Source organism: Rana temporaria, chromosome 10 (genome assembly GCF_905171775.1).
Source record: "Rana temporaria chromosome 10, aRanTem1.1, whole genome shotgun sequence".
Taxonomy (NCBI): Eukaryota; Metazoa; Chordata; class Amphibia; order Anura; family Ranidae; genus Rana; species Rana temporaria.
In genome coordinates, this window is record NC_053498.1 from 121299416 (window position 1) to 121443594 (window position 144179).

Genomic DNA, 144179 nt, shown 5'->3' on the forward strand with positions numbered 1-144179 from the left:
GAGTAAAATAAGCAAAAACACGACTTAGAACTTGGTGGCAAAACCCTTGTTGGCAATCACAGAGGTCAGACGTTTCTTGTAGTGACCACCAGATTTGCACACATCTCAGGAGGGATTTTGTCCCACTCCTGGGACACATTCACTTTTTTTTCAGCTGCTGCCCATTTGGAAAGGTTCAAGGACTTTTATCAAAGTCAAAACAGTGCTTTTTTTGGTTCAATAGACTTCAATGGTGAAGTTACAGAAAAGCATGTAGTGTTTTTTTTTTGCTGCAAATTGCGTTTTAAAATTTGCCAAACAAAACTGGGCAAAAAAAAAAAAAAAAAAAAAAAAAAGTGCAAAAAACGCAAATCGCAGCAAAAATCGAGTGTGCAAAAAGCAGTGTAGAAACGGACCAAAAGCAAACTGCATAGGTGTAAACCAAGCCTTACGATGGCCATACATGTATTAATTTTCAGGCAAGAATATTTATACGAAAAATCTTTGTACATTCGCTGAATGAATGTCATTTGACCATTTCACTTGCTTTTAAACATTTTTTCCCCCCCATTTTAAAACAAAGGCAAAACAGTCTTTAAAGGAAAAAAAAGTTTTGCCTAAAATTAATGTCTGCAAGGTAGACAGACAGAATAGTGTAATGATTCTGTTAAAAAACGAGTAAATACCTATTAAATTCCTTCATCTATATCACCTCCGGCATTCTAGTTTCTGTTCTCTCATTCACTTCCTGGTTTGCGGCGCTCGTTCATGTAAGAACTACATTTCCTAGTATGCATTGCGGCACGCCCAGTAATTCACACCTCCTTGAAGTCTCTAACATGTAGAGAGCGTCCTGCCACACAGATGTAGTTCCCAGGAGGGGGTGAGCACGTCACTGAACACCGCAGTAAAGCCTCCCTTCATGGTGGTCAGTAAAATCAGACAGGCAGGAAGTGAACAGAACAGAGAAGAAATAGAGCAACTTCTGAGCAAAAAGGAACAATGAGGAAGTAAAAAAAAGAGGAATGTCTGCAGGTAAAGGATGCTTATTATGAAAACATTTTTTTTCCCCCCCTTTAATTGTGTTTTTCTTTAAATTAAAAATTTGATCTCCGAGTCTGATAATATTTACCAGATTCACCCTCTAATAGTATATACACAGTATATCTCTGTCTGTTATTCTCAGAGTGGATTAGAGATGTTGCTCCCTTACCATATAGTTATTTATATTTACAACTGCAGAGAGCTTTTATACACGGGTCATACTGCAATCATGGAATAAGATTTACCTTGATACCATATTGCTCCTTTAATGGTCATGTTGAGGAGGGGGTGAATCATGGCATTCCACAAGACGGAGTAATTGCATGGGCCGGCAACCATGTCAAAAAATGAAAGACTTTTAGAAACATAAAAGGATGCAGTTAGTGTACAGTATAGAAAAATCATAATACACAATGAGTAAACCTCAGAGCAAATAAAATATTATATGCTATATCTTAATAAATTGTGTATGTAATTATTTGCACACAAGAATGTGAACAAACATGAAAAGGAACCCTGCGCTATGAATTAACTAGAGATAGATAGATAGAGATATATATATTAGTGAAATCTGCTCCCCTCAAAGTATTGAACGGCGTGTGGGGTGTGTATTGGTTGGGGGCGCTAAATCAATAAACTAAATTGCATTCAATCCATTAGGTTGCATAGACAAGTACATTGCTTGATGCTCAGTAAGTAATAGTGATCTTACGTGAACATTACTGTGTTCAAAAATATTTCAAACATATCACACTTGTTCCCGATTTTGTATAATCTGTTTATTCATTCTTTGATGCACTTTGTTTATGGATGAAATATTTTTGAACACTATAATATTCACGCAAGATCATTATTACTTACTGAGCACCAAGCACTTTACTTGTCTATGTATGCAACTTAATGGATTGTATGCAATTTAGTTTATCGATTTAGCACCCCCAACCAATACACATCCCACAAGCATGTGAATAAGGCTGCACACCCTCACTTGAATGTGTATAAAAAATAGTTCGCTCCTGACCTCCTTTGCATGTAACCCTAAGGTCCCAGACAGCCTCACACACCGCATGTCCTTCCCCTGGACATCGCAGAATCTCTTTCATTTTGGCAACCTGGTGGATCCCCTGACCCGTAGACTACGCCCCTTTGCCGAGTTACAGACACAATATGACCTCCCGAGCCGGGAATTCTACGGGTATCTCCAGATACGCCACTATTAACGATAGCACCACTGCATTTTTCTCCTCCGACCCCATTCGAGCGTCTGATCCTGGCGGGCTCGGCCCAAAGGGGAGTGATTTCATGGATATACGCTACACTGAATGCTTGGCCCAAGGAGATAAAGGGCAAACATGCGTACATGATTAAATTGGAAAAGGCTCTTGGCAAGGAGATACCCCTGGAACAATGGCGTGGGATTTGGACGCAGGCAGCGAAAAGCTCGATCCGCACGCTCTATAAAGAAAATGCCTATAAAATCTTGTGCTTCTGGTACATGACTCCGGACGTCCTCCACGCCATCTATCCCTCTTGCCTTGGGGCTAGGGGTACCCTCTGCCACATTTATTGGAGCTGACCGATGATGCTCCCTTTCTGGGACTCAGTCCGGCAATTGCTGGAGCGACTCCTGGACAAACAGATTCCCCTGTCCCCAAAATATTTCACCACTAAAGCTCCCGTCCCCATATAAGAAACTGGCCAGCCACATCCTTACGGCAGCGAGATGTTTATTGGCGTTGCATTGGAAACGCCGCTCTCCCCCTCCCCATGAGGCCCTATACGCCCGGATCAAGGAGGTGGAGACTATGGAGAAAATGACCGCCAGGCTGCGGGACCGGATGGAGGCACATGATGCTGTCTGGGAGCTGTGGCACCATCGGGAAGACCCGCCTTGAGACGGTATGTGGCCCGAAGTGATGACATTCTCTCCTTACTTTGTCCCTCTACTCTTTCCCCCCTCTTTTCTTCTTCCTCTCCTCTTTTTTTTCCCCCTCCATGAATTTGGAGTCTGCTAATGACTCTGATTGACATGATATTCAGCTGTTAGGCTTCTTGATCACTCTAGCCACAACACACAGGCAGTCCTTATAGACAAGGGCAAGTTTGCACCCCGCCACATTGGCGCTATCGAAAAACGATAGACAAGCAGAATACAGTAAGCAAAGGTATTGAGCACTCACACTTTTTATATTACTGTGCCTTCTTCATTTTTTATGTTGCCTTTATCTGCATCTTTCCTTTTTTGGAAGACCGAGTTATGTTTGTACTAACTTTTTGATCAATAAAATTGTTATTGGAAAAAAAAAAAAAAAAATGTAAAGAATTTTTTTTTTAATATATATATATATATATATATATATATATATATATATATATCTCACCAATAGTAAAATAAAAGCCACATAACTGTGAATGTGCTGGTCCCATACAACTTGTAATATACAGTATATAACTCCTAGGCAAGCGCCGCAAAACAAGTACTTCGACTTGCACATTACAATCACAATTATATGGACTTTTACAGTTTACAATTGGTTTATAGTTTTTTCAAAATTATTTGACGATTTCGTTTTATTTTATTATGCAAGGGGAACACAAACGTGAGTTACTAACAAGGTCCGATTCCTTTTCCTTTCTTTCTGCGGCACATCTTCCTACCTAGCACTCCACCCACTGCATATATATATATATATATATATATATATATATATATATATATATATATATATATATTTATATATATATATATAGTCAAGGTTTCATCCAAGCCAAGGAGTCTGACAGGTAGTAATTATGCAACTAAAAAATAGGCCAAGGCTATCCTTAGGGCCCTACAAGCTCCACCCTTTAACATTAAAAAAGTCGTCCTTGATTTTCCGATTTTTTCTTGGCTAAGATAATGTCACCAGTCTGCTGCGGGCAGTCCAGGTAGATGGCGACCATGGATGATGCCATCCTTCCTGCAAGAAAAGGGGGATGAAGGCTTTGTCAGAGGGTATATTGTGATCCATGTGAGGTAATAAATACCTGGGATTATTACACAGAACCACATAAAACCATGTGATGGTAGGTCAAATTTACAGATTGCCCTTCTCAACCTGATGCCACAGAAAAAAAAAAAATCCTGCCTGTACAAATCTGGTTCACAATTCTTAGTGTACCCAGATGTCTGCATTGTAAATCAATTACTCACCTGTATGAATTGTCTGCTGCATTTGAGAGCCCACATTTTTTAAGAGCAGTTTTTGATGACCAAGCCTCAACCGGAGTGCCTCCCCAGGAGGATTCCACCAGTCCTATTGGATACTTCAGCTTGTGTGCCAAATGTCGCCCAAACACCCAGCAAACAGCCGAGAAGTAGGTGAAGTCGCCATGTCCGAGGGTTTCTTTTTTAAGAAAGTAAACAAAACCATTAGCACCAGGATTGTCAAAATTATAGGCAATGTTTAACCGCTTATACTTTTATCATCTGTGTCCCATTGGGGAGAATTCCCTTCACTTCCTGTCCCATAGCCAAACAGGAAGTGAGGGGAAAGCCCTTTAATTTGCAGGGAATTCTTTGGGGACCCAAAGGTCACCAGAACTAGTGTACCCATTGGCAGATTTCCCCCAATATTACTTTTCTGGGGACAACACAACATTTTAGGATTTCCTTTTACTTTGTGATAATGGTAAACAGGATAAATGTGAGAGGGGGTACGCAGCATGGCGATCGGTGGTGCAGTGTGTCGCCCAGACACACTCCCATCTCCGATCACAGTAAAGAGCCAATGACGTGTCCAATTACAGCGTAAATAGGAAGTGTCGGTTATTGGCATTCCTCTACTCATGCTGACAGGGCATGATAACCAGTGCAGCCCCATCAGCAATGCCTGCCAGTGCATCAATGAAGGAGAAAAATGACTTATTTACAAAATTCTGTAACAGAAAAACAAATGTAATAAAAAAAAAAGAATAACGATTTTTTGTTGTTTCAAAATTGGTCTTTAGCAACAAATACAATAATTTTGTTTGGGTACAGCATTGCATGACCGCGCAATTGTGATTCAAAGTGTGACAGGGCTGAAAGCTGAAAATGGGCCTGCGCAGGGAGGGGGTGAAAGTGCCCCGTATTGAAGTGGTTAATAATAAAAAAGGTAAAAAAAATTAGCAAATAATTTTGTTATAATTATATATATATATATATATATATATATATATATATATATATATATATATATATATATATATATATATATACACACACACACACACACACATACACACACACACACACACAGAAAAGGGGTGTAAAAAGAAAACAAAAAAAACACAACAGAGAAATAAAAAAGGAGTTGAAAATGACAAATACCTAAAGCGATTCTAACAGGCAGAAGTGTTTTTTTAATCTTAATGCACCCCTCCACATTGTACAAAGCCTCAAGTTTAGAAACCCCAGTGGAATTTTGCTACACCCAGAAGGTGCCACCTCACTCTTCTCTGCTTGACATGGCCTGTGAGTAGGCTGCACATGGTCCCTAATGGCAGCAACTCTTCGATGCAGAAGGGCAAGTTCAGTTAGTAGCCAGTGAATTGTGGTGCAAAAAGTAAAGACAACACAACATACTAGTACATTTGTGAGGTTATACTTTGCGCAACATGTGCTGAACATAGGGTGCCCAGGCTGGGTCGCTGTCCAAATAAGTTGGGTGCTGGGTAGTGGAGAGGGGCTCAAGCTATGTCCCCCCCAACGATCACAAAAGTGTCAGAAAACAAGAACTGATGGTAAATGATTGCTAACAAACTATTCATCTGCACCAGTGGAGATCCCAGGTGGGGTCTGTTTCTCCAGATCAATAAAGCGCATCAGCACTGAATGTATGGAGTTTCCTCTATTTACTTGTTCCCAGGACTTCTGCACAATGTGCATTGGCATTGTGTAGTCTCAACCAGGTGTGCATGTGACAGGAAAGAGAAAGAGAAAAAGAGACCAAAAATTCAAAAGAAAATAACTAAGAACAGCCATTAAAGATATTGGAAATTCTATCAAAATTTGGCTTTTAGTAAACAAAACAAATACAAAATTTATCTGAAGTTATGAATTATCCGAAATAACGAATGCTGCATCTAAACCATGGGTCTTCAAACTATGGCACTCCAGTTGTTCAGGAACTACAATTCCCATCATGCCTAGTCATGTCTGTGAATGTCAGAGTTTTACAATGCCTCATGGGATGTGTAGTTCTGCAACAGCTGGAGGGCCGTGGTTTGAGGATCCCTGATCTAAACAAATAATATTAATTCTTTAGATATGGCATTCGTTATTATGGATAATTTGTAACTTTGGGTGAATTTGTATTTGTTACGTTTACCAACAACCAAAATTTGAAAGAAAATTACAATACCTATAAATGTTATAGTTAGTAATAGTCAAGTTACTATTAGTTATTTCAGAATTTTGGATTTCCGAATATTTCAAAAAATTCCAATGGTTCCAAATTAAGGAATTTGTCCAAAAATTAATTCGGAACCAAACGAATTGCACATGTCTACACAAGATTTTAATCAAAGTTGCAGAGATTATATATAATAAAAAAAAGAAGAAGGAATACAAGCACATTTATGAAATGAGAAACCTGTGAACCTTACATGAAGTAGCAGTGATTTAGAGCTACTTATCGACAAAAACAAGCTGGTTGATTCTTCCTCATTGACATTACCTCCAGAACAGGAGTAGGTAACATCAATGTTAAATTCATATTGCAATTACAGTGGAACCTTAGATTACGAGCATAATCCGTTCTAGGAGAATGCTTGTAATCCAAAACACTTGCATATCAAAGCGAGTTTCCCCATAGAAGTCAATGGAAACAAAGATAATTTGTTCCGCATCGACTTCTGGTCATATGCAGTATTGCATGCAATAGAGGTGCAGGGGCGCCGGAAACACCCGGAAACGTTCTGATGCAGTCGGAAACTGGAGTATTTCCCAACAGTTCCGAGTGTCACTGGCACCCCCACGCCTCTGGCCAAATGCGGTACTGCACACCGCAGAGGCTTGAATCCTGCTCGTATTGCGAAACGCTCGTTAACCGCAATCTGAGGTTCCACTGTATGTAACTGGACCCATCATATGTGTTATACAAGGAGAGCCTCACCTGCACTTGGAAGTGACCATGGCAGGTCCACCTTGGCAAGATCTTGGAGTTCTACCGTAGACTGTTCTAGGGAAGCTGTGAATAGTCGTATATAAGGGTAATTGGAGGCCATCTTCAGTTCTTCACTGGCATTGAACATCTGTTGGCAAATGACATGTCTTTTTACTTGATACTGTACAAAGGATCCTACAAACTAAGGCCTGGTTCACACTATAAGGCCTCATGCACACCGGACATTATAAACATCAGTAGTGACAGCTGTAGAATGGAATTTTGCAATGTTTAGCTTTTTTTTTTTTAATGCAATGGTTTTAATTAAAGTGGATGTAAACCCCAATTTTTTTTTTTATGTCACAATGTAGAGTATAAGGTTTCCTATAATCTGTGCCCAGTCTTGCCACACAGAGTTAATCCAGCTCTGAGCAATCCTCTTTAATTGTTCAGTGAAAATTAACAGACGTCCAGATACAAACCTGTCTAAATACAAAGTCCATTCCTCTCTCCTTGCTTTGAGTGACAGGTTATTTACATATCTAGCTTGGACATGTTTATCATATGTTATGTTAATCATAATATGAGGTGATCCACAGTATAAAAAGTGAGAAATCCACCCCTCCCCCACATAACACATCCTGGTAATATACAATGAAATAAAAAAAACACACACACACACACACACACACATTTCTAGGGGGGGGGGGTTCCAGCCAAAAAACGCTGACAGCCTATGTGTGCATGGACAAATAGGAGAACATGCTTGGGAGGCAAAACGTGCTGCCGTATGAAAATGCATGGGGCTGGCCTTCATGCATGGCACTGTTACGCATCAAAAAACGCAGTGCATTTGTGGGTGTGGGAACCACAGGGAAATTATGCTTTTGCAATTTCCTCTTCCACTGCATTTTCAAAATGTAATAACTTTTTTCCTGCATGAAATGCAAGCACAGCAGCCCCTTCAAATGAATGTGGCCCACAGACCTGCAATAATGTGAACCAGGCATAAGGGTGGTCATGCACGCTATAAGCTCCTTTAAATTTGCTAAAACAATGTAATAGAACGACAAACCTTAACCTCTTAGCGCCAGCACCTCCCAGCCCTTTAAGATGGTTATGACGTCGGAAGGTGGCTTAAGATCAGGTGACCGCCGTGATTGGCTGTCAAGGCAGTCACGTGTTCCGAAAACTCCTGATCACAGGGAGTTAAGGTGGTAACTGTGCCAGGTGTGGACATGCTCTCGGCACATGCGTATTGGGGGCAATTCACGCAAATATGCGGCCCCTCGGCACCAAGAACCACGGGCCGAGAGGCCACATATTTGCGTACGGTTGGAATCAAGGGGTTAACATTCCAGCTTAGAAGATTGTATAGCGTATGGTGAGCTATAGAAGGGAGGAAGGCAATGACCAATCATTCCCCTGATTGACATACCTGTGATACGGTCATCTCCATATTGCTCTGTCCACTGCACAGCCAGACATCACCGAATAGGATGTCCTTCAGGTAGATGGTGGTTGTGTTGATTGTAAATTGTTGGGCCACCAAGCGGTAGGGGCCTCCATAACCCATGGGGGGCAGCATCAACTTCCACACCCCTTCATCTGGAACAAAGATAGGTGTAGAGAAATATTGTATTACGCAGATTTTCTCTTACATCAGCCTCTTGAGGGGGGAGGGGGCAAGCAGGCAAGTCAGGACACTCTCTACTTTGCAGATAGAGAAAGGAGCTGTGTGTTAGTGGGCGTCCTGACACTCCTGCTCGCCCCCTCAAGAGGCTTTCTCCACACCAGGGAGAAAGCCTTGCATTACTGTGTGTAGTTACAGACAGAAGAACAGGAAGTGAGGATTTCTCAGAAGAAATAAGGACATTTAAAAACAAAATCGAAGGATGAGGTAAGTGAAGGAGGACTGCACTAAGGTAAAGGAAGCTATTTAGGGAATTTTTTTTTTACCTTTACAACCCCTTTAAGGCGGTGCTGGAAAATGGTGGCCACACAAAATATTGACACTTTGGGCCCAAATTGCACATTTCCACTTAGGGGTGTACTCACTTTTGTTGCCAGCGGTTTAGACATTAATGGCTGTGTTGAGTTATTTTGAGGGGGACAGCAAATTTATACTGTTATACAAGCTGTACACTCACTACTTTACATTGTAGCAAAGGGTCATTTCTTCATTGTTGTCACATGAAAAGGTAATAAAATATTTACAAAAATGTGAGGGGTGTACTCACTTATGTGAGATACTATAAAAAATTTTTTTTAAACTTTCTGTAATAAAATTATTGTCTTCATTGGGACCAATGACATGGCTATCCCAGGAGACCACGGACATAGGTCAGGTCATGTCATTCTGTCCTAGGTCAAATATAAGAAAATTCTGTTATAATATTATATAAAGTTTCTAGGGAGGGTAACGTTCTGCTTTAAGCAATTGGTTAAATAAGGAGAGGACCACCTGGGAACAATACACAAAGCTACACAGTTCTGGAACAAGCACTACAGATTCCATTCCACTTACCATTGATGGTCACGGCGGTCTTTGAGATGGTTTCCAATCCAGGTTCCAATCCAGGTTCAAGTGTTACTGCCAAACCGGCACCAGGCTCACCGTACCCCCAGACAACGGCACGTGCCGGCTGCTGCTGCAGAACCATGTGATCTCCATAGTATGAAGAAAATCGAAATGTGCAATCTGGAATATAGAAAAACAGCAAAAGTCTCAAGCAAACTTCCATATCCAGTAGAAATGTGGGGTCAGCCGGCCTGCATGTCATGTGCATCCCCAGGATTCACTAGGTATGCGGTTAGCATCTCACCAATTGATAGCCAATTATTTTTTTTTTTTTAATAGTTCACATTCTGTTTCCACCCACATTAGGATGTTCCCGCTTCTTCTGCTGTAGTGTACATAATATAGGAGGTCTAGCAAGGATGGAGGGAGCCCCTCCCAATAGTGGTAGGAGGTGTGCAGACTCAGAAACGCAATGCAGATGCACTATATTACCAAAAGTATTGGGACGCCTGCCTTTACAAACAAACTTTATTGGCATCCCAGTCTTAGTCTGTAGGGTTCAATACGGAGTTGGCCCACCCTTTGCAGCTATAACAGCTTCAACTCTTCTGGGAAGGCTGTCCACAAAGTTTAGGAGTGTCTATGGGAATGTTTGACCATTCTTCCAGAAGCTCATTCGTGAGGTAAGGCAGTGGCACTGATGTTGGATGAAAACTTGACTGGCCTGCACAGAGTTCTGACCTGAACCCGGTAGAACACCTTTTGGGATGAATTAGAGCGGAAACTGCAAGCCAGATCTTCTCATCCAAATCAGTGCCTGACCTCACAAATGTGCTTCTGGAAGAATGGTCAAACATTGCCATAGACACACTCCTAAACCTTGTGGACAGCCTTCCCAGAAGAGTTGAAGCTGTTATAGCTGCAAAGGATGGGCCAACGCAATATGGAACCCTATGGACTAAGACTGGGATGCCAATAAAGTTTGTGTGTAAAGGCAGGTGTCCCAATACTTTTGGTAATAGTGTATCTGCATTGCGTTTCCGATCCTGCACATCTCCTAGACTAAGGCTTCGTTAAAGTTCATGTGCATGTAAAAGGCAGGTGTCCCAATACTTTTGGTAATATAGTGTATCCCACCAATAGAATCCCCATCTTTGGTCAGGCATCATCCATACTCACTATCCACGATCTGGATGGAGATACCGGATCAGAGTGGCGGCCCCCTCTGGCTCTCACCGCCACTGAGTTTAATAACATAGACTCATGCATTGCACGAATCTATGTTATTATCGCAGCTGCGGCTGTTCTATTCAGATGGTCGGCGCTCATGTCCGGCCATCTGAATAATGGCTGGTTGGCTGTACGGAAGTGCCTATCAGAGCCGGCTCTGATAGGCTTTTCCGAGTACAGCCCTCGGGTCCCGGAAGCTTATACAAGGAATGCACTAGGGATGCGCTCCTTGGATAAGACTGACAGGCGTCTCAGCCAATCAGGTTGGCCGTTCTGGCTACCGGTAACCTGATTGGCTGAGACGCCTGTCAGTCATCGAGGGCGGTAGAAGACATCGAGGGACGTGGATGGCTGACTCCAGTAAAGGTAAGTGCCGGCACGGGGGGGAAGGGGCACTTTACAGGGCACAGCGGCGACATCAATGGGGACAATTAAAGGGCACAGCGGCGACAATTAAAGGGCACAGTGGCTGTGTTTAATGGCATGGCACAGTGGTGACAATTGATGGCACAGTGGCTGCGTTTGATGGCATGGCACAGTGGTGACAATTGATGGCACAGTGGCTGCGTTTGATGGCATGGCACAGTGGTGACAATTAATGGCACAGTGGCTGCGTTTGATGGTCACAGTGAGGCTGCAATTTTTTTTTCCGTTTGCGCCCCCCCAAAAATTGAGCAACAGCCGCCACTGGATGACAATCATGTAAATCCTGGCCATGTTCACAAATGTCTGACACAGACCAGCCCCCAATACAGTCCCTCATCTTGTGGATTGTTACATTGTACAGTCTGATCACTGGGGGAGGAGATTGAGGAAATGCTTCCTCTTGCCTGCAGCAGACCAATGTCATCAACTAACCTGGGCAAGGTCACTGACTGGAGCTCATGCATATCTCTTTAATGATAAAAAAGGTTGATTTTTTTTCTGAAAAATGATACAGTTGCTGTATATTGTGGATAATTGTCACAAATGTATTCAGACAGACTTGTAAAGTCACTTTAGCCATTTTAAATGAAATAGTATTTTAAATGAATTCTGACATGAAGTCACAGCAGAGGACGGCACTCAACTTGCAGTAAGCCAGGGGGGAAGGGTGGGTGAGAACTGCTAACAATACAGGTACAGAGACACAACAGGCTCTACAATCCCGACTAACCAGTTTTTTTTTTTTTTTTTTTTATCTAGTGACATCCGCACAAAGGAAAGCAACATGCAAAAAAAAAAAAAAAGTTTTTTTATTAAAGCTAAATTGAGCAAGCTAAAGGTAGAAGCTGATTGGCTACCATGTACAGCTGCACCAGATTCCGCACTCTCCAGTTTTAGTAAAATCAACCCCACCATGTCCCAACCTGCTGGAAAAACTTGCAGAGTTGCAGATCCCATGTATAAAAGGGAAGGAAGCTTTGACCAGGTTTCCCCCGCTATCACATGATTGAGTCACACAGACGTCTGAGGTTGTCTGATGATCTCCACATTCTAATAGCCATATAAGACCCCTACACATTACAAATCGGCCGTGTGAATTGCTGAACGTTGACTATCCACACTCATTGCAGGCAAGATCATGTGACACCAACCTTCTCTCCACAAGCTTAACCACTTTGTTTTGAGACAGCGCTCGAGTCACACTGCTGCGCTGTGATATGTTGCGAATTTGTTCCTTTTGTCCTGTGGGAGGTGCGAATTTACAGTGATTTTCAGGAGTTGGACAGCTGCAATTGATGTTCTAGCCAATGGAATAATAAAAAAAAAAAGTCTAAGGAGACTGAATTTGCAACACAGCGCTGTAAATTCGCACAAGACACTTTTTATTATCGCATTGCATTCGTAGAGGAATCGCAACACATAGATGTGAACGACCGTCATTGAAAACAATGACTTTTTGGATGACATGCGAATCTAGTTTTTTTTTTTTTTTAAACACATCACATTCGTTATCAACTCGCACAAGTGTAAACGGCGCCGATTGGCTGGAGTCACACCATTGCATGTGCGTTTGGTGTGGACAGCTCTCATTTTCTGCTCTCGAGTTCCTTCAAATTGCCGATTTCTGAAAAGAACAAAGACTCCAGCACAGAAAACTTTCCAGCGTGCTGGATGAAATCCTCAAACTTTTCTTACTCTAGAATGTTCTGTATTGCTGGTTAGCCTAAATAGAAAGGGAAGAGTCCACTTGGATATTTCAATTTAGATCCTTCTATGTGCTAGTCCTACATCTGCCCACCTGAGTTCCTGCACCATCCAATTGTCTCTGTCGTTGAGGCCAGGTTCACACTGGTACGACAGTTGTACCACTTTGGATCCGACTTCCATCCAACTTCAATGAACAGGGATCCGACTTTGATCACCAACACTACCAGGCACGGTGTCTGGCATGAATCTTTAAGGGGGAAATCCATGCCAAATGAAAAAAAAAAAAACACACCTGCAACCTTGCTTGATATAGGGGACCTCAAAAAGAAATGGTCAGAGGCTGCAGGCCGCGCTACAGGGGGATGGTGTGAGAAAAGAAAAAGGGATGGACAGCACGCACAAAAAAAAAAAAGGGGGTTGGGGATTGAGGGAAGGAGTACAATCATGTAAGCAAAACTGAGCTAGAAAGTCTAAAGATTATTTTTCCGCCACTGGCTTTATTGATTAATCATTTGCAATCTTAGAACACTGGCAGTAACTAAATTGCACTACTAACAAAAAGGGTGGCCATATATTATACAACTTTCCTTTAGATTTACCAAAACCATATAATATGAGGTCACACCTAAACACTTAGGCCCCTTTCAGACTGGGGCGGGAGCTGCGGTGGCGGTATAACGCCGCTAAAAATAGTGGCGCTATACCGCCGGAATTGCCGCGGGTATCAGCCGCTAGCGGTGCGGTATTAACCCCCGCTAGCGGCCGATAAAGAGTTAATATCGCCCGCAATGCGCCTCTATAGAGGCGCATTGCGGGCGGTATTGCCGCGGTTCCCATTGTTTTCAATGGGAAGGAGCGGTGAAGGAGCGGTATACATGCCGCTCCTCTCACCGCTCCAAAAATGCTGCTGACAGGAGATTTTTTTGTCTCCCGCCAGCGCATCGCCTCAGTGTGAAAGCCCTCGGGCTTTCACATTGAGTCTGCAGTGCAGGATTTTTTCAGGCGGGATAGCAGCGCTATTTCTAGCGCTTTACCGCCTGAAAAACTCCTCAATGTGAAAGGGGCCTTAGGGCCGGATTCAGAAAGCACTTATGCCGACGTATCTTCTGATACGCCGCGTAAGTGCACTGATGCGCCGTCGTATCTCTGCGCCCGATTCTTGAAATAAGATACGCCTGAATTTTGGCTCCATCCGACCAACGTAAGTCTCCTACGCCGTCGTTTCTTGGGCACATATTTACGCTGGCCGCAAGGGGCGCTTCCATTGATTTACACGTCGAATATGTAAATGAGATACGCCGATTCACAAACGTACTTGCGCCCGTCGCTGTAATCTACGCCGTTTACGTAAGGCGTACGTCCGGCGTAAGGTTATTCCACATAAAGCAGGTGTAAGTCATGTTAGGGTATGGACCAGGGAACAGCCGTCGTTTACGTAAGTCGTACATGAATGGGGCTGGGCGTAGGTTACGTTCACGTCGTAGGCATTGAGCCGTCGTATCTTGGGGAGTATATGCGGCATGATTCTGAGCATGCGCGCGCATGCGCCGTTCCTTCGGCCCTTCATTTACATGGGGTCACGCTTCATTATAATAGATCACGCCCACTACCTTCCTACTTTGAATTACGCCGGCCAATTTACCTTATGCCGGCGCAACGTTGGGGGCGAGTGCTTTGTGCATACTGTTCTTGCCTCACTGATTTACGTTGGCGTAGCGCATATGAGATTCGCTACGCCGGAACAAAGATGCGCCGATCTACGTGAATCTGGCCATTGTACTACATAGTTGAATGCAAATCTAAAAGGAAATTGAAAAAAAAAAAAAATGTATGTGTGGCCAGTGTAACAGTCCTGCAGCACAGAAACCTGCCGAGTTCCTGGTGCCCAACCCTGCAGCCCTTTGACACGTCAGACGAGTACAAAAAGAAAAACGATCTGAACAAAAATTGTTTGTTTTTTTCATAAGATTGTGTCATCGTTTCGGAATTTGCCTGTAAAAAAAAAAAACAAAAAAAAACCCTTTCTTCACCTGCAGAAGCAATACAAATGTATGTTTTTCTTTTTTTTTAACAATGCTAATCCAGGCTTGAAATAACACAGGTTTATTTTTGCACTTCCAGACCCATCTGTCTGGATTCCTTGTGATTACAAGGCTGTAATACACACAATGGGGTAGATTCAGGTAGCTTTGCCCATTTCTTACGGAGGCGCAGCGCACCGTTTTGCCGCTGCGCCTCCGTAAATTTCCTGCGCTACGCTTGATTCACGGAGCAGTAGCAATTGCGTGTGCTCCGGAAAACTGCCCCTGCTAATAGCAGGGGCAGCCTTACGCAAAAACCGATGTACGCAAACGACGTAAACTGCGTACGCAGGGCTCGCGTAGGGTTGTGAATCGGCGTTAGTATGCAATTTGCATACTATACGCTGACCACTAAGGGAACGCCCCCTAGCAGCCATCGTAAGAATGCAGCCTACGATATGACTGGCATAAGAGCCTTATGCTAGTCATATCTTAGGCTGCAGTCGGCGTAACGAGGTTCCTGAACCAGGAGCATTCGAAACGCCGGCGCAAGTAAGCAATTGCGCTGCGTAACTATGGTTACGCAGACGCAATTGCTACCTGAATCTACCCCAATGTTGAATTCTCTTATCCCCTACAATGCTCTAGCTGTAGGAAATGTTTGTTTCCTATAGTAGAAAAAAATCCCACACTATAATAATCAAAATAAGATGACAAAACATTATTTTTGCTTCTAGGTTACACTTTACAGGCTCATTGCATTTTTTTTTTTTTACGAGCGATAACCCTATACAAAAAAATATTTTGTGCTCAACTGTGTGGCCCCATAAAGACATTTAGCCAGATTCAGGTATAGTTACGCCGTCGTATCAGTAGATACGCTGTCGTAACTCTGAATCCGCACCGTCCTACATTTAAGCGTATGCTCAAACTGAGATACGCTTAAATGTTGCTAAGATACGAGCGGCGTAAGTCTTCCTACGCCGTCGTATCTTATCTGCATATTTACGCTGGCCGCTAGGGGCGTATACGCTGATTTACGCCTAGAATATGTAAATCAGCAAGATACGCCTATTCACGAACGTACGCTCGCCCGTCGCAGTAAAGATACACCGTTTACTTAAGGCGTTTTCAGGCGTAAAGATAAACCACCAAAAAGATGGCGCAGCCAATGTTAAGTATGGACGTCGGAACCGCCGTCAAGTTTCACGTTGTTTGCGTAAGTCGATTCAGAATAGGGCTGGGCGTAGGTTATGTTCACGTTGAAAGCATTGACTACTGTATTTAATCGGTGTATACCGTGCACTATTTTGCCCTGAAAATCAGGGCAAAATCGTGGGTGCGTGGTATACGCCGATACCCGCCACGAGTTTGAATACTGCGCCGGCATATACCGAGCGCAGTACACTTGTGTATCTTCGGGCAGTCTCGGCGCCTCTCGCACTGACGTCCTGAGCGTACAGGACGTCAGCGCGAGAGTTGCCGAGCCTGCCCGACGATCCACGAGTGTACTGCGCTCTGTATATGTCGGCGCAGTATTCAAACTCGGCGCGGGAAACTAGCGGGGAGGATGCGAGGACGCCGCAGAAGGACGCCGGACCCGACGAAGAGGACACCCAAAGCCGCAGACGGACGCCGGACCCGACGAGGCCGCCGATGGATGCCGCGCAAGACACCAAAACTGTAAGTACAAAACATCTTTTTTCCACAGGAATTCGGGCAACTTTAGGGGTGCGCGCTATACGTGGGAGCGCGCTATACCCCGATAAATATGGTATTTGCGACGTGATTTGGAGCACGCGCACTGGGATACGACCGCGGACGGCGCACGCGCCGTTCGCTCAAAACGTCATTTACGTGGGGTCATGCTTTATTTACATAAAACACGCCCACCTCTTCACAATTTGAATTAGGCGCGCTTACGCCGGCACATTTACGCTACGCCGCCGTAACTTAGGACGCAAGTGCTTTGTGAATACAGCACTTGCCTCTCTAACTTGCGGCGGCGTAACGCCACTCAGATTCCCCCACTATATAGAAACAGCGTCGGTGCCCTTAGATTTACTAAAACTGGAGCACTTAGAATCTGGTAGAGCTGTGCATGGTAACCAATCGGCTTCTAACTTCAACTTGTTCAATTAAGCTTTGGCAATAAAAACCTGGAAGCCGATTGGTTTCTATGCAGAGCTTCACCAGATTTTACTCGCTCCAGTTTTAGTAAATCTCCCCCCACTGTGCAAATTCTCACCAGCAAGAACCCCTGATTTTCACCTGTAGATCGGATTTACTTTATACTGTGCCATCTTTCTTGTTTTCCTCCTCTGACCATATATAATGGATCTTACAGAAAGAAATACAATGCCTTCATACCCATTGAAATTTTCCACATTTTGTCATGTTACAACCAAAAACATACCGTATTTATTGGGGTATAGCGTGCTCCCGCGTATAGCGCGCACCCCTAAATTTGCCCAGAAATTCCTGTGAAAAAAAGATTTTTGTACTTACAGTTTGGTGTCTTGCACGGCGTCCATCCGCGGCCTTGTCGGGTCCGGCGTCAGTCTGCGGCTTCGGGTGTCCTCTTCGTCGGGTCCGGCGTCCTTCCGGCTCGTTTCCCGCGCCGAGTTTGAATACTGCGCCGGCATATACCGAGCGCAGTACACTCGCGTATAGTCGGCAATGCTCGGCTACTCTCGCGCTGACGTCCTGGACGTACAGGACGTGAGCGCGAGTGTAGCCGAGACTGCCCGACTATACTGCGCTCGGTATATGCCGGCGCAGTATTCAAACTCGGCGCGGGTATCGGCGTATATCGTGCACCCACGATTTTGCCCTGATTTTCAGGGCAAAATCGTGCGCGGTATACGCAGATAAATACGGTAAATGTATTTTATGTGATAGACCAACACAAAGTGGCACATAATTGCGAAGTGGAAGGAAAATGAGAAATGGTTTTAATTTTTTTTTTTTTTTTACAAAGTAAAAGGTGAAAAAGTGTGGTGGGTATTTGTATAGCGCCCCCCTGAATCAATACTTTGTAGAACCCCCTTTCACTGCAATTACAGCTGCAAGTCTTTTTGGGGATGTCTCTACCAGCTTTGCACATCTAGGAGGACATTTTTTGCCCATTCTTCATTGCAAAATATCTCAAGCTCTGTCAGATTGGATGGAGAGCAGCAATTTTCAAGTCTTGCAACAGATTCTCAATTGGATTTAGGTCTGGACTTTTACTGAACCGTTCTAACACATGAATATGCTTTGATCTAAACCATTCCATTGTAGCTCTGGCTGTATGTTTAGGGTCGTTGTCCAGCTGGAAGGTAAACCTCCACACCAGTCTCAGGTCTTTTGCAGATAGATGCCCCAGTTGAAGTCCCTCTAGGACGAAACGCTTAGGGCTTGGTACGCGTACTCCCCATATTGCTTTTATTCTCTTTTATATTATTATTTTGTGATCACTTTTAGGTCAGCATTTTGTCGGTTTTATTACAATCTTTTTGATCTGCAACATCCTGAGCATTGTTTTTCCTTTCTCCTTGCATGACCTGCTGGACAAAGTTTTTAGCTTCACCATCGTCCTCTTGTATCCCTTTATGGGGCATTCCCTTCTACCACGCAACATCGGCTTGAAGTAGTTTTTTTTCTTCCTTCATTTGGGTTCATCCGTTTGATTCACTTCTACTGAGAGGTTCCAGTCCAGGACTATCGGGTTACATCCAGGTCTAACGTGCGGTTCCTATCATCCAGCCTTCGGATAAGTCGAGTTGATCCTCCCTGGGATAGTCCATACTTTCACGATCTGCTGTCGCTGACAGGCAGATCCTCTGGATCCGGTAAGAGTATTTCATCTACTACTTACAGTTAAGCCCTGTTCACGTTGATCGATGTGGCCACATGTTCTTCAGCGTTTTATTCATTGATGGACATTCATTTGCACAATAACTTGTGTCTCCTCATTTCACATATATTTGCATATCATTCATTTGTTTTTCTAGTCACTTCAGGTGACATTGTACGTTTTTTGCGCTACATTTTTTTTTTATCTTTTGCAGATTGTAACAGGTTTTTTGCCAAGATTGTCCTGTATTTGGTTCGATCCATCTTCCTTGTCCCTGTTGAAGAAAAGCATCCCCACAACATGATGCTGCCACCACCATGTTTCACGGTGGGGATAGTGTGTTCAGAGTGATGTGTAGTGTTAGTTTTCCGCCACTGTTAGAACTTTTTGGTCTATTTTGGTCTCATCTGACCAGAGCACCTTCTTCCACATGTTTGCCGTGTACAACACATGGCTTCTCGCAAACGGGACTTTTTATGGCTTCCTTTCAACAATGGGTTTCTTCTTGCCACTCTTCCAGAACAGCTGTAGTTATACTGAGATTAAAGTGGAGTTCCACTTAAAAGTCAGCAGCTATTGGCCACTAATATATGGCCACTTACCTGTCCAGGGCGCCCGCGATGTCGGGACCCAAAGCCAATCTGTCCTTTGGCTCCCGGGTGGTGGCGCAGCCATCTTTGGTAAGGGAATCAGAAAGTGAGGCCTTGCGGTTTCACTTTCCGATTCCCTACTGCGCATTGGCGCGAGTTGTGCTCCGCGATTTCACTGGTCCCTGCTGTCTTCTGGGACCTGTGTGTCTCCCAGAAGACAGCGGAGGGGGAAGGAGGAGGGGCCGGACATGGCATAGATCGCCACGAATACTGCAGCGATCTACGCCCGGAAGTGGTAGCAAATACCTGGATTACACAGGTATCTGCTCCTCCCTGAAAAGGTGCCAAAGCGGTGCTTTTCGGACACTTTTAAATTCCGCTAGCGGCCGAAGAAGGGGTTAAAAGCTCCCGTGTTGTGGTGCTTCCAAAGCACAGCCCGCATTTTTTCTTTCCTTTGCTTTACAATTTTGTGCCACTTTGTGTTGGTCTATCACATAAAATATTTTCATTTTTGGTTTTAACATGACAACATGTGAAACATTTCAAGGGGCATGAATACTTTTTCAAGGTACTGTATCAAATGTGGCACAAATCATTTTCAAAAGGGTTGTAGGGAGCACAAATGAGGAAGAATCAATTTGTAAACGGGCGGTAAGGGATCTCTATCAGTCTCATGTAATGCATCTCTGGCCAGGTCCTGCAGCATTGGCTGCGGTCTCTGGCAGCTTCCTGTAGGATTAAAAATTTAATGAATGATTACATGCAGTGGCGGTTCGTCCATAGAGGGCGCTGGAGCGCCGCCCCCTCTGGCTCTTGCACAGCCACTGAAATACATAGATTCATGCATTGCATGAATCTATGTATTTTCGCCGCTGCCGCCCACTATTCAGATGGCCGGATGGTGAGCGCCGGCCACCTGAATAACGGCAGCTGGTTGGCTGCGTGGAAGTGCCTATCAGAGCCAGCTGTAGTCGGCTTCCGAATGCTTATCTAAGGGACGTACCGGCGGTGCGTTCCTTGGATAAGACTGACAGGCATCTCAGCCAATCAGGTTCACCGGTTCTGATTGGCTGAAGTGTCATCGAGGGACGTGGAAGGAGGATGGCTGACCCCCAGAAAGGTAAGTGCCAGGCGGGGGAGGGGCATTTTACAGGGCACAGCAGCGACAATGGGCACAGTGGCATCAATGGGCACAGTGGCATCAATGGGCACAGTGGCATCAATTAAAGGGCACAGTGGTGACAATCAAAGGGCACAGTGGCGACAATTGGCACAGTGGCGACAATTGATGGGCATAGTGGCTGCGTTTGATGGAATGGCACAGTGGTGACAATTGATGGCACAGTGGCTGTGTTTGATGGCATGGCACAGTGGTGACAGTTGATGGTACAGTGGCTGCGTTTGATGGCATAGCACAGTGGCTGCGTTTGATGGCATTGCACAGTGACTGAATTTGATGGCATGGCACAGTGGTGACAATTGATGGCACAGTGGCTACATTTGATGGGCACAGTGAGGCTGCAATTGTTTTTTTCTTTTCGTTTGCGCCCCCCCCAAAAATTTTGAGCACCAGCCGCCACTGATTATATGCAAACCTTTGTTGCGGTCAGGGGCAACACCCATACCTCCCACATTTTTGAGATGGGAACGAGGGACACTTATTAGCAAAAGTATGTAGGCACACTCCCCCCACTGCTATGCCCGCTTTAAAAGGAGAATTTTACAAAAAGAAGAGGGGAAGGAGGATTAGTTAGACCCCTTTCACACTGGAGGCATTTTTCAGGCGCTTTAAAGAGCCTCAGCTGCAAAAAAACAGTGTGAAAGCCAGAGTGCTTTTACACTGGGGTGCTGCGCTGGCAGGGCATCAAGAAAAGTCCTGCCAGCAGCTTCTTTGCAGTGCTTTAGGAATGGCAAACTCACCACTCCTAAAGCACCCCTGCCCATTGATATCAATGGGCAGCGGCGCTTTTAACCCCTTTTTCAGCCGCTAGCAGGGGTTAAAAGCACCCCATTACCGGCCGAAATGCGATGCAAAAAGGACCGTAAAAATAGTGGCGCTTTACCGCCAATGCCCGGGCGCTTTCAGTGTGAAAGCAGCCTTAAAGCCACAAGTCCCCCCCCCTTCTTTTATTATAAATACTACTATTCCTTTATACTTTTGAAACTTGCACATTTAAAAATTAGATGAAAGGTTTAGTGCTGGGAAACACTTATTATAAGATAAAAGCTGATATAAAATGATATAGATCAGACCAACATGAGGGGGGAGGAGGGACTTTGTTCCAAATCAGGGACAGTCCCTCAAAATCAGGGACAGTTGGGAGCTATGCATGCCGAGACCCGCTATAACAAGTAAGCTGACCACCCCTGTGCTAAGCTATGGGAGGGAACCTAGGCAATGTATACAGAGTGGTAGACTGTTGGTACCTGCACTTGTGACAAACGACAGTCCCAGCAGCAGGAGTGACACCAAAGTCTTCATGTCAGCAGCAGCAATTTTCCGTCACCAGGAAACTTCTTCATACAGCAACCAAGGCAGGAGGGTTCCTTCCACTGCCTACAATGAGATGGGAAAGGGAAGACTCTTCCTATAGAGAAAACAAACAACACTGAGGAGACCCTGCTGAATGTGCATGCTACACCTTTTGCCCTACTCACCCCAGCCACACTTCCTTATTATGGTGTCAGCTGACTTCCCTCCTCCCCATATCAGTATACTCTGTTCAGGGTGGAAACTGTCTATAACCGCCCAGAAGCCTGACTTTAACCCCTTACCAATCTCATCTCTACATGCCGCAGTTGCATGTGATTATAGAGTACATTTATTACACATGCACTCAGGGGGGGGCTCCAGACACCAGGGGTCCCATGCTGGTGACCAAATCCTATGTTGTATGAAAAGCAGATAAAACATAATGATATAGGCTTCCTCAAAAATGAAAACAATTTACAGTCTAATAAGAACAATTAAAAATGTAAATGTATTTGTAGAACTTGGTAAGGAAAGAAGAAGTGGTTGAAGGGGTGGAAGGTTAAACAAGTAGGTTCAGGTGCAAGATTTCAATCCAGAAACACTCTTCCAGCAACACAGCTTTCGTCGCCACTCTACCCAGAGTGGGTATTGCGCACCCGGATAGGTCCCTCTCACCGGCTAGGGTGCCCACATGTCCCGGATTGCCCGCAATTGACATGTCTGTCCTGGGTCCCGGGCACCTTCATTCTGGGACAATACAATATCCCGGAATGAAATAGAGGACACAGCCACCCGCTACTAACTAATAACTACATTTCTGGAACTGGTTGCTAGGGCCAGCGCTGCCTGGCATCTTGCAACCAGTGACAATTTACTCTCAGACAGTGAGACCAGGAGCAAGGCCTGCGCCTAGTGCAGCACTGCTGTCCCCACCCACCTCGGCACCTCCTTCTTCTCCGGCACCCAGCGGCAAGCAGCAGGGGCTGGTGTGATCTTCACTTTCCAGATAGTGACGCCACTCCTCTCCTTTTTTTTTTTTTTTTTTTTAAAGTGTATTTTGTGCGTGTACTCGAGAGAGGAGCCGGACTGCAGGAGTTGGGAGTAGGCAGGCCTCCCCCAGAGGCAATCTGCCACCTTTCTCCATGCCCCGGGTGGCAATGGTGGGTGTGTGAGGGGGTCCTCCCACACAGCCCGCCCTACCTGCTCCGCTTTGAAGCCTAACGGGGCAGAGGGACTCCCTATAAGGGAGTGAGAGGATCTAGCCCGCTCAACCAGCCCCGTTAGTCCTTCGCCTCTCTTTTTAGAGACCGCGTGATCAAAGTGCGTGCATGTTAACCCAATTTCGAGTGCGTGTAAGTGTGGTGGTTTTTGTGGGAGGGGGGTGGGCATACTAAGCGCAGGCTTACCTCGCATAGCACACCCACCGGGAGCCGGGCTGAGACCACCAAACTCAATTAACATGTAGCTGAGACCGGGATCCGAACCCCTAGCTGCAGAGGTGAATGGCTTGTCAGCGCAATGCCAATCGCATTGAGCACCCGCAGCTCCACTCCTCTCCTTCTACGCATGTGGCTCATGCAAATGGAGTGACAGCAGCACTGCATCTGGTGGCAGGCTATGGGTGGCAAGCGGCACTGCATCTGGTGGCAAGTGGCACATTCTGGGCTATGGGTGGCAAGTGGCACATTCACCTGACAAATAACCCGCTGCCAAATTCCCCATCAACCCCTGAGACTACATTTACCCCCACCCCCCCTTATCTTTTTTTGGGGAAGGTTTGAGAGAGGGGGTGTGTCCCTGAATGGCAGTTTGGAAACGCGGTCACCCTATCACCGGCCTAGCAACCAGAGTGGCGCATGGAACAAAGTACAGTCTCTGCCACAGACCTTCCTTTGAGTGGAGACACTTTCGGTCCAGAATCCCCTAGCACAGGATTCAGCACCCGGATCTCTTCAGATTAATTCTTGGAGAATTCAAGTCTGATGGGCGATCACCATCAAGCCTCTCAGTGTATGGTGCATCCTTCTATGAAGTTTCCAGGTCTCTCCTGAGCGACCAGCCTCAAGCTTGGTCCTCTCCAAGATACCGTGTTTGCCCAAATATAAGACCTACCCCGAAAATAAGAGCTAGTGTTATTTTCCAGGAGGACTCCAATATAAGCCCTACCCCGAAAATAAGCCCTAGTTTAAAATGCTTGTAAAATCCTATAATCCACTCTAATACAGTAGTATATAATGTACAATATGTGTGTTTCTGTAATATAATTGCGGGGAAGAGAGCTCCGGTGGGTCACAGGAGCGCAGAACGACGCTATAACGAAGGTATTTGGCACAATTATTTTACAGAAACACACACATTGTAGATTATATAATTTTACAATCATTTTAGCTCAGTTCACACTGGGCATTCCTGACAGGCAGGGAGGGAGAGGTGGAGAGAAGACAGCACATTACATGGTAAGACCTACCCCGAAAATAAGCCCTACTGTGTCTTTTTTGCCAAAATTAATATAATACCCGGGCTTATTTTCAGGGAAACACGGTAGGTCCTTCATCAAGCAGCTTCCTCCCTCCAGCACGGACAGCACAGGATCACCTCGAAACCGTAAACCCAGTCTGCTTACTGGGCCTACTCAACGGATCACAACCCCAGACCAATGTAGTCCCAAAGCCAGGATTGCAAGAGCACACACTCCCAGGCAGGAGGGCCACAAGGTGGTGGGACGACAGACCAAGGATCGACGACCTCGGTTCCGTGGCGTCTCTTCCTTAAGTACCCCTCCCCAGCATGCACAGCGGGACGATCAACCCCCACTGATTGGCTGCCGAGGGGAGACACCCAATATCACCCTGACTTAGCTGCTGCCACCCTTGGCCTGGGGTGGTAACAACACCCCAGACAAACAATGGTGGTCACTCTCAGCACAGCCATGGCTGAAACAAAAGCCAAATTTAGCCCAAATTATATGTGTCTGAGTTAACTAACACTCAGAGTCCCTTTTAAATTTAAAGCAGCGCCAGCTCAACAGGAGCAGGCCGCTACACTTGCATACAGGGATGGATAAGGGGCCCTGGACACAAACCACCGCCATCCATCCATCCCTGTGTGCGTATAAATAATCAGATTTGTGGTAGAGCCGGCCCTCCTATAAGGCTGGATTCACACCTATTGCATTTTTAGTGCTTTTTGCATTTTGCTGATTTGCACTACAGAACGTGTTCCATAGGAAACCATGGTAAATGGACTGTAGTGCAAATCTGCAAAAAGCACTAAAAATGCCATAGGTGTGAATCCAGACTGAGGGGCCCGGGCTAAATCCGGTCAACAGGCGGCCCGGGGCAAGGCACATGACAAGCAGGAGGACCGGTTCTACTGCTCTATCAGCCTAAGGCTTTATGTACAGACAGCCTTCATTGACCACCGGCTGCAAGAAAACACAAAACACAGCTAAATCGCGGATTTGCCACTTTTGCGTTTTCCAGCAGCCATCGGTCAAAACGTTCCTATCCTGAATGCGATTCTTCAGCATTCATGGGAGGGAGGATAAGGAAGGTTAGAGCTCCCTTAACCGCAGCAGCTCCTAAACTCTGGTAAAAGTCTTTGGGCTAGATTCAGCATTGAATTACGCCGGCGTATCTATAGATACGCCGCGTAAATTCAAAGCTGCGCCCGCGTATCTTCTTTCTGTATTCAGAAAGCAAGATACGCCGGAATTAGGCTAAGATCCGACTGGCATAAGTCTCTTACACCGTCGTATCTTAGGGTGCATACTTACGCTGGCCGCTAGGTGGCGCTTCCGTCGTTTTCGGCGTAGAATATGCAAATGACCTAGATACGCCGATTCACAAACGTACGTGCGCCCGGCGGAATTTTTTTACGTCGTTTGCGTAAGGCTTTCCCGGCATAACGTTGCTCCCGCTTCTATGAGGCGCACGCAATGTTAAGTATGGACGTCGTTAAGGTTATTCCAGCGATCTCCCCCATCGATGACAGGGAAAGTGCAGGGGCCCCACATGCACCTGGGGTCCCTGGGCAGTGCCTGACACCCCCGACCCCCGACCCCCCAAGAGAGAAGGAAGGAAAGAGGAATGGAGGGACAGCAGGCCCAGATCCTTCACCATAATAGCAATATGTGTATTCCAGAAAGTTTAACAATCAGCAGATAAAGATACTCCAAACACCTGGTGTTGGCGCTTCAATCATCCCGGCACCATGGTTGTTATGGTGTCAGGATGACTGAAGTGCATTATTTCTATTATTACATTGCAATATAGAATTAAATAGTTCAACTCACCATAATGCAGAATCGGTGGAAGCCCCAAGTGTGTCACTTGCCATGTCGCCTGCCATCAGGTATCCCCACCAGAGTCTCTCCTTACACCAGGCACTCCCAGCAGAGTCTCTACTTATATTAGGTGCCCCAGTAAAGATCTTCCTTACATCAGGTGTCCCCAGCATAGTCCCTCCTTACATCAGGTGCCCCCAGCGGAGTCCCTCCTTACATCAAGTGCCCCCAGCGGAGTCCCACCTTACATCAGGTGCCCCCAGCAGAGTCCCTCCTTACATCAGGTGCCCCCAGCGGAGTCCCTCCTTACATCAGTTGCCCCCAGCGGAGTCCCACCTTACATCAGGTGCCCCCAGCGGAGTCCCACCTTACATCAGGTGCCCCCAGCAGAGTCCCTCCTTACATCAGGTGTCCCCCGGAGAGTCCCTCCTTACATCAGGTGTCCCCAGCAGAGTCCCTCCTTACATCAGGTGTCCCCAGCAGAGTCCCTCCTTACATCAGGTGTCCCCAGCAGAGTCCCTCCTTACATCAGGTGTCCCCAGCAGAGTCCCTCCTTACACCAGGCACTAACAGCAGAGTCCCTCCTTACATCAAGTGTCCCCAGTAGAGTCCCCCCTTACATCAGGTGTCCCCAGCAGAGTCCCCCCTTACATCAGGTGCCCCCAGCAGAGTCCCTCTATACATCAGGCGCCCCAGTAGAGTCCCTCCTTACATCAGGTGTCCCCAGCAGAGTGCCCCCTTACATCAGGTGTCCCCAGCAGAGTCCCCCCTGACATCAGGTGTCCCAAGTAGAGTCCTTCCTTACATCAGGTGCCCCCAGTAAAGTCCCCTCTTACATCACGTGTCCCCAGCAGAGTCCCCCCTTACATCAGGTGCCCCCAGTAGAGTCCCTCCTTACACCAGGTGTCCCCAGTAGAGTCCCTCCATACATCATGGTTCCCCAGCGGATTCCCTCCTTACATCACTGCCTGGGATGTAAAAGTGTGCTAAAAGTTTGTTTGTCCTGAAAAAAATTAGGCCATCTTAATGAAATGCATTGGAATAATTGGGGAATATGGAATGAAGGTGTTTTTAAGCGTGTTGTGGGGTTTAACTGCCTCATTCTGTATGTATGGACTCTGCACAGTACTACTTCTCTTATTCTGTGTGTATGGACTCTGCACAGTATTACTTCTCGTGTCCTGTATGCTGGGTGTAATTCTCAGTATCTGTCCTCATTCTGTATATAAGGACTTCTCTTTCTGTGTTTTCAGGGTGTCATTCTCAGTATTTGTCACATGCACACTGTATTGTATCCCTTCTCATCATCACATGGCATAGAAAACCCAATGAGAACAATGGAATACCTCCAGCGGAGTGGTGAAGGCGGCAAGGTGGGGACTTCTATGTGCTGAGTCCGAGCCCCGCCCCTTTCCCCGGGCAACTCACATGACTCTCCTGGTTGCCATGGAGAGGCAAAGTAACAAGGAAGCAGCACAGGAGTCAGGAGAAGGTTGGAGTTTCATGTGTTATATCCACTATTATAGTTTTATATATTATTAGAATTATACTAGTTTAGATTTGCACCATATAATATTTCATTTTTATATTGTCATGTATTATATCTATAGTATAGTGCCATAGAAATACAATATATATGTTACATCATTATTATATTTTTATATGTGCGGGTTCTTCAAAAAATTTCCACACTTTTTTTTAACTCTATTATATATATAAAAGTGCGGAATCCTTTCGAAAACCAGTGTATGGTATTTCATTATTACATTTCCATATATTGTTATGCTATAGTGCAAAACAACTATATTATTATTATTACTATTATTATTATTATTATTATTAATATATTTTTGTGAATAGTTATATATATTTATATTGTGTGATATTTTATGATTATTTTGTCATCATAATATTATAGTGCTGCTATACAGTTATATTATTGTTATTTGTATTATTATTATTATTATTATTATTATTATTATTATTAATATTATTATTATTTTTAATGCATTTATATATTATTGTTATTTGTATTATTATTATTATTATTATTATTATTTTTAATGCATTTATATATTATTGTTATGACATAGATTTGCACCATAAGATATTGCATCATTATATTGTCATATACTATGTCAATATTACAGTGCTATACAATCTCATTACATGTTAAATTATTAATATTATTATTCTATGCCTATAAATAATTATAGATTTGCAACATGTGATATTTCATTATTAGATTACCATATAGTATATCATATTATGGTATTTACATTATTACACTATTTTAGCTCTATAGAAGTAAAATGTATGTTTTATCATTATTATGTTGCTATAGATTTGAATTATATGTTATATCGCATTGCGCCAGACTAATCATTTCAGCAGCAATCTTATAATATTATATCTAAAATCCTCCCTTTTGTAGACATATAGGGCCAGATCCACATAGAATTGGATAGGCGCAGCGTATCAGAGATACGCTACGCCGCCGTATCTTACCTGGCTTTAAGTCGAATCCAGGAAGATTTCGCGCCGTAAGTTACGGCGGCGTAGTGTATTTCTGGCGGCGGAATTCAAATCGGGGGCGTGATTCATTTAAATGAAGCGCGTCCCCGCGCCGATTGAACTGCGCATGCTCCGTTTCGAAATTTCCCGCCGTGCTTTGCGCGAAATGATGTCGCAACAACGTAATTTTTTTAAGTTAGACGTGAGTTACGTCCATCCCTATTCACGGACGACTTACGCGCAAAAAAAAAAAATTCAAATTTCGACGCGGGAACGACGGCCATACTTTAACATGGCAAGTCTATCTATGCGACGCAAAATAGCAGCTTTAACTATACGCCGGAAAAAGCCGACTAGAGACAACGTAAGAGAATGCGACGGCCGCGCGTACCTTCGTGGATCGACCGAAAAAGCTCATTTGTATACCCGTCGCGGAAAACGACGCAAACTCCACCCAGCGGACGCCGAAGTATTGCATCTACGATCCGAAGGAGTACGAAGCCGTACGCCTGTCGGATCTAACCCAGATGCCGTCGTATCTCGGTTTGAGGATTCAAACTAAAGATACGACGCGGGTAATTTGAAAGTACGCCGGCGTATCAGTAGATACGCCGGCGTACTCGCTATGAGGATCTGGCCCCTAAAAGCCTAGAGACAGCGTTGGTCGGTCCATAAGGGGCGCTGCCCCCTAATCTCCATCCTTTTTGAGGCTCTAACTGGCTTCAAAAAGGTTGGACTTGGGGCGCCGAGGACTGTGCCCAGAGCCCACCCACTTGAGACATTAGCGAATCAATTTTCGCTATTATATTCCGGCTTCTCCTCCCGATCAATCAGGACAGGAAGTGGGTCTTAAAGTGATTGTAAACACAAAAAATGTTTAAAAAAATAAATAAGACAAAGGCATAATGAGCTAGTATGATTAGTATACTAGCTCATTATGAGTTACTTACCTTAGATCGAAGCCCCCGATGCCATCCTCGTCTCCCCCTCCAGCCACAGACATATCTCCCGGAGGTTACTTCCGGGTATCGCCGCTCCGGCGCTGTGATTGGCCGGAGCGGTGATGACGTCACTCCGCGCATGCGGCAAGCTGGCATTATTCATTCAGAAAACCGCCATTCTCAGTGCGCCTGCGCCGTAGACAACGGTGCATTATTTTTGGCAAATATCTCCTAAACCGTGTAGGTTTAGGAGATATTGCAAACACCTACAGGTAAGCCTTAAGTTACAGTAGGCTTACCTGTAGGTGAAAGTTGTAATGGAGGGTTAACTTCCATTTTAAGACCGGATTGGCCGGGGGGAGGAGCCAGGGAAGCCGCCACCTAGATGGGTTGAGTGCAGACCTGGCGGGGGAGGTTTGTTTGTTGACTCGGAGCTGCTACATGAGGCATTCCAAAACTGACAGTTACAAGCATGACTCCCAGAGGCATGATGGGATTGCTAGTTCCGCATTTGCTGGAGGGCCACAGTTGCCCACCCCTGCTCTATAGTATTTCTCTTTACTCCTCCAATAAAAAATTACCGTATTTATCAGGGTATTGCGCGCTCCGGCGTATAGCGCGTACCCCTAAAGTGGACCCGACATTCCTGTAAAAAAAGATTTTAGTACTTACAGTTTTGGTGTCTTGCGCGGCGGCCTCGTCGGGTCCGGCGTCCGTCTGCGGCTTCGGGTGTCCTCTTCGTCGGGTCCGGCGTCCTTCTACAGCGTCCTCCCCACTCGATCCTCGCTTTCCCGCGCCGAGTTTGAATACTGCGCCGGCATATACCGAGCGCAGTACACTCGTGTGTAGTCGGGCAGGCTCAGCTACTCTCGCGCTCACGTCCTGTACGTCCAGGACGTGAGCGCGAGAGGAGTGGACAGTGCAAGTAAATTTCGTTTTTATTATTTAATTTTTTATAAATTTTTACATTCTGTATATATTTTTTATATATTTTTTTTATAATTTTTTTAAATATTTTTTTTATTATTATTATAATGTTTTTAGGAGACCCGCTAGGGGGCTTTGTTGAAATATCAGGGGTCAAAACAGAGGGAATCTTCCCCATATGGGGTGACTAGGGTGTGCCCTGGCTCACCCTGTGCGCACGCCTATGATCACACCACACACTGTACAATATTCAAATGATAATAATCTGACAACGGGCTGGTGTGCTGGTACCTGGGAACTTGTAGTACACATTGTTGTGCCCCTAGAGGGCACTGTGTAACTAGTTTTGGCTCATTGCATGCCACATATAACATGGATATCCGCAGTATAAGATCTCCCGCGTGGCATAGGCCTGGTTTGTACAGTGCCTTGAAAAAGTATTCATACCCCTTGAATTTTTCCACATTTTGTTATGTTACAAATAAAATTGTAAATGTATTTTATTGAGATTTTATGTGATAGACCAACACAAAGTGGCGCATAATTGTAAAAGTGGAAGAAAAATTATAAATGGTTTTCAAAAATTTGTATAAATAAATATCTAAAAAGTGTGGCGTGCGTTTGTATTCAACCCTTCTTAGACCCCTTACACACTGGAGGCGTTTTTCAGGCGCTTTAGCTCTAAAAATAGGCGCCTGTAAAAAGCCTCAGCTGCAATCCCAGTGTGAAAGCCAGAGTGCTGCGCTGGCAGAGCATCAAAAAAAGTCCTGCCAGCAGCTTCTCTGCAGCTCTTCAGGAGCGGTGAATACCCCGCTCCTAAAGTGCCGCTGCCCATTGAAATGGGCATCGCCGCCAGCAAAGTCTAAGTCTTAACCCTTTTTCGGCCGATAGCGGGGGTTAAAAGCGCCCCGCTAGCGGCCGAAAAGCATTGCAAAAACTACGATAAAGCACCGCTAAAAATAGAAGCACTTTACCGCTGACGCCAGAGCCCTCTTTTAGAGGCCAGAGGCTACTCTGAGACCCCTATCTAAAAATCTAGTGGACTCTAGTGGCCGAGGAGGCACAGTGTGCTACAGCACCTGCCCGAGGCCGAGGTATTGCAGAGGAGGTGGGGGGTTGAGGATATGTGCTAGGGGGTGCTTTGTTTTTGGGTTAGAAATGACTTGTGCTATAAGGAGGGGGATTTGAAGTTTAACCCCCAGCACAATTCCTCTCCCCTTCCAAAGCACCCCCTAGCACATATCCTCTAACCCCCCCCAAATCAAAGATCCCATCCCAACTCCATCCGTCCCCCGATCCCATCCCAATTTCATCCATCCCCCCCGCTCCATCCCAGCTCCACCCACCCCCTATCCCATCTCTGCTCCATCTACCCCCCCAACCCATCTCTGCTCCATCCATCCACCCCCCCATCCTAGCTCCATCCATCCCCCGATCCCATCCTGGCTCCATCCACCACCCCCATCCCATCTCCCCGATCCCATCCTGGCTCCATCCATCCCCCGATCCCATCCTGGCTCCATCCACCACCCCCATCCCATCTCCCCGATCCCATCCTGGCCTCATCCACCCCCTGATCCCATCCCAGCTCCAATCACCCCCCCCCCCCCTGATCCCTTCCTAGCTCCATTTTTCCCCCCGATCCCATCCTAGCTCCATCCTACCCCCCGATCCCATCCTTGCTCCATCCACCACACCATCCCAACCCATCTCCATCCATCCCCCGATCATATGCTGGTTCCATCCATCCCCCGATCCCATACCAGCTTCATCCCTACCCCGATCCCATCCATCCCCCCAATCCCATCCCAGCTCCATCCATTCCCCCCAATCCCATCCCAGCTCCATACATGCCCCCCATCTCTGCTCCATCTACCCCCCCATCCCATCTCTGCTCCATCCACCCCCCATGCCACCCCAGCTCCATCCATCCCCCGATCCCATCACAGCTTCATCCACCACCCCCATCCCATGCCGGCTCCATCCATCACCCCATCCCAGCTCCATCCACCCCCCCAATTCCATCCTGGCTCCATCCATCCCCCGATCCCATCCCAACTTCATCCATCCCCCCACTCCATCCATCGCCCCGATCCCATCCCCGCTCCATCAACCCCCCCATCCCATCTCTGCTCCAATCAACACCCCCATCCCACCATCTCTGCTTCATCCACCCCCACATCCCATCCCAGCTTCATCCATCCCCCAATCCCATCACGGCTCCATCCACCACCTCCATCCCATCTCAAACCCCCCCCCCGATACCATCCTGGCTCCATCCATCCCCCCGATCCCATCCTGGCTCCATCCATGATTGGCCAAAGCATGCAGGTCAGGTGTATGCTTTGGCTAATCATCATACAGCAATGCACTGCGGTCTTGCAGTGCATTATGGGGCGCTCAAATTTGCCGCGAATAAAATTCGAATAAAATTCGCTGTTCAGTGAACGGTCGAACACCTGATGTTCTTTTTTGAACTCGAAGCTCATCCCTAATGTTGATGATGGGGCGGAAAGGCAACCTCTAGCAACAGCAGAATGAACTTCAGCTTTGATTAACCGCTGACTGTATACTGTATATTTACAGCCTCCGGCGACCCGCTCCCACTGTGATCGGACACAGCTGAAGCCAATCAGCGGGTCCAGTGGATGCAATTTCTGCCAGGACCCTCCGATCCTTTGGGACACAGGAAGATCGCTGTTCTGTGAGAAGGGAAGGCTGTGATCCTGTGTCCCTACAAAGCAGGAAAACGGATCTCTGCCTTCCCCTAGTAAAATCACCTCCCCCATAGTTAGCAAGCACTCCCAAGGACCAGATTTAACCCTTTGATCGCCCCCAATGTTTAACCTCTTCCCTGCCAGTGTGATAGTGCATATTTTTAGCACTGATCACTGTATTGGTGTCACTGGTCCCCAAAAAGTGTCACTTAGTAAAACAACAAATATATTAAAAACAATCCATAAGGCCCCTTTCAGACTGAGGCAGGAGCTGCGGTGGCGGTATAACGCCGCTAAAAATAGCGGCGCTATACCGCCGGAATTGCCGCGGGTATCAGCCGCTAGCGGTGCGGTATTAACCTCCGCTAGCGGCCGATAAAGAGTTAATATCGCCCGCAATGCGCCTCTATAGAGGCGCATTGCGGGCGGTATTGCCGCGGTTCCCATTGTTTTCAATGGGAAGGAGCGGTGAAGGAGCGGTATACACGCCGCTCCTCTCACCGCTCCAAAGATGCTGCTGACAGGAGATTTTTTTGTCTCCCGCCAGCGCATCGCCTCAGTGTGAAAGCCCTCGGGCTTTCACATTGAGTCTGCAGTGCAGGAGTTTTTCAGGCGGGATAGCAGCGCTATTTTTAGCGCTTTACCGCCTGAAAAACTCCTCAATGTGAAAGGGGCCTAAATCTCTCATATAGTTTGTAGACGCTATAACGTTTGCGCAAAGAAATAAATATACACTTGTTGGGATTTCTTTCACCGAGAACATGTAGCAGAATACATATTGGCCTAAATTTATGAAGAAATTTGATTTTTCCATTTTTTTATTGGATGTGTTTTATAGCAGAAAGTTAAACATAAATATTTTTTTCAATTTTGTTTATAGCGCCACATGGAAACAGTGTCGCACAACTGCGCAATTGTCAGTTAAAGTAACGCGAGGGGGGTAAATCTTCCCGAGGGCAAGTGGTTAAAATCATGGCACCTTGAAGGAATGTAATGTAACATTGTAACAGTAATCTGGATACAGAAAGATATTATTTTATCTAATCAGTGACTGCCATGTGACTATGGCCCCTTTCACACTTGTGCGACATGAAAGTTGTGTGTATTTATGTGTTTTGTTATTTGCAGCAGACATATAAAGTATATCATTGGAGGAGGACTTTTGTGCTGCCCTCGGGAACCAATAGGAATTCAGCTGTCAATTTTTCTTGAGCAGATACCAAATGTGATTTAATCATTCCTTACCGGTAACAGCCGCCCTTTCCTTTACCTTCCTTATAGACAATGGGGTAGATTCAGATAGAGATACGACGGCGTATCTCCTGATACGCCGTCGTATCTCTGAGATCCGACGGTCGGATCTATGCGACTGATTCATAAGAATCAGTTACGCATAGATCTCCCTTAGATCCGACAGGTGTAAGTGACTTACACCGTCGGATCTTAGGCTGCAATCTCCCGCCGGCTGCTAGGTGGCGCTTCCATTTGTATACGCAACGAATATGCAAATGAGGAGATCCGCTGATTCAGAAACGAACGCCCGCCGTTTTTTTTTTACGTCGTTTGCGTTCGGCTTTTTCCGGCGGATAGTTACCCCTGCTATATGCGGCGTATCCTATGTTAAGTATGGCCGACGTTCCCGCGCCAAGTTTTGAATTTTTTACGTTGTTTGCGTAAGTCGGTAGCGAATACGGATGGACGTAATTTATGTTCCCGTCGAAACCAATGACGTCCTAGCGACGTCATTGAAAGCAATGCACGCCGGGAAAATTCGCGGACGGCGCATGCACAGTTAAATCGGCGCGGGGACGCGCCTGATTTAAATACTACACTCCCCCTAGCCGCGGAATTTGAATTCCGCCGGGGGGTTTACGATCCGCCGGCGCAAGTTTCAAGGTAAGTGCTTTGTGAATACTGCACTAGCCTCTCAAATTTCGCCGGCGGATCGTAAATCAGATAGATTACGCGGATCTAAAGATCCGCTAATCTATCTGAATCTAGCCCAGTGCATAGATTATTGGGTGTTTGTTACAATGGACATATTTTGTTTTCTGTATTGCGCCATCATCTTCTGTAGCGCTGTACAATGTAAGTGATGCAAACACAAGGCTGAGCGATGCAGATCAGTCAGGTGAGGAAACATTTCCTGTGACAGCTACATAGAGTTGCATAGCAAAGACATAAACAGCAACATCAACATACAACAGACCTGGCCCATAGCTCCCAACTGTCCCCGATTTCGAGGGACTGTCCCTGATTTGGAACAATGTCCCTCTTTCCCCCTAAATTTGTCCCCCATTTTTGTGATCTACTGTATATAGTTGTTTATAAAATGCGCTTTTTATCTATCAAAAAGTGTTTCCCAGTCCTAAACCTTTCATCCAAATTCTAAATTGCTGCATTTGTAAATTTTAAAAGCCAATATAAAGGAATAGAAGTGGTAAAAAAAGCACTTGTGGATTTAACCACTTCAGCCCCGGAAAAATGTACCCCCTTCCTTACCAGAGCACGTTTTTCGATTCGGCACTGCTCCGCTTTAACAGACAATTGCGCGGTCGTGCGACGTGGCTCCCAAACAAAATTGATGTCCTTTTTTCCCCACAAATAGAGCTTTATTTTGGTGGTATTTGATCACCTCTGCGGTTTTTAGTTTTTGCACTATAAACAAAAATAGAGCGCCAATTTTGAAAAAAAATCTATATTTTTTATTTTTTGCTGTAATTAATATCCCCAAAAAAATCTATAAAAAAAAAACGAATCACAGCACAGTGATTGGACACAAGAGGCGGGATTTTTGATTTCTCCAATCACAAGCCGGGGGCAGGATTGTGCTCATCCAGGCATTCCTGGCCAGGACAAGTTCTGTCAGTGAGTAAAGCATTCCAGGACACTGTATTGTCCTGGAATTAAGTTACCCGGGACAGACCTGCAAAATGCGGGACTGTCCCGGCCAATCCGGCACATGTGATCACCCTAGGCCAGTGATGGCGAACCTTGGCACCCCAGATGTTTTGGAACTACATTTTCCATAATGCTCATGCAATCTGCAGTGTAGTGGAGCATCATGGGAAATGTAGTTCCAAAACATCTGGAGTGTCAAGGTTCGCCGTCACTGCCCTAGGCTATGCAGAGCTCCCTGCTGACTTATTCCATGATCCATGATCTGCCTGCATTGCATAAAGAAGCACAGATACTCGGTGATGACATCACTGTGACTAAAATAAGGTTTGTAATAAAAAGTATGTTGGAGGGGAGAAGGAACCAGGGAAGATATAAGCAGGTTCATTTCCATCTATAATGTACTTTCCATTGTGACGTGTCTCTAAGTAACCTGTTATTATACATCTGCAGGAGCGGAGCGCACTCCACAACACCCGCAACATGGCCATTCCTTTTTCCAACACCAATTATCGCATCCCTCGAGGGTTTGCCACTCTCCTGGAAGGGCTCACCAGAGAGGTCCTAAGGGAGCAGCCGAAGGATATCCCGCTATTTGCTTCCAAATACTTTTCAGACCTTCTGCAGAACAGGGAAGGTGAGAAATGACCTGGGATCACCGTCAGACCTAAATTGGCATTAAAACCACAAATGTAACATAGCAGCTTACCAATCATTAGATGTGATGGCTGCATTAGCTTCCTTTTTTAGGCTCCCCCCCCCCCCCCCCCCCCCCCCCGTTGTCACCTGGTAATCTGGCCAGTAACACACCTCCAATATTACAGTGCTCCCACTCTGGATGAAGGAGCACAGGGAGCACCTTTGGATAGCATCACTCTCGGTCTGGGGGGGGGGGGGGTGCTAGATGTGTTAGCAGATTTAAATGTACTAACAAATTAAAGCCAAACTCCAGCTAATACATTATAAGTAGTTGCAGCGAACAGTTTTTTTTTTTTTACTTTTGGCATAAAGGGTGTACATCAATAATCAACAGCTAATCATTGTAAACACCCCTGTCAGTAGTAAATGGTTTGTCTCAACCCTGTAACTGCTGTATCAGCAGGACAGCTTGTTCTGTTGGAAAAACAACAGACTTGCTGGAAGCAGGGCCATCTTTTCCATTGGGCACGCTGGGCAGTTGCCCGGGGGCCCCGCTTGCCTGGGGGGCCCCACCGGCTGCCCAGCAACCCCAGTAAAAAATTATGGAGAGTGACGGGTTAGAACTGCCCATGCCCAGTTCGCGGAAATCACAGAGAAGATCCGGTCCTCCACGAGTGCAGGGGGTTGCTGATGTAAGGGGGGAGTGAATGCAAAAATGTAAGGGGGCACTGATATAAAGGTTCCCCCTCCTATATTAGTGACCCCCCTTACCTTAGTGTATTTAATCTAAGGAAGGTGGTCTCTGGTCACCAGAGTACCCCCCACATCAGAGTCTGCAGGATTCCCCCTTACAATGCAAGGGGGAACTCAGTCTGCGGACCCTGATGTAAGTGGCAAAGAGAAAGCAGTGGACTCTGATATAAGGTTGTGTCTGGTCACCATAGCCCCCCTCCACATCGGAGTTCCCCCCTTAGATCATGATCTGCAGCGTTCCCCTTTACATAAGAGTTCCCTTTCACTGTAAGGGGGAATCCTGCATACTCTGATGTAAGAGGAAACTCTGTGCTGGCTGGGTTATAGTAACCTGACCTCCATGTCAATGAAGACATTTTTTTTTTTTACTTTTGTTTAACTTAAACACATTTCTAATAGCACTAGCTATATGTTTATAGTTTAAATACTGACATTTGCATTGTTGGGCACTGAAAACTGTAATTTTAGGTACTTTTTTTGCAGTGGCAGTAAAAAATGTGGTTCTGCCAGTAAATTTTATGATTTTTGTCAGTAATTCTCGTGAGTAATTGTGTAGACAGGGCCCCAGTGCACTGTATTGCCCGGGGGCCTATAATGCTCTTAAGATGACACTGGCTGGAAGGATCGGTAGGTGAAAAAAGAAAACCTATTTAAGAAAACAAATGCAGCCATCACATCTAAGAATTGATAAACCCAAAAGCAAGTATACATGTTGCATCTCAATACTGTTTTAACATTGAATAATTCGTTATGGAAGAGAGCCTGTACTCAGACGTTAACATAAAGCCATGCTGAAATTAAAGAGTAACATCAAGGGATGACATACTTTTCCTGGAGAACATGCTGCTTCGGGGGACCCTGCATGTAAAAGAAGATGCTGAGGCCCCTTTCACACGGTCGGACCGTTCAGGCGGATCTGAACGGCCGCTCCATGCATCTCTATGGAGCGTCTGATGTCAGCGGAGACATGTCTGCTGACGTCCGATCCGCTAAAAACTGACGTATGGGGCCACGTCCTCATCCGTCCATGGCAGATCGGATCGGGTGAGATCTGATGAAAACGGACATGCTGGCCGTTTTCATCAGATCCCTCCATAGGAAACAGCGGCGCCCGACAAGCCCCCGCAGCACTGCCGGCTTCCCTCTTCTCCTGCCTGCTGCTTCAGACACACAGGGGGATCTTCAGAATGGAGAGTGGGGGAAGGGGCTGGTAAAAATTACCCCTTCATTTCTGAATTATCACAGTGAGTGATCGGTACTGATTACTCACTGTGTTCATTCATAACTGTATGCTTCAGGTTATGAATGAACAGGAGGCTACAGAAAGGAAAAGTGAGACATTTGGGGTATATTTAGACACCTCATATTTCACCAAGCCCCCCCAAGAAGTAGTGAAAAAAATTAAGCAATATATATATATATATATATATAAAAAAGTACAAATCATTAAAAATGTAATATAAAAATATAAAAAAATAAGGGTAATTCACACCGGTTCTCTGTGTGTATATACATGTGTGTTTTAAGCTTTGGGGTGCACACCCTGTTGTAATAGACTGCACACACCTATGATTCTAGTATTGACTGAAGGGACCCCGGAGCAGCATGTTCTCCAGGAAAGGTAAGTATATATAGCTAGATTCACGTAGGGTTACGCCGGCGTATCAGTAGATATGTCGTCGTAACTCTGAATCTACGCCGTCCTAAATCTAAGCGTATTCTGGAAACCAGATACGCTTAAATTAGGCTAAGATAAGAGCGGCTTAATTCTCCTACGCCGTCGTATCTTAGGGTGCATATTTACGCTGGCCGCTAGGTGGCGCTTCCGTTGAGTTCGGCGTAGAATATGCAAATGACCTAGATACGCCGATTCACGAACGTACGTGCGCCCGTCGCAGTAAAGATACGCCGTTTACGTAAGGCGATTCCCGGTGTAAAGTTAGTCGAACAAATAGCTTTACTAGTTAATGTTAAGTATGGCCGTCGTTCCCGCGTCGAAATTTGAAAAATTTACGTTGTTTGCGTAAGTCGTCCGTGAATGGGGCTGGACGTAATTTACGTTCACGTCGAAACCAATATGTCCTTTGCGGCGTACTTTGGAGCAATGCACACTGGGATATGTACACGAACGGTGCATGCGCCGTTCGTAAAAAACGTCAATCACGTCGGGTCACCAATCATTTACATAAAACACGCCCCCCTCATCCTCATTTGAATTAGGCGCGCTTACGCCGGCCCCATTTACGCTACGCCGCCGTAACTTAGGAGGCAAGTGCTTTGTGAATACAGCACTTGCCTCTCTGACTTAAGGCGGCGTAGCGTAAATACGATACGCTACGCTGCCTCAAAGATGCGCCCATCTACCTGAATCCAGCTAATAGCATCTTCCTATACAATCAGGCTTTACTTTACTATCAAGCCTGCTGTGACAGGGTCACTTTAACGAAATTGTCTGAATTCTTCCCTTTGCAGGGATGGGCTTCGATCCGGCCGAATGGAGTGCGTCTTTGGAGGACAGGTTCTACAATAATCACTCTTTCCAGGTAAGCTGTAAAGTGAAGCTACATTTGCACGAGTGTTTTGCCACTGTGTGTAAGCCATCAGTAAGAATCTACGGAGTCCTGCTGCTGTTTTTGACACCTGCCAGCGGTTAGTTGCGGTCACCGGGCACATTTATTGTCTAAGGCAGTGGTTCTCAACCTTTCTAGTGCCGAACTAGTGCCGAACTACACGTCCCATGAGGCAGTGTAAAACTCTGACATTCACATACATGACTAGGCATGATGGGAATTGTAGTTCCTGAACAACTGGAGGGCCGTAGTTTGAAGTCCCCTGATGTAGAGCAACATTTTTTTTTTTAGATCCTCCTGCCATGTTGAACTTCTAGTGACCAGTATGAGAGAGTGAGAGCGATAACACCAAATGTAACACACCTGCTCCCCATTCACACCTGAGATCTTGTAACACTAATGAGTCACATGACACTGGGGAGGGGAAAATGGCTAATTGGGCCCAATTTAGACATTTTCACTTAGGGGTGTACTCACTTTTGTTGCCAGAGGTTTAGACATTATTGGCTGTGTGTTGAGTTATTTTGAGGGGACAGCAAATTTACACTGTTATACGAGCTGTACACTCACTACTTTACATTGTAGCAAAGTGTCATTTCTTCAGTGTTGTCACATGAAAATATATAATAAAATTAGAGGTGCACCGAAATGGAAATTTCAGAACTGAAACGAAACCGAAATAAAAACAAATGTCAGGCCGAAACCGAATATGACTTTTATTTTTTAAATAATTGTATGTTAAAACATACACTCACTGTGCCCCCAATTGCCGCCTCACTGTGCCCCCAAATGCCGCCTCTTGTTTCTTTTATTCTTTTTTTTTTTATTACTTTATCACTTTTTTTTTGTAGCTTGTCGCTTTACTTTTTTTATTTTTGTATAATTTTCTTATTTTTAATATTATTTTTCTTATTCTTTAATTTTAATTACTTATTTTATTAATTTAATTTAATTATTATTTCTTATTTTACACTTAATTTTATTGCTATCACACAGGAGAAAATAATTCCCTGTGTGATAGCAATTGAAGGTGACAGGTTCTCTTTATTAACCCTGTCACCTCAGGAGTGTATTGGCGTCAGGGACAGTAGCCAAACTAGGGGCGGACAGAATCCCGAAGATATAGCCAGCCGGAGGGAGGTATGTGATGTGGGGGGGGGGGGAACGGATGGCTGCTAGAAAAGAAAGCAACCATTTATCATTTTCCTCCCACTTCACAATTATGTGCCACTTTGTGTTGGTCTATCACATAAAACCCCAATAAAATACATTTCCGTTTTTGGTTGTAACATGGCAAAATGTGGAAAATTTCAAGGGGTATGAATACTTTTTAAGTCACTGAATAGCAAGGGAATTATTCAATATTAGTCAAAGCAATTTGTTTGTATCTACAGGTGTCATTTATCTGCATAGGCAGTTTTTTAGGTAAAGGGCAAACTATGACCATTAGCTCAAGCTTTTTTTTTTTTTTTTTATTAAACTTATCGAACAGTTACCAAGTTTTTAGTATAGTATTGATTTTGCATGTTCTCTCAATTGCTTTGAATTGAAAAGAAAGAAAGTGGACCCTTATTGTTCATGTATTTCCCACTGAGTTCAGAGTAAAACACTGGAAACTAGCAGGAAGAGAAGGGCGACATGCTGATTTTATGAAAAACCCAAAGAAAAGGAATTAAAAAAAGCTGTGTGGGCCAGATTCACAGAAAAAGTACGCCGGAGTATCTGCTGATACTCCGGCGTACTTTCAAATTTGCCGCGTCGTATCTTTATTTGTAATTCACAAACAAAGATACGACGGCTTTTGGCTAAGATCCGACAGGCGTACGGCTTCGTACGCCTTCGGATCTTAGGATGCATACGTCGGCAACCGCTGGGTGGAGTTTGCGTCGTTTTCCAGCGTCGGGTATGCAAATAAGCTGTTTACGGCGATCCACGAAGGTACGCACGTTCGTCGCATCTCTTACGTCGTCGCTAGTCGGTTTTTCCCGTCGCAATCTTAAAGCGGGAGTTCACCCAATTCGTTTTTTTTTTTTCCCCTTAGATTCCTGCTCGTTTTTTCTAGGGGAATCGGCTTTTTGTTTTAAAATATGAGCCGTACTTACCGTTTTCGAGATGCATCTTCTCCGTCGGCTTCCGGGTATGGGTCTTCGGGAGCGGGCGTTCCTTCTTGATTGACAGCCGAGAGGCTTCCGACGGTCGCATCCATCGCGTCACTAGTAGCCGAAAGAAGCCGAACGTCGGTGCGGCTCTATACTGCGCCTGCGCACCGACGTTCGGCTTCTTTCGGAAAATCGTGACGCGATGGATGCGACCGTCGGAAGCCTCTCGGAAGACTGTCAATCAAGAAGTAACGCCCAGTCCCGCAGCCCATACCCGGAAGCGACGGAGAAGATGCATCTCGTAAACGGTAAGTACGGATCATATTTTAAAACAACTAGCCGATTCCCCTAGACAAAACGAGCATCCATCTAAGGGGAAAATGTGTTCTCCATGGGTGAACCTCCGCTTTAAGCCTGCTATTTCATGGCTTAGATTTAGAACAGCCATGTTAAAGTATGGCCGTCGTTCCCGCGTCGAATTTCTATTTTTATTTTTTTTGCATAAGACGTCCGGAAATACGAAAGTACGTTACGCACGTCGCCATTCACAAACACGTCGGGGTGCCGTAATTTCGCGCAAAGCACGTCTGGAAACGGAGCATGCGCAGAACGTTCGGCGCGGGAACGCGCCTAATTTAAATGGTACACGCCCCATTTGAATTAGGCGGGCTTGCGCCGGACGGCTTTACGCTACGCCGCCGCAAGTTTACAGGCGAGTGCTTTGTGAATCAAGCACTTACGCCGAAAACTTGCGGCGGCGTAACGTAAAGGGGATACGTTACGCCGCCGTAATTATTCCTGAATCTGGCCCCAAGTTTTTAGTATAGTATTGATTTTGCATGTTCTCTCAATTGCTTTGAATTGAAAAGAAAGAAAGCGGACCCTTATTGTTCATGTATTTCATACTGAGTTCAGAGTAAAACACTGGAAACTAGCAGGAAGAGAAGGGCGACATGCTGATTTTATGAAAAGTGCAAAGAAAATGCCAAAGGAATTGAAAAAAGGTGTGTGTGTTTGTGTGTGTGTGTGTGTGTGTGTGTGTGTATGTATATGTATGTATGTGTGTATATATGTATGTGTGTGTGTGTATGTATGTGTGTGTATGTATATGTGTGTATGTATGTATGTGTGTATATGTATGTATGTATGTGTGTGTATGTATATGTGTGTATGTATGTATGTATGTGTGTATATGTATGTGTGTGTGTGTATGTATATGTATGTGTGTGTATGTATATGTATGTGTGTGTGTGTATATGTATGTGTGTGTATGTATATGTATATGTATGTGTATGTATATGTATGTATGTGTGTATATGTATGTGTGTGTATGTGTGTATGTATATATATATATATATATACAGTTTGTATAATACTAACTCATAATAAAAGACTTTATACACAATATACAAAAAAAATACGTGGGAAAGTGTCCATCATAGAACATATAATTAAAACGTGTGCATGATAAAAGAGTAAGCTTCAAAAAACATATATTCAGGTCCACTTGTGAGATCTTGAAAATAAGAGAAAATCCATGTGCAAAAGTCCCAAGCCACCTTGAAATCAGGTGTGCCAGCTTCCCTTACCAAATGCCAATGATCTCCAAATTTTAAGAGCTTAACAACGCATTAACCATCCAGGCAAGTGCCACCAAACAAAATACTGTCCAGAGTTTCCGGGGTCCTCCACAGGTTATTCAAAGATCACTCCCATAGGTGTGCGCAGCCTATTGCATTAGAGGTTGGCACCCCAAAGTTCAAACACACATGTGCAGTAGAGCAGTGGATGGTGTTATTAGGGATGAGATTGGTGTCAGTAGTTTTTTTTTTTTATTATTGTATTTTGTTATTCTTTACAAATTTTTTTAAATATTTTTTTCATAAAAAAAATAAAAATATTTTGAACAAAATTATTTTAATTTGTTTTAAAAAAAATATCAAAACATATATATATATTTTTTACAATGTGTTAGGAGCCCCGTTGGTAAGGGGCTACCAAGGGTCATTGGTAAATTAGCAGAGTAAGGGATTGAGGACTGAGGTTTCACAGTCCTTTTTTCTTTAGCCTCAGCTGCCATGTGAGTTAGAGGAGTTGTAAAGGAAATGTCGCTTGTGACATTTCAATAAAGTTCCAACAAACAAAAGAAAACAGTATGATGCGCCGGGATTGGCACTTCAGCACTGTGTCTTCCCAGCACACACTAACAGTTGTGCATTCAGCATGGCTTCTGGTGTGAATCATCCCTTAATCCCGCTATGGCTTCCTCAGCCTTACTATGAGAGTCCCAGACATAAAAGACAACACTGACTACATGCTTGTTATTTTTTTTTGAGTGCTCATGGGGATCAATCTGAATAAAACCTTTGGCTCTATAGAGGTAGAAGGTACGCAGCCAGGAGTTTCCGTCACACTGAATATTACCTACCAACCAAATGTATTTCTTGTTAGTGACAGGTACCCTTTATGATCTAGCCCAGCTAAGTCCCCATTACATTGCAATAAATGTAGTTAAATCATGAAAAATAAAAGGCTTTGTATAGACGAGGGGGTGACTCATCCAGCAAAGAGGAATGGCACTTTGCGTTTCCTGATGGAATGAAAATTTATGAACACATTGAATATTTGTTGTGTTCGGAGCCCAAGCAGAACTCTGACATATGTCAGCTTCCCTCCCACCCTCAATCACAGCGGGGAGACACTTTATATCCAACGCTGCTACTGAAATATGACAAGGAAACCAGGAGAAAGATTTCTCTAAAGACATCACATTTGTTCCAGAAATAATTAGTAACTCTTACTGTGCCGGCCGGGTTTAAGGAGGAAACTTGAGCGGGAACATCTGCTCTTAGTCAACCCGCCAATCTACCTGACTGTATATGAGGCTCAAGTTTTTTCTCGATAAACTGAAAACTTAATTTTAGGTGGCGTGTAAAAGTATCTGAATAAGCCTCATCCAAAACATTATGGCCCAGATTCACAAAGCACTTACGCCGACGTATAACAAGTTACGCCGACGTAAGTGCAAATGTGCGCCGTCGTATCTGTGCGCCAGACCCACGAACAGATATGCGCCTAAAAACAGGCTACACCCTGCCGACGTAACTTGCTTATTCCGGCGTAGGGTGGGCGCACATTTAGGCTGGGTGCATGGTGCCGCTCCCATTGATTAGCCATTCAAACATGCAAATGAGGGAAATACAGCGATTCACGAACCTGCGTGCACCCGACGCAGGCTACGAGAGGTGCGCGTAAGTTGTACGTCCGGCGCAAAGTTATGCCCCATAAAGGAGGTGCAACCCAGCAGCAGACATGCAAAGGTCTGCACCAGGGAACACAAGCCGGCGTATTTTACGTTGGACGTGTGTCTGGCTGGGCGTAGGTTACGTTCACGCCATACACAGTGATCCGGTGTAGTTTAGGCAGTGGGGACTGCACCCCAGAGAGGGTAAACAGAAACGTAACTTTACCACAGATGCCTTCTGTTCACAAATGCTTTAGGGAGATCATCCTGTGATGATTTACCAGCAAAGAACCTGCCGGGTACCAAACCTTATTCCAACTCAATGGAGACTGAAACATTTTTTAGGTGGAGTTCCATTTTTACTGTATATACACTATATTACCAAAAGTTTTGGGACCCTTGCCTTTACACGCACATGAACTTTAATAGCATCCCAGTCTTAGTCAATAGGGTTCAATATTGAGTTGGCCCACCCTTTGCAGCTATAACAGCTTCAGCTCTTCTCGGAAGACTGTCCACAAGGTTTAGCATTGTGTCTATGGGAATGTTTGACCATTCTTCCAGGCCTGTTTTGCAGTCTCTGCTTTAATTCATCCCAAGGGTGTTCTATCGGGTTGAGGTCAGGACAGGGGGTCATATTATGCTGTCTAAATAGAAAAGTTGAGCATTTTGCTGAAATATCTTTTCCAAAAATGCAGAATGGTCTTTTCTGTATTAGGTAGTATAAGGAAGGGTTACAACCTCTTTCAGGTTTTTTTTCACTGTCTGCGTCCCCATTGAGAAGCTCCCTCTTCACTTTCTGTGTGGTCACTAGGACAAGAATTGAGAGAAAATTGTCCCGGTGGAGACATTGCAATAAAAACCTGAACGAGGATCCAACCCTTCCCTGCTCTATCTATAAATTTTTATTTATTTTTTTCCTGAACTTGGGCTTTAATTTTATAAAGGCTAAAGTAACGGTTTCTGTCTTGATTCCAGCATGCAGAAGAGAATATATTCACTCCACGTTCTGAAGGTGTGAGCAGTTTTAGAGAGAGTGCAAAGATAGTGGACATCTCTATGGAATTTCCACAGCCACTAGATATCCCATTGGAGGAGGAACACAAGGCACAGCCTCAAGAGGTCCCATCAGAGGAGGAACACAAGGCACAGCCTCAAGAGGTCCCATCAGAGGAGGAACACAAGGCACAGCCTCAAGAGGTCACATCAGAGGAGGAACACAGAATAGAGCAACAAGATGTCCAATCAGAGGAGGAATCCAAGATGGAGCAACAAGAGGTCCCATCAGAGGAGGACCACAAGATAGAGCAACAAGAGGTCCCATCAGAGGAGGACCACAATATAGAGAAACAAGAGGTCCCATCAGAGGAGGAACACAAGATAGAGCAACACAATATCCCATCAGAAGAGGAACACAAATTTCAGGCTCAAGAGGTACCACCAGAGGAGGAACAGCAAGTTCAGGCACAAGAGGTCCCATCAGAGGAGGAGGAACACAAGATACAACTACAAGATGTCTCTTCATCCACCCAGCGATCTGAGGAAGTTGTATACAAGGTACGTTCACATAAGCTTGGAAAAGGGAGAAAGCTGCTACTGTCGCTGTTTATAATCATGGGTACAGGGCAATAAGGGCATATGTATCAATTGACTGAAAAGCAGTTGGCATTCCAGTTTCTGCATCTGCCATTCAGTATGGATGTTGGCAGGAGGGACGCCTCTTGCACCTTCATTGACACAAAGGAAAAAAAGGAGCAGGGTTTATGAGAAGGTGGTGTTGTAATATTAATATATATGTGTAGGTATTTAAAATATTGTGTTATGTGTATGGCATGGTATATCTGTGTTACATACAGGCATTCAAGATTACACATCAAAAGGGTGTTTGCTGACCAAAAGGGTTAGTGGCCAAACACAGATCAAAGGAACAGCTGAGGACCCTTTGATGTGTTAATCTTATCTAAGACTACCTAGGTGTGTGAGATGGCCTGGTACTTTGTTACATACATAAGGAAGTATTTATTGATGGTAATTAGACTTGGGGAAGTTTTCATTCAGGGAAACAGTTGGTTGACCTGGAAGAACCACTCCCTCCAGTGTGAGACCAGTATTTGAGAAAGTCAAGCTGGCATTAGTCTGGTCTTGTAACTGAGAAACATTATTAGCAGACACAAACAAAACATAACTTACACAATTCCTACTAAATCTTAAAATCTGTGGGTGTATCTGTGTAGGTAGGTTATGTTACCCTGCAGCAGCTGTATGAACACATTTGCAGGTCCTAATTTGACAGGTGTATGAATGTAGGTGTATGGCCCCCGAACACAGTGTGCATTTGCGGCTACTCACCTGCACACCTGTCAAATTAGGACCTGCAGCTTTGTTCATACAGCCCTGCGTCCCCATAGAGCAACAGGCAGCTCCAGACAGTCACAGGTGTCATTGGAGACACTGGAGTCACAGGGCTCATTGGAGACACAGGAGTCACAGGGCTCATTGGAGACACAGGAGTCACAGGGCTCATTGGAGACACAGGAGTCACAGGGGTGATTGGAGACACAGGAGTCACAGGGCTCATTGGAGACACAGGGATCACAGGGCTCATTGGAGACACAGGGGAGATTATAGACACAGGAGTCACAGGGGTCATTGGAGACACATAGGTGATTGGAGACACAGGAGTCACAGGGGTGATTGGAGACACAGGGGTGATTGGAGACACATGAGTCACAGGGGTCATTGTAGACACAGGGGTAATTGGAGACACAGAAGTCACAGGGGTCATTGGAGACACAGGGGTCATTAGAGACACAGGAGTCACAGGGTCATTGGAGACACAGGGGTCGTTGGGGACACAGGAGTCATCTGGATACACAGGGGTCACTGGAGACACAGCAAGGGAGTCAGCAGTGTCACTGGAGAGCACAGGAGTCTCAGGACATTTTTAATGGTGCCATTCACACTGAACATTTACCTGCATTTAGGTGTGTTCACTGCATTTATATGAAATAGAAAGCTGTGCATTAAAGATCCAACTAGAAGAAGTGCTAGTATAAATGAGGTCTAATTATCAAAAAAAGAGGGATATCCAGAGAACCTGTCATTTTGTCCTGAATGGGAAAGTGACAGATTCACTTTAAGTCAACAGTTCAACTTGTATTCAGTAAGAACTTATGGCAGTCAGCGATGTGATATTTGCCCCGGGAGCCTTCCTAATCTCTTAAATTAGCCCCTGGGATCCCACACTGTGGAATTAAGACTTCTTAAACTTCATGCAGCCATGCTTTTCTCCATGGCAAGCCTCTGTGAGTGTGAACTCTCTCACTTATCTTAATGGATTTTCTGAATCTTCTAACCAGTCAGCCTTCTCTAATCTCATTGCAGTTTAATGATAAGTGCTGAACAGCTCACGATAAAATATGTATGATTTCAGCTAAAATAACCGAACGTGATTTCATACGCACAGGTTCTGGATATTACATTTATTTTTTTGACAAGTCTCACTTACATGACCTGTGGCTTTTTGCGTTTTTTTTTTTCTTGGACTAATGTACCCAGCACTCCTCGATAGCTAGATGCTAAAACATTGCTGTTCCATATTTTCATGATTGTGTTCCATATAATGAATCATAAACTCTCTCTGTACTGATTTTCTGTGCCTTTAACAGTAACAGATAATTCCCTGGACAGGTAAGTGTCCATTTATTAAAAGTCAGCAGCTGCACTATTTGTATTTTTTTTTTTTTTTCGTGGGGTCTTCCCTTTAAATGTAGGAAGCAGAGCCTGCATATGTATTGAGCAAATATACATTATTTATATTATTATTATTATTATTATTATTATTACAAGCTATAGAGGGAGACAAAATTCTTCAAACAGTTCTACACTTTCTAATAAAGTGGGCCTTCCATGGCAAAATTAAGATTTGCTTTTTTGTCAGCCCCTGCTCCCCTACACAATGGTAAATAAATACCTGAAATACCTGTGGGCATATATGTGGCAGCCAGGGCCGGATTAAGAGCATCATGGGCCTGGTGCTGAAGATTTTGGAGGGCCGTTTTTTATGGTTAATAAATAAAATGAAATGCAAACATTTTTTATGAAAACAAATTAAGTATTTTAAACGAACCGCCCATTCACATGGTATGCCCAAGAGAACATGTGTTTTATACTTTTTCACATTTTTTTATTTATTTTTTATATCTGTTGCACTTTTTTAATTTTTCTTTTTTTTTTTTAATTTACTTTGTTTTTACAGTTTAACTTTTTATTACGTTTGCTTTTGGGGAGAGGGGGCAATGGATGGAGTCAGTAGGGCAATGGATGGAGTCAGCAGGGCAATGGATGGAGTCAGCAGGGCAATGGATGGAGTCAGCAGGGCAATGGATGGAGTCAGCAGGGCAATGGATGGAGTCAGCAGGGCAATGGATGGAGTCAGTAGGGCAATGGATGGAGTCAGTAGGGCAATGGATGGAGTCAGTAGGGCAATGGATGGAGTCAGTAGGGCAGTGGATGGAGTCAGTAGGGCAATGGATGGAGTCAGTAGGGCAATGGATGGAGTCAGTAGGGCAATGGATGGTGTCAGTAGGGCAATGGATGGAGTCAGTAGGGCAATGGATGGTGTCAGTAGGGCAATGGATGGAGTCAGTAGGGCAATGGATGGAGTCAGTAGGGCAATGGATGGTGTCAGTAGGGCAATGGATGGAGTCAGTAGGGCAATGGATGGAGTCAGTAGGGCAATGGATGGAGTCAGTAGGGCAATGGATGGAGTCAGTAGGGCAATGGATGGAGTCAGTAGGGCAATGGATGGAGTCAGTAGGGCAATGGATGGAGTCAGTAGGGCAATGGATGGAGTCAGTAGGGCAATGGATGGAGTCAGTAGGGCAATGGGTGAGTCAGTAGGGCAATAGATAGTGTCAGTAGGGCAATGGATGGAGTCAGTAGAGGAGTTTTATTCTTTTTACTGTTATTTGTTTACAATTCAAATGTTTTACTTTTTTTCTAAATGTTTTGTTGGGGGGATTTGGCAATGGATGGCATCTGTAGGGCAATGGCAGTGCCACAATGGTCTTTCCGACCCTGCTGGGCCTATATTAAGGTAGGGGCCTGGAGCTGCAGCTCCAATAGTCCCTACATTAGTCTGGCCCTCGTGGCAGCATGGAGGTGCTCCTTATTTTGTGCTACTTTGTATATGCAAACGCCCAGCATTGTAACAGCACCGCCCCCTGACAGCTCCCAGTCACAAAGAAATGATCAGGAGCCAGTAGGATGAGCTCCCACTCACATTATCATTTTGACAGCCAATCACAGTGATCACCTGGTTAGGAAGCCCAGGAAACATCTCTGGCATTAAAATCCTCCTATTGGGCTGGCAGGAGCCCAGTGGGGGTAAAAAGCCATCTATAGACAAACCATCATCAAAATAAATAAATAAATACTTACCTTGGCCCCAGCTTCCCACTCTTCCTGCACTGGGATGGAGTGCATTCTCGCGGGATTTCACAATATCCTCTGCTGTTATACAGCGAGGAGGGGTATTGTCAGAGTGAGTGCCAACTCAAACAATATTTGATTGATAAAACAAATGTAGATTTTGCGGTTACCATGTCAGTATACAGTACATGCCCTGGAAGGTTACTAATGAAGCTGCAAGAACAATTAAAATAATTAGGATGGGTAAATATAGACAATGTCCCTTTCGCTGTGCCCTACTTCGTGTAGAAATAAAATAGATAACAGGATCTGTAAGCCTTTTATGGACTCTTGCTAACAAAAGACTCCACATCATGTACATCAAGCATCAGCCTATAAACCGGTGAAAAGCAAAGTGTCTGTGTTACCCTAGACAACCAATCAGGTGATGGCATACAATTTTTAGTTCTTGTGCAGAAATGACAGATGGAGTCTGATTGAGTGCCATGGGTATCCTATCCTAGGAATGTTACTGAAGCTTCATCAGAGGTTTTGTCTCCACTGACTGCAAAATAGGATAGATTTTACATGCTTTATTTCAACACTGAAATCACCTAGCACAGTGGTTCTCAACCTGGGGGTCGGGACCCCCTTGGGGGTCGAATGACGATTTGCCAGGGGTCACCGAATGCTGGGCTGTTTCTGAAGCCTGCACCGCTCTCCCAGCCTTTTTGCGGCTGCCCAGCAGGGCTGTCCCTGGAGCCTACGGAAGCCTAGCTGGGCTGTTCCTGGAGCCCGTGGCCACCCACTAAGCCTCTTTGCAGCCCCCCATTCAGTTCACGGCATGGGTGGGGGGCAGAGACTAGAGGTCAGCTGACTGGTGAGGAATGTGAAGTGGGAGAGGCTGTAGGAGATCCTGTCTCCTGATTTTGGCATAGGTGTCACTGTTACGGGACACCACAAAGTCAGAGACACAGTGAGTAACACTACCGTGATTAAAGTTGCCATTAAAAGTCCCCACTACAGTTCTCAGATTAGCAGACAACCTTGATCAAGAGCAACTAAGTTGGCTGATCAGAACTCCCCCCAGCACTGCCACTCATCCCAACTCTGTGCCAGCAATGCCACTAATCCCCCCTCCCCCACCAAGGAGTAAAAAAAGGAATACAAATAGAGAATACATGGAAGGGAGAGGAAAAGAGAGGAGGAATAAAGAAAAAGGGGGAGAAAGAATAGGAGATAAGAGACAGTACAAGAAACACCGCTAGAGCGAGGGATGGGGGGAAAAAAACAAGAAATTAGGATAGAGAGATATAAAAGGAAAAGAAAGGGGAACAAAGAGAAAGAGTGGTACATTGTAAAAAATATACCATAAGGGGTTCGAATATTGTATGAGTGGAAGGGACTCAGGGAGCGCTAAATGTCCGTGGGCTGGGGGCGGGCGCAAATTACTTGTCTTGCCTTGGGTGCTGACAACCCAGGCTCCGAAAATTATTTTACTGTTAGGGGTCCCCACAACTTGGGAAATTTTATCAATGGGTCACGGCACTAGAAAGGTTAAGAACCACTGACCTAGCACAACCAAAATTAGCTGATGTGACATAACAGTATACATGGAAGTGCCCAAAAAAGTAAAGTACAGTATTGAAGGATGGCAAAACAGAAAACCTATAACAGTGCTTCCCTTGAGAATGCGCCGAGCGCCTCCAAATGGTTTTGCTGCATTTTCAGGTAAAAGCCCCTAATATAGTGTACATATATATATACAGGCCCGGATTTACTCCCTTTGCTACCCCAAGGCCGGGTCCTTCAATGCCGCCCCTGCAGTACAGGGGGGACATTATCCGCCGGGGGACTTTTTTGTCAGGACACTGAGAAGTGTGGGGGGGGGGGGTGCTGACATTGAGAGGCTGGGGGGCAGGGCTTGCTGAAAATTGCATTGAGAAGCGGGGGGTGTTCACCTCTTCTTCCCTCAGTTTTCTCTCCTCTCATCATCCGTGACATGACAGGGGGGAGCTCCCGAAGTGAAAGTGGTGAAAGTGTCCTCTCCTCTCAGCCACAGTGCCGCCCCTGCACCCACTGCCGCCCCGAGGCCTGGCCTTGTTGGCCTTGTCTGGAATCCGGCCCTGTATATATATAAATTAAGGAATAAAGATTGTTGCGTAGTTTAGCATTTTTAACACCCAGATCATTTTTAACACCCCCTCCCCTGCTCTATATGGGTGGAAAAAAGATAGCAGATGGTGAAAACTGTAGTTGCTGTAATATGGGTTGTCTGTGGGATGAATTCCCCCTATATTTTTTACATTTTTATATATATATATATATATGTATATACTCTATAGAGCACATTACAGAGGGAGAAAATGTGGTCACTGAAACAATCCCTTGCATTGGTGACCAGGGGAGAAGAGCCTCCTTAAGCCTCATACACATGATGAGAAAATCAGATGAAAAACACGTATGATAATCTAAACGTTATTGCACAGCTTTTGGGAGACGATCACGACAATTCATCAGAAATTATCCAAAGGGACAAACACGAACATTTTTCTTGTACGATACTAGATCATATGATTTTCGTGTAAGCAGTACTGTTTTCGTCCAAAAAAAAATCGGAAGAGCAAGTCCACACAGTAATGCAAGGCTTTCTCTCTGGTGTGGAGTGTCGTGCTCGCTCCCTCCCTTGGACTACAGGAGAGTCAGGACACCCACTAACACTCAGCTCATTTCTCTATCTGCAACGTAGAGAGCGTCCTGACTCTCCGGTAGTCCAAGGGAGGGGGCGAGCATGACACTCCACACCAGAGAGAAAGCCTCGCATTACTGTGTAGAGTTCCAGACAGAAAAACAGGAAGTGAGGATTTCTCAGAAGAAATAAGGACATTTAAAAACAAAATGGAAGGATGAGGTAAGTGAAGGAGGACTGCACTAAGGTACAGGAATCTATTTAGAAAAAAAAAATTGTACCTTTATAACCCCTTTAACAGAACTAAAGGGCTGTGGACAGTCAGCCTGGGGAGAAAAGAACTAGAGTATGCCGTCCAGTTCTGGGCACCAGTCCTCAGGAAGTACTGGAAATGGAGGGAGTACAAAGAAGGGCAACAAACCACATAAGGGGTCTGGAGGATATTAGTTATGAGGAAAAGTTGCGAGCACTGAACTTCTTCTCTCTGGAGAAGAGACGCTTGAGAGGGGATATCATTTCGATTTACAAATACCGTACTGGTGACCCCACAATAGGGATAAAACTTGTTTGAGTTTAACAAGACACGTGGCCACTAACTAAAATGAGAAGAAAAGAGGTTTAACCTTAAACTGTGTAGAGGGTTCTTTACTGTAAGAGCGGCAAGGATGTGGAATTTCCTTCCACAGGCGGTGGTCTCAGCAGGGGGGGGCATCAATAGTTTCAAGAAACTATTAAATAATCACCTGAACGACCACAACATACAGGGATTTACAATGTAATACTGCCATACAGGGTGGGCCATTTATATGGACACACCTTAATAAAATGGGAATGGTTGGTGATATTAACTTCCTGTTTGTGGCACATTAGTATATGTGAGGGGGGAAACTTTTCAAGATGGGTGGTGACCAGGGCGGCCATTTTGAATACAACTTTTGTTTTTTCAATAGGAAGAGGGTCATGTGACAAATCAAACTTATTGAGAATTTCACAAGAAAAACAATGGTGCGCTTGGTTTTAACGTAACTTTATTCTTTCATGAGTTATTTACAAGTTTCTGACCACTTATAAATTGTGTTCAATGTGCTCTCCAGTGACATGCGGCGAGTGCTACGCTGTGGGCTCTTGCTGAATGAAAGCTAGGACAGCCACTGATGTTTCTTCATTAGACCCCTTTCACACTGGATACGCCTATAGCGGAGCGTTAAAATCACAGTAAAACACCATTATTTTAAGGCTCCGCTATAGGTGTATCCAGTGTGAAAGGGGTCTAATGAAGAAACATCAGTGGCTGTCCTAGCTTCATTCAGCAAGAGCCCACAGCGTAGCACTCGCATGTCACTGGAGAGCACATTGAACACATTTTATAAGTGGTCAGAAACTTGTAAATAACTCATGAAGGAATAAAGTTACGTTAAAACCAAGCACACCATTGTTTTTCTTGTGAAATTCCCAATAGGTTTGATGTTCACATGACCCTCTTCCTATTGAAAAAACAAAAGTTGGATTCAAAATGGCCAACTTCAAAATGGCCGCCATGGTCACCACCCATCTTGAAAAGTTTCCCCCCTCACATATACTAATGTGCCACAAACAGGAAGTTAATATCACCAACCATTCCCATTTTATTATGGTGTATCCATATAAATGGCCCACCCTGTATAATCACACACATAGGTTGGACTTGATGGAATTTGTTTTTTTTATACCTCGCCTACTATGTAACTATGTAATAGGGAAGGCTCTATCTGACTTACTGCAGCTTCTAATTCACACTGTACAACCTGTACTGAGACAAACATAAGATTTTCTCCTCTACAAGTGTAGAAATGTTCATTCTGTTATGTGATTGCCCATTAGGAGGACGAGGGGCCGGGCCGGGACCAGGCTGCCACTGTGATCCAAGCCGCCATCCGGGGACATCTAGTCAGACAGGAAGTGAAGAAACTCCAAGACGTAGAGACAGGAGACAAGTGAGTGCATTATCCTGACGCGGGAATGACAATCGACTGTGAAGAGCGGAATGAGAACAATCGTTCTGAGATTCTTACTGCCAGCAATGTTCCAATAAACAGCTTTTTTTTTCCCCTCTGGCTTTCCCTTTTCCTGTGTGACAGTAAAGCAATGCAGGCAGTTGTCTGGATGTGTCTCTGGTATGAGTGGAAGAGAAGATGGTGGCTGAGTGGTTAACATTGTCTCCTGGAAGCACTGGGACTCTGGGTTCTGTTGTCTACAGCTACGGGAAGTGTGTATGTATTTCCTTTGTGTGCTCTGATTTCTGCCTACAAACCTAAAACAATCATGCAAAACAACAGGACCATAGTTTAATGAGCAGTCAAATTGACAAAAGCCTGTACAGGACTGAAGCTTTTCCCTCCCTCACGGTAAAGTTCCCTCACTTTTCCCTCATGTTTCCCTCACGTTCCCTCACCTGAGCTGCAGTACCGAGTAACGGCCAGTAGACGGCAAAGATTAAAGCCTGCCCGATCATTATAAAGGCACTAACATTATAGTGGGCCTTCAGTCATTTTTTTCAAATTTCCTTCTATTAAATCTTCTGCCCTTGTTGTTTTAAATTTGGATAGTAAATAGCACAGCTCTCTCTCTCTGAGTCCGAAGAGGGCCAGTGAGCGCTACAGAGCTGGAGGTGTGCCTGTGTGCCTGCCTGTGTGTGTGTGTGTGTGTGTGTGTGTCTGTGTGAATCCAGGAAGTGAACAGGCAACAGCTTCAGCTGCCCACAGTTAAAATGGCTACAGCCAGACTCAGTGGAGGGAGATTTCTGCAGCATATTTGGCAAGTGCAGAATCACAGTATATATAAAATAATATGCAAAGTGGTTGGAGGGAAGCTTCAGAATGACAAAGTTGTTTTTATTACAAATTATTGAGAAGATTGCAGTTCCTATTTAACCTTGTAAAAAAAAATGACCTGTATTATTCCTTCATACCAATACAGACCCTTTTTCCTGGAGGAGCACTTAGAGTGGGGGTCAGCAGCAACCAAACAATTATAATCCACCCATTGATCATGGCCATGCAATAGGTAGATAAAAACCCTGCAATGCCAGTTCCGCTAACATCAAATCAGAGGAACAATAGGCTGGGGGAAGTCCTAGGCTCCCCCTTGGCTCTGGCATGTCATATGTAAAGGGATAACTGGGGGGGGGAGAGACTTCCCTCACTCTGTTAGGTTCCTCTGCATCTGGATCTGGTGGGTGAAGTTTACAAAGGTAGGTGGGGGTGGGGATTGCAAGAGATTTTAGCTTAGGGGTGAGATATTTGTTCTGGAAGAGGGGTCATTTTGCTTGTTGGGGGTAGACGTGTGTTAGTTACTCCTGGCTTCTGCACTGTGTGTTATGTGCCGCTAACCTCTGAACTTTGTGTTACTACTGATCCTTGCACCCTGTGTTACTCACTACTGACCTCTGTTTTACTTACTACTGATCCTTGCACCCTGTGTTACTCACTACTGACCTCTGTTTTACTTACTAATGATCCTTGCACCGTGTGTTACTCACTACTGACCTCTGTTTTACTTACTGCTGATTCTTGCACCTTGTGTTACTTACTACTGACCTCTGTTTTACTTACTGCTGATCCTTGCACCTTGTGTTACTATTGACCCCTGCACTGTGTATTACATACTATTGACCTTTGGATTTTGTGTTACTTACTCCTGACCCCTGAACTATGTGTACTTACTATTGACCCCAGCACTTTACTACTGACATCTTAATTCTGCGTTATTTACTACTGATCACTGAATTACGTGTTACTTAAAGTGGTTGTAAACCCTCTGGCGGAAGTTACACCTACAGGTAAGCCTAGATTAAGGCTTACCTGTAGGTGCTTGCAATATCTCCGAGAATGATATTTTCAATTTCCCAGAGCGACGACTTCAACGGCGCATGCGCCATCTTGAAAGGGCACGCTGTTCCGTTTCAAGCTGGGGTCATGCTGTGAAAAGCGGCTCCCGCGCGCATGCGCGAGAGTGACGTCACGCGACTCCGGCCAGTCAGAGAGCCGGAGTTCGCGGCCCCCGGAAGAAGAGGGGTGAAGATGGGCGCTCGCTGCCAGCATGGAAGACGGTGACATGCAGGTAAGTGTCACATAATGGGCTACTATGCGATGCATACCTTTGCAGGAAAAGATAGAGGAAGTAACACCCATCAGGGTTTACTTCTTCTTTAAAGCGGGGGTTCACCCGTACATAACACTTTTTCCCCCTAGATGGATGCTCGTTTTGTCTAGGGGAATCGGCTAGTTGTTTTAAAATATGAGCATTACTTACCGTTTACGAGATGCATCTTCTCCGCCGCTTCTGGGTATGGGCTGCGGGACTGGGCGTTCCTATTTTGATTGACAGTCTTCCGAGAGGCTTCCGACGGTCGCATCCATCGCGTCACGATTTTCCGAAAGAAGCCGAACGTCGGTGCGCAGGCGCAGTATAGAGCCGCACCGACGTTCGGCTTCTTTCGGCTACTAGTGACACGATGGATGCGACCGTCGGAAGCCTCTCGGAAGACTGTCAATCAAGAAGGAACGCCCGCTCCCGAAGACCCGTTTTCGAGAAGATGCATCTCGAAAACGGGTAAGTACAGCTCATATTTTAAAACAACTAGCCGATTCCCCTAGACAAAACGAGCATCCATCTAAGGGGAAAAGAGAAAAAAAAAAACATCATTGGGTGAACTCCCGCTTTAATACTGTCCTCTAAACTCTGCGTTACTAACTACCGACCCATGAACTCTGTGCAGAGAGTTATCATGCCTGGGCATGTGGCTACCTGACCATCCTCTGTGTGATCTCTGCCATGGTAAGTGGGGTTTGTGATAGCATTTATGGATTCCAGGAAGCAGCAGATGAATTATATGGTGAACAGCCAACTTCAAAAATACTGAATTAAATCTTGTATGATGAAAAGTAAACACTGAACAAAATCAGAGTCTCCCTCCTGATCACAAATGTCTGTGCAATAAAAAAAAATTGTTAACTGGACGATTTCTTGAAGGGGCAGATTGCCTCTTAAAGAAGATATTTTTTAGCCATAGGTGGCATATGATGGACTCTTAGGCCCCGTACACACGACCGAACATGTCTGCTGAAACTGGTCCGCGGACCAGTTTCAGCAGACATGTTCGGTCGTCTGTACAGCCGAGCGGACAGGTTTCCAGCGGACATTTGTCCACCCGACCGTTTTCGAGCGTACAAATGTTTCTTAGCATGCTAAGAAACATGTCCGCTGGAATCCTGTCCGTCGGAAATGTTCGGTCGTCTGTACAGACTTACCGTATATGTCCGAGAGGCCGCCATCCCTCGCATGTGTGGAAGCATTGAACTTCCAGGGCCGCGCACGTCGCCGCGTCATCATCGCGGCGACGGTGCGGCCTTGTCACCGCGTATCGTGTACGCCTGGATTTCTGTATGATGGTGTGTACAGCCATCATACAGAAATCTCCGGGCGGACATGTCCGCTGAAAAAATAGCACCACTATAGTAGTCCCCAGAGGGGGGAGAAGCATAATGGGTTGAAAGTCATATCAGGTCTCTTAACTAGTTTCGCGGGTTCGGCCGCTTCATCAACAGAGCGTCTAAAGTAAAAAATTAGAATGACAAAGGTCAAAACAATAATACATCAACAACAATTGCAAAAGGCAGGTTGGGGAACACAAAGACTCTGCTGCTCACCTAAAAAGTCTCCCTCACCAAGCCAGCGGGGAGGACGGTAACCACCACATAGGGTCCCGAGTGGCAAACAGGGGGTGCGTGTATGGGCGAATGGACCTTCTAGCAGGTATATAGGGTAAGAAGAGTAATTAGTATGATCAGGCCCAGCTTCGGGTAGGGGGGGTTAGGGAGTGAGAGGATTGGTGGGTGCAATACACGGTGTGAACCGGTGATAAAAAAAAAAAAAAAAAGCAACGTTTCAAGGCCACGCAAGACCTCTTCGTCAGGCAAAAGATCAGTTGGTGATAGATCGCGCCTCCGCGGGAAGGTGTTAAACAAAAATCGTTAGTTCTGTTCATGTACGAGAATTTTTTGGGGAGTTTGTCCATTCGGAAATGTTCTTTTGGAAAGTCTGAATTGAATGTCGAAAGTTATGTGCAAACTATACGAAAATCAAACAATCGTGCCTCGTACGGATTTTTTCTTATAGTGTGTACCCCACTTTATATTTCCCCCAATGAGATGCTACTGAAATAAGATCCCATAAATTCAGTATTTAGTATGGTAATTGGCTGTAAAGATTTCCATGTGTGTGATCAGGGGCGAGTGAATCATATATAGCCAGATACTGATACCGAGCTCTCTGTGTTTTATTGTACCGCCAGCAGCGTGTTAGTCACATCATTACATACTATAAAGCACCTTCCTGCTCACTGAGATCACAAGTGTGAATTAGGTCACAATGAAATCGCTGAGCGCGAGCTGCGGAGCCCTGAAGCATCCACCATTGATGTCTGACTTCCCATGGAGTGCTCTGCGCATACAGACCAGGGAAATCCTGCTATGCAAGAATGGAGGGACTGTGAGGACAGGATGAAAATACGATACGCAGGAGAATACAAATCATAGACATGACCTTCAGTCACACGGTTGCACAGGCTCCTCTCCTGGCTGCAGGACATCCAGTAACATTTAGCTATTTTCTCCCCAGCCTGTCTGTCCCTGGCCTGCTCCTTTCATTCATTGGATTTCAAGCCTTTCAATCATGGAAGCTTAGCATCACATGTGGGCAGTGCCTAGGATGGTCTGCATGCAAATACAGCCTGCCTAGGAATACCTGTAGGCAGCTGCAGTCTGCTTTCTCTACAGCAGGCGGCGTTCATACTGCAGCCTCATTGCAGAGGGAGAGGAAGTCAAGAGGAACATGGTGCCTCTACTGTTTGCTGGGTCACTGGAGCAGTTATCTGATTGGATACTGGTGCTCCGTGTTATGCTGGCGGCCATCTTGGGTCAGACAGAGTCTATTTAGGTACCTAGCTGCCGGTCTTGATGCACATTCTGCATGTAGACAGTGTAGGGACAGGTCACCCTTCTGTCAGTGACAGTGCTTAGCAGCAGGAAGAGGTTCCAGATGAGTAGGGAAAGTGTAGGGATACGCCATCTTTCCTGGAAGCCTCCCCGCTTGGGTACAGACTGGCCAGGCTGCTTTCCACCCCTCAAGATAGATGCTGTCGGCACACCTGGGACCTACCGCTCGTATCTTGGCAACAGTGAGGCGTATCTGATTCTATGAATCAGTCGCAAAGATATGACAGCGCACATTCGGACTTACGACGGCGTACGTGGAGATACGCCGTCGTAAGTCCTTTGTGAATCTGGCCCTGAGTGTTTACTGCAACTCCACCACGCTGCACCTCCCCACACACCCACTGCTCCAGATTAATACCCAACCATCAAGGAATTTTGATATTTGTATAACTATTCCCAAGAGCCTGATCTGCCTGCAATATATAGAGGAGCACAGAGACCTAGTGAGGATCAGTATACAGTGGGGAATATAGTCATTTGATCCCCTGCAGATTTTGTAAGTTTTCCCACTTACAAAGAAATGAAGGCTCTATAATTATTATCATAGGTGTATTTTAAATGATAGAGACAAAATATCAACCATAAATCCAGAAAAAACACATTAAACAAATGCTGTAAATGAAAGCAGAGTTCCGCCTAAAAAAATTAAAAGTCAGCAGCTACAAAAAGTGTAGCTGCTGACTTTTAATAATCAGACACTTACCTATGTGGGCGTACGAAGCCCCGCTCCTCCCCCCTCCTCTCCACGGTGCCAGCATCGCTACTGTGGGCGCCCGGCTTTGGCTTCACAGCCGGGCGCGTACTGCGCATGCACAAACTGCACTGCCTGCTGTGATTGGCCGGGTAATCTTCTGGGACCTGTGACATGTCCCAAAATGTTGCAGGGAGGGACAGGGGAGAGGGGAACTTCCCTCCGGGAGGAAGTGAGAGCTGGATGCCTCTTAAAAAAGGGTTTCCGCCCCCCCCCCAAAAAATAACATGTCAAATGTCAGGGGGTCACCGTCACTTAAAGCGGAAGTGAAATTTTTGGGTGGAACGCTTTAAGTTGCAATTCAGTGAGTAAAATAAATATTTGATCCCCAAGCAAAACATGACTTAGTACTTGGTGGAGAAACCCGTGTTGGCAAGCGCAGAGGTCAGACGTTTCTTGTAGTTGGTTTGCACACATCTCAGGAGGAATTTTGGTCCACTCTTCTTTACAGATCTTCTCTAATTTCTTAAGGTTTCTTGGTTGTCTCTTGGCATCTCAAAGTTTCAGCCCCCTCCATAAATTTTCTATAGCCTTAAGGTCTGGAGACTGAATAGGCCACTCCATGACCTTAACGTGCTTCTTCTTGAGCCATTGCCTTGTTGCCTTGGCTGTTTGTTTTGGGTCATTGTCATGCAATGGAAGACCCATCCATGACCCATCTTCAGTGTTCTGGCTGAGGGAAGAAGGTTCTCATCCAAGATTTTACAATATCAGCCAGAACACTAAAGATGGGTCATGGGTGGGTCTTTCAGCATGACAATGACCCAAAACATTCCGCCAAGGCAACAAACTCCCCGGGGATCATAGTAACTAAAAACAGCCTAATAACTTACCAGACTGTACCAATTTCACCCAGAAGGAGCAAACTAAGTTGATTAGCAACATCTACATTCTATGCTGGAGAATACCATTGTGTACCAAGGGGAGAGCTATGCTAGGAACAACCACCATGGTTGGATCATACCACTTTTTGTGTGTGTGTGTGTGGGGGGGGATGTGTGAATAAGCTTCCCTGTCATTATGTTGTCTGACAGACTGTATTATTGTCATCTAAACATGTCTTACCAGACTGTACTGGGGAGATCTACTCTCTGTCTCCCCAGTCATTATGTTGCCTAGCAACAGCCCAAATAGTGTACGAGACCGTGCCATTGTTTTCAGAAATGAGGGGGGGAGTGTTATTAGAAAAAAAACAGACATTTTCTTTTGTAACAATACTTTGTGCTCAGCAACATGGTGCCTAGAGAACGAGAGGTTGAAGGAGAGAGCAATGGAGGGGGTGAAAGATGGAGCAATGGAGGGGGTGAAGGATGGAGGAGGGGTGAAGGAGGGAGCAAGGGTAGGGGTGAAGGAGTGATGAAGGGGGTAAAAGATGGAGCAATGGAGGGGGTGAAAGATGGAAGGGATGGAGAGATGGATAGAGAAATAATGAAAGAGGGTGAAGGTGGGACCTTCGGAGGGGGCAAAGGAGAGAGCAGTGGAGGGGGTGAAGGAGGTAGTAATTGAGGGGGTGAAGAAGGGAGTAATAGAGGGAATGAGGGAGGAAGCGATGGAGGTGGTGAAAGAGGGAGCAATGGAGGAAATGAAGACGGTAGTAATGGAAGTGGGGGGTTAGGTAGGTGAAGGGGGTGAAAGATGGAGCAATTGAGGGGGTGAAAGATGGAGGAGGGGTGAAGGAGAGAGCAATGGTGGGGGTGAAGGTGCAATGGAGGAGGTGAAAGATGGAGTGATGAAGGGGGTAAAAGATGGAGCAATGGAGGGGGTGAAAGATGGAAGGGATGGAGAGATGGATAGAGAAAAAATGAGTGGGTGAAGGCGGGAGCAATGGAGGGGGCAAAGGAGAGAGCAGTGGATGGGGTAAGGGGGTAGTAATGGAGGGGGTGAAGAAGGGAGTAATAGAGGGAATGAGGGAGGAAGCAATGGAGGAAATTAAGATGTTAGCAATGGAAGGTGGGGGGGGGTTAGGTAGGGAGCAACAGAGAGAATAAATGAGGGAACGCTGTAGGAGGCAAGGAGGGAGCAATGGAGGGGGCAAAACAGGGAGAAATGAAGGGTGAGTGGGCAATGGAGGGGTGGGAGTATAACAGTGATTCCAAAAACTGAATTATCAAGTCGTGATTCTAAGAAAAGTCAAACACTTACTAAAAATGTAAAAAGGATCATTGTTTTATAGCCTGAACCCTCTACTAAAAAGAAGTCTACTATCACTGACATTCTTCTGATAATACCAGCTACCCTCTGTGTCTTTGGCTTCTATATTTTCTGAGTCAATAACTCTAAAAAAACCTTTGGGCCCAAAGGGAATAAGGGGTAGGGGATTATTATGGTGCCACAGTAAGTCAGTACCAATATACAGGGTGGGCCATTTATATAGATCCACCCGGGTGGGCCATTTATATGGATACACCTTAATAAAATGGGAATGGTTGGTGATATTAACTTCCTGTTTGTTGCACATTAGTATATGTAAGGGGGGAAACTTTTCAAGATGGGTGGTGACCATGGTGGCCATTTTGAAGTCGGCCATTTTGAATCCAACTTTTGTTTTTGGTGTATCCATATAAATGGCCCACCCTGTATAATAAGAATTTTATAATTTGTTTTATTAATTACATAGAAATAATTAAAACAAATAATTTGGGCCCATTTCACATATTCCTAACCCCAGCAATATATATATATATATTTTTACATTTTGGTCATTTTGGATGGAGTTGGGGAAAAGCTAACATTTTTGCCAGGCTAATATTTCTCTCTGTGACTCAATTGGGGGTGCTTTCTCTCATTTTCTAGGACATCTACACAAGAGAAAGGGGGTGAGGTACTGTAGTCACCAAGGCATGAAGGCATGGGCAGCAGTGAACACATTTTAAGTAATTCTAACACTTCTAAATAAGTGTTTACAATAGACTTCAAATCACTTTCTGCCCTAAAAGAAAGTGAGGGTGAATCTCTCCAATGGAATCATGGATGACATTAAAAACCTGACCGAGGCTCTAAAAGCTGGTGAAAGGAAAATAGGAACAAAAATTAAATTGTTGCATCTAATGACCAATAAATATTCTCATTTTATTTCTTAGAAAATAAAGGATTAAACCTGATTAGTCACTATGGGCAAAAATACTTCCTTTGTTCACATGTTTATTGTCTTTGTTTTTTATATATAGTTGCCTTTAGCATTGGTACGTCATTGTTCTTGAATCCCAGTAGTCATTGTGGGCCAGATTCTCAAAAACGAGCCTATCTATAGGCGGGCCTACCGTATCTCAGATACACTACGCCGCCGTAACTTAGTGAGGCAGGTCCCGTATTCTCAAAGAACTTGCGGCCAAAGTTACGGCGGTGAAGTGTAACTGTGCCGACGTAAGCCCGCGTAATTCAAAGTAGGCTAGTGTGGGCGTGTTTTATGTTAATCTTTCGTGACCCGACGTGATTGACGTTTTTAACGAACGGCGCATGTGCCGTCCGTGAACGTTTTCCAGTGCGCATGCTCAAAATTATGCTGCAAATAGTCAATGCTTTCGACGTAAACGTAAATTACGTCCAGCCCCATTCACGGATGACTTACGCAAACAACGTAAAACACGACGCTGTTCGTACGTTTCCGACGTCCATACCTAACATGACTTACCCCTGCTTTATGAGGGGTAACTTTACGCCGGCGTATGTCTTACGTAAACGACGTATCTTGCTACGCCGGGCGCACGTACGTTCGTGAATCGGCGTATCTAGCTCATTAGCTTATTCGACGTGTAAATCTACAGAAGCGCCACCTAGCGGCCAGCTTAAATTTGCAACTAAGATACGACGGCGTAAGAGACTTACGCCGCTTGTATCTTAGCCGAATTTATGCGTAACTGATTCTAAGAATCAGCCGCATAGATACGACTGCTCTCATTCGGACTTACAACGGCGTACATGGCGCTACGCCGTCGTAAGTCCTTAGAGAATCTGGGCCTGTGTGTCTGTCCTGGGACACCACATGTTAGTTTATCTGAGATCAGAAGTGACAAATGATCATTACTATCAGTGTGAAATTGCACATGTTGGTTTCAGTGTCTTCTCTGGTTTATCTCTAGGCCAAATATTGGACCTTCATCTTCAGAGGTGAACTCAGCCACTCAGGATGAAGAGCAGAAGACAGACAGGACTGACTTCGATTCTGCAGAACACATGGAACTCCCACTTGTTGGATCCACAGCAGTGTTACAAGACATCGCTGATCCTGGGGTATCTCATGAGGACCCATCTAGTGCAGAAGCAAATATAACTGATGTTTCCAGTGACAGATCTGTATTGGAAGCCCTCACTTCAGACACAGCTCTGCAAGAACATCAACACAGTGTGCAAGAAGATGGGCTTCATGTAGACACAACTGATGAGAAGGACGAGGCTGTGGACAATAAGGTGAACAATGCGGGTATGACAGACGATGATGGGGTACAGGCTGCTGAAGACCCCGAATCTGAGGCTACAGAACCTCCTTCCTCTGGGAAAGAGACAGTTACTGGCATGGAGATAGAGCAAGAAATCAACCAGGAACAAGATGAAGAACCTGAGACATTGACTCTGACATCTGACCAACACTTGGTAGAAGACATAAATGATCAAGTTCACGCAACCACTGAGAACAGAAAGGACGAGGCAGCTGAACAACCCATTATAGAGGATAGAAGTGAGCAGACAGCTATGGTTACTGGACAGAATGATGTAGTGGACATTGCTGAACAGGTGGCCCAGACCACTGGACACTCTAAGGCAGAAGAGACCAGTGACCAGACAGCAGAGACAACTAATCAGCCTGCTATAGATAACTCCGGTGAACAGATCACTGTTACGGAGGAAACTGAGGAACAAAAAAATGAGAATAATGGAGACCAACCAACTTCTGGTACTGTCCTAGATGAAGAAAGAGCAGGAGAGGAGGTAATGTCTAAACTGTTAAACGTCATAACTTTGTATGCACCTTGGGTCTAAGGCAGGGGCGGACTGACAACTCATGGGGCCCCCGGCAATAGGAGATTATGGGACCCCCGAGCAATTGGAGATTATGGCCCCCCCCACAGGCAATAGGAGAATGGTCAGTCCCGCCCCTGGTCTAAGGCTAACTATTCACTTTATTTGCACTTACTCTTTAAAGTCAAACTCTAGCCAAAGCTTATTACTTAGTTTTGGAGGGAATGAGGAAGGATTCAAGCCTCCTTTAGATTTTAATTGCCATCTGCCATCTTCATTGTGAAGCTAAGGTCGAGAACTTGTTAGCATAACCTCAAACTAGCACAAGGAAAGTTCAAGAGTAACATAATAAAGTGTTATTTTAAAGAGTACCGGTCTCGGCTACATGTGAATTGAGTTTGGTGGTCTCAGCCCGGCTCCCAGTGGGTGTGCTATGCGAGGTAAGCCTGCGCTTAGTACGCCCACCCCCCTCCCACAAAAACCACCACACTTACACACGCACTTGAAATTGGGTTAACATGCACGCACTTTGACCACGCGGTCTCTAAAAAGAGAGGCGAAGGACTAACGGGGGTGGTTGAGTGGGCTAGATCCTCTCACTCCCTTATAGGGAGTCCCTCTGCCCCGTTGGGCTTCAAAGCGGAGCAGGTAGGGCGGGCTGTGTGGGAGGACCCCCTCACACACCCACCATTGCCACCCGGGGCATGGAGAAAGGTGGCAGATTGCCTCTGGGGAGGCCTGCCTACTCCCAACTCCTGCAGTCCGGCTCCTCTCTCGAGTACACGCACAAAATACACACAAAAAAAAAAAATATATATATATAAAGAGTATCGGATGCCTGAAACAGACTTCTGGCAAAGTTAGAACAATAATAAGTAAATGTAAAGTCGTCCTTAAGGCAGAAGTTTTTTTACTTTAAAGGGGTTGTAAAGGTAAAAATGTTTTTTCCTAAATAGCTTCCTTTACCTTAGTGCAGTCCTCCTTCACTTACCTCATCCTTCGATTTTGCTTTTAAATGTCCTTATTTCTTCTGAGAAATCCTCACTTCCTGTTCTTCTGTCTGTAACTCCACACAGTAATGCAAGGCTTTCTCCCTGGTGTGGAGTGTCTTGCTCGCCCCCTCCCCTGGAATACAGGAGAGTCAAGACGCCCACTAACACACAGCTCCTTTCTCTATCTGCAACATAGAGAGCGTCCTGACTCTCCTGTAGTCCAAGGGAGGGGGCGAGCACGACACTCCACACCAGGGAGAAAGCCTCACATTACAGAAGAACAGGAAGTGAGCTCTAAGAGCTGATTGGAAGGAAGGGACAGCACACAGAAACAGAGCTGAGGCTGTCAATGACCCGGAGATCCCGTCCCTGTCATCTTTCATTTATGAAGAAAGAAAGTGTCAGGATCCATGAATCAGACTGAGACAGAAGTGCAGTAAAAATTACACTTTTAATAAAATGGTAAAATGGTACGAACAGAGAAAACATAGTCAAAACATAGCCAGGGTTCGGTAACCAAAGCAGGTACTGTAGTCGTGACAAGCCAGTAAAACAGGAATCCAGAGATCAGCGTAGTAGATTCAGTACACAGGATCAGGAACCAGAAAGGAAGTCAGCCAGGCAAAAGTCTTTAACAGGAAAACACAGCAAAGAGTATCCGGATATGTTGACCAAGCAAAGGCACGGGAGATCTGATACAGGCAGTTTAAATAGGCAGCAGGGCTAGCTAACGAGCAGGAAATGAAGACCAGATGAGTCACTGTGGAGGGAAGAGAAGTACTGGCAATTAACTGACAACTGAGTACAGAGCTCTGAGAAGGAAGGGCTGAGCCCAGCCCTCACAGAAAGCAGCAGACAGAAATGACACTCAGTACTGTTAATTGAGACAAGTACACACTATGGGATATGCCTTGTTCATATTTCACGTCTGAGGTTTACAACCAATATAAAAGATTTTGGACTCTTCTTTGGCCAGCACATGTCATCGAGAATACAAGTGCGTCAGTAAAAATTCCTGACAAGTCTGGTGCCAAATTACCACTGAGACTGGTGTCACAAATTCCCCTTATCATATGGAAGAGGCTTCCTCTGAACGGCATGTCTCCCACTCAGCTCTGAAGGCTGCCGAAGCTCATCTTCCAAAAAAAAACGTTTTTTTTCTTAAATAGGGACAAATAAGAAAAAGTGATTCAGCAAATGGCCAAATGCTTTCAGTTGAGATTCAGAGTGTTTTGTGTATCAGTTTTTATATTTTGTATGTTCTTTTGAAACTTCTCAGCCAACTGAGTAAAAATCTCAATCCCTAAAATCCCTAAAATCTAATAGCTATCAGTATCAGTAGATACGGCGTCGTAACTCTGAATCTACGCCGTCGTAAATGTAAGCGTATTTTGGAAACCAGATACGCTTAAATTAGGCTAAGATACGAGCGGCGTAAGTCTCCTACACCGTCGTATCTAGGGTGCATATTTACGCTGGCCGCTAGGTGGCGCTTCCATTGTTTTCCGCGTCGAATATGCAAATGAGCAAGATATGCCGATTCACGAACGTACGTGCGCCCGTCGCAATTAGTTACGCCGTTTATGTAACAGATACGCCGACGTAAAGATAAAGCTGCTCCCTAGGTGGCGCAGCCCATGCAAGGTATGGACGTCGGAACAAGCCTATCTTTTTACGTTGCTTGCGTAAGTCGTACGCGAATGGGGCTGTGCGTAAGTTACGTTCACGTCGTAGGCAGTGTTCGACGTATCTTAGGCATTCTATCCGACGCATGCGCACTGGGATAAGTCCACGGACGGCGCATGCGCTGTTCGTTGATAACGTAATTTACGTGGTATCGTGCTTCATTTCCCTAAAACACGCCCACCTCTTCCTCATTTGAATTAGGCGCGCTTACGCCGGCACATTTACGCTACGCCGCTGTAACTTAGGACGCAAGTGCTTTGTGAATACAGCACTTGCCTCTCTAACTTGCGGCGGCGCAGCGTAAATACCATACGCTACGCCCGCACAAAGTTACGCTGCCCTACCTGAATCTGGCCATAAATATACAACAAAATAAAAGATAGGCTGCAAACCAAAACATTGTGTTCCCGCAACTAAAAAACTGGTGTAAATTGGTTGCACCTAACCATACAACAATATGCATTTAAATATGAACAGCCAGTGACATAAGTGATGAAAAAACAAATAAACAAAATCAAGTGTATATAAAGTGAGAAAACAAAGTTCATGTGCAATTATACCTTCCACATGTGCATTCCTTTACAGATGTGATCCTTATATTATACATAGCAGAATACATATTGGCCTAAATTGATGAAGAAAAAAAATGTTTTACATTTTTTTATTGGATGTGTTTTATTGCAGAAAGTAAAAAATATTGTTTTATTTTTTTTCAAAATTGTCTGTCTTTTTTTGATTATAGCCTAAAAAATAAAAAACCACAGAGGTGATCAAATACCACCAAAAGAAAGCTCTATTTCTGGGGAAAAAGGACATCAATTTTATTTGAGTACAGTGTCTCACGACCGTGCAATTGTCAGTTAAAGCAACGCAGTGCCGTATCGCAAAAAATGGCCTGGTCAGAAAGGGGGTAAAACCTTCCAGAGCTAAAGTGGTTAATGATTACTTTTATATCAGCCTGCAGTTTAGGTTTAAAGACCCCCTCTCACCCAAAGACCCGTACAATTTTAGGAGGGGGAGGCAGGGTTTGATTCTTGCTGCGTCTGCTATGAAACCAGCACTCGGAAATTCCTACCGTGTGTATGCTCCATCTGATTTTTCCAGTCGGAATTTTCGCCAACAAAAATTTGAGAGCAGGTTCTCAAATTTTCAGACGGAAAAAATTTCAATCGGAAATTCCAATCGTCTGTAGCAATTCCGACGCGCAAAATTCCGAAGCATGCTCGGAAACAATTTGACGCATGCTCGGAAGCATTGAACTTAACTTTCTCGGCTCGTCGTAGTGTTGTACGTCACCGCTTTCTTGACGGTCGAAAGTTTAGACAACTTTTGTGTGACTGTGTGTATGCAAGCCAAGCTTGAGCGGAAATCAGTCGGAAAAAACATCCAAGGTGCTTGGAATTAAAAAAATACATTTAGCAATGTATTCATGAACTCATGAATTATATCTGCTTGGAGTTCAACTTTTTTAATTGAAATTTAAAAAAACATGCCAAAATGTGTGTCAAATCTAAAAATGACACCCAATATCTAAGAAAAGCTGACCCAAAAAACAAACTGAGCACAAAATGATCAAGCCTCACTGAGCTCCGACCTCCTGTAAGTGCGTCTCCTGTGACGGTGGGTTCGTTAGAGAAACCAAGAGAGTGTCGGAGGGTGATGGCTCTGTGGCTGCCTCGGCTCCGCTCTGCACTTTCATACTTTTTCTGCTTTCCGCTTCTTTACCGCTTATGTAACAAGCAATATGTCGGCGGCATTTTGGAGACACGGCGGCGTTACTTTTCCTGGTTATTAATTTAATTGGCAGCTGAGGGAATTGAAGCCGTGAGAGACAGCTAAATTTGGAAGAAGTGTTGCATGATTGTAGCTGTGTGTTTGGAACATATTGAGGGAGGGCATGACAAGCTGTCAGTAAGCGGGAGGTTACAGCGACAGAAGCGGGATAGAGGATAAAGATTTCTGTGCAACTTTCACGTATCTCTGAGGATTCAGCCCCGGGGGCCTATTGTCATGGCTCATCCAATCGGCTCTTGCATAGAACGGTTCTCTTTATTATACATTAAAAATAACTGACCTTGTTTTATAAAGTGTTTGCAGGATCTGTTTGTTGTTCGTAGCAACCGGATTCATTATTCCAGCGCAGCGCAAGGAACTGCGAATGACATTAATGAGGCTCATTGCGCTTTTCTTTTCCTTTTAGCACTGCTCACCTCATTCTGCTTTATTTGGAATAAAACCTACCAGTCTGATTTCAAATTTGGCGTTTTATAGCAACTCTGTTTAACCACTTGCTTACTGGGCACATATACCCCCCTCCTGACCAGGTGAAATTTCAGCTTCCGGCACTGCGTCGCTTTAACTGACAATTGCGCGGTCGTGCGACCTGGCTCCCAAACAAAATAGACGTCCTTTTTTCCCCACAAGTAGAGCTTTCTTTTGGTGGCATTTGATCACCTCTGCGGTTTTTATTTTTGTGCTATAAACAAAAAAGAGCGACAATTTTGAAAAAAAATACAATATTTTTTACTTGTTGCTATAATAAATATCCCAATTTTTTTTAAAAAAATAAAACATTTTCTCAGTCTAGGCCGATACGTATTCTTCTACATATTTTTGGTAAAAAAAAATAATCGCAATAAGCGACTGGTTTGCGCAAAAGTTATAGCGCCTACAAAATAGGGGACAGAATTATTATTTTTTATTATTTTTTTTTACTAGTAATGGCGGCGATCTGCGAATTTTATTGGGACGGCGACATTATGGCGGACACATCGGACACTTTTGACACATTTTGGCATCATTCACATTTATACTGCAATCAGTGCTATAAATATGCACTAATTACCGTATTTATCGGCGTATACCGCGCACTTTTTTGCCCTGAAAATCAGGGCAAAATCGTGGGTGCGCGATATACACCGATACCCGCTTTCCCGCGCCGAGTTTGAATACTGCGCCGACATATACCGAGCGCAGTACACTTGTGTATAGTCGGGCAGTCTCGGCTCCTCCCGCGCTCACGTCCTGGACGTACAGGACGTCAGCGCGAGAGTAACCGAGCCTGCCCGACCATACACGAGTGTACTGCGCTCTGTATATGTCGGCGCAGTATTAAAACTCGGCGTGGGAAACGAGCGGGGAGGACGCGAGGACGCCGCAGAAGGACGCCAGACACGACGAAGAGGACACCCGAAGCCGCAGACAGACGCCGGACCCGACGAAGAGGACACCCGAAGCCGTAGACGCACGCCGCAGACCTGACGAAGAGGACACCCGAAGCCGCAGACGGACGCCGGACCCGACGAGGCCGCCGATGGACGCCGCGCAAGACACCAAAACTGTAAGTACAAAAAAATATTTTTTCCACAGGAATGTCAGGCAACTTTAGGGGTGCGCACTATACGCGGGAGCGCGCTATACCCCAATAAATACGGTACTGTATAAATGTGACTGGCATTGAAGAAGTTAACACTAGGGGGTGAGGAAGGGGTTAAATGTGTACCCTATATAGTGTTCTAACTGTGGGGGAAGGGGGGTGACTGGGAGAGGTGACCGATCTGTTACCCTATGTACAAGAGACACAGATTGGTCTCCTCTTTTTTCAACCCGATTCTCGTTAAGCCGGCCTTGCCTACACACGATCGTGAACAAAAAAAATGCTCGAGCAAAGCGCGGTGACGTACAACACGTACGACGGCACTATAAAGGGGAAGTTCCATTCGGATGGCGCCACCCTTTTGGCTGCTTTTGCTGATCTCGTGTTAGTAAAAGTTTGATGAGAGACGATTCACGCTTTTAAGTCTTCGTGCTTTTCTGTCTGTTACAGCGTGATGAATGTGCTATCTCCATTACGAACGCTACTTTTACCAGAACGAGCGCTCCCGTCTCATAACTTGCTTCTGAGCATGTGCGTTTTTTTTTCACGACGTTAAAGCCTACACACGACCATTTTTTACGACGTGAAAAATAGAGCATGTTCTAAATTTTTAATGCCCCCTCAGACCACTGTCCAGAGCACAGTGTACATTACAGGCCTCCCCCCAGCATACCTCCCAACTTTTCAACTTCAGAATGAGGGACAAATGAGCATACCTCCCAACGAAGTTGTTGAGCGGGGGGGGGGGGGGAATTCCGTGGATCGGAGTTGTTGAGCGGGGGGGTTTATCTCCAATAGCGGGACCGCGGGATATTTATCGCCAATCGCGGGACTGCAGGATTTACCACCAATCACAGGACCGCGGGATTAACCGCGACTCGTGGGACAGTCCCGCAAAATCCGGGACGGTTGGGAGGTATACCCCGGACCACCATCCAGAGCACTGCATAGTCCCTCAGTCTGTACAATCCCCCCCAGTCTGCACAATTACCCCAGTCTGTACATTCCCCTCTCCCCCAGTCTCCACAATCCCCCCAGTCTGCACAACCCCCCAGTTTGTACAATCCCCCCTCCCCCCAGTATGCACAATCCCCCCTATCTGCACAAACCACCCCAGTCTGCACAACCCCCACAGTTTGTACAATCTCCCCTCCCCAATCTGCAAAATCCCCCCTCCCCCTATCTGCACAATCCCCCCAGTTTGTACAATCCCCCCACACTGAACCATCCCCCCCCCCAGTCTGCACAGGGGGGAGAATAAAATGAGAAGGAAAAGAAGAGACAAAACAAAGAGGTCGGGTGAGAAAGGAGGGTTTTTCACAGAGCAGATGGCTCACTCACCAATTCTGCCTCCCCTCTCAGGCTGGAGTGTGGGCAGGGGGCACGAAGGAGGCTGGAGTGTGGGCGGGGTTAGGCGGACACCAATTTGAGGCGGAGTGTCGGATTGAACAGGCGGCAGAATGAGGGAGCAGCTAGGAAGTGCTGATGGGACAGGCAACAGAGGCGATACAGCTAGATCCCTGGGCGGCCGGCCAGAGCTAAAATGTCAGGGAAGCCGGAAGTGATCACTGCCTGAGATTCTGTGTTCCTGCAAAGCAGGGATTCAAATTAATCTCTTTCCATAGTAAAAGCACCTCACATAGTAAACACAGACTAGGCACATTTAACCCTTTGATCGCCCCTGATGTCAACCCCTTTACAGCCAGTGGGCTGGATTCAGGTACGACTTGCGCCCTCTTACGGAGGCGCAGCGTACCGTTTTGACGCTGCGCCTCTGTAAATTACGTGCGCTACGCTTCATTCACGAAGCAGTAGCTCCGTAATTTGCGTGTGTGCTCCCTAAAACAGCCCGGCGTAAGGGCGTGTAATTTAAATGATCCCGTAGGGGGCGTGGATCATTTAAATTAGGCTCGTTCCCGCGCCGAACGTAGTGCGCATGCTCCGTCGGGAAACTTTCCCGACGTGCATTGCAGCAAATGACGTCGCAAGGACGTCATTTGCTTCAACGTGAACGTAAATGGCGTCCAGCGCCATTCACGATTCACTTACGCAAACGACGTAATTTTCAAACATCGCGACGCGGGAACGACGGGTATACTTAGCTTTGGCTGCCCCTGCTAATAGCAGAAGCAGCCTTATGCGGAACCCGACGAACGCAAACGACGTAAAATGCGTACACAGGGCGCGCGTAGGGTTGTGAATCGGCGTGAGTATGCAATTTGCATACTCTACGCTGACCACTACAGGAACGCCACCTAGCGGCCATCGTAAGAATGCAGCCTACGATACGACGGCATTGGAGCCTTATGCCAGTCATATCTTAGGCTGCAGTCGGCATAACGAGCATTGTGAATACAGAAAAGTCGTTACGCCGGCGCAACTAAGCAATTGCGCTGCGTAACTATGGTTACGCAGACGCAATTGCTTACTGAATCCACCCCACTGTCATTAGTACAGTGGCATTAGTAAAATGTAATCATGCACGTCATTTAAAGTCCCATTACCCTCTTGCTTAGTACAGTGACAGTGCATATTTTTAGCACCGATCACTGTATTAGTGTCAAAAGTATCAGTTAGTATCGGATTTCCCCGCCGCAATTTCGCTGTCTTGCTATAAGTTGCTGATCACCGCAGCACAGTAGTACATGTTAGAGCTATATAAATGTATAATATTAATAGTGTGTGAGTGTGGTGGGGACATTAAAATGTTACTGTGCCATGAAAAAAAAATATTAAAAGCCAGCAGCTACAAATACTGCAGCTGCTGACTTTTAATATTAGGACACTTACCTGTCCTGGAGTCCAGCGCCGTCCGCAGCAGAGGACGAGCGATCGCTCATCACTCTGCTGCTCTCCCCGCCATCCTCGGTGAGGGAACCAGGAAGTGAAGCGCTCCGGCTTCAGTACCCGGTTCCCTACGGCGCATGCGCGAGTTGCGCTGCTCCGCTGTGCTCTGGGAGCCGAGTGTTGCCAGAGCACAACGAGGGGAGGACGGGAGGTGACGTTCTGCCCGCAGTTTACCCGAAACTGTGTGCCCGGAAGTGGGTGCAAATACCTGTCTTTAGACAGGTATCTGCACCCCCCTCCCCCCTGAAAGGTGTCAGATGTGACACCGGAGGGGGGGAGGGTTCCGATCAGCGTGAGTTCCACTTTAGGGTGGAGCTCCGCTTTAATCGCTTTGTCTATGACTGGCTTTAGAATGTAGGGTTTCCTATGATTTATTTATTTTCCTGAAGCCAAGCCCCTGAGACCCCAGGGCAGCATTAAAGGGCCCCCAACCCTGTAGCTGTTCTATGGCTTCTGTCACCTGCTCAGAATTCCTTGCCCTGAGTTGAATTGTCCCAGGAATTCTTATCCAGTGCTGCTTTGTCTCTGATCTGTATACATCTATATGTGTCATTCATTGGCTTCCTCCCCCTATTAGCACATTCTGCCGTAGCGTGCATGAATTTCCATAATTAGTGATTGGTGTGATATAAGAGGCTGCTGCTTTCACGCTACACTCCCACATGCTAATAGTGTGCCAGCGTTACACGTGGAGTAGGAGCAGAGAAATTGGAGGAGGAAAGAACTGTCTACAATCATGATGAGCAGCCCAAAAGATGAAGAGGAGCAGTAAAGCACAGTCACTGTACAGTACTGCCAGCAGACACAAGAATGGTCAATCAAAGCCCTAACTGTATGGTATATAGTTTGCAGTTTGTATTATAAACAATTTACTTTTACTTCAAACTAAAATACATGTTTGACTTTTTTATCCTTTTTTTTGCATCTCAGTGGCCCAGCTTCTCTCAGCGCCATGCACTCGCTCCAGCATCAGCTGCACATCATTGATTCCAACTGGCTTCCTAATAGTGACGTGTGTGCAAACCAAGCCGGTGTGTGTCTGCAGCGCTGCATGCGGCCTCCACCTTGTGGCAGGGGGACAACACAGTAGAGCTGCACGATTCTGGCTAAAATAAGAATCACAATTTTTTTGATTAGAGTAAATAACACACGACCGGATCTATCCGCTGGGATTTATCCGCGGATCAGTTCCAGCGGATAGATCCGGTCGTGTGTAGGCCCGAGCGGACAATTTTCGGCAGACATTTGTCCAGCCGACGGATTCCCAGCGGATAAAAATTTCTTAGCATGCTAATAAATCTATCCGCTGGAATCCTGTCCCTCGGACTTATCCGGTCGTCTGTACAGACTCACCGGATCAGTCCGTCCGATCCCCATCCCTCGCATGCGTCAGAATGATTTGGCGCATGCGTGGAAGAATTTACCTTCCAGCGTCGCGCAAAAAAAAAAAAAAAAAGCAGCATACTGCAGATGTTAGCAGTATGCTGGAACTAATGTCAGAAAGTTGATTTGGGGGTGAACTCCCGCTTTAACTTTAAAAAGCCAATAAAGACGTAGATGAACGAGTTTGGGGTGGAGGAACTTGACTGGCCTGTACGGTGTTCTGACCCCAACCCGATAGAACACCTATGGAATAAATTAGAGACTGCGAGCCAGACCTTCTCGTCCAACATCAGTGCCTGACCTCACAAATGTGCTTCTGGAAGAATGGTCATACATTCCCATAGACACACTCCTAAACCTTGTGGACGGCCTTCCCAGAAGAGTTGAAGCTGTTATAGCTGCAAAGGGAGGGCCAACTCAATAATGAACCCTATGGACCAATGCCATTAAAGTTCATATGCGTGTAAAGGCAGGGGTCTCCAAACCATGGTACTCCAGTTCAGGAACTACATTTCCCATCATGCCTGTGAATGTCCGAGTTTTTCAATGCCTCATGGGATGTGTAGTTCCGCAACAGCTGGAGGGTTGTAGTTTGGAGATCCCTGGCAGGCGTCCCAATACTTTTGAAAATATAATGTATGTGTAAATGAAGCCAAAAATTGTCCACTTATGTCAACATCGGGGAACCTTCCTGAGATGTTCGGGAAAAGGGAATAGCCGCTCCAGGTGGGAACCCGGATGAATATCCTCCGTTGCAGACAGCTCAGGTGCAGGCAATGCACTTAGCAAAGCAGGAACTAAGATTGTCTGTGGACAGCCGCACCCTGAACAAATTGTAGCCTTTTATTAAAAGAAGGACAGCACTACAAGTCACAGCAAAATAAAATAAAACCTCACAGTTGATGCGTTTGAAATCATTCAAAACATGACAGCTCGACTGATAACAGGGAAAAAACCCTGGGAACCAATCACCCCATCCCTGAGATCCCTCCATTGGCTGCCCATAAAGGACCGAGTGGCTTTCAAGGCCTTATGCCTAATGCACAAATGTGTACACGGAAGCGCGCCCTTATATTTAAGGGAGAAAATAAAACAACAAAACCCAAATCGAGTTCTTAGATCAACTAACCAAAAATGATTACAAATTCCCAAAGCCCGATATAAGACCAAAGGAGAACGTAGTTTTTCAGTTCAAGGACCTCGACTATGGAACGCTTTACCAACTAACATCCGAATGGAAATTGATCACCTGGCCTTCAGAAAAAAACTAAGGGCCAGATTCACGTAGAATCGCGGTGGCGTAACGTATCGCAGATACGTTACACCGCCGCAAGTTTTCATCGCAAGTGCCTGATTCACCAAGCCCTTGCGTGAAAAATTACGCCTCCGGCGTAAGCCCGCGTAATTCAAAGGGGGGTGTGCCATTTAAATTAGGCGCGCTCCAGCGCCGGACCTACTGCGCATGCTCTGTTTTGAAATTCCCGCCGTGCTTTGCGCGAAGTGACGTCATTTTTTCGAATGGCGACGTGCGTAGCGTACTTTCGCATTCCCAGACATCTTACGCAAGAAAATAATTTTTAAAATTTTGACGCGGGAACGACGGCCATACTTTATACAGCACATACGTGTGCTGTGTAAAGCTAGGGCAGGTAAAACGACGACTAAAATTGCGACGGGAAACTAGTCTAGCGACAACGTACCGAACGCGAAAAACCGTTGTGGATCGCCGTAACTGCTAATTTGCATACCCGACGCTGGAATACGACGCAAACTCCACCCAGCGGCGGCCGCGGTATTGCATCCTAAGATCCGACAGTGTAAAACAATTACACCTGTCGGATCTAAGGGCTCAACTGATTCATAGAATCAGTTACGCATAGTTAGAAACAGAGATACGACGGAGTATCTGAGATACTCCGTCGTATCTCCGCTGTGAATCTGGCCCTAAAGACTTATCTATTCTGAGGGTCAAACTGAAGGAAAATGGATGCCAAGCGCCTTGCGGCGATTCAGTTCGCATTTGTAGCGCTATATAAGTAATTCACTCACTCACATAGCTATGACTAAGCACTAGTTTCAGTGCGAAACGCGTCAGAGGTCAGGTTTTATTTTATTTTGCTGTGACTTGTAGTGCTGTCCTTCTTTTAATAAAAGGCTACAATTTGTTCACCAAGAACCTGCGCCCTAAGTTACGGCGGCGTAGCCTAAATCTGCCGGCGTAAGCGTGCCTAATTCAAATTGTGAAGAGATGGGCGTGTTTTATGCAAATAAAACATGACCCCACGTAAATTACGTTTTTGACTAACGGCGCATGCGCCGTCCGTGAACGTAACCCAGTGCGCATGCTCCAAATTAACCCGCAAAAAGCCAATGCTTTCGACGTGAACGTAATTTACGCCGGAAAAAACATAACGTAAACGACGTAAAAAAATGCGCTGGGCGGACGTACGTTTCTGAAACGGCGTATCTACCTAATTTGCATATTCCTTGTGTAAATCTACGGAAGCGCCAGCTAGCGGCCAGCGTAAATATGCAGCCTAAGATACGACGGTGTAAGAGACTTACGCCGGTCGGATCTTAGGCTTCGTACAGACGACCGAACATATCTGCTGAAACTGGTCCGCGGACCAGTTTCAGCAGACATGTTCGGTCGTGTGTACAGCCGACCGGACAGGTTTGCAGCGGACATTTGTCCAGCCGACCGTTTTGCGGCGGACAAATGTTTCTTAGCATGCTAAGAAACATGTCCGCTGGAATCCTGTCCGTCGGAACATGTTCGGTCATCTGTACAGACTCACCAGACACGTCCGATCGGCCGTCATCCCTCGCATGCGTCGAAGTGATTTGACGCATGCGTGGAAGCTTTGAACTTCCAGGGCCGCCCACGTCGCGGCGTCATCATCGCGGTGACGGCGCGGCCACGTCCCCGCGTATTGTTTACGCGTGGATTTCTGTCTGATGGTGTGTACAACCATCAGACAGAAATCTCCCAGCGGACATGTCCGATGAAAACGGTCCGGCGGATTGTCCGCTGGTGTGTACGAGGCCTTAGGGAAATCTATGCGTAACTGATTCTACGAATCAGGCGCATAGATACGACCCCGCACACTCAGAGTTACGACGGCGGATCCGGAGATAGGCTGTCGGAACTCCTATCTGAATCCGGACCGATGTCTTGTATTGTACTAATAAAATCCAAAAAACAACCAAAGCGATGCCGTCAAAATGAAGTGAACAACAGAAAAAAGGTGGCTGACATGTTTCACATCATGTGATGCTTACTCGTAGCTAAAAAAGAGGCTGCATGAGAACAGCAGTACCAAGATGCAACAAAGGATTCAAAAAAGGAGAAAATAATATTTCATAAAAAAAATAATAATAATAATAATGGCAGTTGTTTTTAATACACAGTGCCACCTCCAAGTAAGGGTAAGATCTATTTGAGTAAAGTCATGGGCTCACTCATACAACTCCCAGATCAATAGTCCAATTATTGTGAATTGCTGAGGAAGTCCGTGAACACATGATGCTGGTGGGTAGGAGGCTCTTTGCGTCCCCAAATGAATTTCGCTCTCAGGAACACACAGAGGCACTTGGTCCTCAGTTCCTCCTTCGGATTACACATCACCAGCATCCTCTCCTCCAAGCGCCTCTTCTGAATGATGTGAATTTAATGACAGCGCTGCCAAAAAGAGCCTGACTTGTAGAGCGCACTCTGTTCACCTTGCCAGCTTCGATCCCTGCACGCCTGCCAGCCATGGACTGCTGTCAAGTACGTAAGCCTCATCTCTAATGACCTGTAATGAATCTCTAATGACCTGTAATGATATAGGTGCTGTCCCTCCTATACCTACTGATCACTTAGGGATAGTTCCAGCAATCCTGAGAACCTAACCTCCTAAACCTCTAGATTCTAGGAGACTTGGTGCGGCTTATGCCCTGTTAATTGCCAATAATTTTGTTGCTGTGGTTAGTAGCATGTGTGGGAGTTTCTGGCATGGAAGTGAATTACAGTGAGAAGCTGCACACAATGTACCGATTGCTATGTGAATAGGGGAATTGTGTGTACTTTCTGCTTCACCTTATCTCCATATTGCTGGAAATTAGGAAATGCTCCACTGGAAAGATGGATTTTATAGAACAGGGAGAGATCTGTCCATTATTGTCACTCTTTCATTTTATTTTGGGTTTATGATTATTTTTTTTTAGGAAAGTTTTTGGAATCCATACAGATTTTGGGAACGGGAGCTTTGTAACTGGAGTGGGGATTAGGGAGGGGTAACATTGGATTTACAGGGAGTATTAGTGTTTAGTAAAGATAATGTATCTATGATTGGTAAGAACAGTGTAATTGTGAGAGAGATGTCAGCGGATGTAGGAAGGGTATCAGTGGATGTACAAGGGTATCAGTGAATGTACAGGGATTTTAGTGGATGTACAGGGGTATCAGTGGATGCACAGGGGTATTAGTGGATGCACAGGGGTATTAGTGGATGCACAGGGTTATTAGTGGATGCACAGGGTTATTAGTGGATGTACAGGGTTATCAGTGGATGTACAGGGGTATCAGTGTATGTACATGGGTATCAGTGTATGTACAGGGATTTTAGTGGATGTACAGGGGTATCAGTGGATGCACAGGGGTATTAGTGGATGTACAGGGATATCAATGGATGTACATGGGTATTAGTGGATGTACAGGGGTATCAGTGGATGCACAGGGTTATTAGTGGATGCACAGGGTTATTAGTGGATGCACAGGGTTATTCGTGGATGCACAGGGTTATTAGTGGATGTACAGGGTTATCAGTGGATGTACAGGGGTATCAGTGTATCTACTGGGATATCAGTGGATGTACTGGGGTATCAGTGGATGTACTGGGGTATCAGTGGATGTACAGGGTTATTAGTGGATGTACAGGGTTATCAGTGGATGTACAGGGTTATTAGTGGATGTAAGAAGGGTATTGGTGCATGTACAGAGGTATCAATGGATGTATGAGGGGTATCAGTGGATGTATGAGGGGTATCAGTGGATGTATGAGGGGTATCAGTGGATGTATGAGGGGTCTCTGCAGAATTACAGAGGTATCAGTGGGTGTATTGGGGATATCAGTGGATGTCGGAGGGGTATCAGTAGAGTTACACGGATGTCAGTGGATGCACATGGGGTATTAGTAGAAGTACAGGGGTAACAGTGGATTGTACAGCGGTATCAGTGGAGTTACAGGTTTATCAGTTCATGTACGAGGGACATCAGGTTATAAATGGTTTTATGAGGGGAACCAGTGAATGTATAGGGATATCAGTGGAAGTAGGAGGGGTATCATTGGATGTACAAGAGGTATCATTGGATGTACGAGGGATATCAGTGGATGTGCAGGGGTATCAGTGGATGTAGGAGGGGTGTCATTGGATGTACAAGAGGTATCATTGGATGTACGAGGAGTATCAGTGGATGTACAGGGTAATCAGTGGATGTAGGGGGGGTATCATTGGATGTACAAGAGGTATCATTGGATGTACGAGGGATATCAGTGGATGTGCAGGGGTATCAGTGGATGTAGGAGGGGTGTCATTGGATGTACAAGAGGTATCATTGGATGTACGAGGGGTATCAGTGGATGTACAGGGTAATCAGTGGATGTAGGGGGGGTATCATTGGATGTACAAGAGGTATCATTGGATGTACGAGGGATATCAGTGGATGTACAGGGGTATCAGTGGATGTAGGAGGGGTATCATTAAATGTACAACAGGTATCATTGGATGTACGAGGGGTATCAGTGGATGTACAGGGGAATCAGTGGATGTTTAAAGGGGTGGATGTAGGAGGGATATCAGTAGAGTTACAACAGATATCAGTGGATGTACAAGGTTTATCAGAGGATGTATGAGGGGTATTAGGATGTGCAAGGGGTAACAGTTAATGAGCAAGAATATCAGTGTATGTATGAGGGATATCAGTGGATGTACAGGGGTATCAGTGGATGTAGGAGGGTATTAGTAGGGGTACAGGGGTATCAGTGAATGTATGAGGCATATCAGAGGATATACAGGGGTGTCAGTGAATGTATGAGGCATATCGGAGGATGTACAGGGGTGTCAGTGGATGTAGGAGGGATATCAGTAGAGTTACAACAGATATCAGTGGATGTACATGGTTTATCAGAGGATGTATGAGGGGTATTAGGATGTGCAAGGGGTAACAGTTAATGAGCAAGAGTATCAGTGAATGTACAAGGGGTTTTAGTGGTCGTACAGTAGGTATCAATGGATGTACGGGGGAGGGGGGCATCAGTGAATGTACATGGACTATTAGTGGATGCACTTGAGATATCAGTGGATGTACATGAGATATCAATAATTGAATAAAGCAGTGGGACTAATAAAGAGGACATCAGTATGTACTGTACAAGTAGTATCAGTGGATGTGAAGGGGGTAAAATGGACATACTGGAGGTATCACTGGATGCATCGGGGGTATTAGTGGATATACAGGTGTATTAATGAATATACAGGGGTATCAATGATTGGTAAACGTGGTGTGATTGTGGGAGAGGGCATCAGCAGATGCACAGGGTTATTCGTTTTTTTTTTTTTGTTAGAGCAGTGGGGTTCAGGAAGGGATGCCAGTTGGCGTCAGTGGGTAGTAAGTATTGATGAAGGTATTGTGATTTCACAAGGGGAGGCAGTGGATGTACAGGTGTATCAGTGGATGTGTAGCTAATATCAGTGGATGTGTAGCTAATATCAGTGGATGTACAAGGGTATCAATAAATGTACAGTAAAAATCAGTGCATGTACAGTGGGTATTGGTGGATGTACAGTGGGTATCAGTGGATGGTCAGGGGTATCAGTGGATGGTCAGGGGTATCAGTGGATGGTCAGGGGTATCAGTGGATGGTCAGGGGTATCAGTGGATGGTCTGGGGTAGCGATGGATGTACAGGGGTTTCAGTGGATGAACAGAGGTATCAATGTTTGTTAAGAGTGGTGTAATTTGGGCAGAGGGTATGAGAGGATACACAGGGGTTAAGTGATATGTAAGAGCATCAGGATTTAGGGAGGGGTATTGATGTACAGTATATACAGAGGGATTTAGCTGTCGGTGAGGGTATTGTGATTTAAGGAAGAGTTATCAGTGAATTTACAGAGGTTATCAGTGATTAGTAAGAGAAATATGACTAGGAGAGGAGTATGATTAGATGTACAGGGGGTATCAGGGATTGTAACAAATATGGAACTAAGGTCAAGTACTGAGAGATGCACAGGGGGTATCAGTGGATGGTCTGGGGTAGCGGTGGATGTACAAGGGTATCAGTAGATGTACAGGGGTAGCAGTGAGTGTACAGGGGTATCAGTGGATGGTCAGGGGTAGCAGTGAGTGTACAGGGGTATCAGTGGATAGTCAGGGGTAGCAGTGAGTGTACAGGGGTATCAGTGGATGGTCAGAGGTAGCGGTGGATGTACAAGGGTATCAGTGGATGGTCAGGGGTAGCGGTGAATGTACAAGGGAATCAGTAGATGTACAGGCGTAGCAGTGAGTGTACAGGGGTATCAGTGGATGGTCAGGGGTAGCGGTGGGTGTACAGGGGTATTAGTGGAAGGTCAGGGGTAGCTGTGGTTGTACAGGGGTATTAGTGGAAGGTCAGGGGTAGTGGTGGGTGTACAGGGGTATCAGTGGATGGTCAGGGGTAGCGGTGGGTGTACAGGGGTATTAGTGGAAGGTCAGGGGTAGCGGTGGGTGTACAGGGGTATTAGTGGAAGGTCAGGGGTAGTGGTGGGTGTACAGGGTTATCAGTGGATGGTCAGGGGTAGCGGTGGGTGTACAGGGGTATTAGTGGAAGGTCAGGGGTAGCGGTGGATGTACAGGGGGTACAGGAAGAGTTATCAGTAAATGTATAGGGGTGTCAGTGATTAGTAAGAGAAATATGACTAGGATAGGAGTATGATTGAATGTACAGGGGGTATCAGGGATTGTAATAATTATGGAACTATGGTGGAGTATTGAGAGATGCATAGAAGGTATCAGTGGATGTACAGAGGGTAATAATGATTTGTATGAGAACTATAACTTAGGGAGGAGTTTCAGTGGATCTACAGAGGTTATTAGTGATTGGTGTGATTAGCAGAAAGGTATCAGCAGAAGTACATGATGTATCGGTCATTAGTGAGAGGATATTGTGATTTATGGAGGCATGTCAGAGATTGCACTGGGGGGTTAGCAGAATGGGGAACAAAAGGTTTCAGTGATTGGTAAGAGCAGTGGGATTTTGGGATGGGTATCAGTAAGTGTATGGGGGTCTCAATGATTGGTTAGAGCAGTGCGATTTTTGGGATGATGGGTATCATTAAGTGTTTGGGGGTCTCATTGATTGGTAGGAGCAGTGGGATTTGGGGATGGGTATCAGTAAGTGTTTGGGGGTCTCATTGATTGGTAAGAGCAGTGGGATTTGGAGATGGTTATTACTAAGTGTATGGGGGTCTCAGTGATTGGTAAGAGCAGTGGGATTTGGGGATAGGTATGAGTAAGTGTATGGGGGTCTCAGTGATTGGCCCCATGTAAATGACACACGTTACGAACGGCGCATGCGCCCGCATGCTCAGTATCACGCCGAATTTTCAAAGTAAATTACGCCCGCTCAATGCTTAGTCGACGTAACCTACCCCCAGCCCCATTCACGGACGACTTACGCAAACAACGTAAAATACGACGCTGTTCGTACGTTTCCGACATTCATACCTAACATGACTTACCCCTGCTTTAGGAGGGGTAACTTTACGCTGGTCCGACACCTTACGTAAACGACGTATATTGATATGCCGGGCGCACGTACGTTCTTGAATCGGCGTATCTAGCTCATTTGCATATTCAACACGGAAATATAAGGAAGCGCCCTTAGCGGCCAGCGTAAATATGCACCCCAAGATACGACGGCGTAAAAGACTTACGCCGCTCGTATCTAGGCAACAGTGAGGCGTATCTGATTCTATGAATCAGGCGCAGAGATGAGACGCCTCACACTCTGGAGATACGCTGTCGTAACTCCTTTGTGAATCCGGGCCAAAGTGTTTTACCGCCAGCCCGGCATGCTTGAGAGTTGCCAGCGGCTCGCCATACACAATTTCTACACTTCCTGAAAGCCCACAATGAAACTGGTGAATGTTCGGACTTTTGCCTAAATTACACATACCGACAGTACAAATTCTAGATTCTATTTTTGAGCTCTGGAGGATATAAGGGGCACTCTGGATGCACTAAGGGGGCATGCTGAAGGACATAAGGAGCTCTCTGGAGGCTCCAAGGGGGCACTCTTGAGTATGTAAGGGGGCACTTTTTTACCACTATTTTAGTACCTCCTTTTGTACCCCCTTACATCCTCCAAAATACCCCCCCCCTAGTAAGAGTAAGGTGTCAGGCTACAAGAGTAAAGGGCCCCAGGATCAGTGGCAAGGGTCCCATTACCGATAGAAAGGACCCTGGGAACAGTTGGAACGGACATGGGACCAGTGGCAAGGGCTCTAGGACCAGTGGCAAGAGCTCCAGGACCACTGGAAAGGGCTCCAGGGTGGGGTCAGGGGGGCTCTTCCTGGTTTCTTGCACCGGGGGGCCCAGTAGGTACTAGTTATGCCTCTGGGAATAGCATCATAAACCTGAAATGTGTTACATTGCATTTTTGGTGCATTTTCCTGCATGACAACAGACATTTCCTACTAGCAACATCAACATTTTCCAAAAAACGCACATGAAAAAACACCACACCAGAAAACACGCTGAAAAAACGCATCAACTGCACATGCATAGATGACAGTAAAAAAATATTATCACATATCATCCAAACATGAAAAGGGTTTTGGCTTTAGATAGATATGCACTGGAAATACACATATGTGACCTGTATGACCTGCCGGGAAGTACAGTCAGATCCTTATCTGCAGCAGCATCACTTGGTCAAAAACATACCCCAGCCTGCTGATTGGACAATGACAGAGCAGCAACAGCACAGTGTCATTACTCAACCCTCTATTCCCATCAGCATATGTGCAATCTAGCTGACCTGATTGGCTCCTGGTGCTGCTTCTCTCTCCCCCAGTCCTGCTGTGAGCTTTTGGTCAGAAATTCCGACCGTGTATAGGCTCCATCAGACTATTCCTGTCGGAATTTCCGCCAACAAAAATTTGAGAGCTGGTTCTCAAATTTTCCGACTGAAAAAATTCCAGTTCTAAATTCCCGATCGTCTGTAGCAATTCCGACGCGCAAAATTCCGACGCATGCTTGGAAACAATTCGACGCATGCTCGGAAGCATTGAACTTAATTTTCTCGGCTCGTCGTAGTGTTGTACGTCACCGCGTTCTTGACGGTCGAAAGTTCAGAGAACTTTTGTGTGACCGTGTGTATGCAAGCCAAGCTTGAGAAGAATTCCCGTCGGAAAAATCATCCAAGGTTTTTCCAACGGAAAATTTGATCGTGTGTACGTGGCATTACACTAACTACATTTAAAAATACATTAAATGATTTGGGTTTTTATTAATACAGTATCAGCCTGTTAAAAATGTAACCCGCCACTTCTGACAACCAGGGATTCCCTTATTGTGGAAGGATTTCCTCTCATTTCCTGTTTTGGTTATGGGACAGGAAGTGAAGAAGAATCTCCACAATGGGACACAAATTGACAAAAAAAGCAACTGACAGATTAAAGCCCTCCTTTATAATTTTCCCTCAGTTCTATGGTAACATATACTCTGTGGGGTAGATTCAGATAGATTAGCGGATCTTTAGATCCGCGTAATCTATGTGATTTACGATCCGCCGGCGCAAGTTTGAGAGGCTAGTGCTGTATTCAGAAAGCACTTACCTCAAAACTTGCGGCGGCGTATCGTAAATCCCCCGGCGGAATTCAAATTCCGCGGCTAGGGGGAGTGTAGTATTTAAATCAGGCGCTTCCCCGCGCCGATCGAACTGCGCATGCGCCGCCGGCTAAATTTCCCAGTGTGCATTGCTTCAAATGACGTCGCTAGGACGTCATTGGTTTCGGCGTGAGCGTAACTTGCGTCCGGCCGTATTCTGAATCGACTTACGCAAACAACGTAAAAATTCAAAACTCGGCGCGGGAACGACGGCCATACTTAACATAGGATACCCCTCACATAGCAGGGGTAACTATACGCCGGAAAAAGCCGAACGCAAGCGACGTAAAAAAAAAAACGACGGGCGGGCGTTCGTTTCTGAATTGGCGGCTTTGCTAATTTCATATTCGTCGCGTATACAAACCGAAGCGCCACCTAGCGGCCGGCCGGGAATTGCAGCCTAAGATCCGACGGTGTAAGTCACTTACACCTGTCGGATCTTAGGGGGATCTATGCGGAACCTGATTCTATGAATCAGCCGCATAGATCCGACCGTCGGACTCAGAGATACGACAGCGTATCAGGAGATACGCCGTCGTATCTCATATCTGAATCCGGGCCAGTATTTTTCTGATGGCTCCATGGTGGGTTGGCAACATCCGCTTTCTTGCCCTTCTGAGCCGACCCTGGCCTTGCGTATCACGCTTTTTTGTGGCGCTGTCATAAACGCCGCTTGTCAGCCACCACTGAGGGTCTCAGTCAGGTAAACAATACAAAAAATATCGCCCACTTACAATAAACCTTCTCGCAGACAGCTTGACTTTTAAAAAGCTGAACGTCTTGCGCCACCCTGCGATCTCGCTAAATGTTAAGTGTAACCCGCCAAAAAATATAATCAGGATATATTCATGTGAAAATGATTGCACAAAAGTGCCATTCGCTGTTTTCAAAGCCGTAGCGGCACAAAGGAAACATAATGCTCCATTCTTCTCCTCCCAAGCGTTCTAATTAAACGCGGCACAGAGTGCGCTCAGAAGCACGCCTGGAACCTTTCACTTATTTTTTTGTGTGAAATTACACTCTGCATGGAGTGGTAGAAACTATTGAGCCACTCCAAAGGAAGGCAGGATTGTGTTTTTGTGTTTTTTTATTTTTATAAACACGGCAACAGAATTTACAAGAGGCACGAAAAGGCACAATTCTTGTTCTGTCAATTTCCCTGAATTTGCGCAAAGCCTAAACTAAAGTAGACCTCTACAGTTCACCCGACTAGATGAACACTTAGAAGTCAGTTCTACTTAAAACTTTCAACTGGAACACCAGGTTCTTTTTTTTTCTCCCTAAATCCACTGCATACTTTGAAGTATATTTTCAATTCTGTATCCAAATTTGAGAAACCCACGCTATTGGGTCTGGTGCTTTTCTGTACGAACGTGTTGTACCTTTACAACTCCTTTAACTTTGCAGTGAACTCTCATGAAGGGGGGAAGGTAGTTAAATCTTCTTATTCAGTGCTGGCTTTTTATAGGGCTAATAAACTAATTGTGAAGCAAAATGCATGAATGGGAAGTTGGGAACTTGAATTGAGGTAAACAAAAGGCATGACTTGGAAGCCAGGTATTTGGATGGGGGCAAACAAAAGGCATTAATGGGGGACATGCAAATAATCAATTTCTTGGCTCTTTTGACCAATGGCGTATCCAGGGTATGGCACATATGGAAAGTGCCATGAATGCCATATGAAGGGGGCGCTCCAGAGGGGGCCATGTCCCTCTCAACATTATCCTGTACCCCTCCCCCCACCAATAAAATGAAACTGACACTGGAAGTATTGGTGTCCGCAACTCAGGGCCGATAATGGGCAGAAACAGGGATTTTTTCACCACTTTCGGGTGCAGGAGGAGTGATCCACCGCACTGCAGCTCATGACAGTGCCACCTATCAGTGCCAGTGCCACCTATCAGTGCCACCTATGACAGTGCCACCTATCAGTGCAGTTCAGTGCCACCTGTCAGTGCCGCCTATCAGTGCCAGTATCACCTATCGGTGCCACCTATATCAGTGCAGCTCATCAGAGCCAGTGTCACCTATCAGACAGTGCCACTTATCAGTGCAGCTCATCAGTGCCACCTGTCAGTGCCAGTGTCACCTATCAGTGCCACCTATCAGTGGCAGTGTCACCTATCAGTGCCATCTCTCAGTGCAGCTCATCAGTGCTACCTGTCAGTGCCAGTGTCACCTATTAGTGCCCAACAGTGCAGCTCATCAGTGCCGCCTATCATTGTTAGTGCTGCCTTATCAGTGCCCATAAATGCACCAATCAGTGCCCATCAGTGCAGCCCATCAGTGTTGCCTATCAGTGTAGCATATCAGTGCAGCTTATCAGTGCTGCCTATCAGTGGCCATTAGTGCAGCTCTTAAGTGCCAATCCATAATTTGTTAATTAATTAAGATTAAAGGGCCAGATTCACAAAAGGGATACGACGGCATTTCTCCTGATACGCCGTCGTATCCCTGTTTCTATCTATGCGACTGGTTCATAGAATCAGTTACGCATAGATATCCCTAAGATCCGACAGGTGTAATAGTTTTACACTGTCGGATCTTAGGATGCAGTTCCGCTGCCGCTGCTGGGGGGAGTTCGTGTCGTAAAACAGCGTCGGGTATGCAAATTAGGAGTTACGGCCGATCCACGACGGTTTTTCGCATTCGCTACGCCGCCGCTAGTCTAGTTTCCCGTCGCTAAGTTACACTTTTTTTTTGGTGCCTAAACTTTAGTCATTGCTGTCTAAAGTATGGCCGTCGTTCCCGCGTCGAAATTTAAAAATCAACGTCGTTTGCGTAAGCCGTCCGGGAATACGGAAGTACGCTACGCGCGTCGCCGTTCAAAAAATTTACGTCACTGCGCGCAAAGCACGGCGGGAGTTAGGAAACGGAGCATGCGTAGTAGGTCCGGCGCGGGAGCGCGCCTAATTTAAATGGCACACGCCCATTTGAATTGGCCCGCCTTGCGCCGGAGGCCGCGGCCGTAGGTTTTCATCGCAAGTGCTTGGTGAATCAGGCACTTGCGATGAAAAATTGCGGCGGTGTAACTTATCTAGGATAAGTTACGCCGCCGCGATTCTTCGTGAATCTGGCCCAAAGAGCTTGACTTGTAGTTTTGTTAGCTGTTTTTTTTGTTAAGGTTATCTGAAAGATGGGTTTCAAATATTTTGACAGGGGTGCAATTTCAGTGTTTGCCATAGGTCGCCATTTTCACTACATGACCCAACTGGCCACTGCATTACAGGCTGTTCCTTATTTCCGGTGATCAACCCGCAAATGTTCTGAACCTCACCCATGTTCACAGCCTATGATGAGATTGTATAAGATTCTCTTAGCCAAGTTCACATCTACTTGACAATTTATGATAAATAAAATATTTGACCATAAAGTCTACCTGTCACACAAAGAATGGATGTTACCAATTAGTGGGCCAGGACAAAATGTATCCTACGGAATCTAGTGACCTCCTTGTAGCTATTCTCCATTCTTCATGACATCTTCCTTCATTCCCTCTACATGAAATGACACATATGAAATGAAGGGCTCCTACCCCCGGCGGAGCGCCATTAATTGTATATGAGCGGAGTGAAAGTATTCAGTTCATTAATCTCTAAGTGACGGCCCGTCCTCACCGAGAGCCATTTAAGTTCTCAGCATGAGACTGGGAACAGGAGGCTCTTTGATCTATATTACATAACTAGCATTTCAATCTCTTTCTATACTAAAAAGTTTTACAAACTTCTTCTCAGAACATTCTAAAGGGAGATGAGGACGGAAAAAGGAATTCTTGTCTTGGAATTTCTCTGCATCTTCCCAAAAGTTCAACATTTGTACCGGCTCCTCTCCTGTACTGAGATTGCTTAGGCTGGGTTCACACTACGGTTTTCCCGTCCGTCAGCCGCATACGATTTCAGTATCGAAAACGTACGGGCCCGGACGGGAAAACGTATAGATGGAGAATGCATTGCAAATCGTATGCACCCAGATGCATCCGGGTGCGTACGATTTGCTGGCAAAACGTTTTTTAAACGTACGCAAAACCGTGTTCAACCACGGTTTTGCGGTCGTTTTTAAAACAGTATGGCAACCGCATACGTTTTCCTTTAACATTAATGTCAATGGAAAACGTACATGTGTGCGGTTCCATACGTTCCCGTCTGTTTCAGCCGCATACGTTTTTTCATATAAATCGTATGCGGCTGACGGACGGGAAAACCGTAGTGTGAACCCAGCCTTACTCTGATTTCACTGCACACTGTAAGCTTTTCACAATGTGCATTAGAGCTGCATGACTCGGGATAAAATGAGAAACACATTTTTTTTTTGCTTAGAATAAAGATCACGATTCTCGGAGTAACATCATCTTTCACATTATACAAAAAAATTGGGCTAACTTTATTGTTTTTTTTTTTTTTTTATTCATTATAGTGTATTTTTTACCAACAAATTGTGTTTAAAAGACCAATGTGCAAATACAGTGTGGCATAAATTATTGCAACCACTGCCATTTTATTCTCTAGGGTCTCTACTAAAAATATATATATAGGCCCGGATTCACATACCTTGGCGCATAGTTATGCCAGTGTAGCGTATCGAATATACGCTACGCCGACGTCGCGCAGAGCGACGAGCACACTGGGGTGGATTCAGTAAGCAATTGCGTCTGCGTATCCATAGATACGCAGCGCAATTGCTTAGTTGCGCCGGCGTAATGACTTTTCTGTATTCAGAAAGCTCTTTACGCCGACTGCAGCCTAAGATATGACTGGCATAAGGCTCTTATGCCGTCGTATCGCAGGCTGCATTCTTACGATGGCCGCTAGGTGGCGTTCCCGTAGTGGTCAGCGTAGAGTATGCAAATTGTTCCGCGTAAGGTTGCTCCTGCTATTAGCAGGGGGCAGCCAATGCTAGATATACCCTTCGTTCCCGCGTTGCGATGTTTGAAAATTACGTCGTTTGCGTAAGTGAATCGTGAATGGCGCTGGACGCCATTTACGTTCACGTTAAAGCAAATGACGTCCTTGCGACGTCATTTGCCGCAATGCACGTCTGGAAAGTTTCCCGACGGAGCATGCGCACTACGTTCGGCGCGGGAACGCGCCTAATTTAAATGATTCCCGCCCCCTACGGGATCATTTAAATTGCGCGCGCTTACGCCGGGCATTTTGCCGGAGCGCCCACGCAATTTACGGAGCTACTGCTCCGTGAATCGAGGGTAGCGCAGAAAATTTGCGGGGGCGCAGGGCAAAAACGGTGCCCTGTGCCTACGTAAAAAATGCGCAAATGTTACTGAATCTACCCCACTGATTTTAACTTGTAAGCAACAAGTGTCAGAAAAAGGCTGTCTGTGATTGTAAAGGCTTGTTTCTTTTTTTTTTTTTTTTTTATAACAAGCATGTTATACTTGTTATACCTCCTCTGTGTAGTTGGTTTTGCACAGAGGAGCCCAGATCCTTCTTTTCTCGGGTCCCTCTTTGCTGCTCCCAGCCCCTCCCTTCTTTGAGTGCCCCTCAGCCAGCAGCTTGCTACAGGGGGCAAGCAAGTCAGAGCTCCGTGTACCCATTCAGACATGGAGCCTCGACCTGGGCCCGCCCCCTCTCTCCCCCTGATTGGCTGGCTGACTGACTTCGATTGACAGCAGTGGGAGCCAATGGCGGCACTGCTCTGTCTCAGCCAATCAGGAGGATTGTTCTGGACGGCTGAGGGGATCGTGGACATCGCTGGAGAGAGAAAGGGCTCAGGTAGGAAATTGGGGGGTGCTGGGGGGCTGCTACACAGAAGGTTTTTTATCTTAATGTAAAGGCACTTCTTATTTTGGTATGGGACAGGAAGTGAAGGTAAATCTCTGCAATGGGACACAGATGGCAAAAAAATTCAGACAAGGGTTATAACACTCCATTACTCTATCCAAAATGAAAAAAAAAAGTTTTGCCTCTAGTTCTACTTTATAAAGAGTTTGCTTTCAGCTTTATATCCTTTGTCTCTTACTTGAATTGTATGTAAACGGTAAATACGGTACCTGTCGGTCCTGCCAGATATCCAAAGCTGTCCCACGTGTTCTTCCTGTGTTATCTCAAGAAACCAGCCCTCTGGGTGCCTATCCTGGGGCTACAGATCAATTACTCTCTGTTGTTGTAAAGATGAACAGAGGTGGAAGGATTCTGCATTTTAGCAAAAGACAGCTGGGCAGGGCTGACACCATTTCTTGTATATTTTAATCCCCTGAAACCATGAAAAGAAAATTAGAATCTAAAGCCATTTCTGACAGAATAATATAATTATTCTGTACTTGCAGGGAACTCCAGGCATGTAACCTGCCTCTGCCCTCTGCCTCTGGATGAAAGGTTTAGTACTGGGAAACACTTTTTGAAAGATAAAAAGTGCATCTTATTTACACCATATTACGAAAAGTATTGGGACGCCTGCCTTTACACACACTGGAACTTTAATGGCATCCCAGTCTTAGTCCATGGGGTTCAATATTGAGATGGCAGCTTCAACTCTTCTAGAAAGGTTTAGGCGTGTGTATATTGGAATGTTTATTCATTCTTCCAGAAGCTCATCCATGTCTTTAAGGACCTTGCTTTGTGTACTGGTCCAAATTATTTGGCGGAGGAGAGATAATGGTGTCTTTCAGGGGTTGGCCCCTTGGTTCCAGTGAAGGGAACTGGTTACTTTTAAACCCTTAGGCCCCTTTCAGACTGGGGCGGGAGCCGCGGTGGCAGTATAACGCCGCTAAAAATAGCGGCACTATACCGCCGGGATTGCTGCCGGAATCAGCCGCTAGTGGTGCGGTATTAACCCCCACTAGCGGCCGATAAAGGGTTAATACCGCCCGCAATGCGCCTCTATAGAGGCGTATTGCCGCGGTTTCCCATTGTTTTCAATGGGAAGGAGCGGTGAAGGAGCGGTATACATGCCGCTCCTCTCACCGCTCCAAAGATGCTGCTGACAGGAGATTTTTTTGTCTCCCGCCAGAGCTTCGCCTCAGTGTGAAAGCCCTCGTGCTTTCACATTGAGTATGCAGTAAAGGAGTTTTTCAGGCGGGATAGCAGCGCTATTTTTAGCGCTGTACCGCCTGAAAAACTCCTCAATGTGAAAGGGGTCATACAGACAACTTTTACCTACAGGTAAGCCTAGACCTGTAGGTGCAAGAAATATCTCCTAAACCTACACGATTTAGGAGATATTTGAAAAAATGACAGGCACCGATGTGTACGGCATGTGCCGTAGACAACGGCGCAGGCGCACTGAGCGTGCCGTTTCTAACGGCGATCGTGCCGTGTGTGCTGCCCCAATAGGGGCATAGAATATGAGATGCATAGCCTCAGTTAATATTAGCATTGTTATATAGATTGGAGTCTATATAGTGTGGTTTGCCTACTATTTTCTCATAGCTAAATCTATGTGTTATCCTATGCTGCCATCTAGTGGCCTTTGTTGCAATGCACATGTTTTTATGTGATTCTTTGAGTTACCACATATTTTCACTGTATGTATGCCCCTCCCTGCTTCCTGTGTGGAGTACTTCCTGTGTCATCTCTCCAGCCTGCAAGCCACATGTAGAAGGACACTCATGTACTCTGCCCAGGGTAGGAAAGGCATCATCTTTTGACCGTACAATACTATCACCATTCATCTGCTGTTCCTGTTATCTGCTGTAACCCCTGAAGTTAAAGAATAAACACCTCTTTTGAATGAATCGGTATTGACGAGTTCAGCTGTCTGACAAGGATTGTCCGCAGTGAGTATATCTGCTTATACAGGCCAGGCATAGAGGTCTCAGCAAGGGATATATCGCTATCACAACAATCGGAGTCAGAATAGTCAAAAGATGCATAGAATTCTTACAGCCTGCTGGGTATATGTGTGTGCCTAATCTGCAATCAAGCTCAGTGCCAGCCGCCATCTTGTGTAAGCACATGGTCGCACAAGCTTACTGCGCTTCATGCGAATGTTGAAAGCTGTTTCTCTAATTGAACTGTGTTACCCCACCTGTCTAAGCTGCTGTTCGTCTTCTTAAAGAGACAGTACCATTTTTTACAAAACCGTGAGAAATGTCTAGACAAGGCTCTGAACACTCTTTTATGGCTGAACCAACGCAGATTCATCATGCCTCTGAACCCGCAGACGTACAGGGAGCAGTCTCTGCAGATATTGCTGAACAGAGTGTAAGACCCAAGCGTACAATAAAACCAATACAGAAACTCAGAGAAAACTACGAATACACTAGAGATAAGTTCTCCAGCAAGCTATCAGACTTCTGGGACAGAACTGCACACTGCATGTCAGTTTTGCCACGCTTTAATGATCGGCCGGCTGAACTAGGAGATTCTATAGTTCGCCTATCTGCTGCGTATGAACATTACCAACGGCTGTCTGCAAAATACACTGCTTTCTTGCAAGACTATAATATAGAGGACTCTTCAGCAGAACTGACCAAGACTGATGCACTGAACCAACAAAGGGATCTCTTAGTGAAAAATGCTCAGTGTAAGGCAGAACTCCGCATTGCTCAACTGCAAGAGACCAGATCTCACAGATCAACATCAACCAAGCACACTGCACGTTCTTCTAGATCCTCTCGCTCCAGAAGTTCAACATTAAGCGACAAGCTAATAGAGGCCCGCGCTGATGCTGAATCCAAAAAAGCGCAAAGCTCCCTTGCTAAGAAAGAAGCAGAGATGAAGGCCCAAAGCAAAGCTCTTGAAGCCCAGAGCAAAACTCGCCAAGCAGAGATGGAAGCCCAAATAAAGATTCTGCAAATAGAGAAAGAGGAAGCAGGTGCGCTAGCAAGGCTGAAAGTCCTTGAACAAGCAATGGGTCAAAGTACTAATTCAGACTGTCTTATTCCAGCAGAACTGGAAGATCCAATTGATCGCACCAGTGATTATGTGCTAAAGCATAATGTTTACAAAGATACAGAGTCATCTCCTGTACCTCCTACTAACAACACTGTTCTGACTCTCAACTCAGGGACCTCCCAGCTCAAAATGCCTGAGTCTCCTCAAGTCCACAACGCCAGAGCATCTACGCAGCAAACCACATCAACTCCTGCCATCAACAAGGTGACTTCCAGCGACAAGCCGCAGCTCCAGCCACAGCCAGCAGAAGCCTTAAAGACTACACCAAAGTTAAGCGCTCATGCAACATCATTTCATCCTGGTAAACCTCACCTTTCTTCACCAGAGAACTTTCACACCCAAGGGGTTCCACAGATTACTTTGGCACCAAAGAGTGAGAGATCAGACTTGAATGACTTAGCCAGCTATATGGCACGCCGTGAGCTCATTATCACCAGCCTCTCAAGGTTTGATGACTGTCCAGAGAGCTACAGGGCCTGGAGATCAACCTTCAAGGCTGCTATTGCTAATTTCAACCTTAATAGCAAGGACGAACTTGATTTGCTCATAAGGTGGCTGGGGCCAGAATCTGCAAATCGTGTTAAAAGACTGAGGACAGTACATGTTGACCACCCAGATGCAGGTCTTGTTGCCACATGGGCAAGACTTGAGCAAGCCTATGGTAGCTCAGAAGCCATAGAAAGCGCTCTATTCAAGAGACTGCAAAACTTCCCAAAAATAGGGAACAAAGACTATCGCAAGCTCCAAGATCTAAGTGACCTCCTCATGGAGTTAGAGTTGGCAAAGACAGACCCACGTCTACCTGGTCTAAGCTTCCTGGACACTGCTCATGGTGTCAATCCAGTGGTGTCTAAACTGCCATATGGCCTGCAGGAGAGATGGGCGCAGCAGGGCTCAAGGTACAAAAGAGACTATAACGTATCCTTTCCTCCATTCTCATATTTTTGCAGGTTCATCAGTGAACAAGCCTGGATGAGAAATGATCCCAGCTTCAGCTTCAGTGAACCCAACTTGCCTGCTTCATCACCATCTCCAAGGTATGACAACACAGCAGCTAAACACAGAGACTTTCATAGAGCAATATCTGTTAAAAGGACAGACATCTCACCACCCGTATCCTCTCATGCATACCAGAGTAATTCGGGTGACAAAGATCCTAATCGTCAGTGCCCTATTCACAAGAAGCCTCACCCTCTTAAGAAATGCCGAGAGCTGAGAGCAAAGACTTTACAAGAGCGCAGGGAGATTCTCCAGAAACTTGGAGTATGTTACAGGTGCTGTGCTTCTTATAGTCATTTTGCCAAGGACTGTAAAGTTGTCATCAAGTGCACAGAATGCAGCAGCGAAAGACATGTGACAGCTATGCATCCTACTCCACTTACAGACAGCCCACAGCAGCTACCTACCTCCACCCCTCTCTCAAATCATGGCGGGGAGCAACGAAGCCACGCTCTAGCCCAGGAGAATGTTTCTTCTTCATGCACAGAAGTCTGTGGAGAAGGTTTAGATCACAAGTGCTGTGCCAAGATATGCCTTGTTAAGGTATACCCAGAGGGTCAACCTGAAAAAGCTGCCAGGATGTATGCCATAATAGATGAACAGAGCAACAGATCCCTGGTCAAGCCTAAATTCTTTGAGATCTTTGGCATTGAGGGTCATGCCACACCGTATACTCTCAGAACCTGTTCTGGTCGCGTAGAGACTTTCGGCAGAAGGGTCGATGGGTTCATGGTGTCTCATATCGAAGGGAAAGAGGGCATACTCCTACCAACATTAGTCGAGTGTGACCAGATACCAGACGAAAGAGAAGAGATTCCTACTCCAGAGGTTGCATATCACCATCCTCACTTAAGGCACCTTGCTGATGAGATTCCCGCAATGGACATGAATGCTGAAATCTTAGTCTTGCTAGGAAGAGACATTCTTAGAGTACATAAGGTACGTGAGCAGTGTGATGGACCTGAGGATGCCCCTTATGCACAAAGACTTGATCTAGGCTGGGTAATAGTGGGCGATGTATGCTTGGATAGAATGTGTACATCATCTGAGATCCACTCCTTCAAAACTTACATGTTAGGAAATGGACGCGCATCCCACTTCAAAGAGTGCCCTCACCATTATGAAATAAAGGAGAAGCCTCTTGACATCATCCAAGTACCTGATGCCACTCCTATCCTGTGTGATGACAACCTAGGTACCACAGTGTTTTGTACCACAAGTGACGACAACAAAATAGCCTTGTCAGTTGAAGACAGAGAGTTCATCAAAATAATGGACAAAGAATTCTTCAAGGATGAGTCTAACAGCTGGGTTGCACCATTGCCTCTTCGTGCTGCAAAGGTCAAACTGCCAAACAATCGGGAACAGGCTTTATCCAGATTCAACTCACTTCAACGAACATTAAAGAACAGGCCTGAAATGAAGGACCATTTCATTACCTTTATGAAGAGGATCTTTGACAATGAGCATGCTGAGCCAGCTCCACCTCTTCAAATACACGATGAGTGCTGGTACCTACCCTTCTTCGGAGTGTACCATCCACGTAAGCCAAAACAAATTAGGGTAGTGTTCGACTCCAGTGCCAAGCATCAGGGCGTATCCCTGAACGATATTCTTCTCACTGGTCCTAACCTTACCAACAACCTTGTAGGTGTACTCATGAGGTTCAGAAGAGAGCCAGTTGCCATAACTGCGGACATTGAACAAATGTTTCATTGCTTTATTGTACGAGAAGACCATAGGAACTTCCTAAGGTTTCTGTGGCACCGTGACAACAACATGAACAATGAGATGATTGAATACCGCATGAAGGTTCATGTTTTCGGAAATAGCCCCTCACCTGCCGTCGCAACATACGGTTTACGAAGGACTGCTCTTGATGGAGAACAGGAGTATGGCGCAGATGCTCGACATTTCGTCGAGAGAGATTTCTATGTGGACGATGGACTTAAATCTTTACCTACAGCGGAAGAAGCCATAGACCTGCTCCAAAGGACACAAGTTATGCTTTCTGAGGCTAACCTCAGACTACACAAGATTGCCTCAAACAGTGTTGCTGTTATGAAAGCCTTTCAACCTGGCGATCATGCCACAGGGTTTAAAGACTTAAATCTGGGGATGGACATGCCACCTGTGCAGAGAAGTCTGGGCCTACGGTGGGACTTATTAAAGGACAGCTTCGGCTTTCAAGTCAGCTCTGCAGACAAACCATTTACCAGGCGTGGAGTTCTGTCACTGGTGAACAGCCTATACGATCCAATGGGATTTGTGGCTCCCATCACCATACAAGGTAAATCCATACTTAGACAGCTCTCAGAGACTATCAAAGATTGGGATGCCCCACTACCAATAGACAAACTTTCAAGGTGGGAGTCCTGGAAACAGTCGTTACATGCCTTAGATGGAATCCGTATACCACGCTGCTACACTCCGACTTCCCTTGCTACCAGTCGGAGGAAAGAGCTGCACATCTTCTCAGATGCATCTACTGAGGCCATAGCGGCTGTTGCCTACCTCAAGGTAAGGGATTCAGCTAATCTAACCCATGTAGGGTTTCTGTTTGGGAAAGCTAAGTTAGCACCCAAGCCTGAACACACAATTCCTAGGCTTGAACTTTGTGGGACTGTGCTAGCTGTAGAGATTGCAGATTTCATACTGCGTGAGCTAGACATTCAGATAGATGACATCAAATTCTACACAGACAGCAAGGTTGTTCTGGGCTACATATACAACCAGACTAAACGTTTCTATGTCTATGTCAGCAACCGTGTAGAAAGAATAAGAAAATCATCTAAACCTGAACAATGGCATTATGTTCCATCTGAAATTAATCCTGCAGATCATGGCACCAGGCCAGTGTCTGCGAGTGCCTTCGTAAATTCTTCTTGGTTAACAGGTCCTGAATTCTTGTTGGCTGATCCAGAAGAAACCACGGCTGACGTCTTCAGTCTTCTAGAACCCGACAAAGATCCAGAGGTTCGTCCTGAAGTTAAAACCCTTGTCACCAGAACTGAACAAAGATGTGCCTTGGGCTGTCAACGCTTTGAACGTTTCTCCAAGTGGACAAGGCTGGTACGCACCACCGCAAGGTTAGTTCATATTGCACACTGCTTTCACACAAAGCTCACAGATGCTCACTGTCAAGGTTGGCACATGTGCCAAAAGCTTCTTTCTGCAAAAGACATTGCTGAAGCTGAACTGATCGTAATACGCAGTGTACAACAGGATGTCTTTGGCTCAGAAATCAGACGTATCCGTGACAAGGGGGACATTCCAAAAAACAGTCCAATTGCTAACCTGAACCCATTCATTGACAATGATGGCACGTTAAGGGTTGGTGGACGCCTAAACAAGGCTAAGTTCAGTGAGCAAGAACAGAATCCTCTCATTATACCTGCTCGCCATCACATCACCACTTTGCTCATACGGCACTACCATGAAAGGGTGAAACACCAAGGTAGACACTTCACAGAGGGAGCCATAAGAGTTGCAGGCCTTTGGATTATAGGAGCAAAAAGACAGATTACAGCTACACTGCACAGCTGTGTTCAGTGCCGCAAACTAAGAGGGAAACATCAGCAACAGCAAATGTCAGATTTGCCAGCTGACAGGTTAAGTACTGACCCACCCTTTACTCACGTTGGTCTGGATGTCTTCGGACCATGGATGGTAACAGCCCGCAGAACACGAGGTGGCCAAGCCAATAGTAAGCGATGGGCAGTGCTGTTCACCTGCATGAGTGTACGTGCAGTACACATTGAAGTAATAGAATCTATGGATGCCTCAAGTTTCATCAATGCTCTAAGACGGTTCCTTGCCATCAGAGGACCAGTCAAGACACTAAGATCCGACTGTGGAACTAATTTCGTTGGAGCTTGTCGAGAGTTACAGCTCAACTCTAGGCCAATACAAGACCTTTTAGCTGAAAGAGGCTGCACATGGATTTTCAATCCTCCTCATTCTTCCCACATGGGTGGTTCATGGGAGAGAATGATAGGAATCACGCGAAAAATACTGGACTCTATGCTCATGGACTTGAATTCCACAAGACTTACCCACGAGATTCTAACCACCTTCCTGGCAGAAGCATCTGCCATAATCAATTCAAGACCACTTGTTCCAGTGTCTACAGATCCAGAGACCCCAACTATCCTTACTCCAGCCACTCTTCTTACCCAAAAGCTTGGGACTGTTCCCGTGCCACCTGGAGACTTTAAATCAGGAAATCTGTGCTACGATCAGTGGAAGCGAGTACAACACCTTGCCAACTGCTTCTGGAATCGTTGGAAGATGGAGTATCTTTCTACTCTGCAAGGACGCAGGAAATGGCAGCGCCCGAACCTTAACATCCAAGTTGGAGATCTCGTTCTGCTTAAGGATCAGCAAGCTGAAAGAGTCGAGTGGCCTATGGGTCTCATTGTAAAGAGCGTTCCTAGTGATGACGGTAAGGTACGTAAGGTGGAGGTGAAAGTTTCAAGACACGGGACTGTAAAGACTTTCATCAGACCTATCACGGAACTCATTTTGCTCTTGCCGTTTGGAGACTGAACTTACTTGGGTATGCTGTTGGATCCTACCTGCGACTTCGAGAAGGAAGTATCTGGAACTTTAGTTGTCACAACTTGAAGCCTTATATTATAGTTGTTGTATTATATGCATGTTCTCCATTATGTCTTTCAGGTTTTCAAGACATCAAGCAAATTGCGCTGTTGTTTATTTGCATAACTACCATTGTATTATGTAAATAGTGGCATTATCATGCCAGACGGGGAGTGTGCTGCCCCAATAGGGGCATAGAATATGAGATGCATAGCCTCAGTTAATATTAGCATTGTTATATAGATTGGAGTCTATATAGTGTGGTTTGCCTACTATTTTCTCATAGCTAAATCTATGTGTTATCCTATGCTGCCATCTAGTGGCCTTTGTTGCAATGCACATGTTTTTATGTGATTCTTTGAGTTACCACATATTTTCACTGTATGTATGCCCCTCCCTGCTTCCTGTGTGGAGTACTTCCTGTGTCATCTCTCCAGCCTGCAAGCCACATGTAGAAGGACACTCATGTACTCTGCCCAGGGTAGGAAAGGCATCATCTTTTGACCGTACAATACTATCACCATTCATCTGCTGTTCCTGTTATCTGCTGTAACCTCTGAAGTTAAGGAATAAACACCTCTTTTGAATGAATCGGTATTGACGAGTTCAGCTGTCTGACAAGGATTGTCCACAGTGAGTATATCTGCTTATACAGGCCAGGCATAGAGGTCTCAGCAAGGGATATATCGCTATCACAACAATCGGAGTCAGAATACCGTGACTGGCGGCTCCCGCGTGCATGCACGCGGGAGTGACTTCATCGCGGCTCCGGCCAGTCACAGTGCCAGAGCCGCGATACCCGGAAGTCGCTCTGGGAGAGATGGCGGCAACGGAGGAGGGGAACGAGGACCGCTGCGGGGGCTTTGATCTCAGGTAAGTAATTAATAATGAGCTAGTTTATTTCCTCTTTAAGGCGTCAGCATACCAAGACATTTTGGAACTATATTGATCAGATCAAAATGAGGGACAAGTGAGGAGAAAAGAGGGACAGAGGAACTTTGTTCCGTATCAGGGACAGTCCCTGTAAATCAGGGACAGTTGGGGTCTATGTATACAGTACTAAATTCTGGGCTTACAGGGAATGGGCAGAATGGCAGAAGAGAGTTAATAGAGTGTGGCGAGGGTAAGTGAAGATTTCCACTCCACTTTGGAGTAATAAAATGTGGATATATGGCAGAGATGTATGCATGTGTTTTTTTTTATCTAACATACAGTGTAAAGTGCATTTAAAATGATACATCCATCTTGAACAAGTCTGTCAATAGCGTGACAACATAGCAGTGATTTCCCATTGGCAGTTGTCTGATTCCTGGATTTTTGTTGCAGAATGAATCTTGCATGAAGCATCAGGAGGAAGCTCTGGACATCGCCCTTGATGACCCGGGTGCTAATGCGGCGGCTACAAAAATCCAAGCTGGGTTCCGCGGACACATGACCAGGAAGAAGATGAAGGGCAGCGACAAAGAACTCAAACACAAAGACGACAAAGAGGGCAGCAGCGCAGAGGGGTCCATAGAGAGCTAAAAGCAGGTCAGTGTCCTAGAACGGTATTAGTCACATAGAGAACAAACTACGCGTTCCATACTGCTACCGCAATCCACATAATACCATCCTGATTAGAGGCAGCTCTCTCTGCGCTCTAACCTATATTACACTTTGCTGGAATTACAGGGCTCTGTTCTATGAGGCTAAAAAGGGAGTAAAATAACAGTGCAGAAAAATGAGCTTTAAATAGTGTACAGCATAGGACTTCCAGGTCATTCTAGTTATATATGGGTCACCAAGCCATCATTACATTAGCCCTCATTGTTAGCAGCGGTTTACAATGATTTCACAGCTCTGTTTGAGATGTTTTTTTTTTCAGTTCCAAGAATCCTCTGTGACCTAACCTTGGGGAGCAAGGGCGGACTGACAACTCATGGGGCCCCCGGGCAATAGGAGATTATGGGGCCCCCAGGCAATAGGAGATTATGGGGCCCCCGAGCAATAGGAGATTATAGGGCACCCATGCAATAGACTATGGGGCCACACAGTATACACTAAGACATACAGTATACAACCTGAGAACGAAGCCCCCAAAGTCCTCCACGGTCCGGTCCACCGCCGCCGCCATGTCCCCTCGGAACTTTCTTCCTGTTATCGTCGCTCCCGCGCTGTGATTGGCTGGAGCGGCGATGACGTCACTCCCGCGAATGTGCAGAATTCCGTCATAATTCCCGGCATCTACAGGTAAAAAGCCCTGCACGATCAGTGCGCCTGCGCTGTTGTCTACGGCGTGCATGCGCCGTAGACAATGGTGCATTCCTTTCTGCATATATCTCCTAAACCGTGTAGGTTTAGGAGATATTGCAAACACCTACAGGTAAGCCTTAATCTAGGCTTACCTGTAGGTGAAAGTGGCTTAGAAGCGTATACAACCACGTTAAGTTCTTTGAAGGCCTTGGGTTAGTTGAGGTTCTTGGTGCCTCTGCATTCCTTCTAGCTTGATTTATTTGTTTATTTATTTTAAATGTGCCAACCTCAGCTGTTTGGGCAGACGGGAGATTTGACTTCACTTCCCATTCTCCCCACACAGTTTGGGGTTCATCAGACCCAATTGCCATTACAGGTGGCATGCTTTAGAAATACACAAAGCAGGTAGGAAGGAAAAGTTGCAAACTGGAATCCGTTTTTTACTTCTTTATAAACAAGTGCCGTCATTGCATCTGATTGGTTGGAGCTCTGCCATAAACCGCTCTCCTACAAAGCAGTAATTAGGAAAGTCTTGACAGACATATGCTGCAGTGAGCCTGTTTACAGCAAGATGGAAAGGCAGCAGTTTGCGGCATATGCAAAAAAAAATCCATGTCTGTGCATCTCCTACGTCACTACCGATGAACTGCTCCTAAAACACCAGCTGCTACAGGGCCATGCACAATTCAAAGTGTTAAGGAGTGTTAGAATTTTGTACATTGACAGAACTTTAAATCTTCATCAGCCTTATATAGTTAAAGCGGAGTTCCACCCAAAAATTGAACTTCCGCTTTTCGGAAACCTCCCCCCCTCTGGTGTCACATTTGGCACCTTTCAGGGGAGAGGAGGGAGCAGATGCCTGTCTAAATACAGGTATTTTCTCCCACTTCCGGGCATAGGTCGCTGCGGCAAACTTATCCAACAACGAGCGCCTACTCCGTCCCCCCGCTGTCTTCTGGGAGACACACAGATCCCAGAAGACAGCAGGTACCAGTGGGATTGCTCAGCGCGACTCGTGCATGCACAGTAGGGAATCAGGAAGCAAAGCTGCAAGGCTTCACTTCCTGATTCCCTTACCAAAGATGGCGGTGCCTCCACTCGAGACCTGAGGGAAAGATCAGCTTCGGGTACGGACATCGCGGGTGCCCAGGACAGGTAAGTGTCCATATATTAAAACTCAGCAGCTGTAGTATTTGTAGCTGTTGAGTATTCTATTTTTATTTATTTTTCCGGCAGAACTCCGCTTTAAATACAAGTAAAGTAAACACAGGTAAAGGTGTTGGTGCTACAACACATATATGGTGATACAACACATATAAAGTGCATAGTAAACCATATGCCTTACAAATAGCAAACTCAAGTCCATTGTGACAATCTCAACACCATAAAAAAATGCTTTTGATTTGATGTATCTTCAAATAAATGTTTCACCACGGGTGTTCATGAGGTAGATGGCAACTCACCAAAGAAGTTTGACCACTTTTTAGGGTAGGTCAAAATACGCTTTATTTGGATAAACCAGATAGACCCTGGATGTGCGTCTCTCCACTTTGGAACTCCCTCTGGCAAAGGCTAGGGATTTGAAATATAGATTCCACCAAGGACACAAAGAAGAGCTTTATGATGTAGTACATTTTTATTTAAGTCCTTCACCGTACTGGCATCATCAGGAAGTCATTCACCTTAGTGGCATCATCCGGAAGTCCTTAACCTTAGTGGCATCATCAGGAAGTGCTTCACCTTAGTGGCATCATGAGGAAGTCCTTCACCTTAGTGGCATCATGAGGAAGTCCTTCACCTTAGTGGCATCATGAGGAAGTCCTTCACCTTAGTGTGTCAGGTCACCTGTGGCCAGGTGACAAATGCACCCCGTTGGAGACAGGGGTGCACCGCAAGGTAGTGAACCCTATAGCGGACTGCTGCAGATGGACAGGAAACGTGAGCCCAAGATTCCCCAGGGTATGGAATCTAAGGTCCAGCAGGTGTTCACCAGAGCCTCTAGTGGTGAGGATGGCCTTTGCTGCAACTGAACCCAGGTCGCGGCCCTTGGGGTCCCCCAAGTCACGCTCCATAGGGAGAGAAGGGAAGCAGCCACTTAGGACACAAGGGATAGTGATGGGTAAGCTGAGGTCGGGGCAACAGGCAGACGAGGGTAACCAAGGGTCAGGCTAAAGGTCAGGGTAACAGGCAAACAGGAGTAGTCAGAGACGAGACAAAATTGGTACACAGAAAGGTTAACGTAGCACACGGCAAAACGGGAACAAGCTAACAAAGTTGAACAGCCAAGCAGTTCACATTGAGTAGTAAAGTAGGCACAAGAATGACAGCTCAGAGCTTTGAATTTAGCAAGCCATATTTTTGTCCTGATTGGCCCTCTGAATATCTGTGCAGGAAGGAGAGGTGACAAGTAAATCATAAGTTACACCTTCCCCCTCTCGCTTCCGGTTTGCATGTTTGTGAATGCCGTGAGCTAAGTCTGTGTTCGACTCCATAAAAAGTTCAGGTAGAACCAATTCCCAGTCCCAGCGGTGAAATCAGCTACAGCGTATTACCGAATGGATAATGTAACCCTCGCTTCTAAATTTAGCCGCGTCATAATCTCTCTTTAAAAGCCCATGTCGTCAATTAAAACGTCTCCTTTCCTCTGTGGGCTCCAATGTCCCAGTTTTGTGCAGATTCTAATGAGGTCATTAATTATCAAGGAAATTCTGTGTCTCCCCAGTGGTTGGAAACTCCATTGCCAAAATGAGGTCCTTCCTTAGCAACGCTGTTTTAATTGCTCGTTTCCAAGCAGGTAGCCAGTCTGTGGAGCGTAGTAACGGCATTGAATACCGTAGAGAGATTATCGGCCCCACAGCGCCATTCCTGTACTGGGTGTTTGTCTCAGCGCCGGCACTGCGTTACTGCTGTATAAAAATCAAAGCTGAGCTGTGCCCACGCAAGGCAGAGCAACAGGTCTACAATTAGGTGGGTTGTAACAAAGCAGGTCCTGCAGTAGAGGAGGGTTTATACACCTGGGGCCCAACGTTAGGCCAGAGGCCTGCAGGTTGCCCTTTGGCACTTCGTGTGTGGCTGTGGAACCCTGATTGATTTATAAAGATTGATAACCTGCCTCCAGTCACCGGCCATCTCCTGTAATATGTATGCTGAATATGATAGTCTTCTGGAGCAATACATAGACTGAATATTGTGAAGGGCTCCTTAGGGCTGCAGTTGATACTCCCTCATAAGTCAACCATCAATGGTTTATAACCACCTGTCTTGCACTCATTCCTATGATCTTTTCTTAGATAAATGGAGTGAGGTCTCCGATGGGGTGGGGAGGGGGTGAAGGACATAGTTGCCAAGTGTCCTGGACTTTATGGGCCAGTCCTGCATCTTCGCCCACTGTCCCATTGGCCCGGATTTACATACATTGGCGCATATTTATGCCGGCGTAGCGTATCGAATGTATGCTATGCCAACGCAGCGCACAGAGGCAAGCACAGTATTCACAAAGCACTCGCCCCCAGTCACTGTTAAAGATACGCTGGGTTTCCTCAGCGTAAGCCAGCGTAGGTGGAAGTGGGCGTGAGCCATGCTAATGAGGCGTGACCCCATGCAAATAAAGGACTGAGCGTCATAAAGTTACGAATAACGTACGGCGCATGCGCCATCCCGTGGACGCATCCCAGTGCGCATGCTCAGAATTATGTCGAAACACCTGCCTAAGATACGTCGAATCACTGCCTACGACGTGAACGTAACCTACGCCTAGCCCTATTCACATACTACGTAAACGACGTAAAATACGACGGCTGTGTTCCCTGGTCCATACCTTTGCATGACTTGTGCCTCCTATATGGGGAATAACTTTACGCCGGACGTAGGACTTACGCAAAGCGCGTATATTATGCGCCAGGCGCAAGTACGTTCGTGAATCGGCGTACTTCCTTCATTTGCATAGGTGAATAGGAAATACATCGGAGTACCACTTGCGGCCTGCATTAATATGAGCCAACGATACGCCGGCGTAGGAAAGTTACGTCAGTCGGATGAAGCCTATTTTCAGGCGTATCTAGTTTTGTGGGCACGGCGCACAGATATGATGGTGCATACTTACACTTACGTCGTTTTCATGATGAAGTTGGGAAAACGTCGTTTTTTAGACATGCTGAAAAACAACGTTTTCTTTCATGCTGAAAAATGATCGTGTGTACGCGGTATAAGGATTTACATAATGAATTGTTCTCTCTCTCTCTTTTTTTTTTCAGGCAATGTTGCACTCACGTGACTTGTTCCACCGGCAAGAACCACTATTGCTGCGAGAAGAAAGCATCTCCGGCTTACAGATGTCCTCCAGTACGCCCCCTGCAGGAATGATTGCCCCTGTGCAGCCACTGGAAGATTATGTGTGCTCCTTTGTTCCCCTGCATCTCTTCCTGTGGTCACTTTCTTTGCGCCTTGAATTTTTATTTATTTTTTCTGTTTTTCGTTTTTGTTTGCGTTCAGTGAAAGAATAGTTAGGACGGCTTTTTCTCTGTAAATCGTGACACATTTTTTTTCTCCCCGTGCTTGCTGCATCACTTCTGATTTGTGACACTTTAATAAGTCTGTGTTTGCATGCTTCTTCTGCCAGAAAGCGAGCTTTTATAAATTCTCACCATTATTGCTGCAATTAAAATATCGGAAATTGGCTATACGGAAATGTCAGATGGGCACCTTTGGTTCTTCTAAAGATATCATTGGGGCGTGCCAAGGAAATATTTGCGTTGTCACCGGCTCACGGCTAAACATTTCACCCAGGTTCATCTACACCTGCACTGAGAAAATACATTGCTAACCTCGTTTCCTAAAAATGCTACTTGCCTGGCTGTTACATTAATCACAAGTTCTGATTTCCATCTCACTGGCTGCATGATCGTTTCATAGTGGAGGTAACTAGGTCAGATACAGACATATAAGGAAGGAGTTGGCAATGGCATCCACCATAATTCTTTCAGTATATTTTTCCTTTAACGTGAACCTGTCAGTAATTTAAAGTATATCCAAAGCCTAGCAATGAGCTTTTCCTATTTGCTCTCTTTTGGTCTGAAAGTTTTTCGTTGTAACTATTTAATGCCGTTTGGCTTGTGGTCCAATTGATCTCATTGGACGGGTTTGCCATGTAGTGCTGCTTTAAAGAGTTAAAAATGCCTCAGCTGTGAAGGGCTATAGACACCGGCAGTGATCACATGAAAAACATCTGACAGGCTGTTTGTATTGAAGTTGATCGATGGATCGATTTCAGCACAACCAGTCTGCCCATAGATGGATCAAATCTTGGCTGGTTCCCACTGAACCATCTGGGATTCAACCAGGGCCGATCCTAGGGTCACAGGCGACTGGGTGCAGAAATATTTCTGGCGCCCCCACATGGGTGTCGTCATTTTACTAACCCCTCCCCTTTACAAATGTTTCTATGGCAATGACTCAACCACAGAGATGCTCCCCCACAAAGTCTTCATTACCCTGGGATCCTTACATGATCTCTTAACAATAAACAAAATACAGGAAGAGAAGCAAAGTACTTTATTGGGACCTGGAGGGGGAGCCTCTGTGATGGACACAGAGAGGGATTCTGTTAGAGAGTCTGTTAGATGTTTGGCGCCCCCACCTTTGCAGGCGCCTGGGTGCAATGCACCCTGTGCACCCTGCCTAGGATCGGCCCTGGATTCAACCGACACTCGTGCTCCATTGAGAACTATAAGTCCATCCTTGCTGCTCCATGTTACACCCTTAATAGGTGTGTAACATATAGCATGGTCAAAAAGGTGGAGTTATCCTTTAATGTGCATTTTTCAGTTCCAACCTTTGCGTATGGAATGCAAATGTTATGACAATGTTGGCTGCTGTAGCTTTAAGCTGGTTAAAAGTTATTTTCACAGGTACTTATATAGCGCCTTCAATTTATGCAGCCACTTTTACATATATATATATATTTATCGGGGTATTGCAAGCTCCAGCGTATAGCGCGCACCCCTAATGTGGACCCGCAATTCCTGTAAAAAAAACATTTTTGTACTTACAGTTTTGGTGTCTTGCGCGGCGTCCATCGGCGGTCTTGTCGGGTCCGGCGTCCGTCTGCGGCTTCGGTGGTGTCCTCCCGGCTTCTCCCGCGCTGTCTCCCCGTCGAATCGCCGCTTCCCGCGCTCAGTTTGAATGCCTGCGCCGACATATACCGAGTGCAGTACACTCGGCTATATTCGGCCAGGCTCAGCATCGCTCGTGCTCACACTCTGTGACGTTTATGCGTGAGCACGAGCGAAGCCGAGCCTGGCCGAATGTACCCGAGTGTATTGCGCTTGGTATATGTCGGCGCAGGCATTCAAACTAGGCGCGGGTATCGGCGTATATGGCGCACCCACGATTTTCCCCTTATTTTAAAGGGGAAAAAAGTGTGCGGTATACGCCGATAAATATGGTATATATATATATATATATATATATATATATATATATATATATATATTGCACTCTCACATCAGTCCCTTCCCTCAGGCTAGGCTCGGAGCAGCTCACAGCAGGGAGTCCAGTGCATCCCCATATACCATTTCAGGTCAGATTTCAGTCAGATTTTAGAGACAGAAAAAAAAACCAACGCCAGATGCCCCTAAGAGCAGCGTTAACAATGTCCAGGGTGCATGAGGCCTAAAGGCGTAAAGAAACTGACAGACTTGATGTTTTTGATTTGTAAAGCTTCATGCCATACACGGTCGAATTTCGAACAAATTTTCTTTTCAAAATCAGAAAGTTTGTTTATTCTTTGTGATCTGATGACGCCTCCATTCATTTTTGAAATTCGGCTGACCAAGCCTTCATGTTGCTACAGAAAATAATTTTCATGGCCGGGAATATTCTTTTCTCTCCGTGAATTTTCTTTTCTTGCACATGCACATTTTTTTTCTATTATATTCCTCGCACGATTCTCCCATCATTGATTAGAAAATCGTTTGTTTTTCAAAAAATGTCCAACATTTCTGATTCCTCAAATTTGATTGCCGCACGAAAATCAGTTGTTGCGAAACGATGCGAAAATCGGATGAAAATTCTTTGATACGAGTTTCGAAAGAAAATTATTTTCGAAATTCGAACCGTGTATGGCCGGCATTAGAGTAACATTGACAAGCTAAGGTTACACAATGGCAGCCCTGCCCACACCTTATATACAGGGTGGGCCATTTATATGGATCCACCCGGGTGGGCCATTTATATGGATATACCTTAATAAAATGGGAATGGTTGGTGATATTAACTTCCTGTTTGTGGCACATTAGTATATGTAAGGGGGGAAACTTTTTATAATGGGTGGTGACCATGGCGGCCATTTTGAAGTCAGCCATTTTGAATCCAACTTTTGTTTTTGGTGTATCCATATAAATGGCCCACCCTGTAGAAAGATCCCTCCCATTTATGTTTCCCTCCGGTGTCCACCATGATTTCTGCACTAACTACAAAACCATGGCATCAGTTTAGAAGGTGACGTGTTGACCACTCTGCCTTTAGCTTTCTGGGTGGTTAACCCACAAAAAACATAGAGATTTTTCAGCAATGTCCGAGGCGCCCATCTGACATAGACTTCTCTTGCTTGCTCATTACGTGCTTTTATTTTTTCTGAGATTTAATCTGTTTTGTGCTTCTATATAACCTGTAAATGTTTCAATGATTCTGGTGCTTGAGCAGCCCGAGGAGAAAGCCGCAGCCCCCAGCGGACCGAACATGCTGGGACTTGTGGTTCCTCCGCAGCTGGGAGACCTGTATTTTTAAAAAACCCTCTTTCCTTTTGTAAAATGATGGCGGCTATAAATAATATACATCAATAATTAGGCGACAGTGACAACAGCTGGGAAAGAACATTTTTAATTTATTAAAAAACAGAAAACAATAGTACATAAGTCAGACCCAAATGTCACGCATATAAAAGATTGTTATAAAACGTATCCAATATATCTTTACATTGTTATTTCTCCTCCTCTGTTCTTCTGTATGTATTTATTGAAATATTTCTTAAATAAATTTTACATAGTGCTGCAAATGTGTCGTTGTTCTTTATTAACCACTGAAGGACCGAGCCTTTTCCTGAGATTTGGTGTTTACAAGTTAGAAAATTACTTAGAACCCCCAAACATTATATATATATATATATATATATATATATATATATATTATATATTATATATTTTTTTTCTAACACCCTAGAGAATAAAATGGCTATCGTTGCAATACTTTTTGTCACACCGTATTTGCACAGCGGTCTTACAAGTGCATTTTTTTGGGAAAAAAAACACTTTTTTGAATAAAAAAATAAGACAACAGTAGCCCTTTTTTTTTTTTATATTGTGAAAGATAATCTTACGTCGAGTAAATTGATTTTAACTGTAATAGAAAAAAGCATTACAGGTCCTCTTAAATATGAGAATCTGGGGTCAAAAATACCTCAGATCTCATATAAAAAAAAGGCCCTTTAAGAGCATTGGGCATCCCGCAGTGCATTTATTTAATAATACAGTACTGTAAAACTCTTAGGGCCAGGGGATTCATGTACCTGTGCTGCGGCGTAACGCAACTCATTTACGTTACACCGCCGCAAGTTTTACAGGCAAGTGCTTGATTCACAAAGCACTTGCCAGTAAACTTGCGGCGGCGTAGTGTAAATCTGTTCGGCGCAAGCCCGCCTAATTCAAATGGGGCGTGTGTCATTTAAATTAGGCGCGTTCCCGCCCTGAACCGACTGCGCATGCTCTGTTTTGAAAGTTCCCACTGTGCTTTGCGCCAAATTACGGCGCCCCAACGTTTTTTTTTTAACTGGGATACGTCCTTTCGTATTCCCGGACGACTTACGCAAAAAAAAATGTGAAATTCGACGCGGGAACGACGGCCATACTTTAACATGGATGGTCTAATTTTACACCATCTAAATAGCACTCGTAACTTTACGACGGGAAAAGCCGACTAGCGACGACGTAAGCGAATGCGACGAACGTGCGTACCTTCGTGGATCGCCGTAAACAGCTTATTAGCATACCCGACGCGGAAAACGACGAGAACTCCACCCAGCGGGCGCCGAGGAATTACACCTACGATCCGAAGGCGTACAAAGCCGTACGCCTGTCGGATCGAAGCCAGAAGCCGTCGTATCTTGGTTTGAGGATTTCAAATTAAGATACGACGCGGCAAATTTGAAAATACCCCGGCGTATCAGTAGATACGCCGGCGTATTTCTTCTGTGAATCTGGCCCTTAAGCCCTGTACACGCGATCGGTTCGTCTGATGAAAACGAACCAATGGATTTTTTCATCAGATATGCGATGAAGCTGACTTTCATCAGTCTTGCCTACACACCATCGGTTAAAAATCCTTTCGTGTCCAACGCGGTGACGTAAAACACAACGACGTGCTGAGAAAAATGAAGTTCAATGCTTCCGAGCATGCGTCGACTTGATTCTGAGCATGCGTGGATTTTTGACCGATGGATTTCCCCACAGACGATCGTTTTTTTCTATTGTTTTTTTAACCATACGAAAATTTTAAAACAGGTTCTATTTTTTTTCACCAATGGGAAAAAAACTGATGGGGCCCACACACGATCGGTCCGTCTGATGAAAACGGTCCATCGGTCCGTTTTCATCAGATGAACCGATCGTGTGTACAGGGCATTGGTAATTTCACATTATATATATATATATATATATATATATCACATATACACACATACACCCTGGCCCAGATTCAGCTAGAATTTGCCCCTTTTTTACAGAGGCACAGGGCAGTGTTTTTGCCCTGCGCCCCCGCAAATTATCTGCGCTGCGCGCGATTCACGGAGCAGTAGCTCCGTAAATTGCATGTGCGCTCCTTAAAATTGCCCTGCGTAAGGGCGCCTAATGTAAATGATCCCGTAGGGGGCGGGAATCATTTAAATTAGGCGCGCTCCCGCACCGAGCGTAGAGCGCATGCTCCATCGGGAAACTTTCCCGACGTGCATTGCGGCAAATGACGTCGCAAGGACGTCATTTGCTTCAAAGTGAACGTGAATGGCGTCCAGCGCCATTCACGAATCACTTACGCAAACGACGTGAAATTCAAATTTCACGACGCGGGAACGGCGTGTATACTTTAGCATTGGCTGCCCCTACTATTAGAAGGGGCAGCCTTACGCTAAAGACGCCGTACGGAAACTCCGTAACTTGCGTACGCAGGGCCCGCGCAACATTGTGAATCAGTGTTAGTATGCAATTTGCATACTATACACTGAGCACAATGGGAGCGCCCCCTAGCGGTCATCGCAAGAATGCAGCCTAAAATCTGCGTGGCATAAGAGCCTTATGCCACGCAGATTTTAGGCTGCAGTCGGCGTTACGATGTTCCTGAATCAGGAGCATTCGTAACGCCGGAGCAAGTCAGCAATTGCGCTGCGTAACCTATGGTTACACAGGCGCAATTGCTTCTTGAATCTGGGCCACTGTATATATACATGGTGGGTGCATCATTAGCATTGGCAGTGTCTGAATGGTAGCTAAAAATCTGACAAGCTATGGAATAATTAGCTGGACGACACCAGTACTAAGCAAGGCAGGGCTGCCTACAGAGTGATATAGGCAGAGCAAAAATTCAACCATTAATAAAATCCACCCCGGCCTGTGATTGGAATATGAAGGAGCAGCAGCTCACCACTAAGGTCATCCCTCTGCTGACTCTCCTCATTCCTCCTATCAGCATGCTCCTGGTATAGAGTACCTTTGATTGGCTCTCAGTGTGCTGTCCCTTCCACTTTCTGTCTATATATTGCTTATTATTATTATACAGGGTTTATATACCGCCAACAGTTTATGCAACGCTTTACAACATGAGGGCAGACAGTACAATTTACAATATAATTTACAATTCAATTTAATACAGTAAGACTCAGAGGGCCCTGCTTGCAATCTAAAAGGGAGGGTCAGGAAATACAAAAGGTAATAACCATAGGGTAGATGGAGAAAATAAATGTACAGTTGTTAGGTGGGGGCCAGATAGGCTTCTCTAAAGAGAAGGGTTTTCAGGGATCGTCTAAAAGTGGACAGAGTAGGAGATATTCAAAGAGATTGGGGTAGGGAGTTCCAGAGGATGGGGGAGGCTCTAGGGAAGTCCTGAAGGTGAGCATGGGAGAGGGCTTTACAAGGGATTGCAAGAGGATAGTCCAACTCGGGTACCTAGACAAGTTGCTTTAAAAAATACATGTAGTATCTTCTTTTAATAAAAGCATAACTGCAGCCTTAACATTTTTACACACTAGCAACAGCGCCACCAGCAGGGGAGATAAAGGCAAACATGACCGTTCCATCCTTCCGCTGCTCAGTAGGATTTATACTGGGCATATATGGAATGTAGGTGTGCTGCCCACTGCTAAGATTTTTCCTGCGCAGGTTAAGTAATGGGTGGCTGGGGGGGGGGGGGTGGTGTATCCTCAAAAATAAAATAAAAGTCCAGAACTACATATTCTTGTGTGTTACACAATTGTGTTGTCGTCATGTCTTCCCCGAGATTCACGAGAATGACTGGTAACAACCGACCTTCTTTGCTCCTCTGTTACCATTGGAGAAATGGCGTCCTCTCTGCAGGAAAAAAAAAGGAGCATCAAAAAAAAAACGACCATTTCACAAAGATTAGAAAGAACCATCTATTTCTATTTATATCAATGAAAAAAAAAAATCTGTATTTTTATATAATGTTATAACCTTCATTTATATTTCACCATGGGAGCTCAAGGCACAACTGTGTCTATGGATTGCTCTAGTTATGGAATACAGTAGCATCTTACAATGCTTTATGCCTGTACATCAGGGATGTCCAAACTTTTTTCAAAGAGGGCCAGCTTTGATGAAGTGAATATGCGCGGGGGCCGACCATTTTGCCCGACATTCTTTGAACCATTAAAATTTGGTCTAAGTGTGTTCGTCCGAGCACTAATACACTGCCCTACAAGAATTCTCTTGCCTTTGTGGCTGTGTGTGGTGAAGAGACGATCTCGAGCGTGTTATTTGGATATACTGTATTTATCGGAGTATAACACACACCTTCACTTTAAGATGGAAGTTTCAGGGACATTTTTTTTAAAATAAAGAACTGTGATGCAAATTAGGGGTCAGTGCCCATCAATGAAGCCCAATCAGTGTCCATCTGCAGCCTCACCATTGCCATGAAGGCAGACCCACCGTTGCCATGAATGCAGACCCACCATTGCCATGAATGCAGACCCACCATTGCCATGAATGCAGACCCACCATTGCCATCAGTGCAGCCTGATAGATGCCCATCGACAGTGAGGGGGGCAGGATGAGCGCCAACAGCTAATCATCCTTTTTAACACAGATTCCCTCTACTTCCCTGGCAGGGGCGGCCTTAGGTGTTCAGGCGCCCTGTGCAAGCTAATCCTGTGGCGCCCCCCCATATTCACACCTCGCCCCCTGGTCACCTAAACATACACAAAGAGGTCCCTTATATCCTCCTCCCCTTCTGTGTCTAGGCTGGCTATAAAAAGTAAATACTTTCTTTTTATCTGAAAAAGTAGATGCATGCAGGGCCAGGGGCTCAGTGTGACTTACCTTTCGGTGGACAGTGCGGCTTTGCATTTAAAAATGGCGCCGCCCGGCGCTTAGAGGCCACTGCGCATGTGCTGTCTGCCCGAGAATAGCCAAGCGTTTTCAGGCTTTCCCGAGCATCGGCGGCGCATGCGCAGTGTGCCTGTCAGGGCCGGCAGCAGCCATTTTTTTCAGGTTCCGCAGCCGATGCGTTGCTCTTCACCCAGTCCCAGGGCAGGGGTACCTGGCAGCGGCTGCTGCTGTGACTCGTAGGAGTCAGACTCCTGTGAAGATCATATGAGTAACTGACTGCGACTCACATTCTGCGAGCTGTGATGTCCGCACGGCGCCCCTGTTGCCCATGGCGCCCTGTGCGGCCGCACAGCTCGCACACCCCAAAGGCCGGCCCTGTTCCCTGGCTCCCTCCTCCCCCCCTGCAGTGCTAACAGCTTCTCTCCTCTCCTGCCAGCTGTTGCTGTAAGGATGTTTTAGGATGAGTGGAGGAAGCGGTCGGTAAATATTTAATTGACCATCTCCTTCCCTTTCTGAATGAACATCGTAAGTGATCAGTAGTGTGTGTTTGAGCTTTGGGGTGCACACCCTAATGCAATAGACTGCGCACACCTATGAAGGCAACACATGACTCGGCTCGTCAGACTCCACATCACTTCTGGGTGGATTGTCCCTTCAAATATTCTAAAAATGATTCCAAAACAGCACCAAAGAACAGTGCGGCCGTTTCCAGCCAGTCCGTCTCCACATTTCATTTTCCACATCATGCGTGGGAATGAAAGACGGAACCCAACTGGCCCGGAGCTCTGTTGTTTTTTTCCTTTCTTATAAATTCTAAGCCAAATGATTTTTCCGTGTTGATAAAAGAAGGAATTGTCCCCCGGATGAAGAATCCGGACCTCCCTGCCAACCTGATGTCGCTGCCAGGATAGTCGGGCTTTGGAACGTCCTTTCTCTTCTTTCTGTAGCAGAGGAAATAGAAGACGATGGCTGCGATCAGGAGCAACGCCAAGAGGACGCCCACCACAGCACCCGCTATAGCTCCGGCCTCTGCAACGCCTGGAAACACACAAAGCACTACAAGTCACAGGAAATCCCCAGATACAAGCCATATTCTATTGTCAATCTAAGAACAGAAATGGAATATATTCAGGTATTTTTTCCAGTAACACAGTTCCTGTCCTAGGGTGACACTCGCTCACTGTACAGAATCTAGGAAAAACAGTGTTGTCACCATATAAAAGGACTACAGAACACCTTCCCTATCTGCATTACCATAACAGATGGGAGGTGTTGTGTAGTACACATAGCTAGCTGGGAACAATGTAACTGATAAGAGTGCAGCAGGCAGTGACTAGGAGAGTATAGAAGCAGAAGGTCACTATGATAACCAACTAACTTGCATTTTCAGAAGCTCAGCAAAGGCAGATCATGTAATTCTACCATGACATATTTACTTTAAGGTGTACAAAACAAGAGAAGTGCTACTATGCAAAGTCCATACATACAGAATAAAGGACCGATACTGAGAATTACACCCAGCATACAGAATAAGAGAAGTAGTACTGTGCAGAGTCCATACATACAGAATAAGAGAAGTAGTACTGTGCAGAGTCCATACATACAGAATAAGAGAAGTAGTACTGTGCAGAGTCCATACATACAGAATAAGAGAAGTAGTGCTGTGCAGAGTCCATACATACAGAATAAGAGAAGTAGTACTGTGCAGAGTCCATACATACAGAATAGGAGAAGTAGTACTGTGCAGAGTCCATACATACAGAATAAGAGAAGTAGTACTGGGCAGAGTCCATACATACAGAATAAAGGACAGATACTGAGAATTACCCCCAGCATACAGAATAAGAGAAGTAGTACTGTGCAGAGTCCATACATACAGAATAAGAGAAGTAGTACTGTGCAGAGTCCATACATACAGAATAAGAGAAGTAGTACTGGGCAGAGTCCATACATACAGAATAAAGGACAGATACTGAGAATTACCCCCAGCATACAGAATAAGAGAAGTAGTACTGTGCAGAGTCCATACATACAGAATAAGAGAAGTAGTACTGTGCAGAGTCCATACATACAGAATAAGAGAAGTAGTACTGTGCAGAGTCCATACATACAGAATAAGAGAAGTAGTACTGGGCAGAGTCCATACATACAGAATAAGAGAAGTAGTACTGTGCAGTATCATTGTAATGAGTTTCTCTCCATTAATAGAGGATGTGTGGGTTTCATGGAAGTGGATCAGACACATAAATCATTGCTGGAATCCTGCTGGAATATATCCAGATAATGTGTGATGTTCCTCCATTACTCATATCACCTGTCAGCCTCTAAATGCATCTCTTCCTCTCTGCCGGAAAATATTGACACCGTGCGAGTGACACCTCCGCAGATGCTGCATTGTTTAGATTGCTGGTTGTCAGTGTAAACTGCTCATTTATCAGCCTGGATTGTGTGATCGATGTCTGTACAGCAGGAATGAGCACAACACACAAACACAAACTTCCACAGCCAGGAATCAGTATTGGGGACTGAGACACACAACATGTTGCTGATACTTTTTCATTTCATTTAGCCAATGACAAAAATCTCACCTCTGATCTCTGGCTCTGGGCTGTTCATTTTTTTTTTTAATTCAGCCAGTGGACTGATAGACAAAAAATGAATGGATTTCCCTATCCACACAAACAAGGTGGAAAGAAGAATTCTCCCCACCATGGGTGTGCACTAGGGATGAGCCCGATGTTTGAGTTGAACATCGGGCCCAGATTCACATAGGAGATACGACGGCGTATCTCCTGATACGCTGTCGTATCTCTAAGGCCGGCCGGTCGTATCTATGCGACTGATTCATAGAATCAGTTACGCATAGATATGCCTAAGATCCGACAGGTGTAAGTGACTTACACCGTCGGATCTTAGGCTGCAATTCCAGGCCGGCCTCTAGGTGGCGCTTCCGTGTCTTTTACACGTCGAATATGCTAATGAGCATTTACGCCGATTCAGAAACGAACGCCCGCCCGTTGCTTTTTTTTTACGTCGCTTGCATTTGGCTTTTTCCAGCGTATAGTTACCCCTGCTATGTGAGGCGTGTCCTATGTTAAGTGTGGCCGTCGTTCCCGCGACGAGTTTTGAATTTTTACGTCGTTTGCGTAAGTCGATTCAGAATACAGCCGGACGTAAGTTACGCTCACGCCGAAACCAATGACGTCCTAGCTGGGAAATTTAGCCGGCGGCGCATGCGCAGTTAAATCGGCGCAGGGACACTGCCCCTAGCTGCGGAATTTGAATTCCGCCGGGGGATTTACGATCCGCCAGCGCAAGTTTTGAGGTAAGTGCTTTTTGAATACAGCACTAGCCTCTAAAACTTGCGCCGGCGGATCGTAAATCAGATAGATTACGCGGATCTAAAGATCCGCTAGTCTATCTGAATCTACCCCCGGGTGTTTGCTGAATAGCAAACAATTTGGGGTGTTCGCGGCAAATTCGAAAAGCCGCGGAACACCCTTTAAAAGTCTATGGGAGAAATCAAAAGTGCTAATTTTAAAGGTTCACATGCAAGTTATTGTCATAAAAAGTGTTTGGGGACCCGGGTCCTGCCCCAGGGGACATGTATCGGGAGCAGTGATTTTAAACGTTTAAAGTAAAACAATAAAAGTGAAATATTCCTTTAAATTTTGTACCTGGGGGGTGTCTATAGTATGCCTGTACAGTGGCCCATTTTCCCCATTTTTAGAACAGTCCATGTATTTGTATTTATACTGTATTTCTTTTTTATTCGTTTCAAAATTTTTTTTAGGAGCCCTGTTAGGGGGCTTTGGTAAATTATAAAATGTTTAAACATGGAATCTGCATTACACAGAGTGATTAGTACCTGGCACGCCTATGAGCATCGATTGGGGGTGGTAAAAACACAGCCCAGTCGTGTGTTTATATTGCCTCCTAATCGCAAGTGTAAAAGAAGTTCTCAATCAGGCGAGGCTCTGTGCCTTTAAGCTGCAGATAACTGACCATATTAAAAGTGTCTAGTCTAGTGTTACAATGTAACATTTATCCAGGTTTTGACAGACTTGCACTGGTGCGCAGTCATTTTGGAACAGGAAAGGGGCCATCTCCAAACTGTTCCCACAAAGTTGTGAGAAAAAGCTGAAAAACATAGCAACAAATGATAAAACAGATGATTTTTTTTCTCTATTGGCTATTTAAAAAAACGTCAATGCTCTAAAAATGTTTTAAAGCTTGGAAAAACATTTGAAAAAAGGTGCAGGCGAAGAGAGTGAATGATCCGTGGATTTCCACCCCGCTATCCCCGCTGTCACCTGCTAAGTGTCTTTATGGAGCAGTGTATTCTGTACACTGTACAGTGACGGCTGGTGCTCAAAAGTTTTGGGGGGGCGCAAACAAACGAAAAAAAAACAAAACATCAATTGCAGCCACTGTGCCCATCAATTGTTGCCACTGTGCAATCAAACGCAGCCACTGTGCCATCAAACGCAGCCACTGTGCCATCAATTTTCGCCACTGTGCCATCAATTGTCGCCACTGTGCCATCACATGCAGCCACTGTGCCATCACATGCAGCCACTGTGCCATCAATTGTCGCCACTGTGCCATCACATGCAGCCACTGTGCCATCACATGCAGCCACTGTGCCATTAATTGTCGCCACTGTGCCATCAAACGCAGCCACTGTGCCATCAAACGCAGCCACTGTGCCATCAATTGTCGCCACTGTGCCATCAATTGTCGCTACTGTGCCATCACATGCAGCCACTGTGTCATTAATTATCGCCACTGTGCCATTAATTGTCGCCACTGTGCCATCAAACGCAGCTACTGTGCCATCAATTGTCGCCACTGTGCCCATCAATTGTCGCCAGTTTGCCCCGTAAAATGCCGACAGTTTGCCCCATAAAATGCCGCCAGATTGCCCCCGCCCGTCACTTGCCTTTCTCGGGTCAGCCTACCTCCTCCACGATCCCTCGATGTCTTCTCCTGCCCTCAATGTTGCTTCAGCCAAACAGGTGACCAGTAACCATACCTGGTGAACCTGATTGGCCGAGACGAGTGTCAGTGTTAACCAGGGAACGCACACCCTGCGCGCCCTCTGGTTAACCATTTGGAAGCCGATTATAGCCCACAGGCTGTAATCGGGAAGCCGCTGGCACTGATAGACACTTCCAAAACACACCCACCGCTGTTATTCAGATAGCCGGCGCTCAACAGGGAGCCGGCCACCTGAATGCATGAATCTATGTATTGTTGAGTGACGGTGCAGGAGAGAGGGGGTGGCACTCCTGTGCCCAGTATGGACGCTCCGCCACTGACACTGGACACCCCTGAACTCCATACATTGAACTTCGTGGTCTCGTTATTGGGTACACATAGCACAGTACTGTTGTAAATGTGGAGTACTACAAAACTCAGCATGTGCAAGCCCCAAGAGATATCCTTACTTGATATAGTTACGCCAATCTGGCACGTGTTTTGGCCCAGCTCATTGGAGGCCGTGCAGCGGTAAGTCCCATCCAATGCCTGCGATACGTTTGTAATAAGGAGTGATCCTGACTCCTGATCTGGAATATAAAACAGATTATCACAGATATGGTTACTTACAGAGTAACATGGCTCATTAAACAGAGGAAACAGTAATCAATCGTATGCGGGTCTTCACTTATCTAACCTGAATGCGGAAAACAAAAAGGGGCAGATTCACATAGAATTGGATGTGAATTGGATGTGTATGTGAGATACGCTACGCCGCCGTAACTTACTTTTGTTATGTTCGAATCCTGAAAGAATTTGCGCCGTAAGTTACAGTGGCGTAGTCTATCTCTCGCGGCGTAATGGCGCGTAATTCAAATCGGCGTGTAGGGGGCGTGTTTCATTTAAATGAAGCGCGTCCCCGCGCCGAACGAACTGCACATGCGCCGTCCCTAAATTTCCCGCCGTGCATTGCGCTAAATGACGTCGTAAATTACGTCCATCCCGATTCATGGACGACTTACGCAAACGAATTGTTTTTTTTAAAATTATACGCGGGAACGACGGTCATACTTAACATTGAGTACGCCACCAAATAGCAGCTTTAACTATACGCCGAAAAAAGCCGACTAGAGACGACGTAAAAAAATGCGACGGCCGCTCGTACATTCGTGGATAGTCGGAAATAGCTAATTTGCATACTCGACGTGGAAAACGACGGGAACGCCACCCAGTGGAAGCCGAAGTATTGCATCTAAGATCCGAAGGCGTACGAAGACGTACGCCTGTCGGATCTAACCCAGATGCCGTCGTATCTTGTTTTGAGGATTCAAAACAAAGATACGACGCGGGAAATTTGAAAGTACGCCGGCGTATCAGTAGATACGCCGGTGTACTCTCTTTGTGGATCTGCCCCAAAAGCTTTGAGTTGATTGGCTGCTACATACAACTCTGAGAACTTGCAAATAATGGCAGTGAAAGTGGGAAAACATTTTGGCAACAGTGCGCAAAGCTGTCAGGAGTAGATTTCGGTCCACAATACTAGATGAGGCATTTAAACTGATCATCTTTGAAATAAAACCATTTATACTGACCACCAATATATAAGTGACATTTATACTAACTACCAATATATAAGTGACATTTATACTGACCACCAATATATAAGTGACATTTATACTAACTACCAATATATAAGTGACATTTATACTGACCACCAATATATAAGTGACATTTATACTGACCACCAATATATAAGTGACATTTATACTGACCACCAATATATAAGTGACATTTATACTGATCAGCAATATAAAAAGGGAATTTATACTGACCAACAATATAACCGGGGCATTTATATTGACCACCAATATATCAGTGGCACTAAAGCCTCATACACACGATCGGACTTCCAACTGACTTTTCCATGGATTTTGCTCCAAAGGGCGTTGTCCGTGAACTTGGTATTCAACAATTACGAACATAGTGACGTAATGGACGTACTACGTGCTTTTTCTGCTCTTTACCGCCACCCTTTGGGCAACTTCTGCTATTGTTGTTTGATCTTTAGCATTGGTTCTGAGCATGCGTGTTTGTACTTTGGACTTTAGTCTGATCGACTTGTGCATACACGATCGAAATAGCCGACGTAGGACATTTGTTGTCGGAAAGTTTGTCTGTTCTCACAGCGAACATTTGTCCGATAAAAAAAGCAAAAGAGTTTGTCCGGTCGGATTGTCTGCAAAAACAGGTCCGTCGGAGGTTTGTTGTCAAAAAGTCTGACCGTGTGTACGGATATTTATACTGACCACTAATAAACAGTGGCATTTATACTGACCACCAATATATCAGCGGCATTTATACTGACCACCAATATATCAGTGGCATTTATACTGACCACCAATATATCAGTGGCATTTATACTGACCACCAATAAAACAGTGGCATTTATACTGACCACCAATATATCAGCGGCATTTATACTGACCACCAATATATCAGTGGCATTTATACTGACCACCAATAAAACAGCGGCATTTATACTGACCACCAATATATCAGTGGCATTTATACTGACCACCAATATATCAGTGGCATTTATACTGACCACCAATAAAACAGTGGCATTTATACTGACCACCAATATATCAGTGGCATTTATACTGACCACCAATATATCAGTGGCATTTATACTGACCACCAATATATCAGTGGCATTTATACTGACCACCAATATATCAGTGGCATTTATACTGACCACCAATATATCAGTGGCATGTATACTGACCACCAATATATCAGTGGCATGTATACTGACCACCAATATATCAGTGGCATGTATACTGACCACCAATATAACGGAAAATGTATTATCAATACTTACCGTAATTTTCCTTTCCTGATGGACTCCATGGCAGCCTACGTGTGGGTTAACCCCGCCTCCTCTCCAATGCTATAGGACCCCTTACCCTATAAATTTGAGCTCACCGGCAGAGACTGTGTTCCGTAACTTGCCTACTCTTGCCCGATGGGGGGGAACTCCGACTGCCATGGAGTCCATCAGCAAAGGAAAATTACGGTAAGTATTGATAATACATTTTTTCCTGACAGACTCCATGGCAGCCTACGTGTGGGAAATAACTACCCAAACCACACGGGTGGGTATGAGGAACAGAAAAAATAAAATTTGACCCGTCAACCGACAGGATTTACAAACAAAAGATCACAGAAGATAGCGAAGCGGGCTCACTACAAAAGTGACATAAGGTATTAATAGAGGCCCATAAGGCCGTTTCACAGATAACATCTGGAGCAATGTGCAGGACTGCTGCCCATTAAACCGCTATACTCCTGGTGGAATGTGCCTTCGGAGGAGCCAAGCCCTCAGCTCCATAAGTTTGTTGGATAGACTGAACGATTCAGGCCGCAATCGTTCTGATAGAGGCTTAAGCGCCAGCGTGAAGGATGAACAGGTAGGCAGAGCGTCTGAGATGGAGGAAGTCGCTCGCAGGCCTACCCCCAGCATTTCGTCTACGTCCAGAGGATGAATTTTAGTTGACTACTGGGTCCTAACTGGGAGGTAGGATGACTTCCTGGCCCTTATGGAACCTTGATGTAATTTTAGATTTGAGCAGATCATGAGAATAAGAATCACCAGATCCGTAAAAAAGTATGAGAACTCAACAGACATGGCCCATATTCCCCTATAGACCTAATTCATGCTCATTTCCATAGAGCTCATGAGAATGGAAAACAGACTTAAAGCGCACCCGAACCAGACAGGGGTGCAAAACTGAGGAAAAGGTCTGGCCTGAGAGGATGAGGCACCTGATCCAAAAGCTGAGCTGGCTCAGGAGGGGGAAAAATCAAGGCTTGAGCGGCCAGTAAGGAGCTACTACCATCACTTAGACCGCTCCCGCATGAGGTCTTTGTAGGAACGTGAGGATGAATGTGAGTGGTCAAAAGGCGTATGAGGAGGACAAAAAAGGAACACAGTCTCTGCCGGTGAGCTCAAATTTATAGGGTAAGGGGTCCTATAGCATTGGAGAGGAGGCGGGGTTAACCCGCACGCAGGCTGCCATGGAGTCTGTCAGGAAAACAAGGTATTCATACTGATCATGTAATGGGAAAAAACACTGACCACCAATGCGGGTACTATAATGGCCGCCAATGTAATGGAGGTAAACACACTGACCACCCATTGGGTGGCATGTACACTGACCACCAAAATAACGGGGGCATTTATACTGACCACCAATATAACAAGGATGACCGCTAAAAAAATGGGGGTATTGATACCTACCAATGTAATCGGGGTATTTTCACTGCCCACCAATGTAAAGGGGGTATACTGGCCACTAATGTATCAGAAGCATTTACACTTACCACCAATGAGCACTTACACTGACCACCAAGCTAACAAGGGTATTTACAATGACCACCAATGTCACGAGAGTATTTACACTAACCAGCAAGGTAACGGGGCATATATACTGACTAACAATGTAACAAATGAATGCACACTGACCACCAATGTGAATTTAGGTTATAAAATAGTACACTTATTCTGTGGATCAGTCCCTGTGAAAAACACAGCTACAGTACTTGAATTGTAGAGTTTTGTAATAAGAGGTGTGTGTGTGTGTGTGTGTGTGTGTGTGTGTGTGTGTGTGTGTGTGTGTTTTTTGGGCCCTATGAATTTTAGTTACACTCTATTATGCGGATCCCAAAAAATTTAAAAAGATTAGCGATCCCACTTAAAAAATAAATGTTTAAACCAAATGTATTTATTTCAGTTTGGGAATCTGGGCTGTTATTGCCATGCTGATCCAAAATCCAAGCCAAGTCTTTTTTCAAGTACAGTAAATGTCACCAAAACAGAGGAGCGTCCCTTTCTATTGTATAGAAATTGTGTGCAATGTAAGATTCTGTTAATTTATAAATACAGGGCCAGATTCAGAAAGACTTACGACGGGCGTATCTGTAGATACACTGTCGTAAGTCTGAATCTGCGCTGTCGCAACTTTAAGCGTATGCTCAAACTGAGATACGCTTAAATGTTGCTAAGATACGACCGGCGTAAGTCTCCTACGCCGTCGTATCTTAACTGCATATTTACGCTGGCCGCTAGGGGCGTGTACGTTGATTTACGCCTACAATATGTAAATCAGCTAGATACGCCTATTCACGAACGTACGCCCGGCCGTCGCAGTACAGATACGCCGTTTACGTAAGGCTTTTTCCGGCGTAAAGTTACCCCTGCTATATGAGGCGCAGCCAATGTTAAGTATGGACGTCGGGCCAGCGTCGAATTTTCCGTTGATTACGTCGTTTGCGTAAGTCGTTCGCGAATAGGGCTGTGCGTAATTTACGTTCACGTCAAAAGCATTGGCTTTTTGCAAGGTTAATGTGGAGCATGCGCACTGGGATACTTTCATGGACGGAGCATGCGCCGTTCGTAAAAAGCGTCATTTACGTGGGGTCACAATAAATTTACGTTAAACACGCCCAGATGTTCCACATTTGAATTAGGCGGGCTTACGCTGGCCTATTTACGCTACGCTGCCGCAACTTTGCTTTGTGAATACTGCACTTGCCTGTCAAAGTTGCGGAGGCGTAGCGTAAATAGGATACGTTATGCCGGCACAGAAATACGCGCTACCTACCTGAATCTACCCCACAGTATTTAAAATAGTATTAAACAGAGAAGTATTCAATAAATGAATTAGACACACCTTTTACCCTTTAGGGGGAAGTCTTACCCAGCCAAGTATCACCCCTGCAGGTGCGATATCCCACCATTAGGGGGCGACTGGTGATACAAATGTAACACAAAAAAATATTTTTGTCTTACAAATTTTCTGCGGATATTTTTGTACAAAAAAAAATGCTTATTTGCATTTACATACAGAATGTTAATTGTGCAGAGAAACCAAACTCACTTAGCATCATTCCAGGCAGTAAAGGGGTCTTCGAACCTTCAAAGGCCCAGGTATAAATGGCTGGGGGGTTGGCCACAGATGAACATGTCAGAGTAACGTCTTGCCCTGTGATAGCATTCCCATTCATTTGACAGGTTGGTGCTGATGGAGGAACTAAGAAAAAGATAGAAACAAAAAGCTCATGCATTATTTTAATAATCTGACTTGACATACAATATATACATGGATCTGAAAATGTGATGCTCCCCAGCTACTGCCATTTTGTCATTGATTGGCCGGTAATGCATGCCAGGAAAAGTCCGACAGGAAAAGTCAGATGTGAGCTCTTGGTAAGAAATTCCGACTGTGTGTATGCTCCATCGGACTTTTGCTGGCGGAATTTCCGCCAACAAAAGATTTAGAGCTGGTTCTCAAATTCCTATTGGAAAATCCGATCGTCTGTAGCAATTCCGACGTGCAAAATTCCGACACATGCTCGGAAACAATTTGACGCATGCTCGGAAGCATTGAACTTAATTTTCTCGGCTCGTCGTAGTGTTGTACGTCACCGCGTTCTTGACGGTCAAAAGAACTTTTGTGTGACCGTGTGTATGCAAGCCAAGCTTGAGCGGAATTTCGTCACAAAAACCATCCAAGGTTTTTCCGACGGAAAATCCGAACGTGTGTACGCGGCATCAGAGTCGCAATTGGAGACACTCCAGAGTGTTTGTGAGTGGAGAAAGCTTTGTTTTGAGTTTTCTCTGTTTTTTGTAAGCCTGAATGAATGAAAACTTATATAGCGCAACACATGCGAACTTAATCGCCTCTGGGCGCTTGTTGTTCCTGTCTCCTTTGGTATCAAAAGAGATGAGTCTTGATCTTTCTCCTGAACGCCAAGTGGTTCTCCTCCAACCGAATGCTGGTTGGTAAAGCGTTCCATAGTCTAGGCCCTTGGACCGCGAATCTCCTTTCTCCTTTGGACTTGTAGTTGGCTTTCGGTATCTGGAGGAGATTTTGGTTGGTGGATCGCAGAACGCGATTGGGATTATGAGCTTTTATTTTTTCGCATAGATATTGGGGAGCATTCCCATAGATACATCTATGCGTTAGACAGAGTGCTTTAAAAGTGATTCTGTCTTTTACTGGTAACCAATGAAGGGATCTCAGTGAAGGTGAGATTGATTCCCAAGGTTTTTTCCCAGTCACAAGTCTAGCGGCCGTATTTTGAACGACTTGTAGACGAGCGATTTGGTACTTGGGGAGTCCGAGGTAAAGGGCATTTGCATAGTCCAATCTTGAGTTTACAATAGCTCCCACCACGACCGCTATGTCTTCCTTGGGAATAAAGGGCCTAATCCTCAAAAACCCGGCGCAACGTAACTTTTTCCATTTAAGTTACACCGCCGCAAAATCCCTAACTAAGTGCCCGATCCACAAAGCACTTACCTAGAAATTTTGAGCGGTGTAACTTAAATCCGGCCGGCGCAAGGCGTTCCTCTTCTCCAGGGGGCGATTCCCATTTAAATGAGGCGCGCTCCCGCGCCGGCCTTACAGCGCATGCTCGTGACGTCATTTTCCCGACGTGCATAGCGCGAAATTACGTTACGTCGGGCTTTGTGGATTGCGACGGGACAATAAAGTTGCGTCGGGTAAAAAAAAAGATACGGCGCCAAAAAAAAATTTTTAAATAAAAAAAAAATCGCATCGCTAGCAAGAAAGGTCTGTTTTTACAAGGTGTAAACAGTTTACACCTTGTAAAAGCAGCCCTAATTTTGCGTTTGCAAAATAAAACTTACGGAGAAAAAACGAAGCTGAAAATCTTCGTGGATCTCCGTAAGTCCTAATTTGCATACCCGAGGCGGCATTTCGACGCAAAATGCCCCCAGCGGCGGATGCGGTACTGCATCCTAAGATCCAACAGTGTAATTCAATTACACATGCCGGATCTTCGTCCTAACTATGGGAAACTGATTCTGTGGATCAGTTCCATAGTTAGGACCAGGGATACGACGGCGTAACAGCAGTTACGCCGTCGTATCTCTTTTGAGGATTTGGCCCAAAAGGAGTAAGTCTGCGTAGTAGCCTGGATGAGGTCTTGGAGTTTGAAAGTTCCAAAGTGTTTTGGGCGTGCCAGAACCTTCAATCCTGTGTCTGGGTTTTGCTGGATGCCTGCAGCCTGAGTCATTATAATCTAGGGCCGAAACAACTAATCGATTATGAAATTAATCGATAACAATTTTCATAATCGATTAATCGGCCAGTAACATAATGGGGTTAAAAAAACTAAAATTAGCCCTTTATAGTACAAAAAAGCGAATCGCTACTGTAAATATTACTTTCACTGTCCCACAGTAAAAAAATTAACCCCTTACAGTAGCTATTATTTGCTCTTTTTGTACTTATTTTTGTTTTGTTTTTAACCCCATTATGTTACTAAACATCTCAGGCCTGGGGTCACACCTGTTTTTTGGTGCTTTTTGCAGAAACACACTACAGTTCATTTACATGTATCCCTATGGGACACGTTCACATCAATGTATTTTTTTCATCTGCTGCGTATTTGGAAAGGGCAAGGACTTTTTAACGCAAAACGGTGCTATGCCCTGTGCAATCCCAGCCTGCCCTGTACCACCCCAGCCTGCTCTGTGCCACCCCAGCCTGCCCTATACCACCCCAGCCTGCCCTTCATCACCCAGCCTGCCCTGTACCACCCCAGCCTGCCCTGTACCACCCCAAACAGCCCTATACCACCCCAGCCTGCCCTGTACCACCCCAGCCTGCCCTGTACCACCCAGCCTGCCCTGTGCCACCACAGCCTGCCCGGTACCACCCCAGCCTGCCCTGTACCACCCCAAACTCTCCCATGCCACCCCAACTTGCCCTGTGCCACCCTAACTTGCCCTGTACCACCCCAATCTGCACTATGCCACCATAACTTGCCCTATACCACCCCAACCTGCCCAATGCCACCCTAACTTGCCCTGTACCACCCCAACCTTTCCCATGCCATCCCAACTTGCCCTATGCCACCCTAACTTGCACTATACCACCCCAACCTGCCCTGTACCACCCTAACTTGCCCTATACCACCCCAACCTGCCCTATGCAACCCTAACTTGCCCTATACCACCCCAAACTACCCTATATCACCCCAACATGCCCTATACCACCTTAACCTGTCCTATACCACCCACTACACCAACCTGCCACTATACCACTCTATACTATCCTAACCTGCCACTATACTGCCCTATACTATCATTTACAGTCAGGGGCTGGTTTAGGGTGCGCCCCGTGCCCGTGCGCTGCCTGCTTGGTGCTGGGCAGCCTAGACAGAGGGGGGTGACACCATGTTTTACCGCACCGGGTGACACCAACCCTAGTGACGCCACTGCCAACACCTACACCTACACCCTCCTTCTACTTCCTGAATCTTACCCAGAACCGAGAGCTGTACAATGCCGGCGCCGGTGCCGCTGAAATCTGGTGGGTTGTTCACTTCGCAGACGTAGGAGCCATTATCTGACCAGGCGATATTACTCAACTGGATAGATGCCACTCCGGAGGTTGGCTGTTTCTGGACACTGCTTAGTCTGTCAGCCTGAGATCCCGGCTTGTATGTTGACCCTCCTGAGTAGTAATAAATCTAAGTAATAAAATAGAAAGTCAGTAACACTATTTCCCATGGACAACCAACAACACACTCTAGATTCGAAAAAGCCTGTGGGAGGGATCCAAGGCTGCATTCACACTTGAGGGTCACGTTTTTGACCATTTTGTTGCGCCTTTTAATGCATGTTTATGCATGTTGTTGTGTTACAGCGTTTGAGCTTCAGGTGTATTTGTATTACCCTAAAAAGAACGGTATTGTCTATGACATTACTTGTTAAACTGGAGTATGTGCACAAATATGTGCCACTTTGTGTGTTGATTATCACATAAAATCCCAATAAAAGACATTTAAGTTTTTGGTTGTAGCATGACAAAATGTGGAAAATTTCAAGGGGTATGAATACTTTGTCAAGGCACTGTTATATATATATATATATATATAGAATGCTCTTTAATGCAGGGTTTGACAAATTTGCTTGGAATCTAGGAGCCAGCTAAAAAAGTTAGGAGCCAGAAAACGCACCCCGTCCTGACGAGCTTGCGCGCAGAAGCGAACACATACGTGAGTAGCGCACGCATATGTAAACGGTGTTCAAACCACACATGTGAGGTATCGCCGCGATTGGTAGAGCGAGAGCAATAATTCTAGCCCTAGACCTCCTCTGATACTCAAAACATGCAACCTGTAGATTTTTTTAAACGTCGCCTATGAAGATTTTAAAGGGTAAAAGTTTGTGGGCATTCCACGAGCGGACGCAATTTTGAATTTACTCGGCGTAACATTATCTTTCATAATATTAAAAAAAATGGGGATAACTTTACTGTTGTCTTATTTTTTAATTAAAAAAAGTGTAATTTTTTCCCAAAAAAGTGCGCTTGTAAGACCGCTGCGCAAATACGGCATGACAGAAAGTATTGCAACGATCGCCATTTTATTCTCTAGGGTGTTAGGATAAAAAAATATATATAATGTTTGGGGGTTCTAATTAGAGAAAGAAGATGGCAGTGAAAATAGTGAAAAATGACATTAGAATTGCTGTTTAACTTGTAATGCTTAACTTGTAATACCAACGGCCACCACCAGATGGCGCCAGCTCACACAAGGAAGAGCTGGGGACCTCACAAAAAAAAAAAAAGTATTTTTTATTTTTTTTGCCCACCTTCCAAGCCAAGTCGCCAGGAGGCTATTTCTAGTCGCCATGGCGACCTGGCGACCGGGATTTGTCGAGCCCTGCTTTAATGCCAGCTTGAATTTCTTTAGCTTTGTGGCAGCTGCCTGGCATGGTGTAAAAATATCTATACATGTATACAATTAAAAAGAGGGAAACATAACCACTGACCTGTTTGCCGTTTGTTGGCTGAGTGTTTCCAGGAGCGAACTTCCACTCCACCACAAACTGACTGCCCACCGTGGTGGAGTATGTGCATGGCAGGATGACGTTGGCCCCCGCTTTGCCCACAACCACATTCTCTGGGATTGTAACTGTCACAGACAGGATGGTGTCTGAGAAATAAAAAAAAAACATACATTTTACAAATCATCTGACAAATCTCTCCTATGGTGGTCACAGTTGTATCAATATGGTCAGTCAAGCCCATTTACACCTTGCGCAGAGGGACTTTGCATATAGGGCTGCCGTTCAATTGAATTTATGTAGCTCTACCTACAAGCAAAAGTGTGCACATGAACAGTGCATTTATGCATGCGTTTAGGCTACATTCACACTAATGCGTTTTTTTATGCATTTTGCAGAAAAGCAGGGACATTTTTCAACAAGGTTTCCTATGGAACATGTTCACATCAATGCTTTTTTGTGCCTCTGCATTTTTGGAAAGGGTCAGGGGCTTTTTTTCCAGCAAAAAGCAGCATTTTGCATGTAATAGAATTCAATGGACCCGCATCCAAAATGCAAGTACCGCGTTTTTGCCACGATTCTGCAGCGATTTTGCCACGATTTGCGGTTTGCCGTTTTTTTTAATCACTTAAGGACCGCCTCCTTCAGATATACGTCAGAAGAATGGCACGGCTGGGCACAAGCATGTACCTGTACGTCCTCTTTAAGTGCCCAGCCGTGGGTCGTGGACGCGCGCCCGTGACCCGGTCTGAAGCTCCGTGATCGCGGTCGTGGGACCCGTGGAGGATCCGATCGCCGCTGGAGTCCCACAATCGGTCCCCGGAGCTGAAGAACGGGAAGAGCTGTGTGAAAACACGGCTTCCCCGTCCTTCACTGTGGCGCTGTCATTGATCGTCTGTTCCCTGATATAGGGAAACACAATCAATGATGTCACACATCCAGCCCCGCCCCCCTACAGTTAGAAACACAGATGAGGTCACACTTAACCCCTTCAGCGCCCCCTTGTGGTTAACTCCCAAACTGCAATTGTCATTTTCACAGTAAACAATGCATCTTTAATGCATTTTTTGCTGTGAAAATGACAATGGTCCCAAAAATGTGTCAAAATTTTTCCGATGTGTCCGCCATAATGTCGCAGTCACGAAAAAATCGCTGATCGCCGCCATTAGTAGTAAAAAAATATATTTTTATAAAAATGCAATAAAACTATCCCATATTTTGTAAACGCTATAAATTTTGCGCAAACTAATCGACAAATGCTTATTGCAATTTTTTTTAACAAAAATAGGTAGAAGAATACGTATCGGCCTAAACTGAGGAAAAAAAACATTTTTTATATATTTTTGGGGGATATTTATTATAGAAAAAGGTAAAAAATATTGTATTTTTATCAAAATTGTCACTCTATTTTTGTTTATAGCGCAAAAAATCAAAACCGCAGAGGTGATCAAATGCCACCAAAAGAAAGCTCTATTTGTGGGGAAAAAAATACGCCAGTTTTGTTTGGGAGCCACGTCGCACGACCGCGCAATTGTCTGTTAAAGCGACGCAGTGCCGAATCACAAAAACTGGCCAGGTCCTTTACCTGCCTAAAGGTCCGGGTCTTAAGTGGTTAACCTGTTTATAGCTGGTTGTTAAAGGAAATGTAAAAAAAAAAAAATTTACGGAAAAAAAAAAAATAATAAGAAAAAACGCAAATTGCAGTAAAATCACGGTAAAAACGAGTGTCGAAAAACGCAGCAAGCACTGCAAAAACTCTCAAAAGCAACACTATAGATATATAGATATACTAACACTGAAGCACGCCAAAAACTGGTGCAGCTCTGCATAGAAACCAATCAGCTTCCAGGTTTTAGTGTCAAAGCTTAATTGAACAAGCTGAAGTTGGAAGCTGATTGGTTACAATGCACAGCTATACCAGATTCTTCCGTTGTAGTAAATCTCCCCCATAGCATTAATTCAGCCTAACTTAGGCAAGCAGCTAATTTAAGGCATACTGCTTTCCTGCATAGATATTTATAATTTGCCCCCCATTTCACGCTGTATAGCTATAGAGTGACACCGCAAATCATCAGCTCATCAGTCTGCTGCTTCACCTTTTTACTGTTCAATCACAGGCTGGGGAGGGACAAAATCTAGAAGTGTTACCTAAAGTGTTACTAAACCCAGGACCCTGCATTCGCTATATCTGGTCTCCCACAGTACACAGAATATGGAAATGCAATTATTTTAGTAAATATAAACTGCTAAATACCTTTTTTTTCATCAGCAGTATATAGTCTTGTGACTTCTATCAGTGTCTGGTTAAAGCTTGTAGGAGGAGTTTTTATTCTCCTCTGACTGTGCTATGAGGCTGCATGACTCCTGACCATTTGTCTGGACAGTGCTGATTGGCCCTGTGCTAATCACATGCACCCTCTCAAGAAGAAAAAACTCTCTAGCAATACACACCAAACTGAGCATGTGCAGAGTGACTCCAAGGCTCCATACTATCAGGAGATAGATTGGGGCAGCGGAAGAAGTAGAGGATCAGAGAAGACAGGATCAAACAACCTTTTTACACAGTGCAAAGGATTAACCCCTTAGGTTCCACAGTGAGTATAATAAGCATGCTTTTTACTGCATATACATACTGATTTTACTGCTGTGGGTTTAGTAACATTTTTAACTGCAGCAAAAAAATTCAGGCCTCCTCCCATTCCAGACAGAGTGTGCTGTGACACAGCTGTATAAATCTCAGGACTGGATGGCCAGAAATACAAATTCTTTGGCAGGTAAGGCTCCATTCACACTAATGCTTTTTTTGATGCATTTTACAGAAATGCAGGGAAATTTTTTAACATGGTTTCCTATGGAACATGTTCACATCAATGCTTTTTTGTGCCTCTGCGTTTTTGGAAAGGGTCGGGGACTTTTTTTCCTGCAAAAAGCAGCGTTTTGCATGCAATAGAATTCAATGGACCTGCATCCAAGTACCGCGATTTTGCGGCGATTTTGCGGCGATTTTGCGGCGATTTGCATTTTCTTTTTATCTGTTTATAGCTGCTTGTTAACCACTTAAGACCCGGACCAAAATGCTGCTAAAGGACCTTGCCCCTTTTTGCGATTCGGAACTGCGTCGCTTTAACAGACAATTGCGCGGTCGTGCGACGTGGCTCCCAAACAAAATTGGCGTCCTTTTTTCCCACAAATAGAGCTTTCTTTTGGTGGTATTTGATCCCCTCTGCGGTTTTTATTTTTTGCGCTATAAACAAAAATAGAGCAACAATTTTGAAAAAAATTCTATATTTTTAACTTTTTGCTATAATAAATATCCCCCAAAAATATATAAAAAAACATTTTTTTTCCTCAGTTTAGGCCGATACGTATTCTTCTACCTATTTTTGGTAAAAAAAAATCGCAATAAGCGTTTATCGGTTGGTTTGCGCAAAATTTATAGCGTTTACAAAATAGGGGATAGTTTTATTGCATTTTTATAATTTTTTTTTTTTTTTACTACTTATGGCGGCGATCAGCGATTTTTTTCGTGACTGCGACATTATGGCGGACAATTTTGACAATTTTGACACATTTCTGGGACCATTGTAATTTTCACAGCAAAAAATGCATTTAAATTGCATTGTTTATTGTGAAAATGACAGTTGCAGTTTGGGAGTTAACCACAAGGGGGCGCTGAAGGAGTTTCGTTTCACCTAGTGTGTGTTTACAACTGTAGGGGGGTGTGGCTGTAGGTGTGACGTCATCGATCAAGTCTCCCTATAAAAGGGATCACGCGATCGATGCAGCCGCCACAGTGAAGAACGGGGAAGCCGTGTTTACACACGGCTCTCCCCGTTCTTCAGCTCCGGGGACCGATCGCCGTACGGGTGCACGGGACCCGCGGTCCCGGTCACGGAGCTTCGGACCGGGTCGCGGGCGCGCGCCACGGGCGCGCACCCGCGACCCACGGCTGGGTACTAGTACAGGACGTACCTGTACGTGCCTGTGCCCAGCCGTGCTATTCTGCCGACGTATATGTGCAGGAGGCGGTCCTTAAGTGGTTAAAGGAAATGTAAAAAAAAAAATTACTGGCTAAAAAAAAACGCAAATCGCGGTAAAATCGCAGTAAAAACGCACATCAAAAAACGCAGCAAGCCCCGCAAAAGGCATTGCAAAAACACTCAAAAGCAACATGCATAGGTGTGAATCGAGCCTAAAACAGCTCCTTAGCCCCCGGTTAAACCGGTGTGATTTTTCATGCGATTTGAAAGGCCTACATTGCATGACAAGTCGCACCCTATTGTTGGCACTGGAACTGTTCAAATCAGTGTGATGCTGACTTTGCAGCGCCCCACCGATTTGAAAAAGAAGTTCAAGAAGTTCAGTGTGAAAGAAGGCTTTCACACTGAGGCGATACGCTGGCGGGAGAAAAAAAAATCTCCTGCAAGCAGCATCTTTGGAGCGGTGAAAACAATGGGAAACCACAATAATACCGCCGGCAGTGCGCCTCTGTAGGCGCACTGCCGGCGGTATTGTGGGTGGTATTGTGGGTGGTATTAACACTTTTTCGGCTGCTAGCGGGGGTTGATACTGCTAGCGGCCAAATACCGCAGCAATTCCAACGGTATAGCGGCGCTATACCTCCACCGCACATCCTGCCCCAGTGTGAAAGGGGTCTAATTGTGCAGATATCAGGTGCGACTTGCATAGACAAGAAATCACACAGACGTCGGCCAAGTGGCACCTGACATGCGGCTTTAAAATTGTGCGATTTCAAGTGAAGTCACATGATTTCAAGGTCGGATTTGGTGTGACCGAAGACTTATAGGTATGTCATTTTATCCTGGAGTCTGCCTTTAAATAATGCACATATATAATCCTTACATAAGCCCAGCAATGACGGACTCTCATAGAATGACTTACTTCACTTTTCACTTTTCTCTGCACTTTTCAGTTTAAACTTCTTGCGGTGATTGAAGAATATTCACAAAGATAATGTAGAATTAAGTGTTACCGAAATAAGCTTTCCCGAAATACATTATTTAATAGCCCATTCCGGCAGATCATAAAATATTCTGTTCCAAAATCTTAAAATCGGCTCTGCTAAGAAGGAACACAAAGGCGGCCGTCTCCGGAGAGAGCAGCCAGCACAAGATATAAAAAGTCTCCAATGGGAAGCGGATTGCGTCATCTCTCTCCAGCCACTTCAGCTCTCATACCTGCACACCCCTATGGACCACAGCAACCCTCACATTGCAGCTATCCATCTCTATGCTCACCGATAACTTTGTCATTACTTGTCATTTCACTCTCCCAATCAATATTGATGATTTTTAATCCTCATGCTGCTAGCATTAGTAAATAGATAGGAAATTATATCATTTACTTGTTTTAAACTTTTATTTTACATTTCTTTAGTTACTTCCTTGTTTCTTGCCTAGGCAAATGATGTCATTGCTCCCACTCCTCCTCAGTGAGAGTATCCAGATCCCGACACCATCCCTCAAAGCTACTATCCCATGGGCATCGGGAGGGGGGGCTGATGAGGGCTGGAGCCCCAAGTCTGCCCCCAAAAAGCCCCGGGTCTCAAAATCCCTAAATGCATTATTAGCCCAGAGCCGCCTGCGGCAACAGGGAATGATCTCCCGCCAGTGCGGCCCAGTGACGTACAAAAAGTCCAGCTCCGAGACCCAGCGCCTATGACGGACCAATGCCGTGTGACGTCCATCATAGGCGCTGCCGGGTCCAGAAGGTGGCGGGAATGACACTGCGGCCATGCTGAGCACTGGGAGATCCCTGCTGAGCCGCTCGCTCTGTGTAAGTGGGCGGGCGGCTCTTCTATCCTGGCTCTGGCTGCCTGGTACCTGCAGGGCTGTCTGAGTGGTGGTGAATGCCGGGGCCTGGGATGAATGCACTCGCACACTACAAGTAAGTTTGAGAACCGAGCAGCAACATTCTGTGTATGTCAGATAAGTCAGTCATGTATGTCAGGCAGGTCAGTGTATGTGTCAGGCAGGTCAGTGTATGTGTTAGGCAGGTCAGTGAATGTGTCAGGCAGGTCAGTGAATGTGTCAGGCAGGTCAGTGTATGTGTCAGGCAGGTCAGTGAATGTGTCAGGCAGGTCAGTGAATGTGTCAGGCAGGTCAGTGTATGTGTCAGGCAGGTCAGTGTATGTGTCAGGCAGGTCAGTGTATGTGTCAGGCAGGTCAGTGTATGTGTCAGGCAGGTCAGTGTATGTGTCAGGCAGGTCAGTGTATGTGTCAGGCAGGTCAGTGTATGTGTCAGGCAGGTCAGTGTATGTGTCAGATACAGTATGTCAGTGTCAGGTAGATCAGTGCTAAGCAAGTGAGCCTATCACCCTCCCTTTTTCAAATGACACATTTTCATAAAAAAAAAATGTTTTAATGCATTTTACTGTAAATATGAGATATGAGGTATTTTTGACCACAGATCTCATATTTAAGAGGACCTGTCATGCTTTTTTCTATTATAAGGGATGTTTACATTCCTTGTAATAGGAATAAAAGTGTAATTTTTTTTTAAAAGAACAGTGTAAAAAATAAAAAGTAAAATAAATAAGAAAAAATGTAAGCGAAAGTGTATGTGAGTAGCGCCCGCATACATACGAAAACGGTGTTCAAACCACACAGGTGAGGTATCACTGAGATCGTTAGAGCGAGAGCAATAATTCTAGCCCTAAACATAGAATCTGTAGAATTTTTTAAACGTTGCCTATGGAGATTTTTAAGGGTAAAAGTTTGCCGCCGTTCCACGAGCGGGCGCAATTTTGAAGAGTGACATGTTGGGTATCAATTTACTCGGCGTAACATTATCTTTCACAATAAAAAAAAATTGGGCTAACTTTACTGTAGTCTTATTTTTTAGTTAAAAAAAAGTGTATTTTTCTAGACCGCTGCGCAAATAAGACTTGTTTTTAACTTGTAAACGACAAATCTCAGAAAGAGGCTCTGTCCTTAAGTGGTAACAACCGTGCCATAGCCGAATGATGATCAAACCCCCAGCATTGCCACTGATCACATGCCCCTATTCCCTCCTCCAGCATTGCCACTGATTCCAGGAGTCTTAGGCCTTGTACACACGATAGGATAGCCAGAGGACAATGGTCTGAAGGACCATTGTCTTAGGGTAACCGATGAAGCTGACTGATGGTCCGTCACGCCTACACACCATAGGTTCAATAACCGATCGTGTCAGAACGCGTGACGTAAAACACAACGACGTGCGGAAAAAAACGAACTTCAATGCTTCCAAGCATGCGTCGACTTGATTTTGAGCATGCACGGGTTTTTAACCGATGGTTTTGCATACTAACGATCGGTTTTGACCTATCGGTTAGGCGTCCATAGGTTAAATTTTAAAGCAAGTTCCTATTTTTTTAACCAAAGGTTAACTAACCTATGGGGCCCACACACGATCGGTTTTGACCGATGAAAACGGTCCTTCAGACCCTTTTCCTCTGGCGATCCTATCGTGTGTACGAGGCCTTAGGGTTCCTAGGAGTTTTCTTACGTTCTGGTCCCCTCACCTCCCCAGTCCATGGTGTGCAGGCACAGCAGTGAGGAGATGATGTGATGTAACCTTTAGCAACCAATCAGTGAGCAGGATTGCTGTGCACTAACCTCTTGCAAACAATCATTGAGCGGTAAGGATATGCAGTAACCAATAAGAACCAATCAGTGAGCAGTAATAATGTGCAGTAACACCAGGCAACAAATTAATGAGTGGTATAGATGTCCAGTAACCTCTAGCAACCAATCAGTGAGCAGTCTTGATGTACAGTAATCTCTAGCAGCCAATCAACAAGCAGAAGTCATGTGCTGTAACCTCTAGAAAATAATCAGTGAGCTATAATGTGTGCTGTAACCTCTAGCAGCCAGTCAGTAAGTGGAAATGATACACTGTAACCTCTGGCAACCAATGGCAATCGCTACCTGATCTGATTCAGTAAACTGATTTTAATTCTAGCTGCTATTTATTGTATGTCTCAAAGCATGGAAATTGCCGAAGAAAATGCTTGCCCAGGATCCAATCAATATTAAAGACGGCTCTGGTCTTAGTAAAGCGATTGGACCTTCTCCCATTCCACCCTAACATGCTGCCATTATATTTAATAAGTCACAGACTCCCATTATAGATTTTCCATGTTTAGTCTATCATAGATTTAGAATGGAGTCTTACCTGAAATAAGGGCGATTAGAAGGAGGAATAAGCATTTGCGGAGCATTATGGTGGCCGTGGAAATCTCCGAGCGACTCTGAGAAGTGTGAAAGCTGTTATCTCTCTGGCTATTGTGCTGCAGGGAGAGAGCTGTGAGTCACTGATATCGCCCGGCCATTGGGGAGGTGAGCGCTGTTTACCTGCGTCCTGCGGTAATGTAGTATTAGTGAGCGACAAAGAAAATAGGGAGCGTTCAGTTAGCTCCTGACCGATAACAGGAGAGACCATTACATAGGATCTCTCAGAAATTGACATGTCCACATGAGTATATTTCTAACATGTCACAATATACAGCAACATCTTTTTTCAGAATAGCTCCACTTGTTCTCATCAAAAAGCCGTCCTTCAGCTCCAATCAGTGACTGTGCCTAGGCTGAGATGATGTCATCAGTCTGCTGCAGGAGGAAGCATTTTCTTAGTCAGCTGTGAAGCTTTAGGCCCGGTTCACACATAACGAATGTGATGCGTCAAAAACATTCCAAATTCGCAGGTCATCCATAAAGTCCTTGACCCGGATTCACGTAGATCGGCGCATCTTTAGAGGGGCGTAGCGCATCTCATATGCGCTACGCCAACGTAACATAGAGAGGCAAGAACAGTATTCACAAAGCACTTGCTCCCTTTGTTGCGCCGGCGTAACGTAAATTGGCTGGCGTAAGCCCGCCTAATTCAAAGTAGGAAGGTAGTGGGCGTGATCTATTAAAATGAACCGTGACCCCATGCAAATGATGGACCGTGGACGCATCCCAGTGCGCATGCTCAGAATCACGTCTAAAATACTCCATAAGATACGTCGAATCACTGCCTACGACGTGACGTAAGCTACGCCCAGCCCTATTCACGTAGTCCTACGTAAACGGCGTAAAATTCGACGGCTGTTCCGTCGTCCATACCTTTGCATGGGATGCGCCTCCTTTAGGTGGAATAACTTTACGCCGGAAGTACGCCTTACGTAAACGGCGTATATTACAGCGACGGGCGCAAGTACGTTCGTGAATCGGCGTATCTCGGTCATTTGCATATTCGACGCGTAAATCAATGGAAGCGCCCCTTGCGGCCAGCGTAAATATGCGCCCAGGCTCAGACAGCGTAGGAAACTTACGTCGGTCGGATGAAGCCAAATTTCAGGCGTATCTTGTATTAAGGATCAGGCGCATAGATACGACGGCGCATCCGTGCACCTACGCGGCGTATCAGTAGATACGTAGGCGTAAGTGCTTTAAGAATCCGGGCCATTGTTTTCAATGACAGTAGTTCACATACATGTGTAGGGATTCCTCTACGAATGCGATGCGATAAAAAAAGGGTCTTGTGCGAGTTTACAGCGTTGCGGATTTAGTCTCCATAGACATTAATGTAAATCGTTCTGGAATCGCATTGATGGTTCACATATGTGCGAATTCCAGCACACTACTCTCCACAAAAACCAGGAAGTACACAGGAAGTTAACACCTTTTTTTTTTTTACATTATGATTCCATTGGCTAGAAGATCAATCACAGCTGTCCAACGTTCAATGTCCAACTCCTGATATCCCTAACCCTAGCACCTAACCCTAACACTAACCTTTAACCCTAGCCCTTAACCCCAGCATTTAACCCTTATCATGGCCCTTAACCCTAAAATGTAACCCTAGCCCTTAACCCTAACCCCAACATGCAACTTTGGACATATAAAGGTTCCTACACTACTTTGATGCTACTTTAATGCTCCTTAAGTGTCAGAGAGTGTACAGTCACATCAAAGCCGCACTATATAAACAGAGCTGTCATACTTTCCTATTAGTGGGGGAAAAAAATTCAGTTTTTTTGAAAATTTGTGGGTGAAAAAAGCCCCTGTCTTTTATAATGATAATATCCAAAAAAAAATAAAAAACACATAGGTGTAAACAGAGGCTTAAAGAAAGTTTGACTAGGGATATCATGTAGGTAAACCTTGTTGCACCGTATTATATTGACATTTATATTTGTGGTGGTCAGCAGTGATAGAGGAGTGGTGCTGGCCCTCATCTGGTCTTGGTCGGAGAATTCTTCTATATCTCTGGAGTGCCCAGTTTTGGGCTGAACCAACAGATCCGAGCCAGCAACACAAATATGTTTACTCTGATAATATGTGTTGTGGTGTTTTTTCTCTCTTTTTTTTTTTTACAAAGGCACAGAAAGAATTTCTGCGCTCCATCTTCAACCCCCTACTATTAAATGTATCTTCTGCCTTGACGCACGCCAAAATTATCCACTTTTACGGCTCCTCCAGATTCCGGTTAATTGCTGGGTACTTCCTGTAAACCCGGCAGGTTGGTGACACTTCCCGCAGATAACATGTTATTGTACCCTCCCCCATGACACAAAGCCAGCCACTTCCACAGGATTGATGCCTCTTAATTGTGTTTTTGAAATACGTGAATTTAATTATTACATGACAATTTCCTAAGAGATAAAATTCATAAACTATATATTTTAAAAATAACGCATACGTTTTTGGTACGCATTTTATTATCAGGTTTTACTTATTTATTTGTTTATTTATGTATTTATTTATATTATAATCTATCTATAAAACAATATAATAATAATAGAATAAAATAATATTAAATATATATACAGTGTGTGTGTATATATATATATATATATATACTAGCTGAATACCCGGCGTTGCCCGGTCTTGGGGAGGAAAATCATAGTAATATAAATATACCCATCTTTTATATAAGGGTGTAGGTAAGGGTTAATTTAACTGTCATATATTTTTATTTGGCATATAAGTAATATGTGTACCAGGTATTATTGAAATATCTCCAGGCGTACAGAAGTTATGTGGGAACATACATTTCCCATTGATTTGCATGGGACTTTAAACAAAAACCCCGACCCTCACAAATGGGGGTAGTTAAGGGATAAATTAACTATCCTATAGTTTAAGTGGACATATAAGTAACATGTGACCAAGTGTTATGGAAATATCTACAGCCGTTTGGAAGTTATGAAGTAACATGTATTTCCCATAGAGTTGAATGGGACTTTAAAGAAAAACCCCGACCATGGCAAATGGGGGTGGGTAAGGGTTAAACCACATATCCTATGTTTGTTGCTGACATATAAGTAACATGTGTGCCAAGTTTCATGTTAATATCTTTAGCCGTTTGGACGTGATGCTGGAACATACATACATACACACGTTGAGTTTTATATATAGATATATATATTAGGGCTGTTACTGATTAAAATTGTTGT

General features: G+C 45.2%; 3 protein-coding genes across 4 annotated transcripts in view; 1 reads left to right on the top strand and 2 right to left on the bottom strand.

Moving 5' to 3' along the window:
• SIAE (sialic acid acetylesterase) overlaps positions 1–22167 on the bottom strand; it is a 31599-nt gene extending 9432 nt beyond the window's left edge. Inside the window, exons 1-6 of the mRNA XM_040326144.1 lie at positions 21912–22167; positions 9679–9852; positions 8590–8759; positions 7161–7299; positions 4217–4409; positions 1269–1378 (exon numbers count right to left, since the gene is read on the bottom strand). Of these exons, the coding sequence (XP_040182078.1) occupies positions 1269–1378; positions 4217–4409; positions 7161–7299; positions 8590–8759; positions 9679–9852; positions 21912–21966 (841 nt within the window). The 5' untranslated portion in view covers positions 21967–22167. The remainder of the gene's footprint in view (positions 1–1268; positions 1379–4216; positions 4410–7160; positions 7300–8589; positions 8760–9678; positions 9853–21911) is intronic.
• A 5492-nt stretch (positions 22168–27659) lies between these two features.
• On the top strand, positions 27660–109411 carry LOC120915560 (titin-like). 2 transcript variants are annotated; one of them, XM_040326146.1, is made up of 9 exons: positions 27660–27734; positions 36693–36876; positions 40104–40174; positions 46523–46705; positions 46745–47101; positions 55506–55618; positions 65510–66356; positions 103355–103558; positions 108514–109411. In XM_040326146.1, the coding sequence occupies exons 2-8, from the start codon at positions 36723–36725 to the stop codon at positions 103550–103552; spliced, it is 1923 nt and encodes a 640-aa protein (XP_040182080.1). In that variant the 5' UTR covers positions 27660–27734; positions 36693–36722; the 3' UTR covers positions 103553–103558; positions 108514–109411. The 2 variants fall into 2 exon arrangements, with proteins under 2 accessions (XP_040182080.1, XP_040182079.1); XM_040326145.1 differs by having other exon boundaries at positions 46523–47101.
• Positions 109412–115345: 5934 nt separating this feature from the next.
• Positions 115346–141290, bottom strand: VSIG2 (V-set and immunoglobulin domain containing 2). The gene is made up of 7 exons (XM_040326148.1): positions 140912–141290; positions 132719–132882; positions 131205–131412; positions 127788–127940; positions 122319–122438; positions 117759–117906; positions 115346–115869 (listed from the first exon to the last, which is right to left on the bottom strand). The coding sequence occupies exons 1-7, from the start codon at positions 140955–140957 to the stop codon at positions 115764–115766; spliced, it is 945 nt and encodes a 314-aa protein (XP_040182082.1). The 5' UTR covers positions 140958–141290; the 3' UTR covers positions 115346–115763.
• Between the last annotated feature and the right edge of the window lie 2889 nt (positions 141291–144179).

Bases quoted from the DNA above. Each gene is read 5' to 3' on its own strand.
- LOC120915560 (XM_040326145.1), top strand. From the start codon at position 36,723: ATGGCCATTCCTTTTTCCAACACCAATTATCGCATCCCTCGAGGGTTT. The intron at 40,175-46,522 runs GTAAGCTGTAAA...TCTTGATTCCAG, and splicing joins ACAATAATCACTCTTTCCAG to CATGCAGAAGAGAATATATT. The intron at 55,619-65,509 runs GTGAGTGCATTA...GTTTATCTCTAG, and splicing joins GACGTAGAGACAGGAGACAA to GCCAAATATTGGACCTTCAT.
- VSIG2 (XM_040326148.1), bottom strand. From the start codon at position 140,957: ATGCTCCGCAAATGCTTATTCCTCCTTCTAATCGCCCTTATTTCAG. The intron at 132,883-140,911 runs GTAAGACTCCAT...TTTATTTCTCAG, and splicing joins TCTAATCGCCCTTATTTCAG to ACACCATCCTGTCTGTGACA. The intron at 127,941-131,204 runs GTAAGATTCAGG...TCTTTTTCTTAG, and splicing joins TGTACAGCTCTCGGTTCTGG to TTCCTCCATCAGCACCAACC.